Source organism: Panthera pardus, unplaced genomic scaffold (genome assembly GCF_024362965.1).
Source record: "Panthera pardus isolate Hobbes unplaced genomic scaffold, ASM2436296v1 HiC_scaffold_6, whole genome shotgun sequence".
Taxonomy (NCBI): Eukaryota; Metazoa; Chordata; class Mammalia; order Carnivora; family Felidae; genus Panthera; species Panthera pardus.
The window spans coordinates 91012927-91157105 of NW_026526991.1; the positions used below are offsets into that span (position 1 = coordinate 91012927).

A 144179-nucleotide genomic window follows, 5' to 3' on the forward strand; every position below is an offset into this window, starting at 1 on the left:
GAGGTATTTTGTATATCTATTTTAGGAACATAAACTAGTCATTACAAAGGATAGTGACAAGCAGGTATGTTGCAAATTTCAGATTAATTAAAATGCTGTTTAACAAGCCTTATTAGAATGCAAACGTTTTTCATGATTGCTGTCACAGGCTGGGTTTTGGTTTTGTTTGCTGGGTTTCCTATCCATTTAAGCTTTTCTATTTCTCCATCCCCAGCCTCCATTCCTTTGCATTGAAGTGAACCCAAGCACAGCAACATTAGCCTAATGCATGAGAACAATGAGGTGAAGAAAAAAAAGACTGAAGAAGTAAGTCTAATTACTCTAGTTTCATAGAATAAGCTTTTAAGGCTAAGTTCACACTAGGGCAATTACCCACCTAATTGCTCTAGTTTGAAGCTGGTTTGAAAAGATGTTTTCAGCAGTGTGAGGGGAAAACATGCAAATTCAGTGGATTGGTTTGATCCCTATTGCCCTTTTTATTAAAGAAAAACCCCTTGAAGTGTTGAGATGACATTCCTTGAACATATTTCCAATGTACCACAAAGCCTTTCCTGATAGACTGCAAAGCGGTGTGGAATCACACCTAAACCCATGTACTAACCCTACTCTAATAACTGACCAGTAAATAGAAAAAAACAGAGTGTCTCTAAAAATACAAAGCTTCCATTTATGCAGACATATCTGGCAATATAATGCTTTTTATAATGAATAAGTAATCTAACAAATGTTTCAATTTTATTCAAAAACATTTTTTATTCTTTTAAGAGTATTGTCAAAAGTTATGTCCTTATATAGCTGGTCAGTTCTATAATCTAAACCCCTTAAAATGCAAGGTTTACGAATCTGAGTTAGAAGTGATTAATAAAGTATCCAGTGAGATGCAGCTCTCAAGTAACATCTGATGGAAAGTGTGTTTCATAGGAAGAAGGACATAAGCAAGAAAGGGAAAAAAGAAGGAAGGGAGGGAGGGAGATGGAAGTGAGGTTAAAGTGAAAACCAAGGTTGACAGGGGCGGTGAGCCCTAAAGACATGAAGTGTGTGCCTTTGGCAACAGCACACACTTCTGTGGGTTGGCATCTCCATCAAGAACTGCTTGTTTATAAAAACAGAGGTCTAAAGAGAATTATTCAAAGCAAGGGTAGACTTAGGGCTAAAAGAATTGCATTACCTAAGCCAATCTCATTGTTAAAGAAAGAAAACTTAATTTCAGAGAACTGTCAGGATCACATGAAGAATTAATAATACAGCTACAGCCTGTTCTCAAATCCAGGTTTCCTGACTGCCAGTCTGTTTATGAACAGTTTACAGATGGGAAGAACAAATGGAAATCTGTCCAGGTTAGTTTATTGGGTTAGAAAAGGAACAGAAGTGCCTTTCAACTGTAGTCTACCTTTAGGGGACTAGAAAGCAAGTATCAAAACTGTACTAAGATAGGGTACCTACCTCCCATAAGTCAATAGGTAAGAAATGCTAAAGGAGAGCTACAGAACCAATGACATGGAGGGAAAAAAAAAAGTTGAAAGAAACTATCAGGAGAGGAGATCTTTAACAGAGGAATGAGCGTTTCTGTTCTGGTCTAATGCTGCCAGGTTTTTGTGTACATTCTGAGTACAGGATTATCTGGGTGTGCTAGCTGCTTTTAAAGAGTCAAAGTAAGATGTTTAAATGTATTATAGATCTCACTGTTTCATGTTTGTCGCTTTTCTACTGAGGTCTACCTCTGGGATGGGAGGAGGGGGTAAAGAGATTAAGATAGCTGACAGACACAATAGGGAAAGAAACATTTCACTTTTTAACTCATAAAGCCCTATCTTTATAGAGATTAACTAGAAAGATGTTTTCCTTAAAGTTTAGAAGAATAAAAAAGAAAAATTCTATGCCTCATTATAGTTGAAAAATCATGAGAAAGGCAACAAATTGAATCTGCTTATGGTGACAATTTTCGTTTTGATCATATTATTTTAAAATTTGTGATTATGCCTCGCTATTTAAAAAGATTTAAAGAAATGAAAAATAATTTAGCCTCATTGATTCCATTAATGATTATTAAGAAAAGGCTATTTTTTGTTATTTGTTTTTTTGGTTTTTTTGTTTGTTTTTTTAGGCTAAACGTGACAAATATCTGTATAAATGTACCTACTTCCTAGTGTTTCACCCATCACAGACATTAATAATTAATCACTGTATTAGAGATAGTCAATTGATTTTTTGTTAGCTTGTCATCCCTGCTTTGGACCAGCTGTCAGTAAACGATTTCTCTAAAGAGTCAGACAGTAGGTATTTTGGGCATTGTAGACCATAAGATCTCTGTTTCATCTACTCAGCTTGGCTGTTGTAGCTCCAAAGCAGCCATAGACAACATATAAAAGGGTAATTGCCACTCTATTCCAATAAAACTCATTTACTAAAACAGATTTGGACACATCACATTAACAAGAGAAAGAATAAAAACCATATGATCATCTCAATAGATGCAGAAAAAACATTTGACAAGATAACAACATCCATTCATGGTAAAAACTCTCACCATAGTGGGTTTAGAAGGAACATACGTCAACATAATAAAGGCCATATATGAAAAACCCACAGCTAACGTCATAATGGGGAAAAAAATGAGAGTTTTTCTTCTAAGATCAAGAACAAGACAAGGATTTCTACTCTCACCACTTTTATTCAACATAGTACTGGAAGTCCTAGCTTCAGCAATTAGATAACAAAAAGAAATAAAAGGCACCTAAGTTGGTAAGGAAGAAGTAAAACTATCACTACTTGCAAATGACATGATACTGTATACAGAACACCATAGACTCCATGAAAAACCTGTTAGAACTAATAAATGAATTCAGTGAAGTTGCAGGATTCAAAATTAACATGTAGCAATCTATTGCATTTCTATACATTAACAACAAAGCAGAAAGATAAATTTAAAATAAATCTACTTATAATTGCAAAAAGAATAAAATATATAGGAATAAATTTAACCAAGGGAAGTGAAAAGACCAGTACTCTGAAAACTATAAACACGATGAAAGAAAATTAAGAAACCATAAATAAATGTATATTCCATGCTCATAAATTTGAAAAAATTATATTGTTCAAATGTCCATACCACCTAAAGCTATCCATGGATTTAATATAATCCCTATCAAAATACCCATAGCATTTTTAACAGAAATAGAACAAATAATACCACAATTTGTAAGAAACCACAAAAGATCCCATATAGCCAAAGTAATCTTGAGAAAGAAAAACAAAGGTGATGGTATTACAATCCCAGATTTCAAGATACACTACAAAGCTGTAGTAATCAAAACAGTATGGTACTGTCACAAAAAAACAGACATAAAGATCAAAAGAACAGAACAGCAAGTCTAGAAATAAAGCCATATATGACATGTATTGATGTATATGGTCAATTAAGATACAATAAGGATATAAGATTATATAATGGAGAAGAGACAATCTTTTCAATAAATGTGGCTAGGAAAACTAGACAGGAACATGCAAAAGAATGAAATTTGGCAATTTTCATACAATATACATGTAAATAAACTCAAAATGGATTAAAGACCTAATGTGAGACCTGAAACCATAAATATTCTAGAAGATAGCATAGGCAATAATTTCTGTGACATCAGCCACAGCACCATTTTTTCTAGATGTCTCCTGAGGCAAGGGAAATAAAAGCAAAAATAAACTACTGGGACTAAACCAAAAAAAAAAAAAAAAAAAAGCTTTTGCACAGTGAAGGAATCCATCAACAAAATGACAAAGCAACCTACAGAATAAAGGAAAATACTGTAAATGATACATGCAATAAGGGCCTTGTATTCAAAATATATAAAGAGCTTATACAGCTCAACACCCAAAAAAAGATCTAATTAAAAAATGGGCAGAGGACCTGAATAGGCATTTTTCCAAAGAAGACATATAAATGGCCAACAGACACCTGAAAAGATGCTCAACCTCACTAATCATCAGGGAAATAAAAATCAAAACCACAATGAGATATCACCTAACAGCTGCTAGAATGCCTACAATCAAAAACACAAGAAATAACAAGTGTTGGCAAGGATGTAGAGAAAAAGAAATACTTGTACAATCTTGATGGGAATGCAAATTGGTACAGTCACTGTTTTCTATAGTATGGAGGATCGTCAAAAAATTAAAAATAGAAACACCATATGATCCAATAATTCCACTGGTGGGTATTTACCCAAAGAAAATAAAAACACTTAAGTTGAAAAGATACATGTGCCCCTATGTTTATTGCAGTGTTATTTACAATAGTCAAGCCATGGAAGCAACCCAAGTTCCAATGATGGATGGATAACAAAGGATGTGATATTGGGGCACCTGGGTGGCTCAGTCAGTTAAGCAGCCAACTCTTGATTTGGGCTCAGGTCATGATCTCACGGTTCATGACCTTGAGCCCCCATTAGGCTTCACGCTGACAGTGCAGAGCGTGTTTTGGATTCTCTCTCTCCCCGTTTCTCTGCCCCTTCCCTGCTCATGTGCCTGCACTCTGTTCCTCTCTCCCTCTCTCAAAATAAATAAACATTTTTTTTTGAAAAAGATGCGGCATGTACACACACACACACACACACACACAGAGGAGAATATTACTCTGCCATAAAAAAAGCATAAGATCTTACCATTTGCAACAACACAGATGGACTTAGAGGGCATCATGCTAGGTGAAATAAGTCACACTGAGAAAGACAAATACCATGTAATATCACTCATATGTGGAATCTAAAACACAAAACAACCAAACAGAAAATAGACTCTTAAATACAGAGAACAAATTAGTAGTTGCCAGAGAGGTGGTGGTGGGGAAATAGTTAAATAGGTGAAGGAGGTTAAAAGGTACAAACTTCCAGTTATAAAATAGACAAGTCATGGAGATGAAAAGTACAGCATAGGGAATATAGTTAATAATACTGCAGTAACATATGACAGATGATGATTACACTTATCATGGTGAGTACTGGGTAATGGAATTCAACAATGGAATTGTTGAATCAATGTTATACAGCTGAAAACTAATATAACACTGTACATTAATTATACTTTAATAAAAACAATCAAACAAATAAAAAACAGATTTGGCCTACAGACCATAGTTTGCCAAATCCTGATTCAGAGGTATTAAATACTGTTACTATGCACCTGATGGCAGGAGTACATTCATTTCAATTAAAAAAACTTAAGAGGAAGGAGTCTATTGATCTTGAGAAACAGATTCTATGAAATGTCTGCAGCTTAATCAGTTTTTCCTAATCAGCAGCACCAAATTTAGTGTGCTTAGTAGCAGAAATGAAAATATCTCACCCATAGCAATGTACTCATCCATAACTAGGGCCACAATACAACTTGTGGACTCTAGGCACTTTTACCTTTGTGGGCTCCTGTACTCAGCTACTATATTCAAACTTGTACTCTATCAAGGAGAGTCCAAAAGAGAATTGTTTTTCAGACAACAAAAGCAGAAGAAGTGAGGATGAAGAAGAAGGAAAAAGTACTTTAGAGAAGTCTACATCACCACATAAAGAAATGGAATAATGGTTTTCCTTTCTTCTGAAATAACCCCAATCTCAAACCAGGTCAAATTGTGTATCTTCAAATCTCAATAATATAATAAAAGCATGTGATCTTTGTTTTTTTATCTAATATTTCAGGTAAACTGCAAAAATCTATGGGCTATTTCTGTAACTCTAGATAATATCTCTACATTATTTAAATATACTTAGTCTTACTTGAATTAAATTAATTCCAGATTAAAATGAAAACATGCTACGGGGCGCCTGGGTGGCGCAGTCGGTTAAGCGTCCGACTTCAGCCAGGTCACGATCTCGCGGTCCGTGAGTTCGAGCCCCGCGTCAGGCTCTGGGCTGATGGCTCGGAGCCTGGAGCCTGTTTCCGATTCTGTGTCTCCCTCTCTCTCTGCCCCTCCCCCGTTCATGCTCTGTCTCTCTCTGTCTCAAAAATAAATAAAAAATGTTAAAATGAAAACATGCTAAGTAAAAATAACATCATTTTATTATAATTCCATGATTTGTTAATAAACTGCATGTAGTGGGCATTGCAGACATAGGTCACTGAGTAGGCTCAATTAAACGCATCACTAAATACAACAAAAGAAATAAGTTGGCAGAAGCAATAGTTGCTACTTTCACCGATGCCTATGTTACAGTGTAGTTACCACAAAGAGTGGTATTTCCTATTAAGTACCTTTGGAGGGACAGCACGAACTTGATGATCAGGTTACGGCTATTCAAACATACATGATACATGAAAGGAAGTCAACTACTACAGTGGGATTGCCCAGAAAGAATATAACAAAGAAAAGTTTTAAAATTCCTTCTACCAGAAAACTCAGAATGATGTAAAATCAAGACATGAATCAATAATTTACAGTTTTAATCTAATCTAAATATACTAAATGCTTTCCTTTGTAGAAAGATTGCAGAGAAAGAAAAGTTTTTTCATACCTGCTTCCTTTCAAAGCTGTTATGACATACCCATAGCCCTTGTACATGGAAAAAGTTAATTTTGTATTCAGTGATGTATGAAATGTGAAGAATATATGAAAAAAATGAAAGACCTTTACTTCTGATGTTCAATGGAAGATTTATTCAATGCCATAAGACAAGAAAATAAAATGAGGCATAAGACTTGAAAAGGAAGAAAAATAGTTATTTGTCAGAGAAAATAAAGTTGTTTCTGTAGAAAATTAAAAAAAAGTTAAAGACATAATTAGAACTAGTAAGAGAGTTCAGCAAGACTGCAAGATGTGAAATGGAAATGAATGAATCAATAACACCATTACACAGAAAGCATTGATAAAGTAGTGAATGCAATCATAATTTAAAAAACGGTCCCATCCAAAGAATTTAAATGTTATCAAAGAATAAATCTGTGGGGCGCCTGGGTGGCTTGGTCGGTTAAGCGTCCGACTTCAGCTCAGGTCATGATCTCACAGTCCGTGAGTTCGAGCCCCGCGTCGGGCTCTGTGCTGACAGCTCAGAGCCTGGAGCCTGTTTCGGATTCTGTGTCTCCCTCTCTCTCTGCCCCTCCCCTGTTCATGCTCTGCCTCTCTCTGTCTCAAAAATAAATAAACGTTAAAAAAAAAAAATTAAAAAAAAAAAAAGGAATAAATCTGACAAATGAAGTTCAAGAATTGTATGAAGAAAAACACAAATGTTATTCAATATTATAGACAGCTATTATAACAAAAATAGCTAAATAAATGAGGAGTTATACTACACTACAGTATAATGTATAAAGAGGGTTTGATATCAGAAAATATCAATTCTCACAAAATTTATCTTTAAACTCAAATAAAAATACAGTCAAAATTCCAGCAAGGATTTCCATAACACATGAAAACTTATGAAATTCACCTGAGTGAATAGTAAAGAGCATCTTGAAAAATAAGAAAAAGAAGTGAAAAATAACTTTAGTTGATATCAAAAGTTATTATAATTCTAAAGAAATTTAAAATAATGACCAGAATAAGGGGAAAGAATAGACAGACTCATGAAAACTAACAGAGAGTCCTTAAAGATAGTCACATAAATATATAGAAACTGGTGTGATTTAGAGGGTGCTATCAAGAAAGAGAGAGCAAAAGACTCTTGAACAAATTGCTGTCTCTATGAAAAATAAACAAATAAATTAGATTTCCTAATTCAAGCAATTGAAAAATAAATTGCAAATATATTAGAGATCTGAATGTGGAATGCAAAACAAAGAACAGAAAAAAATTTTAAAGAAAAATATATTTTTGGCATTGGGATTGCTCATCCTCTGTTTTTGTTGGTTAATTTACAAAGGGAAGAGTCAATATATAAAATTTAAAATTTCCATATAACAAAAGATACTGTGAACCACAGTATATAACCACACCCTGGATGTATTTATAAAGCACATAATTCGCAAAAGACTAGTACCCAGTATGAACTAGTAAGAAAGGAAAAAGTACACAATTGCCTCATGATCAATAGGTTTGGTGTGGCAATTCGTTATTGTGGGTGAACATGAGTGGTTCATAAAAATATGAAGATATTGGCAAATTTACTATTTATCAAGAAAATGCAAATTGAAACAATAAAGACTAAACATACATTTGATTGGCAAATTTAAAAGTTTCTTGTTATCAAGTGACTGTAGAGATGAGAGAAAACTGGAAACCTCTTACTAAAGTGAGTTGATATATCCTGGAGATCTTTTTATTGTGATATTTATTAAAGTTAAGAACATATAAAAAACCTAAACCTCAGAAAGCACATTGCTAGATATGTAGTCTATTAAAAAATCTTATCATGTGTAAGAATATTCACTGTTTTTAAGAGTGAATAAAACTGACAATGTAGAAACATAGAGGAATACTATATCATATGATTGAGTACAATGTATTCAGCAAAAAATGAATGAATTAGGTATACTTTAGTTAACAAGATGAATTTTGAAGACAAAATGATGAGTAAAAAATCAGATGCAGAACTATGTACTATTTACATAATTTTAAAACACAGGTGGTAACAATATGAAACTAAGGTAGTGGCTTCTACTCAAAAGAGGGAGAAAAAAGAAGTATTGGAAAATAGGATGAGGTGGGGATAAATATATGGTATAATCTTACCTATTGTGTTTCGTTTGGTAAGGTGGAAAAAGGACAATGGGCGAGAAAAACGAAGTGAAAGAAAAGGATTTGTGTTGTAGACACAAAAATGGATGTAGTATTTTCTACACTTTTGAAGTATATCATTAGCTTAAAAGTATTATATGTAAACCCTGTCTGCACCATGTTCAAATACTAAGAGTGTGAAATCAATGGTACAATAAATAATAGATACATGTGGAAGTATATTTAATAACCCACAAGTCTTCAAAGGATGAGGATTTATATTGGAGGCCTGGAGAGTGGTTCAGGATCATCCAGGAAAGAGCAAGGAAAGCATAGGCTTTTCTCTAGCTTTTAAAGAAGTGAGAAAACTGAAGTTGGTGTGGAAAGAAATGAGTGTCCAGTGAATATTCTAGTCAAAATGTCTAGCTTGGAAAAGTGATTATAAATGAACTGACACTCATTATAAATAGGGCATTAATTTTATTATAATTTGTAAGTATTGATAAATAAAATGTGCCAGAAAATGTAACTTAGAAAATATTCAGATATAGTTGACCCTTGAACAACACAGGTTTGAACTGCATGGGTCCAATTACACATAGATTTTTTTTTATATAAATACAGAACAGTACTGTTTATGCATTTTCTCTTATGATATTCTTTAAGTATTTCCTTTTTTATTAAGTCTTTTTATTTTAATATGGTATTATATTAGTTTCAGGTATACAATATAGTGAGTGATTCAACCATTATTTATAGATTACTCAGTGCTCATCATGATAAATATACCCTTAATTTCCTTCACTTATTCCACGCATCACCCCATCCGCCTCCCTTCTGGTAACTATCTGTTTATGCTCTATAATCAAGAGTCTGTTTCTTGATTTACCTCCCTTTCTGTCTTTTTTTCCCTTTGGTCATTTGTTTTGTTTCTTAAACTCCACATGAATGAAATCATATGGAATTTGACTTTCTCTGACTGATTTATTTTGCTTAGCATTATGTTCTCTAGCTCCATCCATGTTGTTGCAAATCGCAAGATTTCATTCCTTTTTATGTCTGAATAATATTCTGTTTTGTATATATACCACATATTCTTTATCTGTTCATCTCTTATAATATGCTCAATAACTTTTTTTCTGATGCGTATTTAATTGTAAGAATACAGTATATATATATATATATATATATATATATACACACAAAATATGCGTTAATTGACTTTTTGTGTTATTGGTAAGGCTTCTGGTCAACAGTAGCCTATGAGTAGTTAAGTTCAGGGGGAATCAAAAGCTACAGGTGGATTTTTGACTATGTGGGGAAGTTGGCACCCCTTACCCACGTGCCATTCAGTGGTCAACTCTATTTTCCTCTTTACTAGAAAATTTTAAACAGTTCAAATCCTATTGCCAAGGAAACTAATATTGAAAAGTATTTGTTATTCTGTATATTGTAGAATAAATTAAAGAACTTGCTTATATGTAATTAGCATATCTCAGTATGAAAATACACTCTTCTTTGGTACTATGAATTACTATGTAGTTATTCATTTATAACTTCTGTTTGTGGCATTTTTTTTCCTTTATATTGTAACACTTTGTAACATCACAATACTTAAAAAGAAAGAAAATAAACATCAATCCCATATTATCTATAAATTTAATAAAAGGAGATCTTTTCAGGTAAAGATCTATGTAGCTATCCTGGTATGGGCCTACAAATCTTGCACATAGTATTATTCTGTCACTGTTCAAATTATGAGCTTCATCTCAATAAATCTTTGTAAACTTTTTTTTATGTCCTAGTTTTAATGTATAAAGAAAAAAATTTTTCCCAAGGTTCTGAAGAAACTGGTTATTTTTAAGAATTATGTAAAATGTATTTGGTTATTAAAACCATATATTTATACAAAACTGTTCTGGTGAATGTTTAACAACCAACTTTCCAGAAAAAAATAAATGCATTTACATCTATATACCTACCTGTATCTATCCCTATATATCTATATGTACATATATGTGGTGTGTTTATTATAAATTTTACTGGTATTAAGCAATTATAAATAGCAATAAAATATACAATATTTTATATTAAATTCCATACAGCCAATTGATCCTCACAGAATGCTTTCATCAATTTTCTTAAAATTTCTGTATCCCCAACTAACCTATAGTTGGATTGATGAATGTTGGTTGATTTCATCATTTACAATAGTGAACAAGACAAAAATGAAACAACAAAGACACAAGGAGAACTCAACTTTTTGTCAATGGTTGGAGCAACTTGTTTGTTAAATCAAATAATAGTTTCAACTGCTGGAAGATTACTTCCTCAAATTTTTGTGTTGTTGACAATGTAATGGCAACAGACACAAAACATTTTTAAGTTTAATCTGCATTATTAACATTTTCTCTGACACTTTCTTCAGATTAATCCATCAATAAAACAGAAACAAGCTTTGATTTGCAACATTTGTCCATTTTCATGTAAAGGTACACTCACCATGTACAGTTTAAGCCACCAACTTGACATTACTGACAGTGGAATTAGGAGGGGAGATACCATTATGTACACAGTTTTCCCTACCTACAGATAAAATAAAATAACTTTCAGAGCATAGATGATAGTAAATGTAGAAAAATAATTAGGAGGCATGAGTTTTGAATATTTGTAATCACCTCTGTTTTTAATATAATTCATTTAATTATAACCTGATATAATTTAATTTTTAATTATGACTGTGCTTAACAGTCAGTTCACAAAATTCCTGAGAATTTACCCATAGGCTTTTGGAGCTGGCATTAGTTGACTCCTATATGTGTATACACACAAACACACACACACACAACATTGTGCTAATATAATAACATGGTCAATATTCATTGTCTCATTTTGTCTAAAATGTTGTATAAATAACCATCTTTTATTAGTTTTAATATATTTGCTAACTATGTTTGCAATAACTTGGACATACTAATTCATGAGAAAACTATTCATTGTCAGTTATTCGTTTTCTTCAGGTTGACATGGACAAGTTAGAGGAAGTAGACTTTACTTTATTGTTGAACACTACGTTTCACCCTTGGTATCTACTTAAACCTTAGGCACAAAAGAGTGATCCCCTCTGGAATGCTGCTTCCCTACAGACATAGGTCTTCTGTCTGAAGTTTCCAATTTTCCCAGGTGAACTAAATATTCTATGAACTATTAAACATACAGTTATTTTAAAAGAGCAACAGTCATTAAGGTCATTGCACTTCAGGCTTTCATTTGAACTTCTTTTGGGTTCAAGGCAGACAAAAATCTTTTGTTTTACCTACTTTCTTCCTTAGCCCAGAGGCAACATAAGGGAGGATGAGAAAGGAAACCCCTTCTCTCTAGATTTTTGAAAACTGTAAAATCTAATGATAGAAAAGGGCTGCAGTTTGAAACATGAAAGGTCAAGGTAGCCTACTGAAAACATAGCGAATATGTAACTTCTTATGGGAATCTCCCAGGCGTGAGATTATTCTGAGATTTTCAATCTTATAGTTAAATAGCAATATATCAAAAAGATGGTGAAAATAGTTGCTTTATAAAATGTTCAGAAGTCAGTCATTTCATTCTCACAAAATGTCAGCAGCTTTATTCACAGGGCTTAAACTTAGGAAACTTGAGATAGGAGTATTTAAGAAAACATCCTTCAAAAATAAACAAACTTCCCTTCAAGATTAACTTGAAAGAAAACATTAAGTGAGTCATTTTCACAAAGCAATCATTTGCCTATTTCTAACCCCTGATAGAATTTATACAGAAGCAAATTCGTGGTCAGATTCATTCATCTGCCACCAAAAAGTTACCTTGTGTAAAGTCCCAGAAGATATATAAGAAATTTGCCACAGGTTCTGAGAAGTTGAATAACAGCCTCAAGTTTCTTGAACCCTAGGCACCCATCACCAATAAGTCACCGTCAGCATCTGTATTAGATGCATCTAGTGCTCTGGCCCACATCTTGGTTTCACCTCTGATTCCAGCTAAGCCTGGACATTCCTGTGCAGTTTTCAATTCACTTTTCACTGACAATGTTTTGCCTCAACTGTTGGCATCTTAGCTTTCTGTACCCAAGTCCCTTTATCTACACATGAGTAGCTTAGAAGTGGAAGGAGAATTAAAAGATGACTCTTAAAAGAATGGCAAACTTAAGTTGATTAATAATCATCTCTCCATTCCGGCTTTTGGACAGACAATTCTAGAAGATATTCTATAATCTTCTTAGCAAGGTCTCAATGGCCCATCTTTTCTTCCCTTTCTCTCTTCTTACATCTACCCTGTTGTTTGTAATTACCTTCCAAATACTACGTGGAAATAAATCATACTCCGCTTACAGAGAACTTAAGCTAAAACACAATCAAATCATTACACAGGTATTTGCTAAACCAGGTTTCTCTATAATAAAATTTCTTTTTGTATACTCCCTCTCCAACAGGGGCATAAAAAAAAAAACACTCATTTTATTACTGTGCTCCATTTCTCTTTTTCACTAACTACATAGACTTTAGCTGCCATTATACTGTCCTCAGTCTGCCCATTCCTCCATACATGCAGCCATCTCAATGTGCCCTATTAAAGATATACTCATCTTTCAGAGCTTTTCTGACTACTCTCCCCATTCAAGTTTTCCAACTCTGAGTCCTGGTCCTAGAAATGTTCTTTGTGTAGGATAGAATCTAGATAAAGTGGTAGGACAATGGGAGAGAAAACTGAACCACTGGTACAGTCATAGTGTATTAAGTTTAGAGTTACTTTTTTTTTTAAGTTGATTTCTTTATTTTGAGAGAGTGTGCGCTTATGAGCAGGTGAGGGGCAGAGGGAGAGAAGGAGAGACAGAAAATCCCAAGGAGACTCCACACTGTCAGCACAGAGCCTGATTTGGGGCTCAAACTCATGAACCGTGAGATCATGACCTCAGCTGAGATCAAGAGTCAGACACTCAACCGACTGAGCCACCCAGGTGCCCCTTTCTGAGGGCAATGCCCTTTTCTTAACGTAAAACACAAAGCAACAATCCTCATAGTGGTAACTATAATATAAATCTAGTAAAATTTACCCAATCGTTTACTCTGGAAACTAAAATGATCCCAGAAGCAGAACTGAGATATAATATAACTGTAGAAAGGTACAAAATATTTTTAGTGGTAATCCATTTGCTTTTCTATAGAAACACTGGCAGAATTAATTTTCTTGTGACCTAGAAGTATGTTCTCTCTCATTGATGCTTTCTTACACATGTGTTCACTTTTTGAAAAATATTGTACGTATCACTACAACCCACTGAAATATTGGCAGCTCTTTATAACTATTTTCCTTTTCCATGTATAAGGTATTGAGTCAACTCTGCATACATCATGTCACTCAAAACCCAATAAAGTAAACAGGAATATACATCTCTAATAATGTAGCATATCTCTTTGTGCAGAGAGACTAGGTTTCAACAGGAATATCTAGAAAGATCCTTATTAAATACTTACGTACAAACTTACGTACAAAACCCTATGTACAAATACTTACAAATACAAATATTTAAATACTTATGTACAAACCTGCAGATGTATGTTCAGTTTATACTCTTGGATTTTTACACAAAATCTATTTTTTCTTCCTTAAAATTTATAAAGGCAAAGTATGAATTTTGCTTATTCCATAAGGAATAAATCTGATACACTGACAATTACACACAGCATATTCACCGCTAGAGGTTACACACCATTTGCTACAGATTTAATGGCTAAACATCTCACATATATACTCAGAGGCATACATGTATTTTACTCTTACATTTATTTTCCAATAGAAAATCAGAGAAGAAAAAAATGGAAAACCAAAATAAAAAAGGAATGTCTGTCTTCTACTCTTTCAGTAAGATAATTTACACAAAGGTAGTAAAAAAAGATAAAGTACATTGCTTCAGTAAGGAATCAGCAGAAATCATAATGATAAAAGTTATCTTGATTTTTTATTCTTGATATAGACAGGCAAAATAAATATTTTCTAAACATATTTTTTCTATTTATTCTATGTTTATATTGATGTGTATGGGTACATGTTTTTCTTGTTTATCCAAGTCAGTACTTTTTTATTTTGGACTGTAGTGAACACGTGCTGCTAAGGAAGACATCTTTTGGGGGCACCCGGGTGGCTCAGTCAGTTAAGCATTCACCTCTTGATTTTGGCTCAGGTCATAATCTCGTGGTTTGTGAGTTCAAGCCCCACATCAGGCACTGCACTGACAGTGCAGAAACTACTTGAGATTCTCATTCTCTCCTTCTTTCTCTCTTTCTCTCTGTCTCTCTCTCTCTGTCTCTCTCTCTCTCCCCATCTCTCCCTCTCCATCTCTCTCTCTCTATCTCTCCCTCTTCATCTCTCTCTCCATCTCTCTCAAAATAAATCAATAAATTAAAAAAAAAAAGATCTTTTGCTTGGACCAAAGACAGAAGTCAATTTTCCCCAAAAAGGAGCAACCCAAAATGTATCCCACCATCTTGGCATATGTGGAAAATATTAACAAGGGGAGAGATGAGGGGAAAAAAGGCACAGTAACCAGAAACAATGTCTTTCAACAGTTAATAAATACTCATATAAGATATGGACATTAAGATGTAGACAGATAATAAAAAATTACCTAATTTGAATAATTATGTTTCATAAGAGGATTAACAAAGATGGGAAGAGGCACTCAGGGAAGGGAGAGAAAGGGAGAGAGAGAGAGAGGAAGAGGGAGAGAGACAAAGAGAGGCACACTTAGACTGAACAAAAATAGAGAATTTTGAAATCCATACTAAGCAAGGCCTGCTGGCTTTCCAAAACCATTGCAGTACCCTCCTAACTGGTGTCACTGATTTATCACTAAGGTCTTTTATTTTCATCACAGGCAGAAAAATCTATTTAAAACATAAATATCTTAAAGAAAAACTTGCTAGCTGATATGGCAGACTAACCCTTGCCAATAGGTATAACGTCCAAAATAATAAAAGTTTTATAAAGAATTATTTATAAATATTATTATAAATTATAATTATATATTATAAATATATAAATATTATGTTATTTATCATTAATGTCACAATGCAAACTGGTTTTCAAAACATATAGGTTGAATTCTTCCCACGGTCATTTAAGGACTCGAGTTCTGTATTTCATTTGCTACATTTCAGTTACAGGGCTATATCACAATGCAGGGGAGGCTGAATATTGGTAAGTGTTCTGATCCCATGTTCTCTTTGATGTTCTGGGATAATATTTCTGGTTCTATGTACCCATTCCCATAACTTCTGCATGCCTGGCACCTGCAGCCTTTTTCAGGAGACTATCTTGAGCAGTAGAACCTGTCTTGCCCAGAGGCACTGATAAGTCTGCGAGGGCTGCCCACAGCCAACAACTGACTAGTGTAGACACATAAAAGCCCAGTTCTCTTACCTCAAGGTGGTACAATTCTGTGAAGTTAACTTATACTCCAGAACACCCAGAGGAATTTGTTGAGGTGAGGATTTCACTTGAGATTGCATTCATATTTAGCTTTTTTACTTTCCCCTCCCTCATCAATTTCCTTACAAATCACTGGCACATCAATCCACAGCTCGGAGGAATGCAACCTAAGACCTTTCCCTTTGTTCACTCTGCTCCAGGCATGCTAATGTCCATGCTTCTTGCCAGCATGCCTCAGTGTCAGAGACTTGTAGCTGCTTTTCTTTCTGCCGTTAATGCTGTTTTCCCACATGTTAACACAGTTTGCTTTTTTACTTCCTTCAGGTCTTTGCTCAAATATCACCTAATTAGGGAAGTCTTTCATGTCCATCCCATATCCTCGGCCCTTCTCAGAACATACAAGATCTTTCCCCCTTACCATCTTATTCTCCCCAGCATTCACCTTCATCTGACATATACTGATGTATGCTTGCTAATTGATTGTATTCCATGCTAGGATATAGATCTCATGTTAGAATACCAACTTTGTATCCATCCCCCAACTATATGCCAGCACCTAGTGTAGTACCTAGGTCCATAGTAGACATTCAGCACATATTTTCAAATGAAGTGTACAAATGAATGAATGACTATGCAAATGACTTAACTACAAAATATGCAGTATAGGATTTCCATTCTATAATTAAGCTGTCTTGCCTTTCTCATGCCCCAAATTAAAGAAATCTTGTAAGAATGATTACTGATAAATATCTGGACTAGTTGTGCCTCAACAGTAACAGTCTATTGCAGAAATGATCGTCATCCTCACGTTAGGCAGATATGGTAAGCAGTACAGATTGTAGGATATTGTCTTAGCCAAGCTTAGATGGGACATGTGTGGAATGTGCTGTACAACAATATATGGAATCAAAAGTTCTGATGATATAATGATCAACATATGCTTACTCTGTTAAAGCTTCCAATAACTCGAACACATTTACTGAGGACAAAAAATATGCTGTAGAGGCCTTCTCATAGTTTTGTGCTGTTAGAGAATAGAAAGCTATGTGACATAAAAACTTTCAAAATTAAATTCTTCTACAACAAATGAAAGAAAGTAAAAGTCTCCTAATAGTTTTTCAGGAATGAGCAAGCTTGGAAAGGAATGAGCTGTAAAGATAATGCTGAGGTGGTAAAAACATTAATAAATTAAAAGAGAAAAAGAATCAAGCATTGAAATCAAGAGTGAATTTTAAAGGTAACTTAATCAGATCAGGAAAGGCAGTCGGAGACAGGAGGCTGCTTGAGAGAGGTCTGAAGCCAGACTTCAGTGCTGGGTACATAAGATCTTTCTCTGTCTTCTTTTTTTTTTTTTTTTTTTTTTTTTGTTCTGAAGAGACAGACATCCTCTGTTACTGGTTTGGCTGGCTCTTAAGATCATTGATAACTACATGGAAACTTGTAGTGAAGTTGAGTCAAGTCCTTTCTAGATGACACATAGTGAGATGGAGTCAGGCTCTCTGTCCATTATTATCCACAATGTGAGCAACTAAGTTTTAATCTGAACAAGGGACTTATGACTGAAAGTATATCACTATATTGGCGTATTATATTGACTTTCTGATAATGTTCTCAAGCCAGTTGAGTAAGAGAGAGAAAATGCCAGTGGGTACAAATTGTGGCATCAATTCTCTGCCAGACTGATCAATTGGATTTATATATTACCTCCAGCTACATTCTTAAAATCTATAGTTTTACTTTCTCTTCAGTGCATACCTCACCGCTTAAATAATTGCAGATTCAAATACATTTTAAAAGGATTGAACAGGGTTTAAATTAAAAATGTGTGAACATTGTTGTTTTAACCACTCTTAATTATTTACTAATTTAACTCAATACATTCACCTTCTCGCACCCGACCACACTTCCCTAAGGATAAAGATTCCACAGAGCTTCCGTGTTCATCCTTCAAATGATTTGGAACTGTTTTAATCAATAAAAGAAATATAGTATGTATATATAGATTTTTAGAACCATTAAACTGGATCATTAAAAAATATCAGAAGTTCTGAATTACAAATCCTCTGCCCTCAGTCCTAACAACCTCTCTTTTACAATTATAAGATTTTAAAATCCATTCATTAGACATCAATGTTGTATAAAGAGAATGAAAAATACATCTGCTCAAAAAGACTTCTAGCAGAATACAGAATACCAAAGTCTTTTATGCATGAAATCTTTGTACAAAATTGCAAAGCTCAAACAGTAACCCCAAAACATAATAGCACTTGTAGGAAATTTAACATATATTAGGAAATTCATCAAAAATAAATAATACAGAGACTAATCTATTTCATAATTTTCTCTACATTTTGGATATGAAGAAAAATTACTTAAGCAATCTTTCACTAGAAAAATTTAAGAAATGAGCAGTTTCAAATTGCTTCAAATGCTGAGTTTTGGTACCTTCTTATGTCATAATTTAAATGCATGTTGCTTAGAATTATAATACTAATGAAGTATATATACTGAATATTTATGATTTACTAGGCAATATGCTAACTCATTAACATGCATTAATTTAATTTGTTTTCACAAACACCCAGTAAGTTAAGAGTAATTATCTCCATTTTACAGATCTAGAAACATAGACCTAAAGAGGTTAAATAGATTTATGAGCCAGAGACTGAGCTAACACGGAAGGCTATTCTCTCCAATAAACACTTAGAAATATTGGAAAAAATAGAGCAAAAGCTATTTAAATAAGTAACCAACCACAAAAGAAAGGTAAATCCCAAATTTTCAGAAACTGAACTCAAAATCTTAATAATGTAGTGACTCAAAGCTGAAGTCAAAATGGTTCAATGGAGTACTAGAGCCAGATATAGACCTGAGAGGCTTATTCTAAATGTCTAATAAACTATAGGAGCTTCAATTTAGCTATATCAAGCAGGTAGTTACGAAAAACTACCATATACATGAAACAAAAACTAGAACAATTAAAAACAAAAATACCTTTCAACTTCTTGTCGCCATAAGAATATAAACAGACATGAGAAAAAATAGAGAATCCTCATAGTTTGTCTATATATCCTTCTGTGGGATCCAAATTCACAATAGACATATACTGCCCAGACACAAAACAAAACGAAATGTGAAACCTCCCAGGACAGAGCTTCCTAACTCAAGACACAACTTCCCTAACCAACCCCCCCCCCCAAAAAAACCTGAACTTTCACAGGTTTAACTCATAAAAAACTACACAAAGAAATGAAACATTATCAGAGAAAGTAAGATGATAAAGGAACCATATCTCACATCAAGAAACAGAAATAATGGAAAAATCCTAATGGCCATAAAAATGAGGGTGGTTATTATGGACTGAATGTTTGTGTCACTTAAAAATTCATGTGTTGAAGCCCTAACTTTCAATATTATGATATTTGGAAATGGGACCTTGGGGAGGTAATTAAGTTTAAATGAGGTCATAAGGATGAGAACCCATGAAGGGATTAGTGTCCTTGTAAGAGAAGAAAGACCAGGGTGTCCTCTCCCCTCCCACATGAGAACACAAAAGGAAGGTGGTTGTCTGAAAGCCAGGAAGTGGGCTTTCACCCAGAGCCCTCATCTTGGACTTTCCAGCCTCCAAAACTGTGAGAAATAAGTATTGGTTATTAGGCTACCCAGTCTACGGTTTTTGTCATAATGGCCTGAGCTAAGACAATGATTAGTATATTCATAGAAATTTTTTAAAATTGTAAATTATGAGTGAAAGATAGGACAATGTCAAATCAGAATACAATGGTTTGAAAAAGTAGCAAATTTTTTTTCTGTAAAAATCTAAAGACATATTTTATTAGTCTCCGTGGGCTATCATAACAAAATTCCACAGACTAGGAGGCTTAAGCATCAAAAAAATGTTTTCTCACAGCTCTAGAAGTTGGAAGTCCAAGATTAAGGTGTCAGTAGGGTTGATTTCTGGTGAAATTTCTCTCCCCAAATTGCTAACAGAGACTTGTTACTATGTTCTCACATGGCCTTTTCTCTGTGTGTACACATGAAGATAGGTGCTTTGGTTTCTCTTGTTCTTCTTAAAAGCACATGAGTCACATCAGACAAAGGCTCCACCCTCATCACCTCATTTAACCTTAATTACCTCCTTAAAGGCCGTATCTCCAAATATAGTGACATTGGAGGTTAAGGCTTCAGTGTACGAATTTTGGAGAAACACTATTCAGTTCATAACAGTTTTTTTTTTTTAATGTTTATTTTTTTTTTAACGTTTATTTATTTTTGAGACAGAGAGAGACAGAGCATGAACGGGGGAGGAGCAGAGAGAGAGGGAGACACAGAATCGGAAGCAGGCTCCAGGCTCTGGGCCATCAGCCCAGAGCCCAACACGGGGCTCAAACTTACGGACCGTGAGATCGTGACCTAAGCTGAAGTCGGACGCTTAACCGACTGAGCCACCCAGGCACCCCAATGTTTGTTTATTTTTGACAGAGAGAGGCAGAGAGAGAGAGAGAGAGAGAGACAGAGCATGAGGAGGGGAGGGGCAGAGAGAGGGAGCAGAATCCAGGCAGGCTCCAGGCTCTGAGCCTTCAGCACAGAGCCTGATGCAGGGTTTGAACCCACAAGCTGTGAGATCATGACCTGAGCTGAAGTCAGACACTTAACCAGCTGAGCCACCCAGACGCCCTTCAGTTGATAACAGTTCTTAAAATTAAAAACAAACATATTCAAAGGATTTATGACTTAAAAGATAAATCTGAATAAGTCATCAACAGTACATCACAAGAGGATAAGACATAGACAATATGAAAAGAAGTTGCTAAGAGATAGGAAATTAACTTTAAGATTTTGTTTCCTTTTAGTGTAATACACTTTCACTGTTGTGTAAAACAATTTTTTTCAAGAGTATCTTTACCACAATGTCTCCAGTAATCCTTATGAAAATATATTGGTAAAATTATGTCTTCCATGTCCTTTATCTGACAGCCAAGTGAAGAAATATCTTTGAGTTAACAGGAAAATTCGGAGAGCTCCATGAAGAGCCATGTCTTAGTGGCAGAACTAGAGTAAATACTATTATAAACATAAGCTAATACTGCTTAAAAACAAATATCTAAAGGAGTAAGCTGGCCAAAAAAGTAACTTAACTCTTTTCTAAAGCAAACTTCAATATTCTTGAAAGGAAGACAATAAAATCTGAATATAACATTCATGATATACAATATCCAGTTGAAAATGAGAATGAGAAAAGATTCTGGGAGGATGGTGAAGTAGAAAGCACCAGGAAAATAATACTAGTAAAAACTTTAATCTCTACAAAAAAAAATGAATATTAGAAATGTTAAAGATGGGATAAATATAGCATATTTTAATTCACTTAAAAAGTATTTGTAATATAATTAAATATTTATTTATTGTTTATAAGGTAAACAAAAATACAACAGAGATACAGCAAATTAGTTAATAGAGACAAAAGATATACTTAAAAATAATAAAAATCTACGGGAAGTAATAAAAAAGCAAAAAAAGGGTACAAAAAATAGATAAGATGAATAGTTAATAAGATGATATACTGAAATGAAAGTATTGATAATTACATTAAATAAAGGTCTAAATATGTAAATTAAAGGACAAATATTAGACTGAATAAAGATCTAATATACTGTCTACAAGAAACTTTGCATATTAAGGATATGAGTAAGTTAAAAGAATGGAAAATATTCTACTATGTAACTCTTACTCTTAAGAAAGCAGAAATGATTATATTAATATCAAAATATACTTGAAGGAAAGGGATACTGTAAGGGATAAGAAAAACATTTTGTAATGATAAAACATCAATGCTTTAAAAGATAGAACAGTTCTAAACATATATACACCCAACAGGTGAGCTTTAAAATAAAAACAAAAACAAAAACAAAAAAAGAAAAAACACAGAAATGAAAGGAGAAATAGAGAAATCCACAATTTGAGTGGGAGATTTGAAACATTTCTCTCTTAGGAATTAATATAAGAGAGTAGAAAGAAAATCAGTAAGGTTGTAGAAACCCTGAACAACACTATCACAGAATCTAATAGATACATAAAGAATACTACAAGGGCACCTGGGTGGATCAATAGGTTAATCCTCCAATTTTTGATTCTCACTCAGGTCATGATCTCATGGTTCATGAAATTGAGTCCTGAGTAGGGCTCTGTGCTGAGTGTGGAGCCTGCTTGGCATTCTCTCTGTCCCTCCCCCCACTCGTGAGTGCACACTTTCTCTCTCTCTCAAAATAAATAAACTTTAAAAAAATCTAAAATTTTAAAAAGAATACATGTATAAGGAGTTGAATACACATTTTTTTCAAACGCACAGGATATATTCACTAAAACAGAGTATACAATAGGCCGTAAAACAAGTCTCAAACAACTTAGAAAAACTGAAACACTCTAGGGTGTATTTACTGACCACAATAGAGTTAAATGAGAAAACAATAAGAACATGTGTAGAAAATAACAAATTTATGGACATTTCACAATATACACAATCTAAATAATCTATGGTGAAAGAAGAAATCACAAGGGAAAGTAAAAAATATTTTGTATTAAATTATAAAGAAAACATAGACACAACTTTAGACATAGGATGTGGCTAAAGCAAGATTAGGAGAAATTCATGGCTTTGATTTGGTATGTGAGAGAACTTAAAAAGCTTTAAAAAAAAATCAATGAATTTTCTACCAAATATTTAATATTCTTTTTTTAAAATACTTATTTATTTTTGATAAAGAGAAAGAGAGAGAGCACAAGCAGGGGAGGGGCAGAGAGAGAGAGAAAGAGAGAGAGAGAGAGACAGACTGACAGACAGAATCTGAAGCAGGCTCCAGGCTCAGAGCTGTCAGCACAGAGTATGACGTGGGCCTCAAACTCACAAACCTGAGATTGTGACCTAAGCCAAAGTCGGAAGCTTAACTGACTGAGCCACCCAGGCGCCCCTCTACCAAATATTTAAAGAATAAATAATACCAGTTCTACACAAACTCTTTCAGACAGAAAAAAATATTTCCCAATTAATTCTATAAGGCCATGATTACCCTGACACCAAAATCAGACAACACTATAATAAAACAAAAACAAAATGCATAGCAATATCCCTCATAAACCTAGCTGCAAAATAATGCTTACCCAACTTTTAACAAATTAAACTCAATGTATAAAAAGGATACTATAAGTGAAGAATTATAAATGCATAGTTGTATAACATTCAAAAATGAATATAATTCACCATATTAAAAGACTAAAAAATTATAATTATGTGATCATCTTGATAAACATAGCAAAAGCATTTGGCAAAAATCCAGCAGACATGCCTCATAAAAACTCAACAAATTCAGAATAAAAAGGAAATTTTTAAAAGGTCATTTAAGGAAAAAAAAAAAACTACAGCTAACATCATACTTTATGGTGAAATACCAATGCTTTTCCCCTAAGATGAGTAACAAAGAAAAAATGTTCACTTGAAGCATTTATATCCAACTCAATGTCAAAAACTGAAGGGTCTGAGATTTTACCCTACTTGAAAGCTAACAAGCTTTCAGAATTTTATGAATGAAGGCAGAAATCATGAGACTCCTGGATCAGAGACAAAGAACTTTAGTTCTCAAAGCAGAACAAGCAGCATGAGTTTCCTATTCACATCAATTCTCCATGACCCCCCAATCCCATGCAGCCAAATGCAGGAGTAGTAAAGGTGAATGTTGCATATACAATGGATTTACATCATAGCTAACGAACCCCAAGATTAAGATTTCTAATATTTTACAAGAAGCTATAACCAACCTGATTATCTCTAATCTAGAGATAATCCAGTAGATTATCTCTACTCTACTGGATATCTCTCTTGTATTTCCCACTGAAGTAAGCATATCTGCTCTGCTCTGCTCTGGAGGGAGATACTATCTTTCGCGACCATTCACCATACAGGCATCGTTGAAAAGAACGAAGGCTATCAGTGCCTCTATGCACAAAAGGTACAGAAACATGAGAGATGTGTGGAGAATTGTTTACCAATCATATTCAGCCATCAATTCTACATTATCTTAGCTTCTGAAAAATTTCCCCAGCAGATGGGCCAAAGCTACTTAGTGTATTTGTTTCATCTAATTAAGGCTACTTCAAACAGACTACAAGCAATGGGATGAGGATGAGTATTGCAGTACAATCCTAGGATCCTGAACCCAACCTTTTATTCCATAAAATTTCAGTGTCTACCTTGGAAAGGTAGATGGCTTTCTACTATGTTTCTTTATTGACCTTTCCACTCGGTTTAAGGCATTAATCCAAGTTTAGTACGATGTATGAGGGATTGCATAGATTTCGCCTTGGCCTGAAAGCAGGAGACCTAGGAACATTCTGTAGTCTACAACTCTTGCTAGTAAGTATGATCTACATGCCTTCCACAATCAAGGTGCTATCATCAATCACTTCAACTAAAATCAGAGACAAATTTTATACCATCTTTTTTTTTTTTAATGTTTATTTTTTGAGAGAGAGATGGGAGTGTGAACAGGGGAGGTGGAGAAAGAGAGGGAGACACAGAATCTGAAGCAGTCTCCAGGCTCTGTGCTAGAGCCCAATGTAGGGCTCGAACACATGGATTGAGAGATCATGACCTGAACCAAAGTCGGATGCTTAACCGACTGAGTCACCCAGGCACTGCCATCTATTCTAATTCTATGCCTCCTGTTAGTGGTAGGGAAAACTCCCCAGAAGATATTCATAAATAAAGCCTTTGTTGTTATCGTCTGAGCAACTCCTCCCAACCTCAATCCTATCTCAAGTAAATAAGGCTGACCCAGTTTTGGAGAGAGCTCCATAGTCATCTGAAAGCTGTATGATTTACTAGTGGTGATTTCTTAAACACCTGAAGCTATTTTATAACAATTCCTGGGGTTAATCACTGTGTTTTCACATGAAAGCAAGTTCATGCCTAGATACTAAGTAAGAGACATTAATCCCAGGGACATAAGAAAATATTATTGGGGCCCTTCAAAGTGAGACTCATAAGAGTTGGAAGACACAGATTGACCCTACTTCTGATATGGCCTGCTGGCTGGCTGGTAAGTCTTAAAATTATCAATTTAGTTCAAATAATTGTCTGGTCATAGTCTTTGAAGGCTGGACAGAGAGGAAGTCAGTCTAATCCATCCTGTTTATCTATACCACCAGCCAGGTAGCTTTTATCTCCTCAAAAAGAGAGTTGAGTGTAGACAAGGAAAATACCCATAAATATGTATTGGTATTTTCCTACAATTTAGGGAAGTTGTGGGAGTGAGACCATTTCTCTTGTTTCCAACAGATTCCTCAGTAAGTGTAACAGGAATGTTGATCTGGTTTTAGTCAAAGCTTTCTGGTGATGAATAGCAACCCAATAAATCAGTTAAATTTAAGCTTGTCACAGCTGGGGTGCTACACAAGGTGATTTTCCTTCATGAGTAAGGCTGCAGGATGATTCTAAATGACTAAGATCAGAAATACCAGTCTCACTTCACTAGGTGCCTGGTTGGCACATCTCTACAAAATCTTTTTCTTTTCTTTCTTTATTTTTCTGCTGCGATAAAGGCTCCCAGGTGTCTCCTACTGGAAGATACCATGGCCAGTCCACCCAATCTAGCCCTGGTAAGGTGGTCCAGATTCCTCCAGCTCTGCCTTCAGGGGAAATATGGGCACTTATGTAGATTAAGGTTTGGAATCAAGCGGATGCCAGGTACCCCATAGCCCCAGTGCCTCTTTCCACATTGTCATGCTCCAAGTCGCTGGTCATGGTTATCCTGACCTGAACTGCCTGCACATGCATAGTCTGCCGTCTGTAGCCAGCTTTTGGCTTCGGGGCCCTCCAGACTTCTGGAGCACAGGTGGGAACCCAACCACTTGAATACAGCCCACCACCAGAAAATCTTTGTGAGGTGGCACCTTCAAACTGTGGGCAGTCTCTATTTGGAATGGTCCCAGTCTTGAGGTCCTGAATGATACCCAGGTCAATCATATGACCTGCCTATGGAAAGGCAGTCAAGATTCCTCCAGCTCTGCCTTCAGCAGGTAAGGTAGGTTAAGGTTTAGAATTAGGCAGACACCGGACACCTGGGTGGTTCAGTAGGTTGAGAGTCCAACTTCAGCTCAGGGCATGATCTCTGGGCCTGTGAGTTCGAGCCCTCTTGCACACCTGTTCTGTGCTGCAGCTCGGCGCCTGAACCCTGCTTCAGATTCCGTGTCTCCCTCCCTCTCTGCCCTGTACGCCCCCGTCTCAAAAATAAATTAAAAAAAAAAAAAGGAATTAGGCAGACACCAGGTACTTCCAATAACCTGCTCTTGTGATTCAGGCTCTAGCCATGCTTGGCCTGTCCCAGGTCCCTATCGACACTAAACTGACAACCGGGGCATGCGCACTTTGCATTCATAAGCCACCCTCGGGCAGCCAGGTCCTTCCTGCCGGCGGAGCAACAGCCCATCCATCCACCAGCGTAGCCTCCAGGATGGAGGCAGCCCACCCCCTGGACACCACCGTGACGCTTTGCTGAAATGGGTGAGAGTGCCCACATGTACTTACTGTCTGCCGGGGTCCCAGGCTTCTGCAGCAATCAAGACTACCAGGTGTCTCTTACTTGAAGATGCGGCAGCCAGTCCACATAATCCAGACCTGGCAAGGCAGCCCAGACTTCAGGAGAAATGTGTGCATACTTGTAGATTAGGGTTTGGAATCGGGCAGATGCCTTTTAACTCCAGGAGCCTGCTCCTCAGACGCGGCTTCTCCACAGGCTCCGCTTTTCATGTCCTCGGTTACCCTGATCTGCGCTGCGTGCACAGTGCGCTTGCACAGCGCACTCTCGTAAACTGGCTCGCGGCAGACTCCGCCCTCCAAGCCAGTGGAATATGTGTCAGACCCCAACCACCTGCAGTTTCCAGCGTGAAGGGAGCTCCCCTTCTAAGGTAATATGTGAAGTAAGGTAATATGGGCAGTATTCAGCCCCCATGGATTAGTTGCCTCCTGGGGTCCTGGGCTTCACAAAGACCCAGAATTCCCAGATGTCTCTTAATGCAGGGATACCCGGTCCTGCCACCCTGGCCCCTCCTCACAAGAGAGTTGAAAACCCTCCAGCTCTGCATTCGTCAGGAATGTTCCACAAAGGCATGTAGGCACTGCAACTTTAGGCTGGACCCGCAAAGGCCCTCTCCTATGACCCAGCCTCTTCAGACATTTGCCCTGGTCGAGGTCCTTGCAAGCTTCTGGTGAATCCCATTTGCATACAGGCATACCTAATATTAGTGAGCTTGTTTATTGCGCTTCACAGACACCCCAATATTTTATAAATTAAGTTTGTGGCAATCCTGCATTAAGCAAGTCAGTTGGCACCATTTTTCCAACGGCATTTGCTCACTTCATGTCTCTGTGTCACATTTCGTAATTCTTGGAATATTTTAAACTTTTTCATTATGATATTCGTTATGGTGATCAGTGATTATGATTGACTGAAAGCTCAGATGATAGCATTTTTTTATCAATAACATGCTTTTTAATTAAGGTATGTACATTGGGTTTTTTGTTGTTTTTTTTTTTAGACAATGTTTGGCACACTTAATAGACTACAATACACTGTAAACGTAAATTTTACACTGGGAAACTGAAAAATTGACTCGCTTTATTGTATTCTTCACTTTATTGTGGTAGTCTGGAATTGAACCAACAATATCTCCAAGATATGCTTGTTATTTAGTGTTGTGTTTTCCTAATCATCTCCTACTTACACCCAGAATTTTCTTCCGAAAAGATCTGATGCACGAATGAGAAGAGCATTTTTATAAAACTTGCAGAGACCCATTACATCGCTGACTTCAGCCCACAAGAGCCACTGTGGGACCCAGTAAGCAGTTCTCAACCACATGGTCATTATCCTTATAATTTAGGATTCTGTCAATACAATAAGAGAACCAACTTAGCTGAACCAGAATTATATTTGAACCCCCCACACTCCCTTTTGGAACATGTACTAACTAGGCTGGCCTGGAAAGAAAGCTGCATCATTTCCAGCACAGATCAGAGTAGAATTCCTACTTTTAAAACTAAATACATAAAACTTTCTATTTTGTCTTGATTTTTACACAGCAAGCAACTGCTTGGAGATGATCCATTTTTGGAAACATCCACATTCAGTGACCCAACTGCATTGCTAAAATACGTGAACCAGTAAAAGGTAAGGGAGGTAGAGTTTTTCCATAAACATTCTTAATCAGATTAAGGTGTTTTCTTTCTGTTCCTATATTCCTTATTCACTGGGAGTTTTTTTCTTCTTCTTCTTTTTCTTTGTATTACTAACCAAGAATGGGTAGAGAAGGTTGTTAAGTGCTTTTGTTTGCATTTGAAAAATGTTCTTACAGTTGTTGTTGTTTTTTTTTTTTTTGTATTAATATGATGCATCACATTGATTTCTTGGACTAAAGCAAACTTGCATTACCGGAGTAGATATTACATATTCTCTTCATATATATATATGTATGTGTGTGTATATATATATATATGTATGTATATATATATATATACATTTAAGCAATATGTTAAATTTGTTTAAATTTGCTAATTTTTAATATAATTTTTGCATGTATGGTTGTGAGGGATTCTTATATATTTTTCTTATAAAGTATCTGTCTAATTTTGTTATGAGGATAATACTGGCCTTACAGAAAAAGTAGTTGAAAAGGGTTTCTTCCTCTTCTGTTTTTCTGGAAGTGTTGGCATTGAGTTGGTAATAATTCTTTCTTAAATGTTTGAGGGAATTCACCAGTTAATCCATCTAGAATTTTCTTTGTAGGAAAATATTTATAATTTCATTTTTTTTTTAATTGGAAAGGGTTTTTAAAGTTTTTAAAATTTTTCTTTGGTCACTTTTGGTAATTTGTGTCGTTAAGGGAGTTTGTCCCTTTCATCCTAGCTGTTGAATTTATTGAACTAAAGTTGGTCTTACTATTTCCTTGTTTTGATTTTAATATTAGTAGAGTCTGCGGATGCCTGGGTGGTTCAGCTGGTTAAGTGTCCAGCTCTTGGTTTTAGCTCAGGTCATGATCTCACAGGTCATGGGATCAAGCCCCACATTGGGCTCTGTGCTGTATAATATATATACATATATTAGTAGAATCTGTAGTGATGGTCATTCTTTTTCTCCTGATGTTGGTAATTTGTTGTTTTTTCTCTCTTTTACTCTTGACTAATCTACCTAGAAACTTATGAATTTTCTTGATTTTTTTCCAAAGAACCTATTTTTGGATTCACTGATTTCCTCTTTATTTTGTTTTAATCTTCTATATTAATTGAGTTTTGTTCTTTATTATTTTCTTCTGCATAATTTGGACTTTTTCTGATTTCTTTAGAAGTCTTAATAATTTAAATCTCCCTCTCACCTGCCCCAATATAAGGCCATGTTTTGCCCTCCTGGCACTCCTTTAGCCATGTCCCAAATTCTTGTGCATTGTATTTTTATTATTATTGTGTTCACATATTTTTAAATCCTCATATTAATTCTTTCTTGACTGTGGGATTATTTACAAGTATGCTGTTCAGTTTCAAAATATTTGGGTTTTATACTTATTGTTATTGATTTCTAACTTAATTCCAGTATTTCTGGTAGTTGCTTTTATATTATATTCTAATTTCACAGTTCTCTGCAGGTTAGTCATCTGATAATGACTTCTGTTATTACTTTAAATGGAAATCAGGAGGGAGGTTTTGAAAGAAAATATTTGTCTAGATAATGAAAATCAAAAGTCAAAATATGAAAAGTTTCTAATATGGAAATGTTAATATAAAATTATTTATTTGGTTTTTACATTATCAACCTATGGCCACCAATCCAAAGACACAAAATAGTAAAAGTTATATTGACCTTTGGTATCTGTCTTGAAGGTACTGTAAATTTATTATAGGGAGTTTTCTAGAAATTAATAGAGAAGTCGAGAGGGATCAAAACAGTCTTAAAAATTAGAAAATATCTCTACCTCTTGTTTTATATTCCAAATCACAGCTTGCAAATCAAATACTGCTATAGTATCATTTGAAATAAACTTGGTGGTAAATAAGAATGATACATATACTTTATGTAAATATTTTTTTCTAGTTAGGTTATACTTTTTTACCAGTGGTAGGGTGCACTTGCACCAGATCTTGGGAAAAACTTCTTTGGTAATTATATTTTCTAATTTCTGCAACCAAGTAAAACTGGCTTGGAATCAAAAACTTTAAAAAAAAAAAAGTGAGAGATTTTATGTTTTCTTACTTGTTTCATTTTCACTGTCTTCATCCCATTACTTATTTTATAGGATAAGCTTATGTAATTTAAATCACAGTAAAATATTAAGGTAAAAGAGCCCATATATTATAATTTGAATATTATCTGCATCAATTTCAATTTCTGTCACTGTCAATTTGTGCTTTTTAAAAATTTTCTCTTTTTTTGTTTTAGTAAGTACAGTCTGATGAATGCGACTTATTCTTACTTTTTTGATGATTTTAGAACTTTGTATACTTGAGAAAGTATTATAAACAGAAATGCTCACATTACTTTCTGTGTAATTATAAAAATAAAAGGCATACTGGATATTTATATTTTATAAAAAATGAAAACTTTTAAAGATTTTGTTGCTATTACTGACTTCTCTCTTTTAACATAAAACAGACAAAATTTTGTTTATCAATAGGTATTGGTAGGTCAGTGGTCCTTAACCGGGAATGATTTTGCTCTCCAGGGGATATTTGGCAATGTGTGGAGATAGTTTAGGTGTGATAACTGGGGAAGTGCTACTGGCATCTAGTGGTTAGAGACCAGGATACTACTAAACATCCTGTAATGTGCAGGACAGCCCCCTACAACAACAGATTAACAAATGTGAACAGTACTGAGGTTGAGAAGCATTCTGTTAGATGAATTCTGGTGATTATTAACTCCAAGATAATATGATGATTCAAAAATTATTTGTGTAAAATGCCCCTTCTTGTTCATATGGGGTAATAAAATTATTGGAAAACTAAATTATTTTTCAAGTTTTAATAAGGAGGTATTAAACTATTGATAAAATTAAACTTATTCAGGGGCGCCTGGGTGGCTCAGTCGGTTAAGCGTCCGGTTTCCGCTCAGGTCGTGATCTGGCGGTCCGTGAGTTCGAGCCTCGCGTCGGGCTCTGTGCTGACAGCTCAGAGCCTGGAGCCTGTTTCAGATTCTGTGTCTCCCTCTCTCTCTGCCCCTCCCCTATTCACGCTCTGTCTCTCTCTGTCTCAAAAATAAATAAACGTTAAAAAAAGATTTTTTTTAATTAAACTTACTCAATTAAAACTATTATGTATTATGTAAGAAACTGAAAATTTTATTCATCAAAAGAATATATAAGTATAGAATTTACAATGACAATTTCATAATCATGCTTAGCTAATTTATAGCTATAATTTTCAAGAAGGGAACATTCATAATATTAGGAAAAGGAGGTGTTCTTTTAAACACTCAGAATTTTCTATAACTGATTGATGAACCACTTGTTGCTTTTTTCTCCCCCTTCTTACAGCACAACTTATTTAGTTACAGAAGTTTGTGGTTATTTCACTAACCTATCCTCTAAAATAACAATTAAAAGAATACAAATACTAACCTTACTGGCTAAAGGATAGAAACTAATGTCAAAAAGTTAAATGGTTCATTAAAGACAAGGCACTTCCACTCTCATAACAAATTGCTACACAATTATTAAAGTTTCTAAATTTATCTCGTTAATTTTGTAGCTCCCTCTCCTTTTTCATTTTAAATTTCTCTAGTGTCCCTATTTTCACATGTTTTTTGAAAATCTATAAATTTTATATTCTTGTTCTGCATGTATCTATGTATCTTATATTCAGTAAGTTTCTGTAACAATAAAAATTAATGAATTTTGATTTGCATGTTTTGAACCAAATATGAAAATATATAGTAAGTAATAGTGAGGTATCATATCTAACAATTCAGAAACCTGCTGACAGAATTTTGGTAAACATACAAATTGTAACTAGAGTTTTACATTTAGGGCTGTATTTCTTTAGCTTGGTGAAATACTTTGGATAAGATAGTTGACTTGCTTAACTCCCTATAGAAATGTTTTAAATTATATCAAGTTTCTACTAAACTTGGGTATACAATGTGAAAGATTCCAAGGACACTGACATTCCAATAATTACATAGTATAGCACACCCTTGAAATTTAAGTATAGGCTTTCAGATATTGTCAATAATAAGCCAAATGACTATAAGGACAATATTAAATTTAGCATTCATTAAACACTAATTAAAAATAATAGAGTTTGATACAAATTTTTGAAAACATTAAATCAGAATATTTTATATAAAAGTTATTATATTCAAATATAATGGCAAGGATTAAGTCAAGCAGTTATATTCCTCATATTTATTTGCCACAGAATAATTTATAGTGAACATAATTATTGCTTCAAAAAACAAAGAAAAATTATTTGAGTATCTGAAATGTTTTCCCACATAAGTCACCTCCAACAACAGTTTATAAATTTTGTTTTTATAGAAATTTTGATATTTTGCTCTTCCACAGAAATTAACTTCAATTACAAATTACTGTGTTTTGAAGGGGACAGACCCCTATATGCACATATTATGTTTGATTCAGTAAATACAAATAATCAGTATATATGACACCCTTATGCGGTACCCAGTTTGAACAAACTGAACTACAACCCACGTGAAAAAGAAAAAAAATCTGTGAAATAATAAGAATGATGGTTTCATGTATACTTCAAAATGAAAGTGATGGGCCATTTGCAGAAATATGCACGAACCAATAGGGTGTGCTACTCTTTCTGAATTAAAAAGTCCCTAATAACTGTAAAAAATATGGGCACTAGAGTGAATCATTTCATAAAAAACAAAAGCAAGCAATTTAAACCTTTCATAGTTAATCCATGTAGCAGGGAAGGTTCATACTTAGGGAGGGCCCATCTGGCCTCTCTACAAATGGAAAGGTTTGTACATATGGGCCATAACATATGCATAGCTAGCTGAACCAACCCCTGCAACTAAATAGTAATTAGCATGGGGCAGGTTTTTTATGGCTGCTAGCATACTAGCAAGTCCTTCCTGACCTACATCCAAATGGACATATGATTACATAAAATGGGTAGTTTCTTTCTCAAGCATTTATTTGTGTGCAAAAATGTAGGATTTGTTTAACTGCCGCCAACTAAAGAACTGAGACCCATATGTTACCCCATAAACTTACCGGTTAGCAATTTGTTATAAGCAAGATGCAAATATTATGGTAAGCATTTAGAACGTTTATTCAATGAACCTTATGTTGTAAATGGAAACAACAGTATGTCAGAAAATTTCGTAACCACGATTTCACCACTGGTCCCATTTTATGTGTAGTTCAGTTTCCAAAATCTACAATTTTCAATTAGAGACACGAAGGTCAGCAGAGTTTTAAATATAAAGTAATACATGATTCCATTTTAGCAGGAAAGAAATAGTGAAAGCTAGAGCTTGAAGAGATTGTACAATGTTTAATTTTAAGTAGGTCATAGTCAACTTATTAGGTATATCAGACAGACTATACTCTTGAATATTTGGTAAATTTGGTTTGAATCTGAATAGGATTTGATGAGGTACTAAAGTGTAAGGGAGCTTTAAACTATAGACAATCCAGAGAATTGTAGAAATTAACATTAAATTAAGGGTTTAACAAATTCACATTTATTGAGAACAATTTAGACATCAATATAAGAGGTGTACTTTGAATCTAGTTCTATTCTAGGTATAAAGACCTGGAAAGATTGATGATTTTTAAAGTTCTAAGAGCTTTATATTTTGCCAGACCAAACCACAGATTTATAATAAAAACTCAGAAATTGTGCAGTCCAGTAGGACTTTAAACACACAAGTCTATTATAATTTTGAGAGGTTAAGTTCTAGTTTTACTAACTATTCCTGTTGCTCTTAAAGAGTCAAGAAGAATGCTTTTCACACAATTTGATATGTGAAAAATGGAAAGGAAATATAGTAAACTTTTGAATAGGTCATTGTTATGTGCATAAAATTTTTAAAATTATCAATGACGCTAATGTAAATAATGTTAATGTGGATCGGTTTCCATCAGGAACTCTTAGACATTAATCAGGAAATAGTGACCAATATTTTCATCTTTATCTTAGAATTTTGAAAATTTCAGTGCATCAGTTAAGATTCTTTCCATTGCAACTATTAGAAAACCTAATTTATAATGTTCTAAAAGTGAAATTTACTGGCTCACATTACTTCAGGAATAGTTTTAACTTCAAGTATGGGTTAATCCCAAATCTCAAAAATGCCATAACATTTTTCGTTTGTTTGTTTCTCTGTTTTCACCTGAATCTTTAGCTCTGTCTTCTTCTATGTTGGCTTTATTACTAAGCTGACCTCCTACATGGCGGGGAGATGGCTGCTACAAGATCCAGAGTCCACATCTTCATACTTTCAAGTTCAATGAAGAGTTTCTCTTAACTCATAAATCCTGATAAGCAGTACCTTTTTACTTTGTCACTTTTATCATCCGTAGGTTAAGGGATTGGCTTTTTGTTTTTTTTTTGGTCTGATGTTTATTTCCATATTTTGTGATTGTAGAATAGTGCCTGGCTCATATATGTCGCTCAATAATTTTTCAATGAGTGAATAAATAAGTAAATCCTCTCCAAAATACATTTCTCTACAGAGTGGAGAAAAATGGTTTCCCAAAAGAAAACTTTGGTTCTGATATTAGACCAAGAGGTACAGAAACCAGATCAGCAGGTAGTAGATACTCAGACTAATATTTTCTACCTGAAGATGTCAAAATCTGCTTTTACCTGGGTGATCTTTGAAAGAATCTCTATGTTTCTAAAGCTTAATTTTAATGTTGGTATAGTGGTCACTGGTAACTGTTCCTTGAAAATAACTATTCATTCAGTCTTTTTAAGACAATAATTTAAATATAATAAAATAATTATTATTTTAAAATAATTTAAAATACAGTACACAAGAAATGGGAATATTTTATGCTAAAGCACTAAGAAAACCAAACTTTATTTTATTGCATTTCATTCTTTTAGAAGACTTATACTTTCATATGCCAGAGATAAATAATCTCATAGTAACATGTAGTCCAACCAAAACATGGTTGAAATCCTTAACTTTCATATTACTATTTAAGCAGTCTTTGTGTTACTTCCTAACAGTGTTCTGTGAAACTCATTCCTAGAAATATTTCTGTCCTAAAGATGACCACATCAGATTTACTTGGGTTACATATAGTTCCAGAGTTAAATACAAGAATAGAGTTAATGGATCAGTCCCTACTATCAATATAAAAGGTCATCTTTCTTCTGTTGTATCAAATAAGTGAGTAAACAAACACCTGATCCTTAAATTAGTCCTGTAGCCTGCCACAATGGAACCTAAGTAGAGTTATAATGGGCCTTTTAAAATAGAAAAACAAGGCCTTGAACCTGATTAAGGAATTTTATTTTCTCTTAAGGCTCTCTTGGATAATGATTATAGATACTAAAAATCTGTAAACATACCCATTTTCTACTTAGAATAAATTTTAATATATACTTATAATTTTAAGAAAAACTATATCTTTGAATTAGCATTTGTGGGAAGTTTTTATACTTGATAAGAACATTTATGAAAAAATAAGGCACCTGGTGACTCAGTCAGTTAGACATCTCACTCTTGATTTTGGCTCAGGTCATCATCTCACAGTTTGTGAGATTGAGCCCCAAGTCAGGTTCTGGGCTGACGGTGTGGAACCTGCTTGGAATTTTCTCTCTCCCTCTCTTTCTGCTCCTCCCCTACTTGTGCGCTCTCTCTCTCTCTCTCTCTCTCTCTCTGAAAATAAATAAACATTAAAAAAAGAAAAAACTTTTAGGGGCACCTTGGTGGCTCAGTTGCTTAGGTGGCTGGCTTTGGCTCAGGTCATGATCTCACAGTTCAAGCCCCGCATTGGGCTTTGTGCTGAAAACTCAGAACCTGGAGCCTGCTTCAGATTCTGTGTCTCCCTCTCTGCCTCTTCCCCCTTTGTGTTTGTGTCTCAAAAATAAATAAATGTCACAATTTTTTTTTAAAAATAAAAACTTTTAGAATAATCATTGACACATAGAAAATGCTTAATAATTGTAGACTATGTTAATCTTTATTATTGTTATCATGTAACAAATTTTGTTTCTAGAAAGAAGAAAATAAACTAACAAAAAATTCTCAATGTACTGGCCCAAAATACTTAATATGTTTCACCAAAGGGAAATTTATCTTTATCTCCTACATGAAGCAATAGATAATAGCCAAATAGCTTTTGATCGCCATCAACATTACTACCTACCCAATAGTCGGAAAAGTCGGGACTATAATGGTACTTGTAACGTTGTTTCAATTTCTCATGATAGCATAAAAAACACTATCTTTATAATATTACTATATTATGATTTTATCACTATTGCCAGTACATTGTTTTTAGGAAAAAAAAAAAAAACAACTTTACTCAGCTAGGCAATGACTGGTAGGTCCATAGGAATTGCCATGATTGTATATAAAGAAGCTCAGGTTAGGGACCTTAAATAATATAAAGATACTAAGAAATTAGTTGATCTCAATAATGAAGAAGATAATGTTGAAAAAAAATAAAGGGAGAAAGAGAGAAAGAGGGGTGAGGGAGGGACTGAAGAAAGCAGAGAGAAAAAGAAGAAAAAAAAAGGAGGGGGATGCTACTAAACTATATACTACAGAGGATAAGGGTGGAGGCCCCCTCCCCACAAAAATATGTCGGCTTAAAAAATGTCATCTTTTTGTAACTAAAGAATCCCTCATCAGTGTCATTTCTTATGTGTAAAAGAATGGCTTAAAAAGCTCTTATATTAATAAAATTCCCTTTTATTTCTATTTGTTGTTTTGGGGATAGTGGATATTAATGGTAATTACTGAGATTCCCTCTGACTCTATCTTTCTATCTCAACTTTTGTAAGCTCAGTGCTGGTTTTGAATTGAACCATTGCATGTGAGACTTGCTTCCTGCTAATAGTGTTTCTTTCCCACTTTGTCCTAAATGCTAGCCACAAGATGGCCAGCCCACCACTCAACAGAAATATATTTAAACTCATAAATGTAATCTTTTAAGGACATTATATAGTTAAAAAGCAAGGGCTAAATGGGTAGAGGGAGTCAAAAGGTACAGTCTTCCAGTTATAAAGTAGATAAGTCATGGGGATATAATGTACAGCATGGTAACTATAGTTAATAGCATGCATTGTGTATTTAAAAGTTGCTTAAAGTGGAGATCTTCAAAATTCTCATCACAAGAAAAAAATAATTTTTAACTATGTGTGGTGATGAATGTTAACTTATTCTGGTGAATATTTTTGCAATATATACAAATATATCAAATCATTATATTGTATACCTGAAATGAATATGATGTGTATCCACTTATATCTCATTAAAAAAAAGAAGTTAACTTTAAATATTAAAGTAATTTCTCTCCATAGCTAAAACAAAACAAAAGCAAGGATTCAAAGTTTTCAGAAAAATTTCATATTCTTAAATAGAGATTACTCCTTGCAGGGAAAATATTTGTGGGTGTGATTCATAGAAGTGCCATAAAAAAGGGCATTTGGGTTTAGCAGAAGTAAGTTTTTCAGGTTGTACTCCATACAGAAGTTGTTGTTTTTATTTTCCTCACCTAAGTTTACAGAACTATAGCATCTTTCCCCACCTTGTGGAACCTTCTTTCGCCATGTAGAAGAGAGTGTTTGTGCTTAAAATAATCCATATAAGAAGGAACAGCTTCCATTTTCAGTTCTCATTTTCTGGGATTTGTGCAATAGTAATTAGGAACATAAATAGACATAAGAAGAACAAGAGAAAAGTATATGTTAACAATGCAATTAGGTAAAAGCAAGAAAGTCTACTGGTAAAGTGCTAAAAACTGCAATTGGAAAAACAAGTAATTTGTATGATTAACATTACTTCCAGAGTGTGGGCTAGCGTGGAAGGCAGAAGCATAAGCTATGTTTTTAGATATAGGAACAACAAAAGGAAGGTATTATCTGAGCCAAGACCAGAACGAGTTCAGTAACTTGACCTTAGTTACGCCTAGTTAAAATTCCACTCCATGCAATTATTTGTCCTAAAGTATATATTTTTAATGTGTATGATTTATATCAAAATATGGGTTTCATTTTTCATTTTCTTATCTCTCATTTCTCAATCCACTCTAATTATTGATATTCTCTTCTCTTACTTATCAACTTCCTATAAACATCATCACCTCTCCACCAACCTATGCTTGATAGGGTCAAAAATAATACACTATCCCTCAATCTGATGAATAATTTCAAGTCCTTATTTTTTTATATGAAATTTATTGTCAATTTGGTTTCCATACAACACCCAGTGTTCATCCCAACAGGTGCCCTCCTCACTGCCCATCACCCACTTTCCCTTCCCTCCCAACCCCCATCAACCCTCAGTTTATTTTCAGTTTTTAAGAGTCTCTTATGGTTTGCCTCCCTCCCTCTCTTTTTTCCTTCCCCTCCCCCATGGCCCATCCTTAAGTTTCTCAGGATCCACATAAGAATGAAAACATATGGTATCTGTCTTTCTCTGTATGACTTATTTCACTTAGCATCACACTCTCCAGTTCCATCCACGTTGCTACAAAAGGCCAGATTTCATTCTCTCTCATTGCCACGTAGGACTCCATTGTGTATATAAACCACAATTTCTTTATCCGTTCATCAGTTGATGGACATTTAGGCTCTTTCCATAATTTGGCTATTGTTGAAAGTGCTGCTAAAAACTTTGGGGTACAACTGCCCCTATGCATCAGCACTCCTGTATCCCTTGGGTAAATTCCTAGCAGTGCTGTTGCTGGGTCATAGGGTAGATCTATTTTTAATTTTTTGAGGAACCTCCACACTGCTTTCCAGAGTGGCTGCACCAGTTTGTATACCCACCAACAGTGCAAGAGGGTTCTTGTTTCTCCACATCCTCACCCTAATCGATAGTCTACTGATTTGTTCATTTTGGCCACTCTGACTGGCGTGAGGTGGTATCTGAGTGTGGTTTTGCTTTGTATTTCCCAGATGAGGAGCGACATTGAGCATCTTTTCATGTGCCTGTTGGCCATCTGGATGTCTTCTTCAGAAAAGTGTCTATTCATGTTCTGCCCATTTCCTCACTGGATTATTTGTTTTTCGAGTGTGGAGTTTGGTGAGATCTTTATAGATTTTGGATACTAGCCCTTTGTCCAATATGTCATTTGCAAATATTTTTTTCCCATTCTGTTGGTTGCCTTTTAGTTTTGTTGTTTCCTTTACAGTGCAGAAGCTTTAAATCTTCATGAGGTCCCAATAGTTCATTTTTGCTTTTAATTCCCTTGCCTTTGGGGATGTGTCAAGTAAGAAATTGCTGCGGCTGAGGTCAGAGAGGTTTTTTTCCTGCTTTCTCCTCTAGGGTTTTGATGGTTTCCTGTCTCACATTCAGGTCCTTTAACCATTTTGAGTTGATTTTTGTGAATGGTGTAAGAAAATGGTCTAGTTTCATTCTTCTGCATGTTGCTGTCCAGTTCTCCCAGCACCATTTGTTAAAGAGACTGTCTTTTTTCCATTGGATGTTCTTTCCTGCTTTGTCAAAGATGAGTTGGCCATTCTTATGTGGGTCTAAATCTGGAGTCTCTATTCTATTGCATTGGTCTATGTGTCTGTTTTTGTGCCAATACCATGCTGTCTTGATGATTACAGCTTTGTAGTAGAGGCTAAAGTCTGGGATTGTGATGCCTCCTGCTTGGGTATTCTTCTTCAATATTACTTTGGCTATTCGGGGTCTTTTGTGGTTCCATACAGAATTTAGAATTGCTTGTTCTAGCTTTGAGAAGAATGCTGGTGCAATTTTGATTGGGACTGCATTGAATGTGTAGATTGCTTTGGGTAGTATTGACATTTTAGCAATATTTATTCTTCCAATCCATGAGCATGGAATGTTTTTCCATTTCTTTATATCTTCTTCAATTTCCTTCATAAGCATTCTATAGTTTTCAGCATACAGATCTTTTACATCTTTGGTTAGGTTGATTCCTAAGTATTTTATGATTCTTTGTGTAATTGTGAATGGGATCAATTTATTTGTCTTTCTGTTGCTTCATTATTAGTGTATAAGAATGCAGCTGATTTCTGTACATTAATTTTGTATCCTGAGACTTTGCTGAATGCATGTATCAGTTCTAGCAGACTTTTGGTGGAGTTTATCAGATTTTCCATGTATAATATCATGTCATCTGCAAAAAGTGAAAGCTTGACTTCATCTTTGCCAATTTTGATGCCTTTGATTTCCTTTTGTTTTCTGATTGCTGATGCTAGAACTTCCAACACTGTATTAAACAACAGCAGTGAGAGGGGACCTCTCTGTCGTGTTCCTGATCTCAGGGGGAAAGCTCTCAGTTTTTCCCCATTGAGGATGATATTAGCTGTGGGCTTTTCATAAATGGCTTTTATGATGTTTAAGTATGTTCCTTCTATCCTGACTTTCTCCAAGGTTTTTATTAAGAAAGGATGCTGAATTTTGTCAAATGCTTTTTCTGCATCAATTGACAGAATCATATGCTTCTTATCTTTTCTTTTATTAATGTGATGTATCACACTGATTGATTTGAAAAAGTTGAACCAGCCCTGTAGCCCAGGAATGAATCTCACTTGATCATGGTGTATAATTCTTTTTATATACTGTTGAATTTGATTTGATAGTATCTTATTGAGATTTTTTGCATCCATATTCATCAAGGATATTGGCCTGTAGTTCTCTTTTTTTGCTGGGTCTCTGTCCGGTTCAGTAATCAAAGTAAAGCTGGATTCATAAAATGAGTCTGGAAGTTTTCCTTCCCTTTCTATTTTTTGGAACAGCTTGAGAAGGATAGGTATTATCTCTGCTTTAAATGTCTGGTAGAATTCCCCAGGGAAGCCATCTATCTGGTCCTGGACTCTTATTTGTTGGGAGATTTTTGATAACTGATTCAATGTCTTTACTGGTTATGGGTCTGTTCAAATTTTCTACTTCTTCCTGTTTGAGTTTTGGAAGAGTGTGGGTGTTTAGGAATTTGTCCATTTCTTCCAGGTTGTCCAGTTTGTTGGCATATAATTTTTCATAGTATTCCCTGATAATTGCTTGTATTTCTGAGGGATTGGTTGTAATAATTCCATTTTCATTCATGATTTTATCTATTTGGGTCATCTCCCTTTTCTTTTTGAGAAGCCTGGCTAGAGGTTTATCAGTTTTGTTTGTTTTTTCAAAAAACCAACTGTTGTTTTCATTGATCTGCCCTACAGTTTTTTTAGATTCTATATTGTTTACTTCTGCTCTGATCTTTATTATTTCTCTTCTTCTGCTGGGTTTGGGGTGTCTTTGCTGTTCTGCTTCTATTTCCTTTAGGTGTGCTGTTAGATTTTGTATTTGGAATTTTTCTTGTTTCTTGAGATAGACCTGGATTGCAATGTATTTTCCTCTCAGGACTGCCTTCGCTGCATCCCAAAGCGTTTGGATTGTTGTATTTTCATTTTCATTTGTTTCCATATATTTTTTAATTTCTTCTCTAATTGCCTGGTTGACCCATTCATTCTTTAGTAGGGTGTTCTTTAACCTCCATGCTGTTGGAGGTTTTCCAGACTTTTTCCTGTGGTTGATACCAAGTTTCATAGCATTGTGATCTGGAAGTGTGCATGGTATGATCTCAGTTCTTGTATCCTTATGAAGGGCTGTTTTGTGATCCAGTATGTGATCTATCCTGGAGAATGTTCCATGTGCACTCGAAAGAAAGTATATTCTGTTGCTCTGGGATGCAGAGTTCTAAATATATCTGTCAAGTTCATCTGATCCAATGTATCATTCAGGCCCTTGTTTCCTTATTGATCCTGTGTCTAGATGATCTATCCCATTTCTGTAAGTGGGGTATTAAAGTCCCCTGCAATTACCACATTCTTATTAATAAGGTTGCTTATGTTTGTGATTAATTGTTTTATATATTTGGTGGATCCCGTATTTGGCACATAGACATTTATAATTGTTAGCTCTTCCTGATGGATAGGCCCTGTAATTATTATATAAGGCCCTTCTTCATCTCTTGTTACAGCCTTTAATTTGAAGTCTAGTTTGTCTGATATAAGTATGGCTACTACAGCTTTCTTTTGACTACCAGTAGCAGGATAGATAGTTCTCCATCCCCTCACTTTCAATCTGAAGGTGTCCTCAGGTCTCAAATGAGTCTCTTGTAGACAGCAAACAGATGGGTCCTGTTTTTTTAAATCCATTCTCATACCCTATGTCTTTTGATTGGAGCATTTAGTCCATTTACATTCAGTGTTATTATTGAAAGGTATGGGTTTAGAGTCATTGTGTTGTCTGTAGGTTTCATGCTTGTAGTGACGTCTCTGGTACTTTGTGGTCCTTGCACCATTTCACTCACAGACTCCCCCTTAAGATCTCTTGTACGGCTGGTTTAGTGGTGATGAATTCCTTCAGTTTTTGTTTGTTTGGGAAAATCTTTATCTCTCCTTCTATTCTGAATGACAGACTTGCTGGATAAAGGATTCTCGGCTGCATATTTTTTTTCTGTTCATCCCATTGAAGATTTCCTGCCATTCCTTTCTGGCCTGCCAAGTTTCAGTAGATAGTTCTGCTACTACTCTTATGTGTCTACCTTTGTAAGTTAGAGCCTGTTTATCCCTAGCTGCTTTCAGAATTTTCTCTTTATCCTTGTATTTTGCCAGTTTCACTATGATAAGTTGTGCAGAAGATTGATTCAAGTTACGTCTGAAGGCAGTTTTCTGTGCCTCTTGGATTTAATGCCTGTTTCCTTCCCTGATCAGGGAAGTTCTCAGCTATGATTTGTTCAAGTACACCTTCAGCCCCTTTCTCCCTCTCTTCTTCTTCTGGAATTCCTATGATACGGATATTGTCCATTTGATTGCATCACTTAGTTCTCTAATTCTCCCCTCATACTCCTGGATTTTTTTATCTTTCTTTTTCTCAGCTTCCTCTTTTTCCATAATTTTATCTTCTAATTCACCTATTCTCTCCTCTGCCTCTTCAATCCTTGCTATGGCTGTGTCCATTTTGTTTTGCACCTCATTTATAGCATATTTTAGCTCCTCATGTTATTTCTTAGTCCCTTGATCTCTGTAGGAATAGATTCTCTGCTGTCCTGTATGCTTTTTCCAAGCCCAGTGATTAATTTTATGACTGTTATTCTAAATTCTTGTTCCATTATATTGTGTAAACCATTTTGATCAATTCATTAGCTGTCACTGCTTCCTGGAGTTTCTTTTGAGGAGAATTCTTCTGTTTCGTCATTTTGGGTAGTCCCTGCGGTAGCTCCAAACTGCAGGGCACTTCCCCTGTGCTCTCTGGAGTAACTTGTATTGGTGGGCAGGGCCACAGTCAGACCCAATGTCTGCCCTCAGCCCACTACTGAGGCCACAATCAGACTGGTGTGTACCTTATCTTCCCCTCTCCCAGGGGCAGGACTCACTGTGGAGTGGTGTGGCCCCTGTCTGGGATACTTGCACACTGCCAGGCTTGTGGAGCTGCTTTGGTGGGATCTGGCCAAGGGTGTATTAGACTGGGTGGATCCACAAGGTGCACAGGGGTGGGAGGGGCAGGCTTAGCTAGCTTTGCCCTCCTGGTCCCCTGTGGGAGGGGCCCTGCAGCACAGGGAGGGAGGGAGGCAGGCCAATCAGAGGGATGGATCCACAGAAGCATAGCATTGGGCATTTGCGTGGTGCAAGCAAGTTTGGTGATGGGAACTGGTTCCCTTTGGAATTTCGGCTGGGGGATGGGAGAGGGAAATGGCGCTTGCCAGAGTCTTTGTTCCCCAGCCAAACTGAGCCCTGTCTTCCAGGGCTCAACAACTCTTCTTCCCGGCGTCCTCTCGCCCTGCCACTCTCCCAGCAGAGCTGTTGACTTTTAACATTCCAGATGTTAAGTCCCCCTGGCTGTCAGAACTCACGCAGTCCGGCCCCTCTGCTTTTTCAAGCCAGACTCCAGGGGCTCTTTCTTGCCCGGCAGGCTGCCCCTCGACCTCCCAGGCTCCCTCTTGCCAGTCCATGTAGCGCACACCACCTCTCCACCCTTCCTACCCTCCTCTGTGGACCTCTTGTCTACACTTGGCCCTGGAGAGTCCGTTCTGCTAGTCTTCTGGCAGTTTTCTGGGTTTTTTAGGCAGATTTGGGTGGAATCTAAGCAATTAGCAGGATGAGGTGAGCCCAGTGTCCTGCTATGCTGCCATCTTCCTAAGTCCTTATTTTTTTGGAATACAGAATAATTAAGATTCTTTTTCCTAACTTTCTGAGTCCAGACTCCTCTGGTTGTACTCTCTGCTACTCCTTCTCAATCTCCTTTGCAATTTCTTTTAGTCTTACCTCATTATTAAATATTGGGATTACTTAGAGACTTTTCCAGGCCTACTTATTTCATCTGATTCATCTTCCCTATACAATTTTACTCCCAGGTTTCAATTACTGTCTTTATACAACAACTCTGAAATTTGCATCTCTACATCAGACTTCTCTTTTTCTCTTTTAAATGTTAGACTTACATATTCAACTGCTTCCTGAACATTTTTAAATAGTGAATCACAAATTGTTCAAACTTAATTAGTCTAAAACTTAATTCATCATCACATCCCTATTTTTTTTTTTTTGTGCAACATGTTTCTTCTCCTAGTTTTCCCAACATCAGCAAATGAAATGACCACATTTATAAAACTCATATAAAAAGATACAAACTGCAAAATCCTGTTTGATGCCTATAGCAAACACTACCAGCACTCTGCTCAGATCCCCTCAAATCCCTGCTTTTGTGATTTAGTTTCGTTGTGTCCTTTTCCAGACTCCCTGTGCTCCTGTGTCCAATGGCCCACACCTGTATCTCTTAAGAGAACCTTCCTTGAGCTACTAAACCCATTTTGCCCATGTGCAGAAATCCAGAGTGTCCTAGTAGTAATTTAGCCATTCAGCCAATGACTGATGATGCAGAAATAAGATATTCTGACTAGATTAGGTTGGCCTGTTTTATGCTTCTATAATACCCCAAATTTCTCTGTTGACGTAGTACACTCATAAATATTTGTGCAATGCTTTCCTTCCTTGCTAGATTCTGAGTCCGTCGGGGCAGGAGATATATGTGTTTTCTTTTCTTCATTTTTCATTTCTGTAGGTTCAGCACCTGGCATAATGCCTGACACAAAATAGGTGCTTTATAAATATTTGTTGAATGAATAAGTTAAGCATTCCTTTAACCATTGTAAGTTTTCCTGAGAGATACCTAAGTTGGGTTGGCACAACCAAGATAGATAATTACATTCCTTAGTTGGCAGGATAAAGTAATTCTGTACAGGTGGGGGCATGTATACACATGTAAACAAATATCTACATTCATAAGATATGCCACATACTATTTTATGTACATATAAATGGAAGAATTCTAGACAGATTGTTTATAAAATACCAAATGGCGCTAAGTATTGTCTTGTGTAATTTTAAAAAGATAACACTAAATTTGAAGCACTTAAAAGTATGTGATTACATATGTCACTTCCCATGTGTCTTCTAAAATCTTTCCCCAACTAAAAGCAACAAAACCCCAATTCAGATCATACTCTTGTTATTGTTGTTTTTGTTCTTACAGCTCCCTGCAACTTTACAGAACCCATGAGCACAAGCGCTATCTCATTGAATCCTTGCATGTAGGTGCCATGGTCCAATGATCATTGGTGGCAAAGCTGGTGCTAGAAATCATATCTGCTGACTCCATCTCCAGAAAATTTTCCTCTCACACATTACTCAGGGCCTGACCCCAAGCCCCAGCCTGTACTGAGCACAGCCGCAGTGGTCCTGGCTCCTCTACCTGCTGCCTATGCTGCCCCACCCCCATCTTCGCCATTTGCTTATGCTGTTCACTTATTTTTTTTTAAGCATTCCAGGCATTTTAATTCTATTTAATTTTCTTCTTCCCTTGTCTTACACCTCTCTCCCTCACCCACTTATGATGGCTTCTTTACATACTGGCACCAAAAAGCCAAAATTCGGGTAAAAGAAGTCTCCTGTTTTTGCTACATGTTGCCAAATAGTTCATGTTCTTATACCTGGTGCCTCCTCTTGGTCCTGTTTTCATTATTCTCATATTTCTTTATTATGAGAAGAAAGGAAAGAGTTATCACAGTGGGAAAAAATAGGGGAGGGGGTGTCAGGGAGAGCAGAAAAGCAAAATGAGGATTTATTTCATGCTGTATTAGCGTGTCATAGTAAGGCTTCTGACTTTGTCATCCTTGGCACATCACCACCCCCCCCCCCCAATATAGAATTGATCATTAGGCTTTGTTGATTTACCTCTGTAGTATGTCTCAAGTCCATCCACTTCTTTCCATTTCAACCATCTCATCACCCTAATTCAGTTTTCCCCAACTAGCTCCTGTCAATTTGCACCCACTCTTGCCCATCCCATGTGTGTCCCAGGCTCTAGACAGAATGATCAAAAAGGACTTTTAAGTCTCAAGCTAAACCCTCTAAAGAATACTAATAACTAATAACTAATACTAATACTAATAACTAATAAAGAATACTAATAACACTAATAGTGTCATCACTATTGTTAAAATTTGTTCAGCACTTCCAAAGTGCCAGGTACTATTTTTTTTTAAATTGGGCCTTTGAATGTAAGAAATCATTTCATTTTTTTTACATGTTTTAGGAGGCAAATGGATCTCATAACTTGCTCATAATACTTCCTATATTCTGATGGGAACACATGCACACACACAGAGACACACATCAGTGTATCCTTAGGTGTCATACTTGGTTTAAGATGAATCATGATTCTAGACTTTATCTTCTTGGCTCCTGAAAAACAATGTTTTTCTGAGTTGAATTATAAAATCTGTTTGTGATAATTTTATATGAGAACCTATTGCTTGGGAAAATCCTTCACTGTCCCTGGTATATTTACTGTTTGTTTTTTTTTAAACCTTCTCTGGTTGGCTTGCAGTTTTTTTTTGAGGTGTCTGTATAGTCTTTCTTTCCACCTTTTGATTCCCATACTCGTTTTTATTTTAGCTGAACACATAACTTTCCACCTCTTATACACATTTCAGAAAGCATAATGTTAGGTTATAAAATAAAACTATCATACATCAAGTCTTTCAGAGTTTTACTTTGTAGTCATAAAATCTACAAAGAAGTAATACTTTTTCTACAATCCTTTCAAACAGATTTAACATCTTAGAAACTTTTCTGAGAATATATTCATTGTGTTTAACATTTCTTCTTTGATTTCATACCGAAGTTATGTTTATCACATGATTGCTCACCCAATTATACAAGAAAATAAAAAGCATCATCAAATAGTTTAATAGGAATATAGGAAAATGTAGTTTGGTTCATCAAATGATGCAGAAAATAATATGACAACAAAAAATCTGATTGGAAATAATATATTAGTTGTACTAGAATCTGTACCCTTATACTTTAGGAGAAGAGGAAAGTTCAGAGCCATGAGAATATAAACAGAATGGAAGTAAATGGACACAAAGTTAAAACAAAATACAATGGCAGCATCATAACATATTTAATGTCTTAAATATTCAATGTGACAGATTCTAAATTGTATGAGGAAAAGACCGTGATTGTTCAAATTGGTATTAATGATTATCACCTTTTGTAATCCCATGTTCATATTTTTGCCCACATTATTTTAAATAAGTATTTAGCAATTAGAAAAAAATATTTTATCTTGTGTGTACATGAGTGTGTATGTGTACATATGTATGCACATATAATTTTTGCAAACTTTCTCTTTCTGAACTACTTTTGTCCAATGACGTCTTTCACTAACTTATTTTGTTAATATCATTTAAACTGTATAGTCAAAATTTTTAAAACCTCTATATGCCTAGCTGAATCCTTCAAAAATCTTCTAAAGTATTTTCTTATATTACCTTAGATATTTGGATATGCTGTCTTGATAAATCTAAAGCGTATGCTTTGCAAAAATAGGATCAATCATCTTTACTTTTCCTCATCTATTTCTGGGGCCAAACAGGCCAGCAAAAAGGCAAGCCAACAGAGTATCCCTCAGTCTAATTCTGTCTCTTTAAGGTAAGACAAACTGCAGGCAGGAAAGAATACTGGGGACTTGCACAGCCCTCCAAGCGGCTGGGCTGGCCCAGGCCAGCCGTGATAGGCCTCCAAGAAGCACAGCAAACAAACCGACATTATGTCCACAGGTTATCATTATTATCCTTTTTTTTTTTTTTTTTTTTTTTTAATCTGATCGATCCCTCCCTACCACAATGATGCTTCAGGGCATCTCTCTCGCTGCTGGGGAGTGATTGACCATCGGGTATCATTAAAGATGGTAGGTAGAAAGGAAGTGGAGAGTGTAGGCAAGGTGTGGGGGAGGGGGCTGCCGACTGAAAGCAGGGTCAGGGGCAGCCACAAGCTCCAGCTCCTTCTTGTGTCTTTTTCTCCTTCCTGAACTCCACTGACCTTTCACTCAGGAGCCAGCTGGAGCCGAGAGAGATTTAATTGAATGGATTCCTTAGATGTGTTTGGAGTATGGGTGATGAAGAAAGGGGGAGGAGGGAAGGAAGGCTGGATACTGTGGTGAAAACAGAGAAGAGGGGGAGGGAACTTTCCATGACCTTCAAAGGCTAATTGCCTGGCTCTTCCTAGGCCCTTACTGGAGCTTGACTTGCACAGGGCTCCTGTTGTCTGGTCTAGCCAAAGCTCTCCAGCCGCGCCCTGAACCCCGGCTTCAGAAATGCAGCACTGGCAGCCGCTCCCATGTCACCTCAGGTCCAATCAATAGCAGGCCGGCCAAAGTGGCTGCAGCTTTCCTCTGCCCCTCTTGGGCAGAGCTACATTAACAGGCTATGCTCATCCTTGTTTCCCCAACCTCCCTCATTAATCTGAGCCCAGGAAAAAAAAAAAAAACAAGATGGGGTACAGGATTGACCAGAAGCACTGATAAGTGTGTGTGTGTGTGTGTGTGTTTGTGTGTGTGTGTGATTTCAGGCTTCTTCAGTGTTAGTTTAATGGAATAAAATCGAAGCAAGAGAAATCAAACCTCTCCTCTGGCACTGTCTCTCTATCTTGTTTCCATTGTTTGTTTCTGAAATTATAAATCACAGGGAGTAACCAGATTAAGAGTTTATCCACGAACACTGCCCCTCCCTACTTCTCCCAGCTCTGACTCTGTAAACCCTGTCTTTACAGGGCTTTTGTGTGTGTGTGTGTGTGTGTGTGTGTGTGTGTGTGTGTGTATGTGGGTTTTTTTCTTTTTCTTTCTTTCTTTCTTTTTTTTTTTTTTTGAACATAAGTAAAAAGGAGTCAGTGAATGTCAGCTGAGTTAAATGGGTGACAAGGGAGATGGAAAGAAGAAAATTCATCCCTTCTTGTCTTTGAGAGCAATTTAATTAGGCCCGAGCCCCCTGTGAGTGGGTAAGAAAAAGGCTGGGGGTGGCTTGTCTAGGCTTCCTCTAAAGGCAAAAGCGGCCTTGGACGCTGCATAAGTGCCTGTGCACACACACAAAGGATTTTTAAAGGATCATGTAAGAAGATCAACCGATAAGCAGCTAATTTTGTGTACTTAGGGAGCAAACGAGTGAGCACACTCCCACTGGAATACCTACCGTAATGGGATGAAAAAAAAAAAAGGGGGGAGGAAGGATCTTAAGTACTTTACTATTAATGCTGATCACTGAAATTAAAGATTTATACTGCTTGATAACGTGGCTAGCTGTAGCTCCTGGGAGGCCTGTGTGTCTGTGTATGTGTGTGTGTCTGCGTATGTGAATAGGTATGAGTAGGTGTATGTATGTATGCGTATTGGTGCTTGTATATGTGTGTGTGAGCTATGAGTTGATATAGTCATATACATATAAATATGGATTTTTTATATACCACTTAGTTATTTTCAAAATTGTCATCAGAAACCACTTTTAAACTAATTGGAGTCTGCAGAGAGGAAACCTCATTTTTGGTTCAAATGAATTTTCTGAAATGTCATTTGATTCAGGAAATATGACTGATCTGCTCGATTTCTTGATAAGAAATGAAATGAGCCGTTGTCCTTCAGGATATCATAGACTTGAAATGGGGGATTTTATGGTTAATGCCATCAGATAGAAGTGTCCTACTTTGAAAGGAGAAGTCCATCAGCCTCAGGGGAAGGCTGAAGTCTGAATTCTTCTTTAAATCCGCTGCAGCAGTTAAAGCTGGCATGGAGCAATGATAGATTTTTTTTTCTGAAGCAATAATTACAAAATAAATGGCAATAAATAATGAGATGGTTGATTCCAAAAAGTTAATAGTTTTATACTTTAACATTGTGGATTCCACACTGAGTTCCTAATGTCAGTGTTCCATATGGAAGTCAAGAGTGAGTACAGAGGCCAAATTAGTATGTTTGGACCACAGTACAGAATATTAAATTTTTAGAAGTATGATTAATGTAGTCATTCTTATAAAACACTCTGTCAACAATGGAGATAGAAAAACAATAAAGGAATAAAACCGATAACAGCATACCTGAAAAAGCATACATAGCGAGAAGGGAGAAGAAGAATATCTGGGTCACTGACCCCATGCACAGCTGAATGAGAAAGTATGTAGCCATGCTTACGTAAAGGTAAGCAGTGGAATAGAGGCAGTCAGGCCATATTGAGGTGTGTACTTTAAATGGTTCGCAATAGGCAAAAGAAAACCATTGCAGTGGGTCTATTCTACAAGGAAGAAAGCTCATTGTGAATAAACCTTGTATCTGCTAGCTTACAAAATTCCCAGCCAATACAGTCACTTCTCACCAACCCCACTCTGCACTCCCTGGGACTGGCCATTCATATTTCCTACATTTTGTATACTTAGGCTGAGAGACTGTATACCATGGCCAGGTATATTTAGAATGCTGCAACAAATAAAGATTCCCATGAAACTTAGTCAAAATGTAATAGAAAAGAACTGTGAGAAAGAAAAAGATAAAAGATAAGATAAGAAAAAAAAGTATGTTTCAAAGTGGTGTGCTTCAATGCAGAGGGAAATAGGAAGGGAGATAAGGTTAAGAGAAAGAAACAAAGACAGACAGTGGAGATGGGGAATGGAAGAATAAAGAAAGGAGCAAAATATGTTTGATGAAAGTAAAGTTGAGGCGGGAGAATGTATTTAATGTTTTAAATTACCTATGTCTTTATTTTTTTTAGATACCACCTGATTTCAAATAGGGAAATATGAGAACTTTATTCTTAAACTCACATATCAGTGAGTTAATACTAGTCACTACTTGCTTACATGCAGAAAACAACACAATCATAAAGTGTTTTATATTCTATCAATGAGATGGAAATGCACATAGTTATAACATAATATCAAATTGTATGCACTCATTATTTATAAGTGCTGGCATATCACAGTTCTCTCATGGCCTTCTTAGAAATAAAATAGATTATTAAAGGAAAATTACTTTTAGAAATGCAGAACTTTTTGAAAATAGGCAACCAGAATTCTCAAGTATTTAGAGGAGTTGCTCATAGTATAATCCAAATAAGCCTGGAGTAAGAATTTTCCATTTGACTTCCTGATTAACATAGAACTATTCCACAAAATGGCAAGAGAGGCAAAATTTTGATACCTCCATAATAGCTAGGTAATGTTTTAAATGCCATTCCTCTTTACCTGAACCAATACATGTGTATACTTGTATATATTGGATGGTCAACTATATATAAATTTTATATATTATATAAAAATTAACATTTCTTCCTTGGCACTGCAGACATACTTAAAAGAATATAAAAAACACTAAAACTAAAAGACAACCTATGGAATGGGAGAAGATATTTGCAAATGATATACCTGATAAAAGGTTAGTATCCAAAATCTATAAAGAACTTATAAAGCTCAACACCAAAAAAAAAAAAAAAAGAATAATCCAACTTAAAAAAATGGGCAGAAGATATTAATAGACATTTCTCCAAAGAAGATGTACAGATGGCCAACGTGAAAAGATGCTCAACATCACTTATCATCAGGAAATACAAATCAAAGCTACAATGAGATATTACCTCACACCTGTCAGGATGGCTAAAATCAACAACACAAGAAACAACAGGTATTGGCGAGAATGTGGAGAAAGGGGAACCCTCTTGCACTGTTGATGGGAATGCAAACTGGAGCAGCCACTGTGTAAAGCAGTATGGAGGTTCCTCAAAAAAGTTAAAAATAGAACTAACCTACAACTCGTCAATTGCACTACTAGGTATTTACCCCCCAAAATACAAAAACAGTAATTCCGCATACACCCTGATGTTTGTAGCAAAATTATATACAGTAGTCAAATTATGGAAACAGACTAAGTGTCTGTTGACTGATGAATTGATAAAGAGGTGGTATATGTATGCAATGGAATATTTGTAAGCCATCAAAAATAACGAAATTTTGTCATTTGCAACAACACGAATGGAGCTAGAAAGTGTTATGCTAGGCAAAATAAGAGAAAGACAAATACCATATGATTTCACTCATATGTAGGATTTAAGAAACAAAAAAAAACATGCCAAGGATATATAGAGAGAGGCTAACCAAGAAGTGAACAAACTGATGGTGACCAGAGGGGTGATGGGTAAAGTAGGTGATGGGGATTAAGAAGTGCACTTGCTGTGATGAGTACCAGGTGTTGTATGGAGTGTTGAATTACTATATAGTGCACCTGAAACTAATATTATACTGTATATTAACTACCTGGAATTTAAATAAAAACAAAACCAAAAGATAAATCAGCTCAGTATGTGTGAAAAATAATAGACAGAGTCAATCTATTTAATCTGTTTGCCCCAATTTCATGTTAACCAGCCAAATATGAAAATTTTATTTAAGGTTTAAGGTAAAGGACTTTATATGTAAAGATGCATTCTGTACATTTTTTAACTCTTGGTAAGTATGTATGACATACAATAGTAGTGTTAGAGCATGACATACATTCGTTTTGTCCCACATTTTGTTCGGCAACCACTGAATAAGAGGGGCCCAGAAAGAATTACAATCAAATAGACATTGATATAGCAGTGCTTAGAGGAGATGGTATAAGTCAGCCTTAGATTGCACCCTCAAGAAATCATGTTGAATTTCACAACAGGTAAGCAACTTGACAAATCCTTCTGAGTATGATGAAAGCAGCTTGCAAAAATAGCATAAGAGTACATCCTGGATAACATCTCAGATATATCAATTTTGTTCCAGGGAACTTTACAGTATTATACTTAACTGGAGGTATAGCAAGGTACTTCTTCAACCACATCATTGATCTTCGTAAGCCAGTGGCAGTAATCTTTTTTATAATACCAAATTTATCAGATGCTTGAAGTTGTTCTTTTTTTTAATTCTGAAATTTTACTAACCTTATGTTGATAAAGGTATTATTATAGGAAAAAAAAGTTTGGTTCTCATAAATACTCCATATCAGTTAAATTGTAGGGGCTCCTTAGGGTGACTTTATTTTCAAATTTAGATACTATATATGTTATTCTTCTAAGTGCTATTGCTTAAAGTGTGCTTATGTGGACCAGAATACCTGAAACTAGATTTTCTGACAAATGACACTGATGCCAATTTTCCAAACCAATCTTCTAAACTCTGCATTCACTTATTTATTTTTAGTTCAATATCTGTTAAATGCACTTTTTCCTGTGTGCCTAACTGTGTGTAGTTTGTTCACTACTATATACCCAAGCACTGAGAACATCGCTTGACAAAAATAGGCACATAACAAAAGTATTAAATTTTAGTATCTTTAAGCAATAGCAGAACAAAAGCTGTAATTTAAAAAAATCAGAAATGATGTTTCTTTTAATAGGAAATTATCACATAAATCGACATACTTACATGGCTAGTAAGCACATATGTTGTCCATAGACTGGATGAAAATAGCTATTATCCTGTTAGTGTACTAGAGCCTCAAGTAGACAAAACGATATACAATATGATGTAAAGTAGAGCAAGATTCCAGATGAAATCCACATCAAGAAATTTCTCTATTAACAAAGAACAGGGGAAGGGAGATTAAGAGTTGTGATCTGGGAGAATGTCAGAGACTAGAGAAGGAGGTGCTGAGGACAGAGGCAGCATTGATTTCTGAGAAAAGATCCTCTTATAGATTAAAAAATAACTTTGGAGAACCATTAAAAGCTATGAAATTCTAACGAGAGGCAAATAGCAAATCAATCTCTGCATCCTCTTTCCTTGGATCAGGAAATGGCAGTTGAAGGATTCACTTGGGATGGCCCCTTCCATCTATCTACTGTTCAGACTGGCTTCCTGGCAGAACCAGAATATCACACATTGAAAATACTTCTCTCAAAAACTATCAGTATTCCATTATGAGGGAACTACCCACTGAGTTGTTAGCATTAATGGAGTTTATTCACATTTCTGAGGGCAACACTTAATCTGGCACTACCTCTGACCATTACTGGTTAAGTCCACAGATAGAAGTTAACGAAGTTTAAAGTAAATAGTGTAACTGGAAGGTCATAAGATCCCCAAATTTTGCAACACGTTGTGAAGCTGATGTAGTCAGCAGATTCAGCCATGTGGAGAGGAGAGGAGAGTTAAACTTCTCCATTTGTTTTCACTACTTTCAAGTCCCTTGGGGCTAACAAGATCATTGATAATACCAACAGATTTAAAATGAAAAGGGAAAGATGTGATATAATTAAATTTTAAAAATTATATATTTTTTACAATACTATTACAATACAATATTGACTGTATTCCCTATGTTGTACTCTTCACCCCCTTGAATTATTCATTTTATAAGTGAAAGCCTGTACCTCCTTCTACCCTTCACCCATTTTGGCCATTCCCCCACCCCCTCCCCTCTAGGAACCACCTCTGGTTGTTCTCTGAACTTATGGGTCTGTTTCTGCTGTTTTTGTTTGTTTTGTTTTTTAGATTTCACATATAATTGAAATCACATATATCTCTTTGTCTGACTTCTTTCACTTAGCATAATATCCTCTAGTTTCATTCATGTTGTTGTAAATGACAAGATTTCATTCTTTTTTATGACTGAGTAATATTTTGTGTGTGTGTGTGTGTGTGTGTGTGTGTGTGTGTATGCATATATACCACATTGTCTTAATCCACTCATCCATTAATAGACACTGGAGTTGCTTCCATATCTTAGTTCTTCTTGATAATGCTACAATAAACATAGGGGTGAATATATCTTTTCAAATTAGTACTTGATTTTCTTTGGGTAAATACCCAGTAGTAGAATTATTGGATCATATGGTATTTCCATTTTTAATTTTTGAGGAACCCCCACACTGTTTTTCACAGTGGCTACACCAATTTGCATTCCCACCAATGCATAAGAATTCCCTTTTTTCTAAACCCATGCCAAATTGTTATTTTTTGTCTTTTTGTTTCTAGCCATTCTGATTGGTATGAAATGATACCTTATTGTGGTTTTGATTAGTATTCCCTTATGATTACTAGTGTTCACCATTTTTTCATGGGTCTTTTGGCCTTCTGTTTGTCTTCTTTGGAAAAATGCCATTCAGGTACTCTGCCCATTTTCAATTGGATTATTTGTGGGTTTTTTAGTATTGTATAAGTTCATTATATATCATTATATATCAGATATATCATTTGCAAATATCTTCCTCATTCAATAGTTTGCCTTTTCCTTTTGTTGATTGTTTCTTTGTTGTGCAAAGGATTTTTACTTTAGTGTAGTCCCAATAGTTTATTTGTCCTTTTGTTTCCCTTGCCTGAGGAGACCTATCTAGAAAAATGTTGTTAAAGCTGATGTCAAAGAAATTACTTCATATGTTTCTTCTAGGAGTTTTATGGTTTCGGGTCTCACATTTAGATCTTTAATCAATCTTGAGTTTATTTTTGAAATTATATTCTTACATTTTCTCTAGAGATATATAATACACAGTAGGCAAAACAAGAATAGTGATTGAAGAATGAATGAATAAATGTGAATATAAATGAATCTATCTAAAAAAGTCATTTTTGAGAAAAAAATCACTATTGGGTGCTAAATATGTTTTTTCCATGCTACTGCATATTTCTGAGACATTACAAAGTTAAAAATGTTTAATATGATCTCTATGCCTATGCTAATTTTTTTAAACTCGGTGAAAATACATGCTAACCAGTTATTTTTTAAATTACTAAATTAAATCTTCAAGAGACTTTTTCCAACTTATTGATTCCGTAAGTTTCTTTTGTAAATCACTAGAAAAATGGAATACACAAGATATTCCAAATGACATTGTGAGTGTAAGTTGGAATAAAAATGTAAAATGTAGTTATTTGAACAAATCTTATACCCTCTGGATAAATCTGGCCATTTTAATATGACTTAAAAATAACTTCTAAAATAAACGTTACATTCATTTATTCTTACTACTGTGGATAATGCGCAAGAAAAATACCCCTGCAGAAAATGTAATTACAAGGGGCACCTGGGTGGCTCAGTCTGTTAAGTGTCCAGCTTCGGCTCAGGTCATGATCTTGCAGTTCGTGAGTTCGAGCCCTGCGTCAGGCTCTGTGCTGACAGCTCGGAGCCTGGAGCCTGCTTTGGATTCTGTGTCTCCTTCTCTCTCTGCCCCTCGCCCACTTGTGCTCTGTCTCTCTCTATCAAAAATAAATAAATGTAAAAAAAATTTAAAAAAAAGAAAGAAAATGTAATTATATAAAAATACATTCAGAAATTTTGTAGATGACTTATGCTTCTACACAAGATATGATAGAGTAAGGACCTGGATTTACTTTCCAATCTTCAACAGCTAAAAAATGAAACAAAATATATCAAATGACAATCTTTAAATATTGGAAATAAGCAGCATGAGCTGGTAATCCCTGAGAAAAGAGAAACCAATGAAGTGAACCTTCCAATTGTCCTAGCTTCTTGTCTAAAGGAAATTTCCTGTATGCAATATAAGGAAAGGGATTCCCAAAAGAGCCTAGAGGACTCTCTAAATTGGAGAGACAAATTGGGAATTGGGAAAGCCAAGGTGGCTGTAATTTGTGAATATAATACTGAATATAATATTATAACTAATATAATATATAAGAGGAGAGACAAAGAAAGCTCCAAAAATATGCAGAAGAGTCCACTTTAATCTTTGGCTTAGTGCTTCTTTGGGGATTTATGGGAAGGATCATGAATTTACCTGACATTTTAAGGGGAAAAAAAGACTCAAAAACATTAGGTTGTATAATTAATCAGAGTTCACAAAAGGCTAGGAATAATTTGTTTTTCTACCAACCAGAGAGAAAAGAAATAATACAAGAAGGATCAGGTAAGGCATAAGTAGTAGAACTAAATTAGTCCTAGATTAAAGGCTGTTGAGTTTACTATAATAAATTATTGGGCCAGCCTCAAAAGAATGTGATAGATTCTTTATTCCAGAACCAAGTCAAATGTTGTTTAAAAGAATACAACAAAATCCAGCACTTGACAGTATAAAAACCACATTGTCCTTAGACAATTAAGAAAATTCCCAACATACAAAGAAGGAGAAATAATGTGAACCATACAAGGAATAAATAAATTAATACAAACTGACAAAAAAATGACAGAGATTATAGAATTATAAGACAAAGTAGTTAAAGGAGCTGTTTTCCATGTGTTTATATCTTCAAAAAGTTATAGGAATATAGGACCATAATGACTTGAGGAATGTAAAATGTAAAATAATAATAATAATACAAATAGTATTTAAGATTTAAAAAGAGATTTAAAAAATGCAATACATGAAAAAAAATACATTAATATAATTAACAACATATTACCATACTGATTCTGGCAGAGTAAAAAATATGTGAATTTAAGATCCAACAAGAGAACTAAAGCAAAACAAACAAACAACTATCTAAAACTGACACACAGGGATGAGGCACATGGGTGGCTCAGGTGGTTGAGTGTCCTACTTCAGCTTGGGTCATGATCTCATGATTCATGAGTTCGAGCCCTGCATCATGCTCTCTGCTGTCAGAGCAGAGCTTGCTTTGGATCCTCTGTCCCCCTCTCTCTTTGTACCTCCCCAGCTTGTGCTCTCTATCTCAAAAAATAAATATTTAAAAAAATTAAATAAAAAGGACATACAGGGAGAAAAAAATTGAATATAAACCAAAAAAATTGGGGTGCCTGGGTGGCTCAGTCAATTAAGCCTCTGACTCTTGATTTCAGCTCAGGTCATGATCTCACAGTTTGTGAGATTGAGCCCCACATCAGTCTCTGCACTGACGCTGTAGAGCCTGCTTGGGATTATCTCTCTCTGCCCTTCCCCCACTCACATGCATTCTCTCTCTCTCTCTCTCTCTCTCTCTCTCTCTCTCAAAATAAATACATATTATGGGCACCTGGGTGGCTCAGTCGGTTAAGCGTCCGACTTCAGCTCAGGTCATGATCTCACAGTTTGTGAATTCGAGCCCTGTGTCAGGCTCTGTGCTGACAGCTCACAGCCTGGAGCCTGCTTCAGATTCTGTGTCTCCCTCTCTCTCTGACCCTCCCTTACTCACACTCTGTCTCTGTCTGTCTCTCTCTCAAGAATAAATAAACATTAAAAAAATTTAAAAAATACGCATTAAAAAATAAAAATAAACCAAAAAATATCACTAAACTTTAATGACAGTATATGTACAATAGGTGTCTCACTCATCATCAGGGAACTACAAATCAAAACTACAAGTTACCACCTCACACCTGTCAGAATGGCTAAAATTAACAATACAGGAAACAACAGGTGTTAGCAAGGATGTGGAGAAAGGGGAACCGTCTTACACTGTTGGTGGGAATGCAAACTAGAGCAGCCACTATGGAAGACATTATGGAGGTTCCTCAAAAAGTGAAAAATAGAAGTACCCTAGGACTCAGCAATTGCACTACTAGGTGTTTACCTAAAGGATACAAAAACACTGACTTGAAGGGTCACATGCACCCCAATGTTTATAGCAGCATTATCAATATCAACAATAGCCAAATTATGGAAAGAGTGCAAAGGTCCATTGATAGATCAATGGATAAAGAAGAGGTAGTATATATATACAATGGAATATTAGCCATTGTAAAGAATGATATCTTACCATTTGCCATGACACAGATGGAGCTAGAGTGTATTATGCTAATAAGTCACTCAAGAGAAAGACAAATATCATATGATTTCACTCATATGTGGAATTTAAGAAACAAAACAAATGAACATGGGGAAAGGAAGAAAAAAAGAGAGAGACAGAGACAAGCCGTAAGAGACTCTTAACTATAGAGAACAAACAGAAGGTTGCTGGAGGGGAGGTGGCGGGAGATGGGCTAAATGGACGATAGGCATCAAGGAGGGCACTTGTTATGGGCCTTATAGGTAAGTGATGAATGACTAAATTCTACTCCTGAAACTAATGTTTCACTATATGTTAACTAAGTAGAATTTAAATAAAAGCTTGAAATAAGAAAAGCAGTTTAAGAAGAAAGAGTGGCAGATAATATACTTTAGGAAATGACTATTCCCCTCCCCCCAATTTTATAGAGAGTATAAAACAACAGACCTGAGAAGCTCATTAAAACCAAACAGTAGAAATGTAAAAATAATACCAAAGCACATCATAGTTAGATTGCTGAAAAGCAGTCATAAAGAGAAAAATTTTAAAGCAGTCAGAAAAAATGATATATTACATAGACATAGACTATATAAAACTTGTCAGAAATTATTCAGATGAGATGAAAATAGAGCAACATTTTTTAAGTGCTGAAATAAAAAATAAAACTCTTTCTATCTGAATATAACTGTTAACCTATGCCTGTCCTAACGTTGTATTTTGGGAACTGATTTCTTGATTTTTGAGTTTCACAGGTTAATAGTTGGAAAGAAATTTTGCCCCAGGATAGATTATATCAAAGTCTCATCCATGCCTAATTTAGACAAATTAGATAATGAGATTTGGGATTTTTGAATTGATGTAACTTAAATGAGATTGCGGATTTGAGAGTTGATGATGCAATGGGTAGATGCTTTTGAGAAGCTTGGGTTAGGGTAGATATATTTTGCATTTGGAATGGATGTGAACCTTTAAGGGCCAGAGGGTGGACTGTAGTAGGCTGAGTAATGGATTCTTAAAGATGTCTATGTCCTAATCAAAGGAAACTGTGCATATGCTACCTTACATTCAAAAGGACTTTTCCTAATTTATTAAGTTAATGATCTTGAAATGAGAAGATTATTCTGGATCCGGGTAGGGCTGATGTAATCACAGGACTCCTTAAAGAGAGAGGCAGAGGTTAAAAAAAGATCAGATGACAGAAACAAAAGTTGGAGGGAAGAGATACTTTGAAGATGGAGGAAGAGATTATGACTCAAACAGCATAGACAGCTTCTAGAATCTGGAAAGGTAAGGAAACAAATTCTCCCTGGTGACTCCAGACAAAACAAAACTAGGAAGCCCAACTTTGAACTTCTGACCTCTAGAACTATAAGAGAACAAATCTCTGTTGTTTTAAGTCACCAAACGTGTAATAATTTGTTATAACATCACTAGAAAACTAATTCAGTAACATTAATAAAATATGTAGAAATAAAATGCCTGAAAACAGTAGCATGAAGGATGGGGGAGAGAGAAATGGAAGCATTCAGTTGTAAGTTTCTTACATTATGCATGAATTGATTTCTATTATTTAAAAGCAGACTGTGTTAAAGATGTATACTGTTAGCCCTAGGACACCTGCCAGAAAAATTAAATAAGAGGATAGCAAATAAGTGAATAATGGAGATAGAATAGAATCATAAAAAAGTGGAGGCACCTGGGTGGCTCAGTTTGTTGAGCGTCTGACTCTTGATTTCAGCTCAGGTCATGATCCCAGGGTCATGGGATCTAGCCCTGCATTGGGCTCCACACTGAGCATGGAGGTTCTCTCTCTCTCTCTCTCTCTCTCTCTCTCTCTCTCTCAAATAAAATAAAATAAATAAAATAAAATAAAATAAAATAATAAAACAAATAAAATAATAAATACCCTTGATCTGTCCAAGGAAGACAGGTAAAGAGAAAAATAAAAATGTAAGTGACATAAGAGAAAAATAAAAAAATAACAATGTGACATAGCAACCATAACCATTTTGATAATTACATTAAATGGAAATACTTGAAACCTTCTAATTAAAAATCAGATATTGCCATTCTGTACAAAAAAAAAAAAAAAAAGACAGGCACAGCCATTTGTCTAACAACAACAAAAGGTAAAGCCATTAACATAAGGCATGGGTAAATTAAAAATAAAAAGATGGAAAAACATACTTTATTAAGCCTAATTATAAGAAAGCTAGAGTTCTGGTATAAATATCAGACAAAGTAGATTTCAGAGGAAGAATAAAAGGGAAAATTTTTAATGATAAAAGTCTTATTTATCAAGAAGAAGAAACTGTCCTAAAGGTGTATGTAGCTGGTAACTGAACTTCAAAACACATGAAGCAAAAACTTGTAGAACTGAAGGGAAAATGAGACAAATCTAAAATTATAGTTGGACACTTCTTAATGCTTGTTTATGGCTAATTCAGAGAATTGCAATTGGACAGAAAATCCATAGTATATAATATAATTCAATAATGCAATATTTTGAACAAATGAATTGGTATTTATAGAATATTATACTAAACAACAGAAGAATACACATTATTTTCTAATGCAAAGGGACATACATGTATTCTGAGCAATAAAAGGAGTTATAAGTTTAAAAGACAAAAAAAGTGCAATGTAAATCCTCTGACCCAAGTATAATTGAACTAGAATAAATAGCAAACAATATCCAGAAATCAAATATTTAGAAATTAAACAATACAATTCGAATAACACAGTGGTTAATGAGAAAATTATAAGGGACATGAGTACATTTAATTGAACATCTACAGAAGAATGCTATGAGAAATTATAAGGGAATTTAGCAATATCACAGTAAACGAGGTCAATATGCAAAACTAAACCACACTTTATATGATGACAGCAAACAACTGAAAATTGAAATAAAAATATACCATGTCCAGTAGAATCAAAAATTATGAAAGTTTGGGGATTCAATTATAATAACACAAGATCAAGACACTGAAGATTACAATTCACCTCTGATGATGTTAAAGAAAACTTAAATAAATGAAGAGAAATTCCATAGTCATGAATTGGAAGATTAAATAATCTTATGATGTCAGTTATCTCCAATTTGACCTATGGATTCAATGCAAACCCAATTAATTCCCAGAATTCTCTTTTTAAAAATTTGGCAAGCTAATTATATAATTTATATATAGAAATATAGAGAACCTATATTAGTCACTGATTACTGCAGTATTCATGGAATCCTGGGTGAATCTCAAAATATTATGCTAATTGACAAAAATACACATAAAACCCATGTGTATATTCTACTAATATAAAGTTCTAGAAAAGAACAAAAATATAGTAACTAAAACCATACCAGTGGTTTTAAAGGATGAGGGTCAGGAGGACAGCACCGATTGCAAGTGAGCCTGAGTGAATCTTTGGGGAGATAGTAATATTCCATATCATGATTTTGTTGATTAAACAACCATGCATATTTGTCCAAATATATTGACTTGTACATGCAAAATAAGTAAATTTGTGTTATGTTAATATACCTCAATAAAGCTTATTAAAAATAATTTGAATATAATATACAATGGGGAAAAGACAGTCTTTTCTGTAAATGGTGCTGGGAAATTGGATAGCAATCAGATGCAAAAGAATGACACTAGACCACTTTCTTACATCATACACAAAAATAAACTCCAAATAGACTAATGACCTAAAGGTGAGAAATTATAAAACTTGTAAAACAAACATGGTCAGTAATCTCTTGGGCATTCGCTTGAGGAGCATATTTATGGATATAGCTCCTCAGACTAGGGAAACAAAAGCAAAAATAAACTATTGGTACTGCACCAAAATAAAGAGCTTTTGCATGGCAAAGGAAACCAACAAAATGAAAAGACAACCTACTGAATGAGAGAAGATATTTGCAAATTATATACTTGAGAAGGGGTTAATATCCAACATATATAAAGAAATTTTATAACTAGCACTAAACAAATCTAATTTAAAAACTGACAGAGGACCTGAATAGACATTTTTTCTAAGAAGACCTATAAGTGACCAACAGACAGATGGCTGAACATCACCAATCATCAGGGAAATGAAAATTAAAACCACAATGAGATATCACCTTATACCAGTCAGAATAACTAGAATGAAAAAGACATGAAATTACAAATTTTGGGGGCGTCTGGGTGGTTCAGTCAGTTGAGCAACCAACTTCAGCTCAGGTCATAATCTCATGGTTCGGGAGTTCGAGCCACGCATCAGGTTCTGTGCTGACAGCTCAGAGGCTGGAGCCTGCTTTGCATTCTGTGTCTCGCTCTCTCTCTCCCCCTGCCTGACTCATGCTTTGTCTCTCTCTGTCTCTCAAAAATAAATAAATGTTTAAAAAAGTAAAAAAAAAAAAAAATGTTGGCAAGGGTGTAGAAAAAAAGGAAATTCTTGTGCATTGTTGGTGGGAATGTAAATTGGCACAGCCAATGTGGAAAACAGTGTGGAGGTTCTTCAAAAAAATTAAAAATAGAACTACCATAAGACCCAGTAATCCACTACTGAGTATTTACCCAAAGAAAATAAAATCACTAATTTTAAAAGATATATGTACCCCTATATTTATTGCGGCATTATCTATAATAGCCAATATGTGGAAGCAACCCCAGTATCTATCAGTAGATAAATGAGTAAAGAAGATGTGGCAGACATATGCAGTGGAATATTACTCAGCCATAAAAAAGAATGAGATCTTGCCATTTAATGCAACAACGTGGATGAACCTAGAGGGCATTATGCTAAGTGAAATAAGTCAAACAGAGAAAGACAAATACTATATGATTTCACTTATATGTGGAACTAAAAAACAAAACAAATTAACAAACAAACAAAATAGACCAATAAATACAGAGAACAAATTGATGGTTGCCAGAGAGGAGGAGGTGAGGAAATGGACAACATATGTGAAAGGAATTAAGAAGAACAAGCTTCTAGTTATATGTCTCAGATTGAAAAGTACAGCACAGGGAATGTAGTCAATAAAATAATAATTTGAGTAAAATTTGAGGAGACCAAATTTGATACCTAATTTAAGAATGTTGATGTGATAAGGATTTGACAAGACAAATTCTAAAAATATATAATCCTGGATAAATAAGTGAAAATATGAATAAACGAATGTTACAGTGAATGCATAATTGAGAGTATATAAACACAGTAAGAACAACCAACAGTAGTTGCCTCATAATTAGAAGATAACAAATATTTGTAGTTCTAATATCATAACTTGGAGTTAAACATACCAGGATGGATACTTTTATAAATGTTTGTCCAATTGTGCATATGAAAAAGCTGGAAAAGCACTTTTATGGACCAAACCAACAGATTCAAGCAAGTTCATTATCTATGTTCAGATGAAGGTGCAGAAAGGGAATTTTATTTCACTTATGACCAAAATTTTTAATACTAAAATAATACAGCATGCTAATATTTCATATGAGGAAAAAACCCCAAATGCCCCAAATGCCAATTTAGCTATATTTATATTAAATATATTATTTAATATAAATATAATATATATTATAAATTATATTAATTTATTAATATATTTATATATTATATAATATTAATATTATATAATATTAATTATATTTAATATTTATTAATATTTAATATATTAATTTATTAATATTTAATAATATCAATATTATAAATTAAAATTTATTAATATTTAATAATATTAATTATATTATATAATATAATATTATTATAATTAATAATATTAATATATTTATATAATATTATATATTAATATAAATATAATATATATTATAAATATATATTATAAATATATTTATATTAAATATATTAAATATTAGCTATATTTATATTAAAGTGATACTGATAAAATATCTCTCACAAATGTAAGATTTCCCACGCATGGGTACCACTGTCAAAACCTCCATATGGCAAGCAAAGTTAGAAATGGTGAATATTGGGGGGTGTGGTGGTTCAGTCAGGTAAGCGTTGGACTTGATTTCCGCTCAGGTCATGATTTCATGGTCTGTGATATTGGGCCCCACACACCCCTCCCCCTACTCCCACCCCACGTTGGGCTCTGAGCTCATAGCAAGAAGCATGTTTGGGATTCTTTTCTCTCTTTGCCCCTCCTCAAAATAAATGAAAAATTATTTTTTTAAAAAAGGAAATAGCTAATATTATAATAGAAAAAATCCTTTAACAGAACATTTAGACATGATCCTTTGCAAACATCACCATCACTTCTACCCACTTCCTTTACAGATTATAAAATGAAAATTTAGAAATGTATATTCACTTAATTAAACTCACAGTGTGGTGGAGCCCAAACAGGCAGTCAAAAATTGGGTTCTTACCAGAATGTTCTTTTAACAATGCTGCATTGCCTCTTACATTCATCAAGACATTATTCAATTGGGAATAGGTAATGCTAACATTATAAAGAAATATCTCTAAGCACCTCCTGGGAAATCACAAACTTACTCCTCAGATTTAGAGCAGTCCCTGGGGCAGATTTGTAGTTTTCTGTCAAATGCAACAAGTCTTTCAATAGTCAAATTACACCTACCTCACACATTTTCAAAGTTGAAAAATCATGGATCCCAAGCAATGACTGACAAGAATGGAGTGTAAAACCCACCAAAGACCAATACTGAAACTAGATGTAGAAGGAATAAAAAGGATTGCAAGGTATGGATAATCGACATTTAGTAGGCTTTCAATATGGCATTTAAAGATAATTTAAATGGGTAAAATGATCTTTAGTGATTTCACAGGGATAACCAATTTTTTTCTAAATATCATTGACATCTCGTTACTGTACAAATGCAGTATGTTGTACTCTTTTGAAAGAAAAGATGATATTTCAAGCAAATTCAGAATATATCACAAATTTAATCATTTCATAAAATATTTACTTAGCAATATAGTATAAAGAAGAGAAAAAGTTTTGCAAAATAGTATAGTTTATATATTTGTCTTGGAAAAATATCTTTGCTTAGCCCTTTTCTATCACAGAGCTTGAATGCAAAGTAATATATTCTTAATAAATACTTTATGTCCTTCAGAATGTTTTAGCAATGATTTTTGTGTTGTCAGAAGGAGACTATATGAAATAAATTTTCTTGAATAATTATTTTGATTGTTTTTTTTAAATCCAGTATACTTAGGTAAATTATTATGGTTGAAATGTGAAGGAAGGAACAAGTTCAAAAAAGTCATAGTGGGTATTGTTTTTAAGGAAGACATGTACTGTATGTTATTTTCATAACATTTAAAACTAAAGGGATATACTTTATACAATTTAAAGATGGTAAGACAGAAACTTAGAAAATAAACTCCCAGAATCATCACAGTAAGTTGGGATTCTGAATGAATTCTTTCCTAGTTCTGATGTGCTAATGTTCTGGAGAGGTATCAGAGAAGATCTTCCTGGGAAAGTCTTTTTTATGGGAAAGGGTTATTGGGATGGTTAATTCTATATGTCAACTTGGCTAGGCCATAGTACCCAAATATTTGGCCAAACACTTGTCTTTATGTTGCTGCAAGGGTATTTTTTGAATGAGATTAAAATTTCAACCAGTAGACTTTGAGTAAAGTATATCACCCTCCATAATGTGGATGGGCCAATAAGTTGAAGGCCTTAAGAGAAAAAAAAAACTAACATCCCCAAAGAAGAGAAAATTCTACCTATAGTCTGCCTGTAACATCAACTCTTCCCTGAGTCTACAATCTGACAGCCTTCCCGGCAGAGTTCAGCCTTGCCAGGCTCCACAATTGTGTGATAGCCACTTCCTTCAATTTTCCCCTTTTATTCTCTACACACACACACACACACACACACACACACACACACACACACTCCTATTAGGTCTGTTTCTCTGGAGAACCCTGACTAATATAGTTTCCTATATCTTATCAAATCCCACTAAATGCCTTTCCCTGTCACTTGCTTGCTTAAATTTACATGAGCTAATTCAATGCTCACTTCATAGCCTGCCACATAAGATCGATGTATGATGTAGACATAATGTTGTTATATCAGGAAATGTCCTAAATGTTAGTAGACAATGTGAAGTACATTATTAAAAATCTCTTTGCAACTGATCTTTGTAAAACAGGACATGGAAATTATGAAATGAAAGAATTAATTGATCGATCTAAAAATTAAAGAGGTGCCTGGGTGGCTCAGTTGGTTGGGCGTGTGACTTCAGCTCAGATCATGATCTCATGGTTCCTGAGTTGGGCCCCCCTGTCAGGCTCTGTGCTGACAGCTCGGAGCCTGGAGCCTGCTTTGGATTCTGTGTGTCTGTCTCTGTTCCTCCCATGCTCACACTCTGTCTCTCTATGTCAAAAATGAATGAAAAAATTTTTTAAATTAAATGCCCATGGGAGTTAATTTGAATTGTATTTACCCACTCATTATATGGCAAAATTTCAATTACGCATGAAAAGAATATGTTCAGTTCTCTGAACATATGTATTTAGATGAACAACTACTTTTGATTTTCAGCTCCAAAAGAATTCCACGGGCTATATACAGACGGTAAATTTTTCAAAAAGAATAAAAACCTTCATTAACCAAATGCCATTATAAATTTTGACCCACAGTGAATATCATACTACTAACTATGTCTTTTTATTTGCGTGTACAATTGTGTGAATATGTAGTAAAAAATTTCAATGTAAACCTGAGGTTAGAGAACAAGTTTAGATTATATAAAAAAATAAACTGAACTATCAACACAGATCAATTTTCACCTTGAATTTGGCCACAGTATTGCTGGCATACCTTTTCTGTTTTACAATGGCTCCATCCTTGTTTATCCTCCATCAAAGCCACCTGGTAAATACAGTCACTAGACTCAGTATTTTCTATTTCAGATCAAGTTATCTTATATTGAAGATTTTCTGCCTAATTGCTAAGACCTGATCTCTTTTTTGTGCCTGGTTCTAATTCTAGATAGTGGATCTTTTCTTCCTTCCTCCCTTCCCTCCCTTCCTTCCCTCCTTTTTTTATTCTTCTCACTTCTCCCTTTCCGTTTTTAATTTTTTGAAAGTTACTTATTTTGAGAGAGCAAGTGCAGAGGGGAAGAGAGAGGGGAGAGAGAATCCCAAGCAGGCTCTGCACTGTCAGCACAGAGCCCAATGTGGGGCTCAAACTCACAAACTGTGAGATCATGACCTGAGCTGAAATCAAGAGTCGGACACTTAACTGACTGAGCCACCCATGCATCCCACACTTCTCCCTTTCTGATAGCAAACTGAATTTAGTTTATAAAACTGTGCCATTGGGTACAGTGCTCGTAGCTCAGTAAATTCAAATGCCATGTTCTTCTGCTACAAAAACAAATAGTCTTCAAATATTCTAATATTTATTGGAGACCCCTCATATGGTCAATAGGTAGGTCTTATTTTTTGTTGTTGTATTTTATTTTATCTTATTATTTTTTAATTTTCTAAATTCTGATTAGTTAATATATAGCATAATATTGATTTCAGGAGTAAAATTTAGTGATTCATCACTTACATATAACACCCAGTGCTCATCACAACTCACAACTTAAAACTCATCACCCATTTAGCCCATCCCCCACCCACCTTCCCTCCTCAGTTTGTTCTCTATAGTTAAAAGTCACTTATGGTTTGCTTCTCTCTCTTTTTTTCCCCTTCCCCTATATATATCTGTTTTGTTTCTTAAATTCCACATATGAGTGAAATAATAGGATATTTGTCTTTCTCTGAGTGACTTATTTCACTTAGCATAAAACTCTAGCTCCATCCATGTTGTGGCAAATGGCAAAATTTCATTGTTTATGATGGCTGACTAATATTCCATGGTATGTATATATATACTATATGTATGTACATATATATATATATATACTATATATATACATATATAGTATATATATATATATATATATGTACATACATACTACCCCTTCTTTATCCATTGATCAGTCAATGGACCTATGGGCTCTTTCCATAATTTGGCTGTTGTTGATAATGCTGGTATAAACATTGGAGTGCTTGTGCCCTTTCAAGTCAGTATTTTTGGATACATTGGGTAAATACCTAGTAGTGCAATTGCTGGGATGTAGGGTAGTTCTATTTTTAATTCTTTGAGGAACCTCCATACTCTTTTCCACAGTGGCTGTACCAGTTTGCATTCTCACCAGCAAGGTAAAAGGGTTCTCCTTGGTCCACATTCTTTCCAACATCCTCTGTTTCTTGTGTTGTTAATTTTAGCCATTCTGACAGTGTGAGATGCTATCTCATCATGGTTCTGTTAGCCATCTGGATGTCTTCTCTGGAAAAGTGTTTATTCATGTCTTCTGCCCATTTCTTAACCAGATTATTTATTTTTTGGGTGTTGAGTTTGATAAATTCTGTATAGACTTTGGATACTAACCCTTTATCAGATATGTCATTTGCAAATATCTTCTACCATTTCACAGGTTGTCACTTAGTTTTGTTGATTGTTTTCTTTGATGTACAGAAGCTTTTTATCTTGATGAGGCCCCAATAGTTCAGTTTTGCTTTTGTTTCCCTTGTCTCTAGAGACCTGTCTAGAAAGAAGTTGGTATGGCCAATGTCAAGGATGTTGCTGCCTATGTTCCCTTCAAGGATTTTGATAGTTTCCTGCCTTATATTTAGGTCTTTCATCCATTTTGAATTTATTTTTGTGTATGGTATGGGTCTTAGACCCAACTTTAACTAAATGACTCCTGTCAGTAACTTGAATCTTGAACTGAAGCACACAGAAAATAAACATTAAGTGGAAATTATTAATTTTTTGTGGTAGTATCATTAAAGTGGTGGTTTTGTATCCTATCCTAATTCTATATCTGTTCTTTATCCCTATCTTATTTCTATGTCTAATTCTTTTGCCTTTCCATCAGTTCAGTAAAACTTCAAATAGATTATTCATTTAGCTAGTTTATTGTGGAATTTATATTAACTGGAAAGTAAATAGGAATGGTTTTATTATTTAACAATAACTGCCATCCCCAACTATATTGTGCCTAACCCCCTTTCACTTTGGGTAGTAGGTCCCTTAATAGCATCTAAATAAGATTCTATAACTTTTAAGAAAATTTTTGTAACCAGACTATATTTGGCATTGAATATTCAGTTCTATTCTCTTTTAAAACTTTACTCTCAAACACGATTCAAAAATTTTCTCTTCCCTCCTCCAGTGCAGGTGAGAGTTGTGGCTTTGGCTGTTTGAAATGGATAACATGAAGTGTGATGTGGCTCTCCTTTCTGAGGTGTGGTATGACAGCTTTTTCTCTCTTTTTCTAGGAACTAGCTCCTTTTCTATTGCTGAAAACGAGGAGGAACATAGGGAGGTACAGTTCTCCTAACTTTACTCCACTGTAGTTGGTTTGTTGAGTGCTTCACAAACTCATTTTTATTCAGTCTGGTGTTGTCTGACATTTATATTGACAGCCAATATGGAGTTGTTGGTAGGGTTCCTTGAAATAATGTCCAGATTCACCCTCTAAAATTGAGGATCCCTCTAGAAGATCATCTATTCCTTTATGGCCCTACCACTGGTACTTTTCCCCAAAACTTCCTTTGCATTGAGTATCATATTTTTTAACCCAACAGCCATTCAGTCAGTCCAATGGCTTCTGACCCTCCACTAACATCTAAACTCATTCAGTTGTGTCCATTTAACTACTGTACAATTCTTCCATATGCCTAAAATATTGGAAAGAATGTTTTGTAGTTAGCTCTTCCTTTCCATGCACATGGCATTGTGATTGTGGTGGTTAATATTATGTATAAACTTGACTGGGACATAGGACACCCAAATTGAACAATATTTCAGATGTATCTGCAAGGGTGTGTCTATGTTTAGCATTTTTTAAAAAAAAATTAGTACTTATGTCTTTCTGAGAGAGAGAGAGAGAGAGAGAGAGAGAGAGAGAGAGAGCGCAAGTGGGATAAGGGCAGAGAGAAAGGGAGACAAAGAATCCAAAGCAGGCTCCAGTCTCTGAGCTGTCAGCACAAAGCCCAACATGGGGCTCAAACTCATGAACTGTAAGATCATGACCTGAGCCAAAGTCAGAAGCTTAACTGACTGAGCCACCCAGGCACCCCATATATTTTTAGCCTTGAATTAGTATGACTTCTTTAATATTGGTATCCATCATCTAACCCATTAAGAGTCTGAATCGAACAAAAAAGCAGAAGGAGTAATTCATTCTCTACCTGATTATTAATCTGAGACATCAGTCTTCTCTCCCGAAACTTGTACCATTGATCCTCCAGTTCTAAAAAATATACTACTTATTTTCCTGGGTCTTCAGCTTACAGTCAGCAGATGTGAGACTTCCATAATTGTGTGAGACAACATCTGGCAATAAATTATATATGTATGTATCTCATATTGGTTCTGTTTCCCTGGGGAACTCTGGTTAATGCAACAATGATACCTTTAAATTATCTGTCATAATCTTTAGCACAGAAGTGGACATCAAACTCTGTGTTCACTTGTATTTCTAAACTAAAGGAGACATAAGATAGATATTAAGCATATCTATTTCCCAAAATACTGTTGGAGAGCTGAAAATGGCAAAGAGATTCTGAGATTCCAAGAATTCTTTTATAGGATTGTCCATACCATCTTATAAAAGATGCCTATCCATGCCCCTGCTGGGGCAAAGCAAGAGAAACTTAAAAGCTGTGCAACTCATCAGGTAAACTGACAGATAGTGAGATGTCCATTTGCAAAGACAACACTAATCTCCAACAGTGGCTCTACCGATGCTCACCTTACATGGCTTTGGGTAGAAACCCTCCTGAGAAGGGGAGAGAATACCTTCCCAACAGAGACTCTTTACTCCTCTCAAAATTAACAATGCATTTTCCTTTCAGCTCATATTGACTGTCTTTTAGGAAACTAAAACATAGTAAAATATAGAGTATTTGGAATTAGTTATCTGGCTAAGATGGGATAGAAAGCAGAGAAAACCATATTTACATTTTAGGATGGGAAGGTCGTTTTGAGTGGAATGAACAGACAAAACTTCTAATTAAGCTTGTTTATGATACTTTGTGTACCTATTATGTAGAAGAATCTGGATAGAGAGTTCAGATAATTTCCCCCATCAAAAAATATGCAATGTATGAGAAATTCTAAGAAAGCAGGATAGAGTTGTTGCTATCAATGACATTAGATGTGTTAATAATTGATCACAGTCAAATTTCTAAATTTTCACATCAAAGCAAAGAGTGCACGTCAGGAAGTTTTCCACATTAAGAAATTTTATTTTGAGTAACTTTAAGGTTTCTGATAGCTTCCAAATTTCTGGAGAAAGAAAATGGGGCCTGACTTTTGAGACTGATGAATTCTAGTCACAGAATTTACAAATTTGCCTTATGTGCATTGATTGGGACAGAGAGTGAGCCCAACAATTTGGGAATATCTGAGAGGAGTTAGAGTATTCATAGCATACTCCCCTACAGCACACTAAAACATCTATTATTCTTCCATTACCTGAGGAAACACTTTTTCTTTCCTTGCATGATAAAAATGTATTGTATCTTGAAGAGGGCCTAAGACATTATTTAACAAAGGTCTCTTATGGAAGGGAACAAATTATTCATTTTCTAGTTACATTTGCTGACAAACTCACATGGAATAGCCTAAAACTATGTGATGAAACTTATCTGGTCACAGCAAAAAAGTTCAGCTACTGACTGAAAAGAAGGGTTTCATACCCCATTGAGGAGTTCTTTATCTCTAAGAGATCACTGACAGCAATTCCTGGACAATACCTGCAATAAACTATTTTGGCATGCATATAAAAGTAGGTTAGAAAATCCTTATCTTTTTTGTATATATGCAAGAGCCCATTGGTTTGATCATGTGCTGAGAAGATAATGGTACAGAGAGAAAAACTATTCCTCAGGAGACTGCAGAAGGGCGAGAGGCACCATTTATGCATGCTTGGAGAATGGTTCTGAATGTGGCAGCTATAGAGACAGTTTTCAAATGAGACAGGAAACTTCACAGTTGCGATAGGAACAGCAGTTTATGTGTAGCTTTGAGTTGATCTAGGAAGCTCCATCTACGGCCTGCTTCTAGAGGTCATCCAACAATTGTTTTCTGTGAGCTGTTTCTTTGCTGTATTTTGTGCCTTTTTTCATAAACTAGCTAGAAGAGAGTCTCCACAATTGAACCCCATATACAGAGTCACTAAATAAGTAGCTGCCTATAAGTAGCCCTCTCCAACATAGGCGTTGCTTTAATAGATTAATCACAACTGGATCTACTTTCATTTTCTAACTATGCGAAAACAGAGGCATATGGATGGAAAAATAATGAACTGAAAAGTTGAGGAAAATCAAATATTATCCCAAAGTGGAAGATGAATATAAGTGAGAGGAAAACAAATGATATATTCCACTTTTTCCTGAATACTAGAGTATAATAGTATATGAAAATGTCCATAGTTACAGTTAAGAATCTCTTCATTAGAGAAGTATATTTATCAGAGTTGTCAAGAACAATTTCAATGAATGGGGGAAAGGAGGAGGGATTCTAGATGGAGATCCAGGTTTTGAGCAGTACTTAACAGATCTAACTTACTCATGGAAGCTTGATACAAACTTTGAAGAAAAGTGGTCTTGGAGGAAGAAATATTAATAAATAATATTTTCAAATATTTTAAATAGGTATGCTTTCATGATATTTACTGCTTCCAACTCTACAACCGGCTCCTTTTTTTCCCTACCCCTGTTTAATTCATACCCATAACTAGGCTACCTCCTGTTTTTCAAAAATGTTAAAAGCTTTCACTTTCTTTTATTTTATACATGTATGAATTGATGTGGATTTTCCCCATTTTTTTAATATAATCTGTAACTTGCTCTTATAGTCTGACTATATACAGGCTTGAGGTTACTCAGATATAGGTAAATATCTGGAACCTTCAAGACAAGCTTCTTTGATGACAAGAGGCCCTTAGTGATCTATGCTAACATAATGCTAATGTAATGAAAAGAGCATAGATTTTGGCATCAAAGGAATTATGCCAAAGTAATAGTTATATATATGTAAACCTTGGCAAATTACAATTTTCTCTGTGTTTTATTTTCTAAATATATACAATGATGAAAAATGTTTCAATCTTCAAAGATGTCCATGGTGAAAGAAAAACAATTGCTTCAAAAATGTAAAACACCATAGAATGTAAGTAAATGAATAAACAAATACACATGTGCGTGTGTGTGTGTGTGCGCACACACACACACACACATACACATACTGTAGGTGGTGGGTGGAGGATGTGAATGAATGCATGTATGTATGGGTGTATATAAAATCAATGTGGAGGCATCAATCTAAATTCCATTGGCCTTGTTGGGAGTGTTGGGAAGCAAAGAAATGAGAAGAAATTGTCACTAGGACTCAAATTAGACTCCAGGTCTTAAAAAGGAGAAGCTAACAAAGATGACAATTTATTTTTCATTTTCTTGTGACAGAGAGCCCTAGAACAAGACTGTGAATACAAATTTTTATATATTCTATGTGAATGCAAATTGCTTTGATCCTTCTGATGGATATAGAAAAGAACACATATACCAGATCAAAAGCCACATATCACATACCTGAGGCTGTGGCAATCTGCTCTAGAAAATATATCCATCACAGCAAATGCTTTCTGAGCTACTATTTAGTTAAACTTACAGTATTCTGTTGTTATCTGCCATGATCTAACTAGTTTTTGCAGAAACTAGATTGCTAAAGTAAATGAGACTGTATGATAGAATCTTTTACTCTTTCATCATTTATGTCTTTGATAGCAATAATTTTAACATTTCCTTTGGAATACAATATCATTTTTACTTTCCTTTTCCAACGGGGAACAGGTCCCTAGAGATTACACTTGGCCTTTCCTACTAAAATAGCTTTTACACCATATAGTAAGGAAAAATGTGAGGGATCTGCTGACTGCTTAATATTTCCATTTCCATTAATACATTTGGGAATTAGGGATATAACCGCCTGGAGGATTCCGTGGACCTCATTATAAGGTGGATCCAAGCCAGGAATTTAATGTAGTTAGTTGGTAGATCTCTTTAGTATTTAGTAGACCCATTGAACCATGCCCATTTCTCTGAGTCTGTAGGTCCATTTTCCAGTTTTACATGACAGCTTGGCATTTCTATTTTATTTAATATGGGCCATTACTTTTCAAAAGTTCTAAAAATTATCTCAAAATTCATATAGATCCATATCCCTGTCACTGATCAGTAAAGAGTACCCCCATATTAACAAAGGCTTCTTTATCTAACTTTATATTCCGTCCCCCTAGACCCAGCACCCTAAGCATCTACCTCCAGAAATACTCTCCTTATACTTGACAGTATATATTAGCCAGCTACTAAAACTCATTTAGCATATATTCCTTATATTCCTTTAGCAGAACCAGCACTGCTGCATTTGAATCATGATAAGGTTTAACCCTCATGAGTCTGATGACCATAAAGGGGGATTGAAAACATATTCTGAGGAAAGCAAGCATTATCTTTTCAGGCCCCTGACATATTTGGTTTTTCTACATTATATTCAAAGGCTAACCTTCCAACAAGGTGGAATAGGTTGCTTCTACAGGCCTCAAGAGTTAAGGAGATCTTGGGTTCAAGTTCTTCAGTATATGTATTCAGATATCTCCATTTTATATGTTAAGAGTCCAACTCCTTTCATATTACGAATGTGAATTTGGCAATGGAGATTTTCCAAGGCTAATAATTCAGCTTTTTATGTTAACTTTATCCTGCTGTCAGACTTCTACTCTGTTTACCATTCAGCTGTTGGGGATAAAAGTCTCTTTAAATGCCTCCCAGGTACACTATCTGACTCATTTTTGCTTTAATTTGTAATGGATCATTCTGAGTCTGTTATTTTCTTTCTTCAAACATTACTTCTCTTCATCCACAACAACCCAATTTCATATGCTTTCTAATTACCCTCATGCCTATTAATACCACAGATTACACAAGTCAGTGTATTTCCTTCCAGTGCATCTCACCAAGTTTGCTATAGTTGAAATTCTCAGTAATGGCGCCACTTTTCACTAGTGATGGCACTTAACTCTCAGCCACTGTTGGGAGATCCAACTCCAGAATTCCATGCTTAGTGTCTACTTAGGAACTTTCCTGGTACTGTCTTAGTTTGGATTCTCTAGAAGCAACCATTAGACAAGCACTCATTTGCACATGATTTATTAAAGGAATATTCTTCAAAACAGCCTATAAAGAAATGAAAGATTTTTTTTTAAAGCAAGGATTAGGTCTTAGGCAACATCTGAAATTTTCTTGATTCACAAGATGCCTTGAAGCATAAATCACACTACAGAGTTGTTCTTCTTTGAGGAAAAAAAGAACAACTATTTATCCTCACATCTGTAAGTCATACCTCAAGGAATACCAAAAGTGAGGAAGCTTTTATTGGCTGAGAGCTAATTGTATAATTGGCTAGAGAGAGGAGTAAATATGAGTTGTTAGCAGCAAATACTCATAACATTTGGGTGATGAGGGATCTATCCTGGCAAATGGAATCAAAACAGGGCACAAACAATGTCTATTGCACTAGCCCATAGTAAATACTCAATGCTAATTGAAATAAAAATTATATTTACCAACATTTATTAATTATACATGATTGATAGCATATTATAATTATAATTTTATCAGAGTCACTTGAGGAATTTTTCAAAATGTACTTACCCCAAAACTATCAGAATTGCTTTGAGGATCAAGGTGGAGAACATACATGTATTTTGAAAATAATTCCCAGCCATTGCTAATATCCATCTTACACACACACACACACACACACACACACACACACACACACACATACTCACGCACACCAGAAGCCACTTAAAACCATTAAGAAAAGAAGTCTTTCCGGGGTGCTTGGGTGGCTCAGTCAGTTAAGCATCCGACTTCAGCACAGGTCATGATTTCATGGTTTGTGGGTTCAAGGCCTGCATTGGGCTCTGTGCTCAAGCTCACAGCCTGAGCTTGCTTCAGATTCTGTGCCTCCCTCACTCTCTGCCCCTCCCCGACTCATGTGCTCTCTCTCTTAAAAATAAATAAACATTAAAAAATATTAAAATATATAGCTCCCTGATTTTTAATATATTTATAGACTTGTGCAACTCACATCACAATCAAAATTAGAACATTTCCATCACTGCGAAAAGAATTCAGGTACCCATTAGCATTGACTCTTCACTTTCCCCAACTTCACCCATTCTGAGGCAACCACTAATCCATTTTATGTCTCTAGGTTTTTCTTTTCTGAACATCTTATATAAATAGAATCATATGATAGGTAGTCTTTTGTGACTACTTATTCAGATACCATAATGTTTTCAAGATTCACTTATGTTGTAACACATCAGTATTTCATTCCTTTTCATTGCTATGTAATATTCTGTTATGTGGCTATACCATATTTTCCTTATCCATTCATCATTTGATAGATATTTGGATTGGTTCCAGCTATGGGTTATTATGAATAATGTTGCTATGAACATTTGTGTACAGGTTTTTGTGTGGACATAGTATTAATTTCTTTTGAGTATGTAGTTAGAAGTAAAATTGCTGGATCATACATTAATTGGATTTTTTTTGACGAACTGACAGATAATTTTCTAATATGGATGGACCGTTTTTCTATACTATACTACCAGCAGTTTATGAGGTTCCAATTTTTATGCATTATTGTGAACACTCGTTATCATCTGACATTTTTCATTGCAGCCATTCTAGTGTGTGTGAAGTGATACCTCGCTGAGATTTTGATTTCATTTCTCTAATGAGTAGTTCTTTTCATGTGCTTATTATGTTATGTCTTCTTAGGAGTGTCTGTTTAGATCTTTTTTTTCAATTTTTGAAACAGATTTTTATCTCCCTAATTTGGAGTTTTAAGAGTTCTTTATATATTCTGGTTTAAACGTCTTCTATCAGATATGATTAGCAAGTATTTTCTCCCAGTCAGTGTGTTGTCTTTTCAGTTTATCCATGGTGTTTTCTAAAGTACGAAAGATTTTCATTTTGATGAAGTCCAAATTATCTGTTTTTTCTTCTTTCATAGTACTTATGCTTTTGTTGCCATACTTGAGATTTTTTCTTTGTCTTTGTTTTTCAGCATTTTTGCTATTATATGTCTAGGTGTTGATTGATATGCTTATCCTACATGGATTTCTTTTTCACTACTTGGGGGTGTAGATTAATATTTTTCATTAAATGTGGGAAGTTTTCAGCCAACAAATTATTTCTTTAATGTATTTTCTGCTCCTTTCTCTCTCTTCTCTCCTTCTGGTACTTCATTACCTATATGTTGGTGTACTTAATCACGCCTCACATTTTGTTGAGGTTTGTTCTATTTTCTTCATTTTCCTTTCTGATTTTAAGAATGCTTAATCTCTATCAATCAATTTTCAAGTTTACTGGTTCTTTCTTTTGTAGTTCAAATCTACTGTTGAGGATCTCTAGTGGATTTTGCATTTTAGGTATTCAAATTTTCAACACCAGAATTTCCATTGGTTATTTTTCAATAATGATTATCTCTTTATCAATATTTATTTAATAGGATATTGCCATCAATACTTTCTTTTAATTCTTTAAGTATGATTTCCTTTAATTCCATGAACATAATTTGATTATATTTGTTTATTTATTTATCTTTAAGTTTATTAATTTTGAGAGAGAAAGAGAGAACAAGAGCACATGCACATGAGTGGGGAGGAGCAGAGAGAAAGGATGAGAGAGATTCCTGGCAGGCTTCACGCTATGAGATTGAAGCCTATCGTGGGCTTGATCCCATAAGCCATGAGATCATCACCTGAGCTGAAATCAAGAGTCAGACACTTAATCAACTGAGTCAACACTTAACCCATCCAGGCAGGCCTCTCTGTATGTATTTATATCTGCTTTGAAGTTTTTGTCTCACATCTGGATTCCATTAAAGGAAGTTCTATGGCTTGCTCTTGTTTGTTTTTTGTTTGTTTGTTTTTGTTTTTCCTGTGTAAGAATTATACTTTACTATTTCTTTTCATGTCATATTTCTTTTGAAAATTGGATATTTTGGTTAACTATATTGTAGCAACATAGGACACTGACCCTCCTTGCCATCCCCCTTACCCATCCAGGTCTTCTTGTTATTGTTTATTTATTGAGTGATTTGGGTAGACTACTGTCATCTCTTTCACCTACAGTAATATCTGGATACAATGTGTTCTTTTTTTCTAATGTCACATCTCAGAAGGCACAGCCTTGGGCTTGTGCACAATCTCCGATGGGGAGAGCACATTTATCAAAGTTTTCTTTGACTCTCTCTTTGTGTGATCTCTCCATGTAGCTGTCTTACTCTGTTGGTATTATACTAAGCTGTTAGCCCCCACTACTGGCAGCTGATTACTCAAAGATTTTCAACAATATCCTTGAGCATAAAATGCTCTTGAGTTTGTTTTAACTAAATGCAGGCCCTTTTTCAAGGGCCATCCCTTCAGAAAGTCTTTGAGACTTGTTCTGATTCCATGAGAGCTCATCTTAGTTTTCTCCTCCCCAGAGTTTTCTTTTTAAACATTCAGCTGGTCTATAGTTTAGCTGTTTTTTTTGTTTTGTTTTGTTTTCGTTTTTAATTTTTTAACGTTTATTTATTTTTTTTATTAAAAAAATTTTTTTTAACATTTATTTATTTTTGAGACAGAGAGAGACAGAGCATGAACAGGGGAGGGTCAGAGAGAGGGAGACACAGAATCTGAAACAGGCTCCAGGCTCTGAGCTGTCAGCACAGAGCCCGACGCGGGGCTCGAACTCACAGCCCTCACGGACCGCGAGATCATGGCCTGAGCCGAAGTCGGCCGCTCAACCGACTGAGCCACCCAGGCGCCCCTAACGTTTATTTATTTTTGAGACAGAGAGAAACAGAACCTGAACGGGGGAGGGTCAGAGAGAGGGAGACACAGAATCAGAAACAGGCTCCAGGCTCTGAGCTGTCAGCACAGAGTCCAATGCGGGGCTGAAACTCATGGACCGCGAGATCATGACCTGAGCCGAAGTCGGCCGCTTAACCGACTGAGCCACCCAGCTGCCCCTAGTTTAGCTGTTTTTTTTCCTCATAAAACTACATATACTTCTTAATTTCTTGACATCAAGACCTCCATTGTTTTCAAGAACACCATTAGGTTTGAACTTTGTGACACTCTTTTACAAATAAAGTCAGTTACCTTAGGGAGAGCTACAGAGCTCTTTCTTCTTATGGCCTCCCTTTAGCCACTGGGGAAAATCTTTGCATCATTTCTCCAGAGCTGTGGGCATGAGCAGTGGCCACCTCTCTCATGTAAGCATGCTTTGATTTATGAGCCAGGTGCTGGAAGGACAGTACCCTTTGGTTTTCTCATTTTTTTGTTTTTAGGTATGAAACCTTCATCTGAACTGAAATCAAGAGTCAGACACTTAACTCACTGAACCACCCAAGTGCTCCCTCCAGACTCCACAGCTCTCACTAACTCTTGCCTAGAATAGATCTTCTACAATATGGAGCTTGGTAGGGTGATAAATGCTGACAAGGTGTCCCTCCTAGGGAGATACTATAAAACTACACTGAAAGCTAGGGAACATAGAGCCTGTGTTCTTGATTGCACTCTCGGAGATTAGAATTTTTGTTTTTGTTTTTGTTTTTAACTTATGTATTTTTGACAGAGAGTGAGGGAGGGGCAGAGAGAGAGGGAGACAGAGGATCTGAAGTGGGCTCCACACTGACAGTAGAGAGCCTGACCCAGGGCTCAAACTCACAAACCATGAGATATGACCCGAGCCAAAGTCAGAAGCTTAACCAACTGAGCCACCCCAGTGCCCCCCAGATCAGAATTTCTGTCACACTGAGCTGAGAATGTGGGAAGGGAAAAGGTTGTGGTTCAAATGCCATAGACTTTCACCGCTCTTACTGACATGTAGATTTTCTTAATTATTTCTTCATTTGCTGTGTGCCGTCATAAAGTTTTCAGAGATTTTAAATGATTGATATTTTATCTTTTAATTTTTACCAGTTATGATTCCACCGAGAATCCTAAGTAGTTCCTCACACCACCATTCCCCTATCAGAAGTCTACACTCCAGAATTTCTCTAGTTTTCTGACAAAATTTAAAATTATCTCATATTTTTAACATACTAAGGACACTTATTTTGAATTATGTGTCTGAAGTACATTACTTGAATGGTGTTATATCCTTGAATGTTTTTCTAGCTTTTCATGTGATTATTTTTAAAGACTATTTTTAGATGACTTTTAGGTTTACAAAAAAATTGAGAGGGGGACAGAGATTTTCTATATATCCCCTGCCTCCCCACGTATATGAACTCCCCCATTACCAATGTCACTCACCAAAATAGCACTTTTATCTTTTATTTTCTTCCTTTTCTTTCTTTTCTCCCCTTTTCTATCCTTTATTTTCCTTCCTTTCCTTTCCTTCCCTTTCTTTTCCTTTCCTTCCTTTCCTCTTTTCTTGTCTTTCTTTCACCAATGATGAGCCTACTTTGACATACCATAATCACACAAAATCCATAATTTACCTTGTAGTTCACTCTTGCTGTTGTACATTCTATGGACAAACATACAGTGATTTTTATACATCATTGTAATATACAGAATATTTTCATTGACCTAAAAGTCCTCTCTGCCCTACCTGTTCATGTCCTCTCCTCCCCACAAACCTTCCTGGCAACAGCTGATCTTTTTAGTGTCTTTATTGTTTTGCCTTTTCCAGAATGCTATACAGTTGGAATCACACAATATATAGCCTTTCAAGACTGGTTTATTTCAGTTAGTAATATGTATTTAATGTTCCTCCATGTCTTTTCATGGCCTCATAGGTCATTCATGGCTTCATAGGTCATTTCTTCTTAGTGCTGCATAATATTTTATTGTCTGGCTATACAACAGTTTACTAATCCATTCACTTACTGAAAGACATCTTGGTTGCTTCTGAGTTTGGGCAATTATGAATAAAGCTGCCTTAAACATCCACATACAGGTTTTTGTGTGGACATAAATTTCTAACTTCTTTCAATAAATAATACAAAGCATGATTGCTGGATTGTATGGTAAGAGTATATTTAATTTTGTAAAAAACTGGCAAACTACCTTCCAAGGGTTATTTTGCATTTTCACCAGCAATGTGTTAGAATTTCTCTTGCTCCATATCCTCATCAGCATTTGGATTTGCCAATGTTCCAGATTTTGGCCATTATAATAGGCATGTAGTGGTATTTTTTTGTTTTAATTCTATTTCCCTGATGATAGATGATGTGGAGCATCTTTTAATATGTTTATTTGTTACCCATTTTGAGTTAATTTTTGTGAAGGGTGTAAGGTCCATATTAAATTTATCATTTTGCATAGGAATGTCCATTTGTTTCAGCAATATTAGTTGAAGATAATATTTTTGCTCCATTATATTGCCTGTGCTCCTCTGTCAAAGACCAGTTGACTATATTTATGTGGGATCTGTTTTCTGTTTCACTGTTCTATTTGTTTATTCTTTTTCCAATTCCACATTTCCTTGATTACTGCAGCATAAATGTTGAAATTGAGTAGCATCAATCCTCAACTTTATTCTTCAATATTGTGTTAGCTATTCTGGATCTTTCACCATTCCATATAGACCTTAGAATAAATAGTTTGTCAATATACATAAAATAACTTGCTGGAGTTTGACAGGGATTGCACTGAATCTATAAATCAAATTGGGAAGAGATGACATCTTGACAATATTGAATCTGTCTATCCATGAGCATGGAATATCTCTCCATTTATTTAGTTCTTTGATTTCATTCATCAAAGTTTTGTAATCTTCTTCGTATATATATCTTATACATACTTAGTTAGATTTATACCTAAGTATTTCAGTTTTGGAGGTTCTGTAGTATATGATGTTATATTTTTAATTTCAGTTTCTACTTGTTTACTGTTAATATATTAGAAAACAATTAACCTTTGTATATTAATCTTTTATCCTGCAACCTTGCTTTTATCACTTATTAGTTCTAGTTTTTTTGCTGAGTCTTTCAGATTTTCTATATAAACAATTATATCATCTGTGAACAAAGAGAGTTTTATATTCTCCTCCCCATTCTGTATGCATTTAATTCCTTCTTTTACCTTATTGAATCAGTGAGAAATTCCAGTACAATGTTGAAAAGAGGTGGTGAGAGGGGATATCCTTGTCTTGTACCTGATCTTAGTGGAAATGCTTTTAGTTTCTCACCATTAAGTATGATGTCAACTGTAAGTTTTTTTGTAGTCTTTATGAATTTGTAAAGTTCCCCAATATTCTTAGTTTATTGACAGTTTTTATCATGAAAGCGTGCTGGATTCTGTCAAATGCTTTTCTTAATCTATTGATATGATAATGTACTTTTTTTCTTTTTTTAACTTGTTGATATAATGGATTAAATTAATTATTTTTAAAATGTTAACCAGCTTTGTATTTTTAGGATAAATTGTACTTGGTTGTGATGTATGAAAATGTGTATTCTGTTTCTGTTGCATGAAGTAGTTTAGAAGTCAATTATATTCAGTTGACAGATGGTTTTGACGTCAATAATATTGCAATAACTTTATATGATAATTGGCAACTCTACTAATTATGATGAGCATTTTTTAAAATGTTTTATTTATTTTTGAGAGAGAGACGGAGTGAGGGGAGGGGAGGGGCAGAGAGAGAGGGAGACACAGAATCTGAAGCAGGCTCCAGGCTCTGAGCTGTCAGCACAGAGCCAGATGCGAGGCTCGAACTCATGAATAGCGAGATTATGACCTGAGCCAAAGTCTGACACTTAACCAACTGAGCCACCCAGGTACCCCTGATGAGCATTTTATGATCTATATAACTGTGAAATCACTATTTTATACACTTGAAATTAATATAATATTGTATGTCAACTATATTCCAATAAAAATAGGTGAAGGGGATTAGGAGGTACAAATATGCATTCATAAAATAAATGAGTCACAGGGAGGAAAAGTACAGCATAAAGAATATAGTCAATAATATTGTAATAACTTTGTGTGATGACAGATGGTAACTACACTTATTGTGGTGAGCACCGTGTAATGTATAGACTTGTCCAGTCACTATGTTGTACACCTGAAACTAATATAAACATTGTATGCCAACTATACTTCAATATAAAGTAAATATAATAAATATAATTTAAAAAAAATAAATTTAAAATAATTATAGAAAAAGAATAAGAAAAATAAAAGGTTTTTTTGCCTTTACTTATTCCTTCTTCATTGGTCTTCCTGTCTTTATGTAGATCTTGGTTTCTGACCTATATTTTCCTTTTCATCTTTAAAAACTTCTTTTTAACATTTCTTGCAAAGCAGATTTGCTGGCAGAAAATTCCCTTAATTTTTCTTTGTCTGGAAAAAAATATTTATTTTTCCTTCATTTTTGAAGTATAATTTTTCAGGGTATAGAATTCTAGGTTACTGTTTTATTCCCTCAACACTTTAAATATTTCACTTCACTCTGTTCTTGCTTGCATAGTTACTGAGAACTCTGATATAATTCTTGCCTTAGTTCCTGTACAGGTAAGGTATTTTCCCCCATGGCTTCTTTTAGGAATTTTTTCATTTTGTTTTTTATTTTCTGTAGTTTGAAGATGATATGTCTTAGTTATTTTGGCATTTATCCTGGTTGGCGTTCTTTGAGATTCCTGAATTTTCAATTTGATGTCTGAAATTAATTTGTGGAAATTATCAGTTATATTGCATCAAATATTTCTTCTGTTTCTTTTCTCTTCCTGGTATTACTATTATATGTATATACCTTTTTGTTGTTGGCTCACTCTTTTTGGATATTTTGTTCTGGTTTCTTCAGTGTCTGTTATCTTTGCCTTTCATTTTTTGAGGATTCTATTCCTATATCCTTTAGTTCAGATATTCTTCCCTCAGCCATGTTCCACCTATCAATAAGCCCATCAAAACCATTTTTCATTTCTCTTACAGTGTTTTTGACCTTTAGCTTTCTTTTTTATTATTTCTTACTATTTCCATATGTCTGCTTACATTTGCTATCTATTCTTGAATGCAATCTTCTTTATCCATTAAAGCCTCAGCATATTAATCCTAATTGTTTTCATCTTGCAGTCTGATAATTCCTGTATGTTTGGTTCTGACACTTGTTCCATCTCTTCAAATTGTGTTTTTTGCTTTTTGGTATGCCTTATAATTTTTTTTCTTGATAGCTGAACATGATGTAGTGATAAAAAGGAGCTGCTATAAAGAGGCCTTTAATAACATGGTTATGAGTTACCAGGAGAAGGGAAGTTTTCTATGATTATGTCCCAGTATTTTAGTAAGCCTCTTACTCTGCCTCTGGACTGTAAACTTCGTGTTTCTTATGTGTTTTTCCCCCACTCCTCTCTCCTCTGAGGTGAAGCAAGATGGCTAAAGTCATCATGGCTAGAAAGGTATTTCCCCTTTCTAGCTCAGTTAGGCACTGATAATACCCCAGCAGGTTAAGCTGTAGTAAACTAGTTTCCCTGAATATAGGTCTTGTTAAGAAGAACAGAGTGCTCTTGGGACACCTGGGTGGCTCAGTAGGTTAAACGTCACACTTCAGCTCAGGTCATGATCTCACAGTTCATGAGATTGAGCCCCATGTTGGGGTCTGTGCTGATAACTCAGAGACTGGAGCCTGCTTTGGATTCTGTATCTCCCTCTCTCTCTGCCCCTTCCCTTGCTCATACTCTGTCTCTCTCACTCTCTCAAAATTAAATAAATGTTGAAAAAAAAATTTTTTAAAGAAGAATAGAGTGCTCTAATATATTTCAGAATGATTCCTTTCCTCTCTCCATGCCCATAGTCTGAGTGGATTTATCTGATATTTGTGGGAATCTGATAGAGCTCTGGAGGTGTATCTCACAATATTCTGGGGGCCTCCAATGACTTGGTACCCTGGATTTTTTTTTACTGTTAGAGTTGTCCACACTGGGCCTCCAGTAATTTGTTAATTGCAGTTCATGTTTTCCTACCACAGTGCTGGTTTCCTCAGTGGTTTCTGCTCCTGAGTCTCTGCTGCATTAAGCTATGATTCCCTGTGTTTGCTTGTGTTTCCAATCTTGGGAGCAGCAGTTTGCCCTGTATCCTCCCATCTCTAATGGATTCAAAAGTGTTTGCTTTTTCAGTCTGTTCAGTTTTTGGCTTGGTGTTAGAACTGGGTGACAACTTCCAAACAGTTTACTGTTTACGTGGGGAACTAGGGACTGGAATTCCATTAATGTAATTTTGTTTCTTCATTTGCTTGGTATGTGTGTGTATATGTGTGTGTATAATATATATATATATATATGTGTGTGTGTGTGTGTGTGTGTGTGTATACATATATATACATATTTCATTTACTTCTGTTTATATTATAATATTATATATCATATATGTATGTATGTATGTATTTATTTATTTCAAATAACATTTGGAGGCCTCAGTTGTTTTCTCCTTTCAGAAGGGTTCTGTATTCTCTCCACTTGAGCAATTAGAGAGACTGGCAGTCCAAGATCACTTCATTCCAATTTCCAAAACTGAGTCACTTTGAAGTATACTTCACTTTCTGAAAATGCTTATATATATCGTGTTTAGCCTTACTCTTACTGCTGGTGTCCCAGTTTCATGCATCTTTCAAAAATTTCTACTCAGCTTCTCAGTCTTTCAATTATTCATTCTAGATTTGGCAACTAACTACCTCTTTGGTAAGAAGGGCTTCAAATGCTAGCTCTCTTCCTTCATTCCTTTCTCTTCAGATATTAATTTGATATTTTCTAAGTGATTTGTTAGCTTTCTGATATTAAATATTTAAGATTATTTTAAACAGGTTTTATCCAGACAGTGTAGATGTCCTCAGCAGGAAGGTTTATTCAATAACCTAGTTCAGAATATTGCCCCTCATCACTGGATCTTATTCATTTTTATACACTGGTAGTAAACCATAGCCAGCAGAAAAGAGGTGCTCAATAAATATTTTTTTTCTGAATAATTACAAATAGCATTAGTATTTAGCACATTTATTGTGGACAATTATTTCTTTCAGAGAAATGGAAGCAAACTTGTAAGTTTTTTCATGTTTCAATATGACTACCTTTTTGTGTTTTTATTAATATGTTAATGCTGTTTTAAGTTTTCTTTGAGATAAACATGTAAGATAAAATATTAGTCTTAGCTTCCAGTTGTGCCATGTTCCTGCCCCTGTTCAGTTTTAGCTGCACAAAATCTGTCGAGAACATGCTCAACTTTATCTACTATAAGTCTAACAAAACTTCTACCTAGGGGCGTAATAGGATTTCTTTCTACTGGTAAATAATTCTACTGGGAATAAAAATAATTCATTGCTCTATGCCAAATGTGTATTATGGGGCTTTAATTGGCCAGGAAGCACCAGATTTCATCCTCCTGACTTCATCCCTTCAATGTATACAGAGGGCCTATCTCAATGCCTCTATACAATGCATGGTCAGTTGGGTAGTATGTATTCTCTTATTATGTCATTTATCTTCCCAATTCAGACTACTTTCTTCTAACTTCCCCTAACAAGAACTGGTGTTGTGTGTCATATGGACCTAGAGGTGGTTTGTGAAGTCTTCTTCTAAAAGAGTTTCTTCTTTTCTGGTCCTTTTGAATGGCTCACTTGATTGTGGCTTCTTCCTTGGCAAGAGATCCCTACATATCATCTCTGAGACTTGATTGTTCTCAGAGATATCCTATCACTTTATGCATTCATTCAGCCATTCATTCAATGGACATATAGTTTTTTAATGTTTATTTTTATTTTTGAGAGAGAGACAGACAGACAGAGTGTGAGCAGGGGAGGGGCAGAGAGAGGGAGACACAGAATCCAAAGCAAGCTCCAGGCTCTGAGCTGTCCACACAGAGCCCGATGTAGGGCTCCAACTCACAAACCACAAGATCATGACCTGAGATCAAAGTCGGATGCTGAACTGACTAAGCCACCCAGGTGCCCCAATGGATGTCTATTGAGTATAACCTATTTTCTAGGCACTAGGAATATAGAGATGAAAAAATAAAAGCAGACATTTTGCTCAGGTAGTGGGAAATGAAATGTAACAGTGAGAGCTTCTATTGAACTCTGTGAACTCTACATATGAATATGTGTAAAATAAGCCAGCACATTGATGCTATCCCCCTCCCTTTTAAACAGTATGGATTCAATATATTAAACAGGACCAGTATTTATTTGTTAAGCAACAGCCACTATTTCTTTCATAAATAAAACAAAAATTCTAACAACTCAAAGCCCCACATCAGCTCAGTTCATTATTCCTTTAAATCATAATGCTTGAGGGACACTCACTAAGCATCTGTCACATGTTCCTTTGAGTATGACTTATACAGTTGTTTCAAAATTCATCCCATTTCCTAATGCCTAATTAAAGCTCAGAAACTCTTCCAACTCTTTTTTTTTTGACAAAATTCTTATAGGTAGACTCAAAATCTGTATCTCTGGCATCTTTGTAGTTCACTGCATGTGCTATACCCAATGCTCAACCATTAAGACTCCAGTCTCTTATGCATTCCATATATAACACAACAGTCCATATACACTTGTAGGTGCTTACAGGATGTCTCAGAATTGACTTACCTTTTCATATTAGCTACTTTCATCAGAAGTTTTTCTCATATTCAAAGTTGCCATAATAAGAAGGGAGTTCTTGATTCCATGATATATGGTTTATCTATAAAATCTCTGGATACTATCACTAAACTCAAATGACTGATTGACTGATTGCCAGTTTTAGCCCTTTCTTAACTCTCCTCCGTCCTTATGTACAGGAGAGTGTCATTATTCCTAACAGGTCACAGAAAACCTGGTCTGGCATCCTTTTTGCTTCATTGGGAGGAAATTCTCAAGGCTTATACATGAATGCTGGAGACTAATAGGAACATTGGGACCACTAAATGAACTCAAAGAAACTATTACCTGAATACATATGAAAAAGTATTTCAAAAACATGTCTAGGAATGTTAGAGCTCTATCTACTTACTAAATTGGTGTTATAGAACAATGGCAATCATACCTATTTTATTTCAGTCTTATTATATGTCAGATACTGTGCTAAGTGTTTTTACAAGACTCCTATTATGTAATCCTTACCAAAATCTTATCAAGAAGGTGCTATTACAGATGAATAAACTGGAAACTGAATTTTACAAATGCTAAGGAACTTGCAGAAAGTCATGTTGTTACTGAAAGAACATGTAAATCCTTAATACACATGTGAGAACCCCCTGCTGTAAACCAGGGGTCTGTGGAACTTTTTCTGTAAAGGACCAGATAGGAACTATTTTAGGTTTTGTAGGTCACATTGTCTCTGCAACAACTAACCAACTGTTCACAATATACTGTAAAAGCAGCCAAAGATAATACCTAAAAAGATAGGTATGCCTATGTTTCAATAAAACTTTATTTACAAAAACAAGTGACTGACCAAATTTTTCAGGACTGGTCAGACTTGGACCATAGGCTGCAGTGTGTAAATCTCTAACACGTGATACTGTATAGCTTGATTTAAAATTATTTCCATGTATGACTAAATTTTATTTCAGAATATAGGGAAATTAAATGCAAGGTTTTTTGAGGTATTCACACCAATATATAACTTCACCAAAAAGAATCAATTTCCACTGGATCATTTTTCTTCAAAATGGGTTAAATTGCAAAACCTTTTCATGATCAGTCTTACATAGTTTATCATAACAAAACACTCTTCTATATTTAGCCTCTTTTCTGCCAAGGAGTTCAATCTCTGTTAAAACATCATCTCATTAATCCTGCCTACGATCCTGTGAGGGAGGGAGATGACAAGTATTAAATGTTCAGAGTCTTTTAGATTCAATTCAAATCTTGAAAGAAGCTGAGTGACAAGTGCTTGCTGCCCTCACAGTTACTCAGTATCCTTAAAATATGAACTTTGACTCTTTCAAAGGCATGCCAGGTACTTCTGGGAAAAGGATCCAGCATTAGGAAATCCATTTACCTATACTGTCCTTATTTGGGGCTATATCTCCCACAAGGATTTGATTTCCATAGAATTTTCATCACTTTTTGTGTTATCAAGATGCTCTGTTCTACAAACCAGCTGTTCTCATTCTTCTGGCTAGTGATTGTATTTCAGTAGTGGAAAAAGTAACCACAAAAGTAAAATATTTGGGGTATTTATTTCATAACTACCTATCATTCATCTATATTCATTATATATATTTGTTGTATATATTTACCACTGCATAGTAGTAATGTAGTACCTGGTAGTAATTTATGTATAAAATAAGGCAAGAAGTTTTATCCTTTAGGTCATAAGTGATAATCATCATAATATAAGATTAAAAGATGTTCAAATTAAAACATAATCTTCCTCAATTCCTATTTCATCAGGTCATGCCCCTGTGCCACCATCTATAAGGGATTCATACTATCCTTATCAAATCCAGCTATGTTGACCTTTGAACCTTGAAGCAACTCAGACCTGTACCACTAACTCCATTTCTCAGACTCCCTGCTTTATGTCTCTATACAGTTTAAGCAAACTGTCTAATACCTCTACCGATTATTCTTGTGTTCATGGAAATACATGTCTGATCATGCAACTCTTTCTATCAAGAATTCCTGTCTCATTTTTTCCCACTATTTTATGTTCCTCCATTTAGTAAGAATACTGCTTCAAGCTCCTTTTCTTTAGGAAGTCGTTCATGATCAAAGCAACTCAAGGGAGGGATCCATTTATTTTAAAAACAGTTATGGATGGGGCACCTGGGTGGCTCAGTCAGTTAAGTGTCCGACTCTTGATTTCGGCTCAGGTCATGGTCTCGGGGTAGTGAGATCAAGCCCTGCATCAGGCTCTGTGTTGAGCATGGAGCCTTCTTGGGATTCTCTCTCTTGCTCGCTTGCTCTTGCTGTCTCTCTCTCTGTCTTTGCTTCTCTCTCTCTCTCTCTCTCAAATAAATAAATAAATAAACATTTTAAAAATAAATAAATAAAATAGTTATGGAATTCCCATTATATACAGTGCAATGCCAGAGACTGAGGCTTATTTTGACAAATTATTACCTCCCTAAAGGAGTGTAAGATATAAATATCACTATGTTGTGTGCTCAAAACTAACATTATGTGTCACTATACTGTATTAAATCATAAATAAGTAGATATTTTTAAAAGCCCATAACTTCTAAAAAAAAGTATAAATAGATAAAAGAGTATACTATATGTCTTAGGGTAGATATAACACAGGTGTGCAAACACATACATGCACACACAAGAGTAACACAAAGTAGAAAATTTATATTGTTAAAAACAATGTACTATGAAAAGATGTATGAAGGAGACATCATTAAAATCTAGATTTTGATAAAATTTCCAAAGATACATAGAAAGCATGTCAAATAAACCTAAAAGAATAGGGAAGATTAGCTACAAAGAAGAAGACAGTGTAATTAGAAAGTTGGAAGAACCAGATAGGTATGTTTCCTAGAAGCAAGAAGAATGGTTTACTCAACATTTTTATATGTTGCATATCAATCGTTTTGAGAACTACAAGATTATTATGACTCTTAGAAAAGGAATTTTTTGTAATAGGATGTGAAGAGAACCAAGGTCCAGGGTTCCTAATGAGTATATAACAAAGAGTAGAAGCACCCGATACAAATTACAATATTATTTTTTCCATTCTTTCAACAAATGTTATGAATGTATATGAAGTACATAGCATAATATTAGGGATCATAGGATGGTATATAAAATGAATCATAGATGAACCCTGACTTTGAGTAACTTAATAAAAAAACATGAATGCCCAACAGTGCATCAGGGACTGAGCTAGGCATTGGGGATTCAGTGGAGAACATGGCTTTTTCTTCAATCATATATTCATTCAAAAACATTACTAAGTGCTAGAAATGGAAGATACAAGATACAAAACCTGATCCTTATTTCAGTGAAGTTTACATTCTCATAACATAGCAGGCAAGATTCAACACAACTACTGGAATTATAATACCGTGTAGAAAGTGTGATGGGGCATAATAGAAAAAACAATTTAATTTTGAAAAGAATGGTAAGTTTTAAAAATTACCTTTGGAGTTTAAAAATCATGAAAAAGAGCATCTGTATAATTATGGGAATATGGGAGAATTATTGAAGGACTTAGTTTTATTTATTTATTTTTAAGATTAAATGACCTAAGCACATTTGTAAACTCTGAGAATGGATCCAGAGGACAGACCACAGATGAAAAGAATGAAAACATAAGTGAAGCAATGAATTCCTTAATCTACATTATCTAACACTGATATGATCAGCTTTGAATGTATATGTTTATAGTTAAAGTAATTAATAAAATATGGTTCTATTGGTATAGTAGTGAAAAGATACATTTTAGACTTACTTATTATGCTTTGATAGCTTTCAACCACACTTTATAAACCAAATTTGGATGTTTAATATTTTTAATGAGTGGGAATTTTGAGCCATCACATGGGGGCACTGTCTCCCAGACAACAGTCTAGTGTCAATAGTGTCACCATTTTCATCTTTACAACAGTGCTTATGTAATTATTTGAAAAATTTATACAGTTTATCTTTATTCTTTTATAAATATGAATTTATAAGGGATAACTGAAAGTAATGATGTAAGTATAAAGAGTAATTCTTACAAATTTAATAAAATTGATTTACACAGATAGAAATCAGACAGAACAATTAGCTTCAATTAGAAACTCTCCAAAATTAGGTTCATTAATTGAATATTAAATTATAAGGAATAAGGACATTTTAAAACATCTACAAAATATTTGAAGTAGATGATTGGTTTATATTTAAAAGGCAGGTGCTTGGGGAACTTTCTAATAACTTTTTATCTTTTAGGGAAGAGTCTTACCTCTACATGTAAATTTTCTCCTTTATATATTGAATATTTGTAAATGTGTTCAAAATGTATTTTGTGTCAACTGAAAGGATTGCTCTTATTGTATATTAATTGCTGTTTCCAAAACTAATAGTCCAAGGAATGCTATTCCTTCAGGTTGCAAATAAGTGTACCATAAAATTGTTCTATATTCAGTTAAGTTCAGAGACTGTGGGTTATTTTGAGTTAAAAGGGATTTTTAGTACAAGACTGCTCAGGACTTTTGCTATGCAAATGTTCATTTTTGTTCTCCAAGAAGAGGGTATGGTAAACAATTTTCCTCAAATTAATTTGACCACAGTCATTTTTTTCACAAAGCACCTATTAACATCCACCAGACCTAATGTTCTGCAAAACGTGGCTGGGAAAGTGCTCTGTAGTCAACAGAAAGCAAACTCTTAAGATTTAGAGATGGAGGTGAACCTAGAGGCCATCCATCCTTTATAACTTCCATGCAGAAAATTATTTCAATAGCATCTCTGACAAATGGTCTTCCAGATTTGGTTTTAAGGCTCTATTTCATGGTACCACATTCTATGTCAATCCTATCTATTCTTAATAAGTTCTTCCATTTATTAAACCCACATATGACTCATTGGTCCTCACTCTGTTTGCTCTTTCTTCTACATAACAATTCTTCAAATATTTGAAGACAGTTTACATGTCCCCTACTAGATCTTTTCTTCTAGGTAAGAAAACCTCATTCTTACAAATTTACAACATATAAAGGAGTTATTAGATTCCCTCATTATATCAACTGTCTTTTCGGGTGTGTACTACAGTTGGACAAGTAAACATGATTGTTCAACTTTTCCCACTTAAGTTTCGGCAGTAATTTTGTTAATTATTATCTGATCCATGTTATTTTTTATAGAAGCATATTGTTGGCTGCTATCAAGTCGACTTATAGTTAAGGAAATTACAACTATAGCCAAACAAGATTTCTCCGTATAAACTTACAGAGTTAACTATTTGCAGTTCAGTTTTGTGAGTACTCCTTTCTCATTGTAATCAAGAGAATCCTATATTCTAGTTGCCTTAAAGTACAACTTTCTATCCATTTGCCATGATCAAATTATTCATGAACTGCAAAAAGACAGGCACATATTTCTATATCTAAAACAGCTGATTCTTGGTGACAGATAGTTGTTCGCCAGCTTTATACTTGTAAAACAAAACAAAATACATATATGCATAGATATATGTATTTTTGTGTATATATGTATACATATGTATATTTTGTACTTTAAAAAAGAAGTGAAGAAATAAATAAGCAAGGAGATTCCTATAGTGAAAACTTAACTTCTAAAATTTAATTTGGTTTTCTCTTTCCCTCTTGCCCCCACCTAAAAATAAGAAGTCTGATTTTTAATTCAGTATAGGAGAACAATAGTCAGAGTTACTGATGGAAGCACTAGAGTGTTATCTTATTTCTAAGACTGAAGGGGAAACAAAACAAAACAAAACAAAAACAACATTTACTTTGGATAAGGGCCAACATATTTGCAAAAGCTACAAAGTTTTGCTCAACAATGAATGAATCACTGAATAATTATTTCTTGTATGTCCTTATAAATCCTCCTTTTGGAAAAAAAAAAAGAGAGAGAGAGAGAAAAGAGTTAATGAGATTGCGGTGTTTCAGGAGTAGTGCAAAAACAATGTAGGTAAACGCGTGGAGAAATTAGTTCTGAAGTGTAGGATAATTGTAGAGGGCCCTGGGCAAAAAACAAAACATAGATGTGCAGGAGTCATAGCACATCTTGTCTTCACTTGTCTTTGTTAGTGCAAGTGAAAAGGTTAATGCCGTTCAGTTCCATCAACACAGAGTGAGGAACTGTGGCACCTTTGAATTCTAAAGTTACCCACAGTGCAACTGATTTAATTCCTGTGAGAATGGTACTATTTACAAGTTTGCTCAGGAATATGAATGCCAATTAACCATGTGCTCCTGTTCCTGTACAATCTCTCTCTCCCTCTCTCTCTCTCTCTCTCTCAAAAAACAATTTTTGTTACAGAGAAATTGTTTTGAAAATCATTATTACATGGGAAGATTCACTGTTATTTGAAGTTAACCCTTGATTGAAAGAAAAATTCTCAAATGCATGCTGGCCCAAAGCATTAAATCTTCTCTAGGCTGAAGATCATCAAATATTACATTATCACCCATCTTTAAAATCTAAAATTTCGGATAATCTGACATTTTTGGGTTTCTGCCCCAATATATTGTGGCTAATGATTACATTTCTAGCTTTCAATACTCAGATACAACTTGCCACTTTTAAATATCAAAATACCAATATGTTTATGCATGTGCAATGCTACTCTAGACATTCAGCCACCAGGCAACAGCTTTGTTCATCCTTCTTGTTTCAGCTTCATCTCCCTACACCCTTCTCCTTTGTTGAACATCAGCCACTCCATTTTCAAAACACCTCCCCACATACACTCCCAGTCCATTGTTACTCTTTAGTTCCTCCTACTACCATCCTCCTCATCCTCATTTTGCTTCTCTTCTCACATTCAATTAAAGCCTGAGTGCTGATTTGGGGAGAAAATTCCCTGACGCACGGAGGGATGAAGGGAGGAACCACACCAGGAATTAGATGGAGAACAAAGTCATCCTCTACCTAGATTGATAGTTGTGAAATATAAACTACCACAGATCAAAGCCAGAGACAATGGACCTGAACGCTCCACTAATGATGTTCAACAAGGTTTGGACATGGCTGAAGCTGGACCTAACCAACATCAGCATGATCACTCTGAAGACGTCACTCAGTGGAAGGGACTGATGCAAAGGGAGCAGCATGTTCAATATTCGCTAAAACTTTCCAGTGCAGTGATAGTATATCTTTACCACATATTCTCATAGCTTTGTATTGTTCCTTGAGGCTTTGTAATATATCACACATTTTAAGTTAGATCTTATATAAGCATTTAGTTTCATTGGTGTTTTAAATTTTATACACTATAAAATTCAAGTATTCATTCTGGCATTTCAGTTTTAACATCAATACAAAGAAGAAATATCTCAGTGTTTTCATTTGCTTTGGTTTTACACCCATTAATACTGAGAATGTGATTTGGTCTCTTTATTCACAATAAATTTCGTATTGATTTCCATTATTCTCATTATAACAGCCACCTGACTGACCACCACATTCTGGTGTCTTTTATCTTTCTTACTGATCTTTAATTCACCAAACAATGTTTTGATTCTTCTTTCCCACCTCTTTAAACAGGTCATTCTGTTTTTGTCCACTGGTTTCCTGCAATCGTCAGCCAGAATTCAAGCTTATATTGGAATATAAAGTCTACACACCCGTATTACTCTGTTTGAAGTAATGTATAACAAACGCAACATGATTTATTAGGTCTCTTTGCGGGGAAGGGCTGTGAAGCCCAGAATATAGTTTTTTTTTTTCTGTAGTATATGAAGACTCTTACAAAAGTAAAGTATTTACATACTAATGAAGAAAAAATAGAGACAGCATCACTGGGATCTGTCTATGAGCAGATCTTCATATTCTTTCTTCATATTAAACATGTACTTCATGTTTAAAATGTAGGCAGAGGCCATAGAGGTGACTGGACACATATAGCAGATTGCACACCCAGCTGGACAATTCACCTACATACCTCACACCTCACCTTAGACCCACATTAGTGTCATTTATTCAGTGGAGTAACAAAGTCGGGTGATGCATGTCTAAACTAGGAAATAACAAACATGGCTAAGATCACTGTTAAGGTAATGGGGATTATCTTTCCTATTATCAATGACATAAATGAAGTGAATGGACATTTAAAGACTGATATGACCCCAAGAATTCTCAGTATCACTGACTACCTACTTTGCTTAATGCTAATTATATGTCATTTTGATTTTTGTGTTAATTGAATTTCTTTCTAAAATAAAAAAAAATATATAGGGGTTAGTTTAATGTAACAGATATTTTCTTGAATGACAAGGGAGAAAACATGTCCTAGGAAGGCAGCATTCCAAATGACTTAGGGTATTTACACAAGAATGCCATTATATAACTTAGCTTAGATGTACTCTTCAACAAAGGTTTTATAATTTTTTTTCTGAGTGCATTAATCAATTGTAGCACTAAGATTGCAACCTGGAGGAAATCTCAACAGAACATTTTATAGTAGACATATGTATGTGTACTTGTGGATGAGAAAGAGAAAAGGCTTGAGAGAGATATTAAGTGTCATTAGTGTGTTATTTGCTTTTGGAAACAAGGCAGAAAGATGAAGACTAGCGGATGCACTTTTCAGGCCTTGGGGTAACAGCCTCTACCTCTTGTCCACCTTCAATGGTGATCTCACCAGAATCATCTTGATACTCGATCCCTTTTTCTTGAGCCCTGCTGGTTCATGGTGCCTTTAAACTTCCTCCCAGCTCTCTGGACTATAGATGATGCAATTAAAAACAACAACAAAATTTATGTGAAAGGGAGGATTGAAGTAGGATGGGGAAAACACTAGAGGAGCAGGGACTGTGGGGAGGTCACTTTGTCACACTTTCTCTGTAATTTTCAAATGTAATCTGTTTGCCCTATAATTTGAGAAGGCGGAAAATCCCCACTAGGGTTACAATGTGTACTTTCTAACAAGAACTCTGATTCAAGTGTTGTTGAGAAATTTTGAAAGCCTCTTGCTACTTTAACAACATAGGAAGAGATACTGACTAGGCTTTTAGGGATAGTGTCTTAGAGACTCAGGGGGGAAATCGAAAAGAAAAAATAAAATAAAATAAAGCTTGGACCTTTATTCCGATAGGGAACATTATATCATTATAAAAAGAATTTAAAAGTCACTTTGGATTCTTTCTTTCAAATGAATTATTACTATTCCAGTGAATATTGATCCCCATTATTCACGTGTTAACTCTCATTATTGTAGTTGTCAGGCAGTAAGGTTCTAGAGCCATCTATTTGGATTGAAATACTCGGAACACTGCCCTCTAGCCATGTAGCCTGGGACCACTTACATACCTCTCTGGACCTCAGTGTTCTCATCTGTATAATGGAGATAATAATAGCTCTTACCTCTTAGGTCTATTATGAGGATTATATAAGTTAACACCTATTAAGAGCTTAGAATAGGGCCTGTCATAAAGTACTCAATAAATGTTCATTACATTTCTTCCATTCATAGATAATGAATAATTCAAAGATAATAAATATATTATCTTTCCATGAGATGGGCACAGAATACATGTTGGTACCATACTGCTATCTTCAACATACAACTCTGAACTTCACAATATCTGGACAGAGAAGAATGATAGGACAGTAGGAATACTTATTTTGTAAGTATATTTTGACTGTTAAATATATAATCCTTTTCTTCCAGATTATTTCAACATTTTGAACCTTTCTTTGCAAGGTTCTAGTACATTGTTGAGAATATTGTTCCATAGAAAGTCACATTTGTATTGATTCTGAGCATATGGCCTAACTCTCATAGATAAGTGTAGTCCTTTTATCAAGTACCAAAGTTTAAGAGACTGGCATCTCAGACCAAACACCTATATGAATCCTCATTAACATAACTCAAGAAAATACAGGGAGAACAGAAGCAGATCATGCAGAGGATGTCATGGAAGGATGGAGTCACATCAATTCTGGAAGAATACAAAGGATAAGAGTCTTTTTTAAAGCTATCAGGTGTGCTTGAAGAAAGGCTGACAGACTCAGGGCAACCAGGAAGGAGAAGTAAAGATGAGCAGTGAACAAGCTTTAATAAAGAATTCTTAATCTAGGCCCTTACAATTCTAAAACATTCAATTTGCTAGCATGTGAAGTAACACAGATGTTAATTATAGATTTTAAAGACTTTGCCAGCAGCAACAATGTATAATTATTAATAAATACCTCATCCCCTGCCAAAATCTATACAGGTGGTCAAAGGGCAATGTAAAACTAGGACAAACAAAAATACTGTACTCTGAACCAGTCTTTTACTTAAACCAAGCTTCTTGGGGCACCCGGGTGGCTCAGTTGGTTAAGCGTCTGACTTTAGCTCAGGTCACGATCTCACGGCTTATGGGTTGGAGCCCTGTGTCGGGCTCTGTGCTGACAGCTCAGAACCTGGAGCCTGCTTAGGATTCTGTGTCTCCCTGTCTGACCCTCCCCTGCTCGTGCTCTGTCTCTCTCTCAAAGATGACTAAACATTTAACAACAACAACAACAAAAAAAAAAACAGCTTCTTGAGACAGTAATGAATAGTCGTTGGATTTCCTTTTATATTTTCATTTACACCTCCTACTGCACAGCGACATCTGTCCCCCCCCCCCCCATTGAGACTTCTTATTCTGAGGTCACATGATTGCTTCATTGCAAAATCAAGTCAATGATCTGTTTTTCTTTCTGGTCATATTTATTAAAGTTTTCTACCACACTTAACACAGTTAATCTTGAAAACTCCATTACCTTATTTCCTTAACAGTTCTTGTTCTTGTTTTCCAACATTTCTGGCATCTTCTGACCATTTAATTTCTGGTTTCTCCATGGATTCTATGCTTCCTGATACAGAGACACACTGGTCTTCTCCCTCTACATCCTTTCCTTGAGTAATCTCATCCACTTGGATGGCACTTCCCTTACACACTGAGGACCTCAGTTATAAACTAGGGGTCAGCAAACTATATCCTGTAGGCTACATTTGGCTTGCCACTGTTTTTGTAAGTATTTTACAAAAGCCATTTCCTATAGCTGCTGTCCTGCCACAAAGGCAGATTTGAACAGTTGCAATCAAGAACATATGGCCCTCAAAACTGAAAATACTGTTTGTCCCTTTACAAACTTAAACAAACAAGCAAACAGCCAGTATGTGATCTAGCCCTTAAAATGAAATTTTTAGTCTATCTAATTATGTGAAGGAAATATACACTTTGATGTACGGAAACTACCTAATCAAGATGTTTATATCTCTTCCTCTTTACTTTTTCTCTTATTGAGAAATCTAGAAGACATTCTAGACTGCACTTTCCTTCACCTCACATTACACTGATCACTGAGCTCTGATTAATACTTATCTTATTATTAATACATACTTATCTTCTCGTATGTGGGAAAGCCCAGTGTCTGTACTGGGGAATGGAACTTTGCTGTGGTGGGACATAATCCCACAGCAAATACAATAACATTAATGCCTAAATTAGGATGTCAACTGCCTTGGAGAGTAAAGAAAACCTTTGCAGAAGAAGTGACATCTGAAATAAATTTTAAAAGATGAGAAAGCATTTGTCAGTGAGTGTGATACATTTTAGGCAAGAAAGTAGCCTAAGAAGCCTAAAATTAAAGGAAGAGCAACATATTTTCAGGAAATGGCAAGCATTCTGTAAGGTTGGAACAAGGGTTAAATGGGATATGTGTAAAAATGTAGACTGAAAAGGACATAAGCCTGGATATCAAAGTTGTTGTTGTTGTTTTTTTAATTCCCTGTGTAGGTAATTAAACTTCAATATAAAAATAATAAAAAGTCTAATTTTCAAACAAAAGAGAAACATGATTGGCATTTATAAAAACAATTTGTAATGACGGATTAGATGGTAAGCATGTAACCCAGTAAGGAAAAATCCTTGTTACTGACAAAATTTAGGAGTCCATTGCAGTAATCTATTAAGAGGGATTGCTTGTTTAAATTAAGTCAGTGTCAGTAGGAGCAGATAGAAGGAATCAGATTCAAGAAATAATTCTGAGATGAACCTATAGGACTTGTGGTCAACTGAGCTGAAAATGGGTAGGAGCTGAAGAAGAGTTAGATGGGTAGAGGGCAAATCAGTCAGGTCTAGCAAAGCTGACAGAGCAGGGAATGGTGCTATTAACCTATCATCCAAGAAATTCACCTTCCACAAAAGGAAGAAAAGATTTCATGGGCAAGAGAATGAGCCTGTTTGGTTCTATGTTAAACCTGAAATGCCTACAAGACAATCAAGATGACCTATAAAAATGTCCAGGAAACAATTAAAAATACTAGAGTGAAGAATAAGGAAACACACCTACAGCCTGAGAAACATTTTTTAATATTTTAATATTTTATTAAGTTTTTTTATTTTTATTAAAGCATTTTTAAAATATAATTTATTGTCAAGTTGGCTAACAGAGTGTATACGGTGTGCTCTTGGTTTTGGAGGTAGATGATTCCTGTGGTTCTTTGCTTACATGCAACACCTGTGCTCATCCCAACCAGTGCCCTCCTCAATGTCCATCACCCATTTTTCCCTCTCCCCTTCCCCACCAACCCTCAGTTTGTTCTCTGTATTGGTCTCGGTTTGTCTCTTATGGTTTGCCTCCCTCTCTGTATGAAATTATTTTTTTCCCCTTCCCTTCCCCCATGGTCGTCTGTCAACCTGAGAAATATTAGACAACAAATTTGAAGACAAACTTATACAACCACTAGATTGTCCCTGTTTCTGAAAAGATAACTTAAGTATTTATTTTTTGAGATAAAGCATATACTCCTAACAGATCCTGTGTCAAAATGCTAAGCTGTTGTAAGTGTAAATATCAAATGTTGATTCACACCAATATGTTATCTTGAATTATTTTACTGATAGACTTTAGTTATTTAGAGAAAGCTTTAAAAACACAGGATCAAGGACACAGAGCATGACATATAAAGAAAAAAGTCAGAAACATGAGGCACTAGTAGACAATATGAATGAGTATGGAAGCACACCAGAGAGGCTAGGTGTGGTCAAGGGAAAGGGAAAAGGGGCAGAAAAATAGGAAGTCAGGGAAAAGTGAAAATAGAAAGCAAAGAAGGGCAACAACTACTTATTTCCCAGTTGGACTGGTTCTCTGAACATATCATGTGTTGTTGTGGTTTGTTTTTGTTTTAATTATTGCTCCCTTTAAAAAAGCCTTGGAATGATAGCTTATGATTGATACACTTGAGTTTCAATTACACATTCAAAAATTGAAAACTAACCAGTTCAGTGCTCTAGATTATTCTTTCAGTTTTATGACAAAAATTTTAAAAGATGGACTTTTACAAAGGACATGTTCTTTGGTAGCTTTAAATAATACAGAAGGATCTCCAAATATTGCCTATAATACACAATTCATTGCATTTTAGCTTCTTACAAATGCTTTAAAATCCCATCTATCCTAGCTATTTTTTCTTAATAACTTTTTCTATATATGCATTTTCTTCAACCCTTAAAGATTAGGGAAAGGTTTATATAGTAACTATTTGATTGCATCAGCCTGTGTTTCCTGAAACCCCAACAGATATTTTAATGCTCAAATTGTAAGGCAACACTTTATGTGACTGCATTAAAAACAACAAACAACAACAACAACAACAACAACAACAACAACAAAAAGGTTTTTTAACTACCCTCGAGGCCTTAAAAGGCTTTCTTCCATTGGCATGACTAAAAATATAATATTGATAAAAATAAGCATACGTTTGACATTTATTTGTCATTGACATTTATTTTTCACTACATTGGGGGTGAAAGGAGGGAAATACTAAAGAAAAGTAATCTTGTAAAGGAGATATCAGATGAGTATTACATTTTTTTTTCCATTTTGCCTCCTCATTGCTTTGTATGCAAATTACTTTCTGTTCCTACTTCTAAAATTTATTTATCAGTAGAGATTTATTAAAATCTGACTCCTGATTTATTTCATTAATATTTATAAAAATACGTTACAAAGTGTATAGATTTGTGTATATACATATGTTTGACCTGTATCTATGTGTGTATATAAGTATGTATATGTATATATATATGTGTGTGTATGTGTTCAGTTGTCCAACAGCAATAAAAGAAAATCAGATTTGTAATTTAAGACTAGAAACATAACTTATACTAACATCCAGTTTTTTACTGGTAAAGTATTAACTTATAAACAATATATAAAACATAGTGTGTTTTTTACTCTATTTTCCAATAACATTTTTGGTGATAATGGTGGTTTTACCTCATTCTAAAGCACTGAAATTCCTTTTAAATTATTAACAGTATGTTATGATAATGCTACCTTCTTTTAGAAAAGCTAAAATGTACACTTTTTTCAGATTCTAAGATTTATATCAAGATGTGTGTTACAATTGGCATGATTAACAGCATTTTTTTCCTTAGTGATACATAAAATAATAGTGTATCTAACAATAATGCTGTCAAATTCAGTAGAATCCTGTATTAGTATATTTCCATTCTTTAAAAATAGAGAAAACAATGTGGTATAGCAACAGTTAACAGAGTATCCATCTTTTACTGTCAGTAAATACAAGTTTAGCTGTAATGGTTTTATCTAATTTTGTGTAAATCTTGCGAGAACTATTTAAGCAACCAACTTAAAAAGATTTTTCTAAGGCAGTGGTTTATACAAAATTGGATGAAAATGTAGGGACAGGTTAGGTGAGTAACATGTCATCTAAAGTTATGACCCATGCCACCAGCAAAGCCATTCAGCTATTTTTGAATCTGTCCTAAGTGCCACACACCCACACATGTTTTTGTCTTTTTCTTTTTCTTTTAGTTCTCTCAAGACACCATGTGTGATTTACAGAGGCTTTTCTTTGCTCTTTTGAGTTTTCTCTGCTTACACTGCCAGTGATAAACATGGTAAGAGAACTATAGGACCATAAGTAGTTGGTCTAGTCTTTTTAGAAATAAGGGTCGGGGCGCCTGGGTGGCGCAGTCGGTTAAGCGTCCGACTTCAGCCAGGTCACGATCTCGCGGTCCGTGAGTTCGAGCCCTGCGTCAGGCTCTGGGCTGATGGCTCGGAGCCTGGAGCCTGTTTCCGATTCTGTGTCTCCCTCTCTCTCTGCCCCTCCCCCGTTCATGCTCTGTCTCTCTCTGTCCCCAAAATAAATAAAAAAACATTGAAAAAAAAAAATTAAAAAAAAAAAAAAAGAAATAAGGGTCATCCAATTGTATCCATACACACATTCCATAGATCACTTACCTAAGCTTGTGAGTAATTTTCCTTCCTTTGTTCTTAGAGTTTTCCCAGTATCTTACAATTTACTTTTTGGGAAAATAATTTTGATCTTTATTAGGAATTTGGAAATGTATATTGCATAATCTTGAGAACTGCTAAGGAAAGTAGGGAAGACTACCCAAGAGAATATTTTAGGAACCAAGAAATTTGTCTGCTGTGTTTTCATTCACTGATGAATGTCCAACCTGAAAAGAACAAAGCAGACATTATTCTGTGTCCTCCACATGTTTTAAGTGAGGGGCAGTAAAATTATGATTATTCAGATGGCTCTAAGGTAAAATTTGCAAATGGATTCAGTTAAAAAGAGCTTGAGATAAATAAATAATCCCAAACTTATGGAATAACAAATCAAGGTTTTATTTCTTCTTTTTGAAAACTGTATTCCACAAACAACTTTATAAAGATATCTTTATCTGAAAACACTGACATTTTTGCTTGTAAGTCACATTGTTGACATTCCATAGAAAAATAAAGGCACAGCAAATATATTACAGAGTGCTATTAAGTAGAAAGCAATAAATGTGAAAGGATAGCAAGTCAAAGTTATATATTAAATAACTAATTTTTATAAAGTTAGAGTATACTTTTTAAGTAAATACATACCATGTATTATAGAAGTATTTAGTAATAACATTGCACATTAAATATTAGAAACTTGTATTGTCAGTACACTTTTTTTTTAAGTGAAAATTAGTTTCCTCTGGCTTCATCCTTGCCAGCTGAAAATGTGACATTGTTATATTCAGAGAGGCGTCCACACACATTCCATGCCAATAACAAAGTACAAGAAACTGAAAATAGCAGGGCAGCATTCTGTTATGTGATATTAAGAATAACACTTCTTCTGGATATACCTCTAAAATAAAAGATGATGGATATTAGAGCGGCATTCAGAAGATTCAACTCAAGTATAATTGGCAGAAAGGACTCATGGGGTGAAGGAACCAAGGTTAAAGAATGTGAGGGGCAGGGTTCTGGTAAGCATTGGGCCAGCCCCTGCATTTCTAACAAAGTGCCCAAGGATCAACTTATCTTGAATATTTTCCAAAGGAACACACATGAATGGACCACACATATACATTTCAATGGAACACATATACATTTGTAATGTCTGCATTTGCAGAATGACTTAATTTTGTAATACATTTTATACATAAACAAGCTCTTAAGAACACTCATAATCTATATTAATCAAAGCCTAGGTGGTTGCTAGAGTTCCGGTTAAGCTTAATCCTTAAGAAAGGGTTCCCTATATACTATGCTCTGCTTTTCCTCTCAGCATCTCCCCCTCAACAAAATGGTAAGAGTTCAGCTGACAACAGGGTAAACAGATTATTGTGTTATTGCTGGCTGATTGCCGGAGTTATTTTGGAGCTTCATAATTCATTTAAAGAGATTTTTGACATTTATGAAATGACTTCTATAATCAACTGACAGTGCAATATCCTATAATTGTTCAATTAAAAATGACTACTAGTGCAGTCATTTATTAGTAGAATCAGATAATTGTCTTGCCACTAAAGAGTACTTCTCACTTTGCACATCAAATGAAAATGTTTGAGTATAAATCTGTGACACAGCAGCCGAAGTCCTGGGGATTTTCAAGTGCATATGTAATTATTACAGACCTCTGAAGTAAATATGGTTTAATGTGATAATCTTAAATGGATTGTGTGTGAGCCTTACAAAATACTTTTCCATGTAAACCAGAGCATCTGTCAGAACGGATAGGAGTTCATTTCCTACCAATATGAAGTTCATGATATTCTTTCCAACACGTAGTTTAACATGTGTACTTAGAACACAGGACAGCATGCTTTTCCCTCAATCCTCATTTATCTTTTTCTCCCCCTGCAGATGAAACTGATTACCAAGGTAAGGAACCAGGAATGGTTGCATTGATAAATCAGTTTCATATGCAATACTGCCCTATTGGGGTCGGCATTCAGAAGCTCTGACTTCCAGATACAGACACAGATAGGAATGTGGATCCAGAAAAACAGAAACATTTACACACACACACACACACACACACACACACCAATTTCAAATGTGGAATTTCTCTGAAAATGCTTTGACTCACATTATCACGAACCATCTGTTAAGCTAAATCATAAATCAGTCTTTGATTAAATAATTAAAAAACGAAAAACCCTCACCACACTGAAAACAGAGAACACGCAGATCATTTAAAGAAATAACTAAATGGAAGAAACAGCAGCAGCCCCCATACAGATAACGATTTCTTTATTTTTCTTTTAAATTAGCATTGTGCCTCTTTGGACAAACTGGCTAAAACTCAAAATTTACATTCAAATAATGATAATTAAGGAAATTCAGAAAGTGCTCAACAGATGGAAGATGTTACTTAATTTGAGGTTGCTACAAAATAGAATTTAGTAGTGTCATTTCAAAGTTGCAGCTTAATTTTAATTTTTAAATAAATAATCAGATTTAGTTGTTTGTTGTTTTCCATTTTATTTGCAGGAAAATGTTTAAAAATTGCTGTCAGTTTCAATTGCTCTCTCGCGCTTTGTTTCTAACCCATCAGCAACCCAAAGAGCATTTGAATCACAGCTGCTTTGGGCTTTTTGTTTTTGTTTCTCTTCAAATTTTTTTTCAAGCCCGTTTTTCTTCTTCTTGTATGGATTTTAGAAAGAGTTTTGATAAAGACAGTCCTGGCAGCTGGATGATAAATATTATTTTCTTAACCTGCCTAGCTTTGTCAGCCACCTGCGACTGCAGCCTGCCACACGTTGGAAGCAGCTCATTAACTTTCCCACAGCTTCCCAGGAGTTTTCCTTGTTTTCTTTCACCTTGGGTGTGTGCTGCCTTCTCACTGAACGGTTAACTATCCGAGTAGGCCGAGTGGGCTTTGGCACCGCGAGCGGAGCACGCTTCAGGCAGCCTCCCTGCTAAGGCTCAAAATCTCTCTTAAACACATTAAGCAGCCCATTTTGGATTGATAGTGCAGTAATTATTCTGCTTCACCCTAAAAACCATCCTGGGGTAATTGGCGCAGAGGAAAATTACCCAGAGTCCTCCACCACCTGGTAGTTAAGGAACGAATCCAGGGAAAGATAAGTGAAGCAGGAAAAAAAATCGGCACTTATTTGATTTTAATCTCACCACTTTGCAAGCATTTAAATTGCCTTAATCAGGTGGTTGGCTTCCAGCCTAGCTGGTAATCTGTTATCAAATTTGAAACTAGATTTTTTAAAATGTCAGTGTAGGCTGAGAATTGAAGTCTATTAACAGTTATGAGCCTCCCTCCCAAACTTCCATAATCTATGTATTAATAATCCTTTTTACAAAGCTGTCAAATATTACTTTATTACAAGTCTGTATTAGTAATACGGATGTAAAAGCAGGATTTAATTATTTATTTTTTATTTTTATTTTAAAGTTGAGGGAATATACAATGCTAACATCCTTAACACTGAAATCCATTTTTTTTAAAGCAATAGCTTGAGTCTATGGAATAACCTTGATAAATGTAATTGAATTTTTCTTTGATAAGATTAACTAGTGGTAATTGTGAATGGGGAGGTCTGACCCACTCCAAATGAGATGTATGACAAGCTGAAAATAATCAATTTTTCTTTTCTTTATTTGAGCCCAGATTTTTTTTTTTAAATGGAAAGAGAAAATTGGGGCCTTGCAGGATGAAACATTTGTGTCTGAAATGTTTTTGTATACACTGCTTATCTCCCATCTCCTCAGTGTGTCTAATTGTGCTGAGCTTGGTCTAAAATGAGATCAACACATTGAAACCCCAGAAGGCTTAATTAAGGGAGGGACTTAATATGTACCAAAAAGGATTTTTTTTTAAATGTGGCATAAATTTTACCTGCAACATCCTTTACTAAAAGCATCCCAAAATTGTTAGGCCTATTAAATTGCCTTTTTCTTTTTTTAAGAGAGAGAGAGAAGGAAAAAAAGAAGAAAATAATTTTACTTTGAAAATCTTAATTACTGTGATAGCAGGGTTGGGTTGTGCCTTTTTACGATTCCTGTATGATTTGCATTTTGAGTTGAAGTTTTGTTCTTCACAGCACACAAGCCAGCAATCAGGAGCATATAGAAATGGCTTGATAGATTCCCCTTTTAAACATGCTTATAAAACATTTTGCCTATGTAGCTTTTTGTATTACACATTCCATGGGGTTTCTCACATACCAATCAAGAGAACATATCCCTTTTAATTCATTTTCTCAGAAGTTTAAGGGCTTGGAAATGTATATTAATACAGAACAAATAAATGTTTCAAAAACTGCAGCACTATTGTAAGGAGTTTCATTTGAAAAGCAAAAAATGCTATCATTATTTTTATTCTTCTTTCACGGTTTTTATCTGACCATAGAATTTGAGTAGCTTAGACTACAATAGAGACTGCTCAACAGTTTGGATTCCTAGTTCCCTTCCCGGTTTCTGACTAGGTTCAGGAACCTAAAATCTAGTAGACAATGAAATTAATCACAATGCAAAAAAAAAAAAAAATCACTTGACAAACACTGAATAAAGCCAAGTATACATCAACATGTACGTATTATATACTTCTATATATACTTAAGCAAGGCACAATCAGTATTGATATCTTTTTATTTGTATACATATGGATTTCCTATATTACCCCAAAATTACTCTTATTATTTCTTTATAGCATATTAAATTCAACTAAACATAATAAACATTGCTTGCCTCTTTTCGAAGATGAGAGCTCATTAAAACTTGGTTGTTGTTAGATTTTGTATCTTCAGGTTGAGACATTTCACTTTGAAATGAAATAAGTTTTAACATGTTTTGGTTTGTTTTGTTTTGGTTTGGTTTTTGTTTTTTTGACAGCTCCAAGAAAGAATTTAGGTAAAGTTATAATGGATGTTTTCTTCCTCCCATATACGAGCATGATGCCACCAACACCTTCAAAATAGAAATAGAATATTTGGGCTTTAAGCTACTGCCATAAGAAACTGATACATAATGTATCTAAATTGTAATTTCTTAGGGTTAACATCAGCTAATTCTTGTATGAGATTATGTTCAATGTCATAGTTTTTCCAGTCCATCATAACATAGAGTAGTCTCTGGCTGAAATTGCCCATTACTATCTCTCTAGAAAGTTCACTTGCTTCACCTAATCCTCTCACTTACCATTTTTGATACCTTAGGAATGGCCTGCATTTCAGACAAGTTTCTCATTGACATTTATTCTAAGTCAGTGTATGTCACATAATATTAAAAAGAGAGGAATCTTTGGAAACAAAAAGTACTCCTTCACATACAGATTTAGAGACGTAAAGGCTATATTTAATTCTTAGTTTTGAGGACATGATTGTTTTCATCTTCAAGTATTTAAAGTATTTTGTGGAAGAGAGATGAGATTTCTTTTGTATGCCTCAAGAGATGGAGGTTGGGCCACTGAGAACAAGTTACATGGAGAAAGACATCAGCTCAGTAGAAGAGAGAACTTAGTGACTGTCAAAATCATGCAGAGATAGAATGGGCTGCTTTGGAAGAGTGACTTCTCTGTCACTGGAGATGTCCAAGGAGAGACCAGAAACTACGTGGTGAGATTATCCTAGAAAGAGGGTAGAGATGGGGTTAGAATATGTGACCTTTACTATTCTTTCAAACTCTGAGATCCTAAGATTGTGTAATCATATACTAGACTGCCTGGATTTTACTGAGTGAAAGTAATTATTTTTAAGTAATTTTTAAACTATTTTTGGTACTATTTTGAAGGGTATAAAAATAGATTTACTGTAAAGAGCACAATACAAGATCTTTGATAAGAAGATTAATCAGTCCAGGCCGGGATCGGGGTCAGAGTTAGTATGTATGTTAAGAGAATTACGGAATAAACCTATGCAATCATCCTTTTAATCTCAAACTTTGTTATTGTGTTAAACCAAAATTTAAAAACCTAACACCTGTTAGCACAGAGCACTTGAAACCCATGCCTAAGACCAAGGGGTCAGGAAAAATGGAAGTCCAAGTAAACATGATACTAGAACTCATTTCAGTAGGGAGAGTCATACCTTGTTCAGCTAATATATTATGAACATCCCTATTTATTTGCCAAGCCATCATCTCAATCCTAGAGGTAAAAATAAAAATAATGTATTTCTCTCTTGCCTTTAAGAAATCAATATTTTGGGGCACCTGGATGGGTCAGTCAGTTGAGCATCCGACTTCAGCTCAGGTCATGATCTCACGGTTCGTGGGTTCGAGCCCCACATCAGGCTCTGTGCTGACAGCTCAGAGCCTGGAGCCTGCTTCGGATTCTATGTCTCCCTCTCTCTCTGCCCCTCCCCTGCTCACGCTCTGTCTCTCTCTCCTTCAAAAATAAATAAATATTTTAAAAAATTGAAAGAAAAAAAGAAATCAACATTTTACTTGGAGAAATAGATATTTGAGCAGATAAATTATGGTACATCATGGTAAATATCACAAGAGAATATGACCTAAATTATTGGAGAGACCAAAGGAGGGAACTCCTTTGGAAAATTGAGGCTACTTTGATGAAATAGATACGTCATGTTGAATCAGTAGAAGTAGATAATTAATGATATCCTATGGGTTAAAGGTGGTACTTATTTCAAAAGAAAAATACAGAAATAAGTTTAAAGGACTATGCCTCTACTAAAGAATTCTGAAGGTAATTCCCTTGTGACTAATTATAATAGTATAACAATAGCTAACATTTATTACACACTTATTATGCACCAGCCATTGTTCTAAATGCTTACTTGCATTAACTCTACTGTTCCTCGTAACGATCATGGATGTGTTATTACTATTTGCATTTTATATGTGAGAAATCCAAGACACTGACAGACTAAGTGACTTGTTCAAGGTCAGGTCACAGAACTAGAAAGCAGAGGGAGGATATAAACTGAAGCAGTAAGTCTCTTGAGTCCAATATAGTAAGGTTTTTATTTCCAAGAAACGATTTTATGATGGACCAATATTAAGCACTCTGTTTTGAATAGTATTTTTTTGTAAAATTTTTCTTTAGTATATCAAATGTCTAAAATACTATCCTGCTGCCCAGAACCACTTCACTCTTTGTGCATTACGAAGTTAGCTGGTTCTAAGCTCCATAGCAATATATCCTTGAGAGCAAACAAGAACTGGCTTACTTTATTCCTCAGCTTTTGACAACCTTTATTATTTCATTTATCTGCTATTCATAGCGAGATGTAAACATCTTACTTCCCTGTGTGATCCTCATATCAACAGTGGGTCAGTTTAAAATATTGGGAATCAATATGTTATAAAACATCAGCCAGTACTAAAAAGGCAGGCCCAGAGAAAATTCATTGAATGTCAAATAAAAAATAAACATCAACAGTTAAAAATGTAATAAGATAATAAATAAAAGCAGGGAATTAAAAAAAATTTCTTAACCCAAAAAGCAATTTGACAAGTAAGATATACCTATATTAAACACAAAGCCGCTTACAGTACAGGGAGCAATGAATTTTTCATGCAGGTAGACAGAACAATTCTTTTCTAAATTTAATAGACAGAATACATGACATTAGTGCCATTGATGGTGGGGTTTGGGACCCAAGAAAGGAGGGGCACTGGAGCCTCTGTGAAGACATTAGTTAGCCCAGAGTCTACATTTTTTATTGATTTGTGTAGACACTTAAGACTAAATGTTTTTATATTCAGGATCTCTTTTTCATCCTAGATATGTATGCATATATTTCTCACATGCAGGTCCTCAGCTCTGTTTTTATTTTTCTTAGTTTCATACCTTCTCATCCCTGTCCTTCAAACTTGCACAAGCTGATCCTGCTGTCAGTTACTCAGTCAGTCTGCACCCATCTGTGAGACATCTTTTTATTGACCTATCATTGAATCCACAATTCTATAGAAAGTCCTACAAAAAGTGACAAAAGAAGTAGGGCATCGCATTCCTTTTGGGCTGCTTAAAATTTAATGTGCAATGGCTAATGATCAAAAGGAAACAAATAATATCCTTAACCATGTTGCCTGGATAAAATAGTCAGGAAGGCAGTGGTCTAGAAGGGAGTGAATGTGGTCCTGCAGTCCTCTTGATGCACCCAGTGAAAAATTCGCTACCAAACCCATTTGCCCATATACTGGGATTTAACAAATATTTCCTTCCTTCACTGCTGTTGCTTTTAGGCTGATATACATCTCTAGGAACATAGCCTTCCACATGGGCTTCTTTTTTCCCTAGCTACTCTTTCTTTTGACCCCAAGTGCTTGCTGCACCCACAAGTCCCCTAAAGTGAAATAAAAGCATAAGTTTAAAGAATGAACCTCTCATTGTGAAAGGTCAGAGATCAGAGTATTCACACAACATTTTAGTTTTGTTGGTAGTTTTGACAGACTATTTGCCCATAGCAACCACAAATATATATTAATTTATTCATGTGTTTACTCATTTATTATTTTTGAGCCTCTCTTGTGTCTTAGGCACTATGCACATTTCTGGAGAAAATGTCTGACTCCTACCCTCAAGATCCTTATACTCCAATGGGTGAAAGGTGTGTGTATGTGTATGTGTTGCATATTTGAATATGGTGAATAAAGAAATATAGTTCTGCAGAGAGTATTATAGGAATTACATTGAAACAGCACCAACAAACCTGGGATATGATAGGAAGGGTCTGAAAATTGTCTTGGAGATTAAATCTGCACCCTGACCTATATGAAGAATAGGAAGTGGCTTTTATAAGCACAGAAACCATGAGCAACACCTGTAGCCGGCTTCTGTGAGGAACATAAGCAATTTAGGTTGTAGCAGCATAAATAGCAAAGCAGAGAGTAGCAAAGAATGAAGGTACAATTGAAAGCCCAAGTCAAATCACAAAGAGCCTTGGATGCCCTGCTGTGTAGGGCATGGAGTAGGTATGCTCTAGTGGTATTGGGGGCTGGCAGTGGAATGAACGGTCTGGGAAAAGGAGAAAAGTGGGAGAGGCCAAAGGTAAGAGTTATGGTTAGGAGACTCTTTACTATAGTTCAGAGATAATGAAGGCCTGGCGTAAAGCTGTGGCCATGGTGGTAGTAAAGAGACAATAAAGCCAACACATATGTAGTTCAAATTCCTGCAATTGCTGAGTGATAAGAGTGAGGGAGAAATCATGAGTTACTTTCTATAAGAAATGTTGGCCACTGGACAGGCTATCAGTTAAGATAGGATCTATATAAAGGACAAAGCAAGTTTATGGGAAATATTAAGTTCAGATGTGTTATTAGGATATACTAAGATAATAAGTACCTAAAGGAGCTGAAAGGAGATTATATATAAATAGGATGTCAAGCATATGTAGGTGATAATCAGAACTCTGAGATTATATAAAGTAATCTAAAAACAGTGTGTACAATAAAAAAGGTCATGGTCCAAGGTTGGGGACATCAACATTTAAAGGACATATTAAAAATGAAGTCCCTAAGGAGGAGACTGAAAAATCTGATAATGGTATCCTAGAATACAAGGATAGTTTCAAATAGAAAGGAGGTGATCTGCAGAGTCAAGAATTTGAAGCAAAAAAAAAATCTGTTGAAGACTACAAACCCACTTGTTACATTTGGCAATTAGGAACCCTTACTGATTGTAAGAACACCAGATGCAAGAAATAGATATGAGCATCAGATTGTGGGTGAATATATATGAACATGTGAGTATATGTGTCTTTCAGAAATTTGGGATGAATATTGAAGGAACGAATATGTTAAATTGAATTAAGGGGGGAGGTTATTATAGTTGATGAGAAAGACTTGAGGTGATTATCATTTGAAGAATAGGGCCCGGTGGGATATGGCCTTTATAGATAGAAGAGAGAGGAGATGACAGCTAGAACAAGATCCAAAACAGGAGATAAGGTGATAGAATTAAGGGCAAAGATCAACTTGCTGGTCTTAAACAGGATGGGGAAGATGTCCGTCTCTGAGACTATAGGGAAGGATGATAGAATGGATGTAGCACAGATGATTTTATAGTTAGTGAGGTGAGAAATTGATTAGCATCATTCCTGAAGCCCTCAGATGTGGATCACCAACAGTGAACGAAAAGAAAGTTGGGTAGAGAGATTAGGAAAAAGGGGGAATTTTTAGAATAGTCTTTTTGAAGAAAGTAAGAGACCTGGTCAGATAAAACACTGATGAGCAGCCAAGAAAGTCAAGCAAATTTTTCAAAGCATAGATTTGCAGTGTTGCTAACTAGGGGGAATATATTATTATGGAACAGATCTCAGTGTTCACATATAAGGTCTAGGAAAACCCTCTAGAGTATTTAATTTGTGCTGCAATATGCTGGGCAGATGTGGCTGGGAGGTAGTCATCTCTTCAGCCATTTGTGAAGGTAACCCTTGTTCAGTTTAGCCTGCTTCTTAGAAGCAGCAAGTTCACCTCTTAACCACTAGCTTCCAATGGCCTGCATTGTGTTGCCCTGATCTCCATCCCGAACCCTTGCCCAAACCAGCACCCTTGCCCATGCACTCTGCCTCTGCTTACTTCTTCTCTAAGGTATTATAAATTGGCCATTTAGAAATATGCTTTCAAAAACCTGGCAAGTTGTAACTGAATCTGGCCTTTGGTCCACATTTATCCATCTTGTGAGCTCTACTCCAAAACAGAGCTTACGTCTATTCATTCCTCTTTCCTCATTAGAATCACCTTAATTCAAGCCACCATCAGCTCATCTAGGTGATGGTCACCATTTTCTAACCAATCTCCTCATGCCAACCTTGTCAGTTTTTAACTTTCTCTTAACAGCTTAGTGATCACATTTAAAATATTATAGGGGCGCCTGGGTGGCTCAGTCGGTTGGGCGGCCAACTTCAGCTCAGGTCATGATCTCACGGTCCGTTAGTTCGAGCCCCTTGTCGGGCTCTGTGCTGACAGCTCAGAGCCTGAAGCCTGTTTCGGATTCTGTGTCTCCGTCTCTCTGACCCTCCCCTGTTCATGCTCTGTCTCTCCCTGTCTCAAAAATAAATAAAATATTAAAAAAAATTTTTTTAATAAAATATTATAAAAATGATGCTTTACCCTGGATCCTCTTGCACTTAGAATAAACACACATTTTTTTTTTAATCTGACATATAAATTCCTACAGGGCAGAGCACCCACCTGTCCTGGACCTCATGTCCCACCATTTGTGTCCTTGCCTACAATGTTCCCAGCCACACTGATTTGACATTTTCCAGAACTCACCAAGCACATTCCTGTCATAAGGACTTTGCATTGATTTCTCCCTCAACCCAGAATACCCTTCCATCTTCTCTTCATATGGCTGACTCTTTCTCATGCTTCAGCTCCCAGTTTGAAGGCTACCTTTCTAGAGAAAATTTTATTACTCTATTTGATATACACGACCTCTCCATCCTTCCATAGCTCTGCTATGTCATACCTTTGTCTTAATAAAATGTGTTATTGCATACTAAGTTTCATAAATAAAACAGTGTCATTAATGTATTTTACCACTTGTTTTATCTCTTTCTCACTAGACTGTAAAATCTTTGGGGCAGAAACCATGTCTGTCTTATACAGTATTGTAGCACCAGTTTCTAGCAAACTAACTGAACACCTAGTACACTGTCCAAAATGCCAGCTCATTTTGATGAAAAATGATGAGCAAATGAGCCTGATAGCTGTCAAATGCATAGTATTCATTCTCCTGATCCTATCTCGAGGATTTGACAATGTTGTTCAATTTTTCCTTCTTGAAGCCCCTTTAGCTTGGATTTTTGCAACATCATGCGTTACTGGTATTCTTACTTCTTGGAACACTTAACTGTCATTTGCAGTTCCCTTCCCCCATAGACATCCCTTAACTGTTAGCATTTTTGGAGATTTGCCTTTATCCTTTTACTGTTCTTAGTCATTATATGTTTCCAAAATACTCTGAACTATGGTCACCAGATTAACGAATGCTATATGCTAATAATTGCCTTTCTCCATCATGTGGTTAAAGCTATTTATCCAGATGCCCAGTATTCCAAATTGATTATTTCTAAATTTTCTTAAAACTTAAGATTTCTAAAAATATACATTCATTTTTCCTTATATCTCAATGCTGTTTCTGCCTTTATATTTCCTGTGGCCTCACCCTCCATCTAGTTACCTAAGTCATCTATTCATTTATTCGTTTTCTCAGTAAATATTTATCGAGTGATTTCTATGTGCCGGGCACTATTCTAGGAACTTGGAATAGGTACCTCAGTGTGTAGAACAGTTACATACGCATACACAGACACACAAAACTGCCTAGATTCATCTTAGAATCCTCCTTTTTTTCTTTTGTCACTTCCTATTTCTTGTTGGTAACCCAGTTTTGTAAATACTTGTACACACAAACTCTGAATGTATTCCATTTTCTCCCTCCTTCTCTATTGGCCTTAGTTCAAGTCCTTATCATTTCTAGCATTACGGTAACTTTTTAATTGGTCCATATGCTTCTAGGTTACCCTACAATACACCTCCAAAACACAGGGTGAATCATTCTAAAATGCAGATCTTGCCATGATCCTTCACTAGATTAAAATCTTAGTGAATCTTCACCCCTACAAAATGAATATTTTGTTTATACATCTACCAAAATCAAGTCCAGGGGACTGAAGCAGACCAAGTCAAAATAAGAATTATATAAAAGAAGGAGAGTAAAGAGCCCTAGATGAACATTCCAAATACTTCAAAGTTATTATTACAGCACATCATCATAATATGAAATGTGCTGGCACCAGCTGGAATAGACCAAGCAGATCCAATCAATTTATGCATGTATTTTTTCATCATAGAAATACTGCTTTCATTTTCTCTCTATCATTCTTTGTGCTTGTTATACGTTCTTATTTTATACTATTTGTTAAATTATTAAGTTTAATTTTAACTTCCAATTCCTGATGATTCATGAATACACTGAACAAAACAGTTCTCTGATAAAGATTTGTATGGGCCATGCTTGCTGTTTGTACTAAGTATATGTGTCATAATAAAAAAGCTCTATTTATATACATAATTTTCACTTCAACCTCAATTTTCTTTTAAGAAAACTTTATAGCAAATAACAATTTATCTATTGGGCCAATGTTGAATTTATCTTGATTGTTACTTAATGAATAGGGCACACCAAATCACTCTACTTGTCTTGAATTTTTGGAATGACATGTTATTTATAAAATTATGACTTATTTTGAACCAGAAATAATCTTACTCTTCAGTCACCTTGATATTTATTTTTTTTTTAATTGGAGGTATACCTGATATTATACACATAGGTTGTCTTATTTGAAGGACATCATACATAAAGCCATATCAGCCATTGTTTTTCTTGGTTGGCAGAATCAATCAATCCACCTATCAATCACTACTTATTAGGTGCCAACCTTGAGCCTGGCATTGATCCAGTTCTGTGCATTAGTGAAACAACAAGTACAAAAAGGGGATAATAAGATGATAAATTCCAAATTATAAAATGTGTTTATTTTTTTTATTTTCACCAATATGGACTGTGTGAATAATTTTTTCGTATAAAACAATCTTTGTAAGAAGCATTATTTTCAGTCGAAAAGATGAAAGGTATTATTTAGAATATGGTATTATATAAACCATGGCATTCAGATCTCTTCAGAGAAAACTGTCCTAGAGCTTTTGTGCTGTTTAGTATCTTTCTATAATGATTTCCTATTGAACAGTGAACCATTACCTCCATACTATAAGTCACAGCATTGTCTTACTGGCCATTGTAGGAGGTCTCTTTGGAGGTTGATTTAGGTGCCTGGTATTTAGAAGGCTAGTTGGGAAAGAACTAATTCTGAGCTCTGGGCTCTTCCTCGGTAGACTCCAAGAACCCATTGTTTCGTGTGATTCTGCATGTACTTGCAACATCCACTTGAGCTCTGAACTTGAGAGTTCAAGTAATCCCCATAGCGCTTAGTCCCAAGAGACCAAACAGAAAGTCAAAGGAGCAATGCTTTTGCTAAATCAACAAAAAGCACTTACTGAAGGTTAGCTAAGATCTTTATATATAAACTAACCTCTTCATCTACATTCTCTGATCATACTTCTCACAGATTCAAAATTTGAATTGGATGAGGAAATAAAAAGTGAAAGAAGCTTCTTTAATGTGTGTGTGTGTGTGTGTGAGCACGCGCGTGCATGTTTCAGGGCTTTGTCACTATATGAGTTAGTTAATGGACTCAAGTCACTATATTCCAAAGGGTTTCCAATAAGCAGAATCCTCTATACATCTAATTACATCATCAGTAAACAACTTTTAAACACAACAGTGTGGGGCAGTTGAATAAGCACAGACTGCATCCAGACAATAATGTGTTAATTTAATAAATAGCAAGAAATAGGAGCTAGCCAAGTCAAAGCCACTTATTTTAGTCACTCAAGAAAAATATTTGAGTATTTTTGGGGGAGGTCAGAAGGTCTGAAGTCCTCTTCTTTCACTATAGTGAGCCTGTTTTTCAATATTGGTCTTGCAATTTCCAGTATCATTTAAAGTACTTCTCTTGACATAATTCAAAAGATAAAGACTCACCCGTATTTTTATTTTGTTAATGTTTATTTATCTTTGAGAGAGAGAGAGGGAGACAGAGCCCAAATGGAGGTGGGGCAGAAAGAGAGGGAGATACCAGTCTCTGAGCTGTCAGCACAAAGCCCCACGGCAGGGGTGGGGGTGGGGGGTGGGGGCTTGAACTGTGAGATCATGACCTGAGCCAAGTCAGACGCTTAACTGACTGAGCCACCCAGGTGCCCCAAGACTCACCCATATTTTTAGACAGTCCACTCACTAAACAACCATTCAGCACTTTCACAGAACAGCCAATAAACAGAATTTCAGATCCCTGACTTTTTCCTTTTATCTTCTGTTATGTTCTCAATCACCACAACTTAAAACTTGCCAGAGCTATACTCTGCTGTACATTCTTGAATAATAATATTAGCTTAATCTCTTTTAATATGTTGTTAACAGTGTTAATCTTCTGATTTAAAATAATTACCAAACATACTCATTTTGTTTAGCCTTTCTATAAAGCAATTTGATTATATTTACCAAGAGTCTAAAAATAGTAGATATTTCCATTTTTTAAGGAATCTGTTCTAATTATACAAAATTTATGAATAAAAATGTCCATTATGTCATCCACAATGAATTTCAGAATAAGGATATTCAATGTATAATGTTTAACATTAGCAAAAAAATAAAAACAAATAATATTTGTAAAAATAATGTATTAAACTAGCACTTGAAAGTGAAGGGGAAGAAAGGAGATCAAAATTACAAGGTACAAGAAAGTATATATTATATTAATTATAATTAATTATAAGTTCAAGAGTAGGTGAAACTAATCAATGATAATATAAATCAAAATAGTGATTGTGAGAGGTGAGAATAATTAAAAGGAGGTACAGAGGAACTTTGTAGGGTAATAGAAATATTCTGTATCTTGTTTGGGCTATTGGTTACATGACTATACAGGCATACCTCATTTTATTGAACATGGCTTTATTGCAATTCACAGATAATTGCTTTCTTTTTTTTTTTTTTTTTTTTTTTTTTTTTTTTACAAATTGAATGTTTGTGATAACACACATTGAACAAATCTATTTGGTGTCACTTTCCAACGGTATTTGCTCACTTTGTGTCTCTGCCTCACATTTTGGTAATTCTCTAAATATTTCAAACATTTACATTATTACTATATGTGTTATGATGATCTGTGATCAGTGATCTTTGACGTTACCGTTGTAATTGTTTGGGGGCACCACAAACCACACCCCTATGAGACAGTGAATACACTCAATAGATGCTTTGTGTGTTCTGACTGCTCCACTGGCTGGCCATTCCCTTCTCTCTCTCTCATTCTCTCTCTCTCTCTCTCTCTCTCTCCTCAGCCCTCCTTATTCCCTGAGACACAACTATATTGAAATTAGGCCAATTAATAACCCATAACCCTACAGTGACCTTTAAGTGTTCAAGTGAAAGGAAAAGTTGCACATTTCACACTGAACATCAAAAGCTAGAAATGATTAAGCTTAGTGAAGAAGACATGTCAAAACCCAAGACAGGCAGAAAGTTAGGCCTCTAGCACCAAATAGCCAAGTCGTGAATGCAAAGGAAACATTCTTGAAGGAAATTAAAAGTGCTACTCCAAGAACACATGAATGATAAAAAAATAATAAAATAAAATAAAATAAAATAAAATAAAATAAAATAAAATAAAATAAAATAACATAAAATAAAAGCAGAACACCCTTATTGCTGGTATGGAGAAAGTTCTAGTGGTCTGGATAGAAGACCACACCAACCACAGCCGTCCCTTAGGTCAAAGCCTAATCCTGGCAAGGTCCTAATTCTCCTCAGTCTGTGAAAGATGAAGAGAGGTGAGTAAGATGCAGAAAAAAGTTTGAAGCTAGCAGAGGTTGGTTCATGAGGTTAAAGAAATCTTCTCCACAACATTAAAGTGCAAAGCAAAGCAGTAAGTGTTGATATAGATGCTGCAACAAGTTATCCAGAAGATCTAGCTAAGATAATTCATGAAGATGTCTATACTAAACAGCAGATTTTCAATCCAGATGAAATAGCCTTCTATTGGAAGATGATGCCATCTGAGACTTCCATAGCTAGAGAGGAGAAGTCAATGCCTGGCTTCAAAGCTTCAAAGGATAGACTGACTATTGTTGGGAGCTAATGCAGCTGGTGACTCTAAATTGAAGCCAACACTGATTGATGATTCTGAAAATCCTATGACCATTAAGAATTATACTAAATCTACTCTTCCTACTCTTTAAATGAAATAACAAAGCTTGGATTACTGACAGCACATGGTTTACTGAATCTGTTTGCAACATGGTTTACTGAATATTTTCAACCCATTGTTGAGACCTACTGCTCATAAAAAAATATATTTTTTCAAATTATCACTGTTCGTTAGCAATGCACCTGGTCAGTTAAGTGATCTGATGGATCTCTCTCTCCCTCTCTCTCCCTCTCTCTCTCTCTCTCTCAGAAATAAATAAACATTAAAAAAAAATTTTTAAGGGGGTCTCCTTGGTGGCTTAGTCAGTTAAGCAGCCAACCAGCTCAGGTCATGATCTCACACTTCGTGAGTTTGAGCCCCATGTTGGACTCTGTGCTGACAGCTCAGAGCCTAGAATCAGCTTCAGATTCTGTGTCTCCCTCTTTCTCTGCCCCTCCCCCACTGGCATTCTGTCTCTGTCTCTCTGTCTCTCTCTCTCTGTCTCCCAAAAATAAATAAACATCTAAAAAATTTTACAAAAGAGGTCTGATGGATACATACAATGAGATTAATGTTGTTTTCATGCCTGCAGACACAACATCCATTCTGCAGCCCGTGGAAAAAGGATTAATTTCAACTTTCAGGTCTTATGAAGAAATACACTTCATAAGGCTATACCTACCATAGATCATGATTCCTCTGATGGCTCTGGGTAAAGTCCATTGAAAGCCTTCTAGAAAGTACTCATCATTCTAGATGTTACTAAGAAAATTTGTGATTCATGAGAAGAGGTTAGAATATCAACATTAGCAGGAGTTTTGAGAAGTTATTCCAACCCTCATGGACAACTTTGAGGGGTTCAAGACTTCAATGGAAGAAGTAACTCTGAAGATGTGATAGAAACAGCAAGAGAACTAGAGTTAGAAGTAGAGCCTGAAGATGGGACTGAATTGCACAATCTCATGATCAAACTTTAATGGATGAGGAATTGTTTCCTATGGATGGGCGCATAATGTAGTTTCTTGAGATGGAATCTACTCCTGGTGAAGATTTGGTGAAGATTGTTGAAATGACAACAAAGGATTTAAAATATTACATCAACTAAGTTGATGGAGCAGCAGCAGGGTTGGAGAGAGTGACATCAATTTGAAAGAAATTCTGCTGTGGGTAAAATTCTGTCAAACGGCACTGCATGCTACAGAGAAATCATTCATGAAAGGACAAGTCAATTGTTGTGGCAAACTTCATTGTTGTCTTATTTTAAGAAATTGCCACAGCTACCCACCTACCCCAACCCCAGCCTTTAGCAACTACCACCCTAATCAGTCAGCAACCATCAACATCATGGCAAGATTCTCCACCAGCAAAAGAGTGACGACTGGCTGAAAGCTCAAATGATAGCTAGTAATTTCTCACAATAAAATATTTTTTTAAAAAATTATGTACATTTTTTAGACCTAATGCTGGTGCACACTTAACAGACTACAGTATAGTGTAAACACAACTTCTGTATTCTCTGGAAAACCAACAAATTCATTTGACTCTCTTTATTGTGATAGTCACTGTATGGTTGTGGTCTGTAACTGAACCCACAAAATCTCTGGTGTATTCTACATATATTTGCCAGAACTTATTGGTCTCAGCATAACGCATATCACCTTCTACAAGTTTTACCTCAATTACAAATTAAGCTTTTGCACCAATATGTCAGCTACTACGGTATTTCCTATCATCTTCCAAGTCCATCCTTCTATTGTCAACTTTGTGATGCTGACACTGAGATTCCTCCAGCCACACTTCTGTGTTGTCAGGTAGGTCCATGCTAGGTTCTGCCAATAGAGGGAGATAGAGGGAGATTAAGAGCCTAGAGGAGGAAGAAGGGAAATCTCCTTGCCTCTTACTGTTTACTTTCTGTCCTGTGTAGGTAGTTCTTGTGAACATCACTCCAGCAACATTTTTTCACCCACAGAGCAGCAGTGCTAAACCTGTTGCAGCTGCTGAATCCAATTGGCAGTTTTTCTCCATACTTGGAGAATCACGTTTATCAACATTCCACTGAGACACCAGCATTTGGCAAGAACCTGCTCCTCAGAGTTCTGGGTCCCAGGCCAAGGGGACCCCTCCTTTATGGTCAGAGATACTGAAACCAGCTGAGCAATGCCTCTTCCTCATAGATCTGGTTGTTGGGACTACCAAGACCTTTCTTTAAGTCTCTGGGCTGTAGTAATTCTAATATCTTTCCATTATTTTTTCAGTTCTAGAGGTGGTAGCTATTGCTTACAACTTAAATTTTTCTTTTTATACCTAGGTAATAGTTCCTTATGTTAAATTCTCTATCTTCAATAACTGGTTTTTAGGAGCACCTGGGTGGCTCAGTCAGTTGAGCATCTGACTCTTGATTTAGGTTCAGGGCATGATCTCAGGGTTGTGAGATCAAGCCCCATGTCAGGTTCCACGCTGGGCGTGGAAGCTGCTTAAGATTCTCTCTCCCTCTACCACTTGCACTCTCAAAAAAAAAAGAGTTTTAGTTTTGCCTTTTGCCTCTTGGATGTATCTGTGTATTTTTGTGTGTATATGTATATCTATATTTTTCCACATACCTTCCACTTATTAACTGCTCCAATTTCTTAGGCTCTTTAAGCCTCCATTTCGTAATAAGTAAAATGGGATAATGTTAGCTAGTACCTATCTCACATCACTTTTATGAGGGTGAAATTAAATAATACATTTTAAACAAAACAGTCAATTAAGTAATAAATTACACAAGTTTAAAATACCTGGCAAACCTAAGTATCCAATACAACACAGGCTCAAGGGGTTTATTATCTAGCCAATAATATAATACAAATATGTTCTAATTCATAAGCTACAGAATGGGTACATGAATGTTTATTTTCTTGTCTTTAAATTGTATATATGCACTCTTTTCTATTAGTATTTATTTTACAGTAAGTAAAAATGATACTGGGGTGCCTGGGTGGCTTAGTCACTTGGACATCAGATTCTTGATTTCAGCTCAGGTCACGATCTCATGGTTCGTGGGATCAAGCCCCACATTGGGCTCTGAGCTGACAGCATACAGCCCTCTTGGGATTCTCTCTCTCCCTCCCCTTACCCCACTCGCATATGCACATGTGCGCTCTCTCTCTCTCTCTCAAAATAAATTTAAAAAACTTTTAAAAATGATACTAATAATACAGTGAACATGAGAAAATTATTATGAAGCACTGTATATCATGAAATCACAGAGGGAAGCCAAGATGGTGGAACAGCATGGAAGTTTTTTGTGTGTATCATGAAATCACAGTTATAAAAAATAGCTTAGAACAAGGAATGTAAGAATCTATACATGGTTGTATTTTTCTTGTAAAATTTTTTAAAGTGAGGTAACTCATAACAAAAATAAATAAATCTAAAAAGTTAAAAAAAAGTTTCCTTCAGTTAAGTGGAAAATGTTTTCCACTGCAGAGAATTTTAAGAGAACAAAAGGAGCCTCTCAGTTGTAGTACAGGAAGGGGTATGTATACATGTTCTTCAAGCCACATTTCCCATAGCACCATCTACTCTGTCATTCCCAAAAGCTGGTGACGTTCACTGAAAACTGTGCTCTGTCTGCCTGGCAGCTCAGTAGTTAAACATTGCTAAGTTAACAAGATCTTTATCATTCCTATCTTATAATAACCCATAAAATGACAGTATAACAGAATTACACACACACACACACACACACACACACACACACACACACTTAAAATAGGGCTGGGGAAAGGGAAAAGAGATTTCAGCAGAATGACGTCAACAAAATTTTGCAGATGTTGAAAGGATAGATCACCCATGGTCGAATTAGAGCTGAGGGTGTGAAAGCTGAATGCCTTCAGGAAAGGAAACCAGTGAGAAACAAGGTCATGCTCACCACAGAACGAGAAGAACTAGAAGAACAGTTGAAGATGGAGCTAAAAACAGATGGATTTTACTAGAAATGTGTCTAAACAGTTAGACTTCAGATCTTCTCTTTCCCAGACTGCATAGCCTAGCAAAAGGCAAGATTTTTCTGGAGAGCTGAAATGACAAGAGTTTCTTGAGTCTGGGGACATCAGGCAAAAACATCACCCACCCCTTTTATACCTGAAGCTTTCAAGAAGTTGGATGACCTCATATTACATCTCATTTTTCTATTTCTCCACACCTACTAACACAGAATTAAAAGACTCTTCTTTGGGAAACTGACCAACTAAGGAGAAATGGTCACATATAGGACAATTTGAGGTCACTGACAAAACAGCTAGGTTCTTCTTCAGCTTTCTTACTGGGATACCACTAATAAATAAGCTCTGCTTATGCACATTGACTTTAACATTAGCTTTTTAGTATTTCAGTCTTAAACATGAATGGAGAGACAAGGATCGCTACACAACTTAGGAAAACCTCAAACATGAACAGAGAAAAAAGGCCAAACAAATTGAAATGATTACTAATGAAATAGATGCAAGTTAGGGAGCAGAAGAACACTTAAAAGAAAAAATTCTATAATTACTATTCTAGAGTGGTAAAAAATACATATATTATATATATGTATAAACATATATTATATATAATACTAGATATACATAACTTCCAGAAAATGAGAACAGTATGCTATCAATAAAGTAAAACAAACATATAAAATAAACATATAAAACATATAAAATAAACATGAATTATATATAATACTGGATTATATATATTATATATAATCAAGTCATGATCTCACGGTTTGTGGGTTCAAGCCCTGCGTTGACAGCACAGAGCCTGTTTGGATTCTCTCTCCCTCTCTCTGTCCCTCCCCTGCTGACACTCTCTCTTCCTCTCAAAAAAATAAATAAACTTTAAAAAAAATCTTTAAAAAAAGAAAGTAAAATTAGAGAACAAAAAGGAGCTCTTGGAAATTAAAACTGTGAGAGTAGAAATTTTAAAAATCAATTAAGGGTGGGAATAAAGACTTTAAGAAATCTCTCTGAGGGGCGCCTGGGTGGCTCAGTGGATTAAACATCAGACTTCAGCTCAGGTCATGATCTCGTAGTTCCTGAGTTCAAGCCCCATGTCAGGTTCTGTGCTGACACCTCTAAGCCTGCTTCAGATTCTGTGTCTCCCTCTCCCTCTAACCTCCCCTGCTTGCTCTCTCACTCTCTCTCAAAAATAAACATTTAAAATTTTTTTTAAAAATAAATCTCTCTGAAAATGAATGAAGACAAAAAGAGATATAATACATAAGACAAGAATGATAAGAAAATAAGAGGATAAACCCAGGGACTCCAACATCTAAAAAAGAATTCCAAAAAGAAAAGAAAAGTGAAGAAAATATCAAAGAAAACAATACAAAACTATTTCCAAAATCATTGGCATACCTAGTTTATCTGATACCTGAAACACATCATTTTAATACCACCTTCCTGTAATTAGTACATTTGTATTTTGTAAGAATCATATAATAATGAGTAACCATTTTCTTGATTCATTTTATTTTAAGGTAAATAACAATTTAAAAAGAAGAATAAATGTCAACTTACCAGATATTATTTAAGTCTGGTAAATCATATGAACTTAAATCGGCACTTACAAAACAAAAGTATTACATATCACAGATGGCACTCTGCTTCACTTTTTAAAACTAAACTCCAAATTAAAAATTCCAGTGGTCACAAAGAATGACAGGAGTATGTAATGTGATAGGGACTGGAAACAGAAACTACACCCAGGGAGTTCAAATAATTCTGAACCCTTGTAAACTTACCTTCAAAATGAATAAGTGTAGCTTGTCTGCACATATTGGGAGGGAAGGAGCTGATTCTATACCTAGGTGTTCTTCACATTAACCTCCATGCAGAATACAATATTTAATATAGGATAAAGAGTGCAAATGTGCTCATTTGAAGCTTACATATACATTATTAAAACTCGACAGTACCGGGGCACCTGGATGGCTTAGTTGGTTAAGTGTCCGATTCTTCATTTTGGCTCAGGTCATGATCTCAGGGTTCTTGAGTTCAAGCCCTGTTGGGTTCTGCACTGACAGCATGGAGCCTACTTAGAATTTTCTCTGTCCCTCCCCCTCTCTCTCTGCCCTTACCCCGCTCACACACACTCTCTCTCAAAAATAAGTAAACATTAAAAAAAAAAGGTTAACAATATCAACAATTGTTAATAACTGAGAATATTTGGAAGAGAATTGCTGGTACGTGGCCATCAAACCAAGGCATCTTTTAGTCAGTTTTCATACTATTTTTAAATTCCTTTTAGAGTGTCCTTATGGCCTGCACTGAAAAAGACTGCTCTACTGGCCAACTCCTGGTATTCCATCTCCTAGAACTCAAAAATATATTTCCAGATTGAAATGATCTACCAAACACTCTGCAAAATAAATGAAGAAGCGGCCACTCTAAAATATTTCATTTTCGAAATTGAATACTTAAGTAAAGAAAAAAGTAAAATTTAAGAGAGAAAATGCAGGTCATACACCACCAATCAGATTGCCCAACAGCAATAATGAGAGCTAGAAAATAGTGGAACAAATTGTATATAATTTAAAGGGAAATTTATTTCCAACCAGAATTAACCAAGCTGGAATACATGAAAGGAAACTATGAAGGGAAAATAATGACATTTAACACAGTCAAGTGTCAAAAATGTGCTATCCATGAACCTTCTCAAGAAGCTATGGGAGGATGTGCTGCATCAAAAATGTGGGAAAACACTATGAAAAGGGAAATGAGATGCAGTACATAAAAGAAGAAGAGAGAATCCCCAGGATGGTGAAGGAGGGGATCATATCTGAGCCAACAGGTTTAGAACAGGTTTCAAAGAGCAGACAAGAGTATTACAGAAGAATTGACCCAGCAAATACATGGAGTGGATAGATTGTCAAATACACTTGACTTCCTTTGTTTGGCTCTCCTATTAAAATGTAAGCTCCGTGAGGTCAGAGAACACATCTGTCAGCCCTACTGAGGGCTGAGAATCTTGTGTTTGATAGTGCTTGATACATAGTTAAGCATTTCATAATTTACTGAAATTTAAAAGAATACTGATACTTTTGTCTTTATTCTTGTTCTCCTTCTAGAAATATCTTCTTGAAAGGATGAAAAGTACATGCCTAACAGTGCATTCTCAAATCTGATCTAGCCTGCCCATTCAAAAAAAAAAAAAAAAAAATAGGAGAAAGAAAAGAAAAGAGTTACTGTTTTAAATGATACTTTAAGTGATGCCAAATTGTACTCATATTTTTAGGAGTGCAAATTGACAATATCTATCAAAATTTAAAATGCATTTACATTTTGACAGCAATTTCACTTCTGTAGGTATAGAAAAATGCCTTATACAAAGGTAGAGTGTGGGGAAAAAACCGGTCAGCGTGGTATTGTTTATAACTAAAAACTGGAAACCACCCATTTTTTTTTCATCTAAAGGGACTTAGGAAATAAACTTTGAATACAATGGATTATAATGTAGCTGTTAACACAAAATGAAGTAGATATGTATGTGTCAACTTATGAAGATCTTACCAAGTATATTTTTAAGTGAGAAAACTGAGATGCAAAAAGATAGGAATGGAATGATCTGACTTGTGCAAAGGAAAATATTCATAAACAATATGGAACAATGTATAGGTATCTTCTCCCACTATATTCAAATTATCAATAATAAATATCACACATTAAAATAATCAGTAAATTTAGATTAATGAAAGAGGTAACCCATGGTATTCTGGTAAATGGTTAACAATTGGCTCCTCAAGAAAAAAAAATCCTTGATTTATAGAATTTGCCAATATCTTTTGCGTAAATATTCCCATCATGCTGATTTCACGTTACCAACATAATATCACTAAATTCAGAATTGGAAAAAGTTGTTCACAATTTGCTCTCCTGAACAAGGAGGGGGCAGCTCCAGCACCACATTCTAGTAACCAGAAGATAAGGACTCTTAATCAGGGCATATGATCTCTGCTCTCCATCTTCATGGCTCCTTTCTGTCTTTCCGTTGTCCAGCAGTAAGGCCAGAAAGGCCATTCGGCAAGGCAAAACTTTCTGTGATGTTTGATTTCTCTGTGAAGCTGGATGTGCAGAGCTGCTAAATTCAGCTTTTGCACTGAACAAAGATCAGACAATTTACATGATTTTCCTTTGCCCCTTTTGGGCTTTTGGATATGTTTGCATGTAAAGTAAAGAAAATATTAGGTACAACAAGAATGAGCTATCAAATTGATATTTCCTGACCTTTTGAAATAGAAAGCACATCTTAAATTAACAACATGTATGGAATGGATGCAATGAGTTATGCCCTTTGACTTAAAACTATTTGCTTTCTAGATATGTGTGTATGACCATCAACTTTCTGACAGAAACCCTAATACTGGGTCTTTGGAAATCCCCACAGTAAATGCTTGGCTAAATAGCAAGGAAGGAGAAATGATCTTTCCTCGTAAGTGAGTGCTGATCCGAGCAGCGGTTTCTCCATTTGCTCAATGCAGTGTCATCCACCTACCATCACATCTGGGCAAAGGTCGTGCAGCAACAATGTTTATCTATGTCTGTGTTTATTCACAGCTGGAAGTAGGCAAGAAGTGTAGGTGTAAAGAAAAAAAATAAGAAAATAATCAGAAGAAGGAAGAGGGAGGATTTCTGTTATAATATATAAATCTTAGCCATCTTAATAAGGTCCTAACATCCAAAATAGATGATCCTACCATTGAAACTAGGACATTTGTGGAAGTGCAGAAGGTGTATAACTGATCATTAAGGGAAGACAGAAAGCATAACCTAGGAATATGGAATGGGAATAAACTGAGAATATGGAAATATAGCTCAGAAAGATGAATGGGAAAAATAAACCTAATTATCCATTTAAGTAATCCAGAAGATCCGAAGAAGTATCCATTAAGTAAACCAGAAGATCACAGCATATGAAGTTAAAATACATTGACTAAGTTGCAAAGCTACTATAGGATATTTTTAGAGAAATACAGTTGGATCTTGCTTTGTAGAAATATAAGTATTTCTAAAAAGACATTGATGAAGTACATGTTTTTTGAATTTAATTAACCGTTGGCTTTAATTACGAAGGTAGATGTCTAATTCCACACATTTAATAAAATTACTTCTATAAATGCCAGAATGCTTAAAAATGACATATCTAATGAAAATCTAACAAAACTAACATTAATAATCAACATTGTGCAAAGTTTCTTAAGTTTTGTGTTAATGTTTTAGGACACTGCTTTAGAGGCATGAAAAAGAAAGAAATAGCATTTTAATCTAACAGACCACATTGTTCCAAACAGTAAAGTGTACCAACTTTCTTACCCAATGTTATACAACAGAACAACACATCTTTTCTTTGGTTTATGAGACCTTGTTTCATAAGAATTTATAAAAAGTGCTGACATAAAGAAATAAAAAAGATTGATGTAGATTAAATGTTGGAAAAGATTCAAAAATAAAAGACAGTCCCTCAAATACAGCAGTAAATTTACTTTGCACATTCACATTTGTTGGAACTTATACAACTGTAAATAAAGTAATGGAAGATTACATTTGCCCTGAGTGTTGATTTAAGCAGCAGATTTTTAGCACCCTCTATTCGATGGGGAGAATAAAAGTCCTCTGATACGATAATTCCATTAATCCATGTCAAAACAATGTCCTGAATTATCAATTTTGTAACTGAAAATTTCTGTACATAGAGTTTCTGTATTACAGCATGTACCTGTAAAACTTAAAAGGACTGTCAGTTTTCCCATTAGACGAAACTCTGTTCAGACCCCAGCCTGAGTAAAATGTCAGGTTCCGATCTCTAAAACCAAAGAAGAATGTGTAGTGCATAATCAAACTGAGTTTTGCCTTGCTAAAGTCAGAAATAATTCCTTTCAAGTTTCTTCTGACTTTATCCAGGTCGTGTAATCCCAACCAAACATGGCCAGTTCTAGGGCTTTGGTGCACACTATGTTAGAAACCCTAGAGGATGTTCTTAAAATATATTCAAATATTAAAAGTTCTTTAATTTAAAATGAAATTTTAATGTGTATAAATGAAGGACCAGAATTTATAAATGCCCTAATGTTATTAGCTATAATATTTGTGAAAGATTATTCTATAATTATGTTTAAATTAATGGAACAAGTGTATCTGCAGACACAAACCAGAATAGAAAAGAATCATGACTTGAATGTAAATCTTAATTGGCATTATTATAATAGTATCTGAAGAATCGAATGGCCAGATGAAACAGAAACTTTGTTTAATAAACAAATACAGTGCTGCACTCAATAAAAGAAAGATTGTAAGGAAAAATTTTAGCTATCATATTACTCACCTATTCATTCTAAAGCGTAATTGTCAGCTTTATTTTCCTATGCCAGAGTAAGCGGCTGCATCTTTGGGATATTTATAATTTGTGCAATTTATTGAGACAGATCCAATTCCTTTTTTATTTGTTTTCCCAAAGCACCTATTTTTTTACCTTTGCTGACCAGTGCAAAATCATCCTCACTAATGTTTATAAAATACCACATTATTGTTAGATATCGAATCCAAATGCAAGCACTGCAGGTTCTAACAGATAGGAGCTTGATGGAATCTGTCTTTAGATTGCTGCTGTCCAGACTGCCTAAGCATAGATTCTGTAAAAGTCAGTGACATGAACGCATGGAAAGGAAGAAAGACAGGTGTGTGTGTGTGTGTGTGTGTGTGTGTGTGTGTGTGTGTGTGTGTACAGGCACAGATGTGTGTTTGGGAAAAAACAGCAGATGGATACAAATGGACAGAGAAAGAAAAAAAGAGAAAATTCAGCTACAAAAACCATTCTAAAACTTGGATGTGAAAATATGACAACAGTCAACTTTTCCCAATGGCTATTAACCCATCATAAGTTAAATGTAAGAGCTATTAGGATTTATGTTCATAAATTCTTAATTCTTATTTTGAATTTTTAAAAATTCTTAATTTAGATTTTAAAACATTTACAAGTTATTTGTACTCCAAATTCTAAGTATTTATAAATAATACTACATATGATAGGAAATACCAACTACCAGAAAAGAGCATTATATTCTGTAGCTTCTGATTAAATTAGAATGGTAGAGGTGTTATTTCCCAGTAGTTAAGGAGCCATAGAACATTTTACTGCTTTTCCTTAAATCAGTGCTGAAATTCTGCCCTTCTCTCGCCTTAACAACAGTGGAATATTTGCTGGGTGGTGGGAATGTGCAGAGCCTTGACTTCCATAGATTCTCTGCCCAGTATTATGGAAAAAATGAGGACTAGTTATGCTTGTTTTCAGCATATGGCACACCTCCACATTGAAGAAGGAAGAATACAAATGGAAGAATGGAACCAACACTAATTTTATTTATATCATTTGCTAGGGATTATTTCATGATCATTCCCTACCTGAACCCCTTTAATCCTCCAAATAACTGTGATACATAGTAATTACCCCCATTTTACTAATGAAGAAATTAGAGCCCTGAGAAGATAAGGAAATTATCCAAGGTTATAGAGATAGTAAGTATAGAATAGATAGCATCCCAATAAGGAGGCCTAAGCACATGTCTCAGTCTTTACATGTGTAAAACCTAGAGGTAGTTCATAATAAACACCTTGCAGGACTTATGAGGGAATTCAGAATATGTGAGCATAATCCATAAATGCATTACTGCTTCATTCATGAGTTCTATTTGCATTAGTATGAAATCCATATATGTAGGTATTATTGGAGGAAACCTTGGATCTGTGAACATTTGATATGTGGAATTAGTAAAATGAATTGCTTTTAGTTACTAGTTAGCAATTGAAATTCAGTCTGAGTTGACCACTGACCCTGTAAAAGACCACAAGATGAACCCATTTGTTGATAAAGCAGTTTCCAAGATCTACTTCAGAAAAGGTTAACATCACTTTGACAGAAACTCAGTTGCACCTCCAAATGAGGACTTACAGGTTTTTAGGGTCTGGATTGGGTGGTTTCAAGGCAAATATTAAAAGGTAGAGAACTGGTTGGAATTGGGTTGAGTTTATGGTATTGTAGCTTTGAACTGGTGAAAAAGCAAGAACAAATTCCTGAATTGAGTGTTCATGAGCAAACTTAAGTCCTGATAAGTAAGCTGTTTTCATTAGGTTATAAGCTTATCTTCCAGTAGAAAGAATTTTTTGGAGCACATAATTAAATTACTTTTACTTGTTCAGTGTTGTGTAACACAGGGGCAGGAAATTGTGATGGTTTGGGCTATCATTTGTGTCATGCCAAATATAAAATGTTTCAGTTTGACAGCACAGCTCGTTCTGACTTTCTCTCTCCTAAGAAGGGTGAAACTATCCAGTGAGCGAGCCCTCAATACTCTGACTTTACCTCAATCTTGATTTCCCATTTTTTCTTTAATCTTTCTTCCAGTTATAGAAGGGAAAATATCCTTTTTGTGTGTGAAAACGAGCCCACTTATCTGAAGACTAGCTTGTGTACCTTCATAATTCCTTTGGGATGAAGCTTACTCCAACTGCCTCTCATTTTTCTCATGCCTCTGTTGCCTTATCCTCAATGTTTAAACATACTTAAGTTTGTGGTCTTTACAAAATTGATTTAAAACGAACCTTACACAATCCAAAGTCATTGACACACATGAGTTTAAATGCACTGGTGGTCCTTCAGGAGAAGAAACTTAGGGGACCCATGACAATATTTTCCCCCAAATCTAGAAAAATGAGGAAAGTGAGTACTGAAAATCTTTATAGAGCAATATCCCTACTATTTACACAACTGCATTTGGATAATAGAGGCAGATGACTATTTCATGAAAAAGAACTACTAAGTGATAAAAGATCATAAACTTAGTTTAGTTAGTATGAATCCTACACAACTGTAGAGTTATGGGCCAGTATGAATCCTATTGAGTTAGTCTTTGAGCCAGTCTCAAAAGAAAGAGAGAGATAGTTCCCTGGGTGAAATTTGAAATTGGCACCTGTACACAGAAGCCACTCCACACTGGTAAGTGGTAGTTTTAATGAGAAAGGGCATTTACATATGAGGCTTGTCCTGGGCAGTTGCAAAATGAGTAGATATTTGCACACACTTGCCAAAATATTAAAAGTTTATATACAGCCCTAATGAGGTTTAGTCATGATGTCTCAAAACCACATTGTGCTTTCAAGGCTGTGTCCTTGAAATGGCTCCTAGTGAAATGGGAACAGTGGGCAGGACATATATTCCAAGGACAGGGAAGGAGGTAAGGAGCTTCTGACTTCCCAGGTCCAGCTTGTGGGTCAACCAGAAGTCACATCCTCTCAATGCCCTCCTCTCACAGAGAGAGACAGGCAGACAGAAAGACAGATACAGAAACAGAGACAGAGACCAAGAGCAATCCAGCTAGCAGTATGATTTAGAAAACTTGTTGCAGAGAGAGGAATTTGATCCTTAGTCACCTGGATGTCCTGCAACAGACTTTTCAGTCAATTAGAATTAAGTCTGATAGTGAGTTGTTCCCAGGGCTCAGGGCTCTACCACCATCAGGGACGATGACTCTACATTGCTTAAATATGTGCAAAGAAGTGTGTGTGTGTGTGTGTGTGTGTGTGTGTGTGTGTGTACACGCACGCATGTGCATCCACGTGTGTGCGTAGGGTTCCCACAAACCAAATAAGAAACTAAGCATCTCAATTTTGAGGTGTAGGCCAGGAAGCTTCAGGATAGCCATCAGTCTCCATGCCCTTTTCTGAGGGAAGCTTTTAAGGCAGTTTTCTCAGCTATCTTGGTATCAAATGACTACCAGGAAACTATACCTGAATTAAAAGCAATCCAGTAGGGATATTCCATTTGAATGATTACTAAGCAACATAATTAGCATAGCTGTGCCTAAAAAATTGAGTGAAGGACCAAATAATACTGGGATGACAAGACCAGGTGGACAGGATGACCCACACTGCCATTATGGTGACCTATAATTAATTACCTTTCAAATCTCCAAGTTCTGAGTTAATTCATTTCCTTCTTGAGCCATGCTTGTGTGAATAGTTTGATGTAAAAACAAACAAAACAAAGCGAAATCCAATATTCAGGGACAGACACTTCAGAGCCATCACTTGGCATCAGACCTGGCTCCAGTTTCTCTAGAGAAGCTTAACAGGCCTTTGTTAAGCTGACTCATCCAGCACCATCAAAGGCCAGGTTACCCAAAGATTGCTAAGGTAGCAAAATATCCAAGAACATCTCACCTACCATAGATCCAGCTGAGGGTCAAGAGATTTTTTAAAAATATGCAGGACCAGGTACAAGGAGGATTCTGCCTTGATCTACATTAGAAGCTACAGGTAGGAGGAAAGGAGCAAGGGCATGGTGAGAAGAACAAGAGTAATAGGTTTTGACCATTAGTGTGGATTTGTAAGAGGACCGTGTAAGCTTCATCCTCTTCCATGTTGTTTCCTAGAGGGGATCAGCAGAGAAACCCCAGGTAGGTTTGTAAATCCAAAAGTGGAGTTTAGCTGCCCAAAGTATAGTCTGGAAATACATTATGTCTTAGAGAAAAGTACCTAATAGGGAAACTGAGAAGTGGCACAACAATGGCTAGACATTAGCATCAGGTGCCAGTTCGGGGCAGGGCAGGGGAGGCCCCGGTAACACCCCAAACAGATACAAACCTCAGCATGTTGCCAAGAGAGACTCACATTTTCACATGGCCCTGAAAAGGCAGGCAAATGTATTCAGCAGTAGAAATAGTTTATGAACAAACAGGAGACTTTAGGCCAGGGTGAGAAGCTGCCATTCAGCAGTAGATGGAGTATGGTGCATTTATACATCAGCGTCAAAAGATGGAACAGGATGCATTCACCCATCAGCCAGTGCCTGCATACAGGGTCACAAGGGCTTCAGGAGGAGGTCAGAGGGCAAACCCCAATGGATACCAGTGACAACAAGCTGACCAAGGACTAAATGCCTGATGTGGAAGCCAGGAGGCATCCATGACATCTTGGATGCTGCACTAGAGAGAATATGTGGAAAGGTAAACCATGCATTTATTTGGGCTTAAAACTGAAATGTCTGAAAAAAAAAAAAACACAGGACAATTGAGTTCACCTAACTAAATATTCAAATGAGACCAAGCTTTCTGCCAATAGGAATGGAAGTTCAAGATAGATACTAAGTTTATAGAATATGAAGTTTCATTTCCTGTACACCTGGGTGTGTGTAAACCACATTCACTGAAATGGAAATTAGGGACAAAAGATAGTAGTATCCGTGCCTACTTCTGTCTCATACAAACACATGATGAAGAGAATACCTTTGTATACATTTTAAGTGGGAGAAAACTGAAGTTAACAGAGGTTATGTAACTCATATACATAGCTAATAAATAGATCCAATATTTAAAATGAAAGATGTATGAATTCACAGCTAGTTTTCTCTAACATATTGGGAGTTATTAATATCCTGCTTTAAAATTACCCTGCTGTCCTTTCTAGCACACATGTATCCTTAATTGCCAAATTTCTAGAACATATCATTGAATTTTATATTTTATTTTAGCATCAAGCACCTCTTCAAATGCAACCCCTAAATCTATATGCTTTTGTTAACACACATACTCAGAAGCACATGTGCTCACGCACACATGCATACAAACACATACAATATAAATGGAGCTGCTCTGGATGACTGAGAGGTGAGGGGCCCACAGGGCCTAGTGCAACACTCCATCAATTTCAGTGATGATCTCTAAAACACTTCCTCAGGACACTCTTAGAAATTCTAATATGTTCTCTTTTGGAAAGAATTGAGCATATTTATATACCAACTGTCTCCTTGCCTGGTACCTTTATTCTCTTCTACTTGTACCATTTCATGAAACTGATCTCTGAAAGGTTTAAAATTGTCTTGTCTCGGTCAAATTCGGTGGACTTTTATCAATTCTATTTGTATTTCCTCACAACCTTTACTGCAATTAATCCTTTACTCCTTGAATTTTTCTTCTCACTCTGTTTCAGAACATGTCAATTTATTAGTCCCCATGCTCTCTGACCATTTACTGTGTCTCCTTATCAGGCTCAACTTCCTGCTCTTCCTTTCTAACTAGAAATGGCCCTTGAGACTGAAATCTTAATTCTTTGATCCTCTGTGTCTGCACACACTTTTTCAGTGAGCTGATCCTTTCCCCAAACTTCATTTTATGACCCCTTGGTAATAATTCAAATTATAAAGCTCTATACTTTCCCACCATAGTCTCCCACCATCTCTTCAGAGTTATCCCCCCAAACTTCAAAAAGCCCCAAACTAAAACTCAATTTTCACCTCAGAACTGCCTTGCTTTCCCCAATATTCCAGCACTACTATCATTTTTTATCCCCCAGAAGTAAAAAATTAAAATCTCAGTTTACTTTTTTCTTACTCCCTATCAATATCCATTCTGTCACATTATTTTAGCAAATCTTCCTTCAGAATATCTCTCAGATTCATTCCTTTCTCTCATTCTGGCACCGGTGTTACTTTTGCAAAGCCTCACATCTGGTGTGATGCAAGTTTTCTGGATTATTTGGTTTCTACCTCTATTATCTGCACACTCTTCTCCGTCCTCCATGTAAATACCTAGTTAACCTTCACGCATCTCTATCCTTCCTACGGACACTCTACTTTCTGGCTCCTTTCTTATTTTATTTTATTTTATTTTATTTTATTTTATTTTATTTTATTTTATTTTATTTTATTTTAATTCCAGTATGGTTAACATATACTCTGGTTCTTTCCTATTGGTTTGGACACGTTGCTTACCTCTCCCCATCAGGCATTTCCTCTACTACCCGACGATCTCCCAACTAACTGGTGTGCGTATGCCAGCTTAAGATGACATCTGTTTTTTTCTACAATCTGATCCTCTGTTTATTCAAATAATGCAAGAGGCTTTTCTCGGTTTCTGTACCCACTCCCCCCCACCATTCTTCCATAAGATTTTTTTATGCTTTTCAGCAAATAATAATTTACCTTGTAAAGACTTCCTTATCTTCATAGGTATTTGTGTGTGTGTGTGTGTGTGTGTGTGTGTGTGTGTGTGTGTGTGTTTCCCTTTGAGGACAGGAATCACATCATACATATTTTATATCCCCTACAGCACCTAGCACATTGTTGAGCACAGTGTTGAGAACATGATTAATAGATTCATTTGACCCTAACTTCACTCTACCTTGTCACCTGTCCTTTTCCCCAATAGGAACTGTTGAATGATTACCATCCTTCTCACATCCTATTTTATAGAGAAAACAAAAGCTATTGAGTGAGAATATTCTCACATTTTTAAAAATTTTTTTAATGTTTATTTATTTTGAGAGAGACAGAGAGACAGAGAGAGAGAGACAGAGAGAGAGAGAGAGAACGAGTGGGGGAGGGACAGAAAGGAAGACAGAGAATCTGAAGCAGCCTCCACACTGTCAGCTCAGAGCCCAGTGTGGGGTTGAACTCAAAAACCATGAGATCATGACCTGAGCCGAATCAAGAGTCTGATGCTCTACCGACTGAGCCACCCAGGTGCCCCTACTCTCATGTTAGTTCAACATGCTTCTAAATCTCTCTTTCTCTTCACAAATACTTCCCTCCATTCTGTCTGTTAAAGAAAGGTATATTTAAACAAATGCCAAAGTTGCATTGTTTCCAATGCATTGGTTCCATTATTTGCCCAAATTTTGCTTCGTGTTTTTTTTTTCCTTTTCTCTTATGTTTTTAGTCCCATTCTTTCTTTTCACTTCTTCACTTAGACCTATATACTCAGTGTTCAACGTCCCAAAGGGTCCTTCCTCCTTCCAGCCCATCGCTTTACTCCCTCCCTCCACCCAGCTTATAAGAATAGTAACCCACACACAACACTTGGGTACATCCTGGTCACTGCTTAACCTGCCTCCCATGAGCTCTCTGCTACTCAAACTACTTCCTAACAAGCAGCAAGGAATGACATGGTCTTGCTCAGTTTCCTCTTCTTAGACCCCATAAAATTTGATTTTTCTTTTTTATTCTTTGTTTTTTTGAGATATAATTAACATATAATATCTTATAACTTTAATACAACCTGTTGGTTCAATACATTTATATATCATAATATGATTACTACAGTAGTGTTAGTAATCACATTATGCCATATATTCTCATTTCTTTTTGTGTTAAGAACAGTTAAGATATAGTCTTTTAGCAACTTTAAAGTTTATAATACAGGATTGTTGACTCTATTCACTATGTTGCGCATTAGACCTCTAGAAATTATTTATTTACTATTTGTAAGTTTGTACCCTTAAACATCTCCCCAGTCCCCCTCACTCCCTCTAGCTCCTGGTAATAACCATCATTCTACTCTGTTTTCACCAGTTCCTTTCTTTTTTTTTTAGATTCCACATATAAATAAGATTATATGGTATTTGTCTTTATCTCAGTTAGCAGAACACCTTCAAGATTTATCCATGTTGTGGCAAATGGAAGGATTTCCTTCTTTCTAATGGCTATAAACATTGGGGTATAAGTGCCCCTATGCATCAGTACTCCTGTATCCCTTGGGTAAATTCCTAGCAGTGCTACTGCTGGGTCATAGGGTGGGTCTATTTTTAATTTTTTGAGGAACGTCCACACTGTTTTCTAGAGTGGCTGCACCAATTTGCATTCCCACCAACAGTGCAAGAGGGTTCTTGTTTCTCCACATCCTCGCCCTAATCGATAGTCTACTGATTTGTTCATTTTAGCCACTCTGACTGGTGTGAGGTGATATCTGAGTGTGGTTTTGATTTGTATTTCCCTGATGAGGAGCGATGTTGAGCATCTTTTCATGTGCCTGTTGGCCACCTGGATGTCTTCTTTAGAAAATGTCAATTCATGTTTTCTGCCCATTTCTTCACTGGATTATTTGTTTTTTGGATTTGGAGTTTGGTGAGCTCTTTATAGACTTTGAATACTAGGCCTTTGTCTGATATGTCATTTGCAAATATCTTTTCCCATTCTGTTGTTTGCCTTTTAGTTTTGTTGATTGTTTCCTTTGCTGTGCAGAAGCTTTTTATCTTCATGAGGTCCCAATAGTTCATTTTTGCTTTTAATTCCCTTGCCTTTGGGGATGTGTCAAGTGAGAAATTGCTGCGGCTGAGGTCAGAGAGGTTTTTTCCTGCTTTCTCCTCTAGTGTTTTGACGGTTACCTGTCTCACATTCAGGTCCTTTATCCATTTTGAGTTTATTTTTGTGAATGGTGTGAGAAAGTGGTCTAGATTCATTCTTCTGCATGTTGCTGTCCAGTTCTCCCAGCACCATTTGTTAAAGAGACTGTCTTTTTTCCATTGGATGTTCTTTCCTGCTTTGTCAAAGATGAGTTGGCCATACTTTTGTGGGTCTAGTTCTGGGGTTTCTATTCTATTCCATTGGTCTATGTGTCTGTTTTTGTGCCAATACCATGCTGTCTTGATGATTACAGCTTTGTAGTAGAGGCTAAAGTCTGGGATTGTGGTGCCTCCTGCTTTGGTCTTCTTCAAAATTACTTTGGCTATTCGGGGCCTTTTGTGGTTCCATATGAATTTTAGGATTGCTTGTTCTAGTTTCGAGAAGAATGCTAGTGCAATTTTGATTGGGATTGCATTGAATGTGTAGATAGCTTTGAGTAGTATTGACATTTTAACAATATTTGTTCTTCCAATCCATGAGCATGGAATGTTTTTCCATTTCTTTATATCTTCTACAATTTCCTTCATAAGCTTTCTATAGTTTTCAGTTTCTATAGTTTTCAGTTTTCTATAGTTTTCTGTATAGCATACAGATCTTGTACATCTTTGGTTAGATTTATTCCTAGGTATTTTATGCTTCTTGGTGCAATTGTGAATGGGATCAGTTTCTTTATATGTCTTTATGTTGCTTCATTATTAGTGTATAAGAATGCAACTGATTTCTGTACATTGATTTTGTATACTGCAACATTGCTAAATTCATGTATCAGTTCTAGCAGACTTTTGGTGGAGTCTATCGGATTTTCCATGTATAATATCATGTCATCTGCAAAAAGTGGAAGCTTGACTTCATCTTTGCCAATTTTGATGCCTTTAATTTCCTTTTGTTGTCTGATTGCTGATGCTAGAACTTCCAACACTATGTTAAACAACAGCGGTGAGAGTGGACATCCCTGTCGTGTTCCTGATCTCAGGGGGAAAGCTCTCAGATTTTCCCCATTGAGGATGATATTAGCTGTGGGCTTTTCATAAATGGCTTTTATGATGTTTAAGTATGTTCCTTCTATCCCGACTTTCTCAAGGGTTTTTATTAAGAAAGGATGCTGAATTTTGTCAAATGCTTTTTCTGCATCAATTGACAGGATCATATGGTTCTTATCTTTAGACATTTATAATTGTTAGTTATTCTTGATGGATAGACCCTGTAATTATTATATAATGCCCTTCTTTATCTCTTGTTACAGCCTTTAATTTAAAGTCTAGTTTGTCTGATATAAGTATGGCTACTCCAGCTTTCTTTTGACTTCCAGTAGCATGATAAATAGTTCTCCATCCCCTCTCTTTCAATCTGAAAGTGTCCTCAGGTCTAAAATGAGTCTCTTGTAGACAGCAAATAGATGGGTCTTGTTTTTTTTAATCCATTCTGATACCCTATGTCTTTTGGTTGGCACATTTAGTCCATTTACGTTCAGTGTTATTATAGAAGATATGGGTTTAGAGTCATTGTGATGTCTGTAGGTTTCATGCTTGTAGCGATGTCTCTGGTACTTTGTCTCACAGGATCCCCCTAAGGATCTCTTGTAGGGCTGGTTTAGTGGTGATGAATTCCTTCAGATTTTGTTTGTTTGGGAAGACCTTTATCTCTCCTTCTATTCTAAATGACAGATTTGCTGGATAGAGGATTCTCGGCTGCATATTTTTTCTGTTCATCACGTTGAAGATTTCCTGCCATTCCTTTCTGGCCTGCCAAGTTTCAGTAGAGAGATCTGTCACTACTCTTATTGGTTTCCCTTTGTATGTTAGAGCACATTTATCCCTAGCTGCTTTCAGAATTTTCTCTTTATCCTTGTATTTTGCCAGTCTCACTATGATATGTCGTGCACAAGATCAATTCAAGTTACGTCTGAAGGGAGTTCTCTGTGCCTCTTGGATTTCAATGCTTTTTCCTTCCCCAGATCTGGGAAGTTCTCAGCTATTATTTCTTCAAGTACGCCTTCAGCACCTTTCCCTCTCTCTTCCTCCTCTGGAATACCAATTATGCGTAGATTATTTCTCTTTAGTGCATCACTTAATTCTCTAATTTTCCCCTCATACTCCTGGATTTTTTTATCTCTCTTTTTCTCAGCTTCTTCTTTTTCCATAATTTTATCTTCCAGTTCACCTATTCTCTCCTCTGCCTCTTCAATCCGAGCTGTGGTCATCTCCATTTTATTTTGCAGCTCATTAATAGCATTTTTTAGCTCCTCCTGGCTGTTCCTTAGTCCCTTGATCTCTGTAGCAATAGATTCTCTGCTGTCCTTCATAATGTTTTCAAGCCCAGCGATTAATTTTATGACTATTATTCTAAATTCACTTTCTGTTATATTGTTTAAATCCTTTTTGATCAGTTTGTTAGCTGTTGTTATTTCCTGGAGATTCTTTTGAGGGGAATTCTTCCGTTTGGTCATTTTGGATAGTCCCTGGAGTGGTGCGGAACTGCAGGGCACTTACCCTGTCCTGTCTTGAATAACTTGCGTTGGTGGGCGGGGCCACAGTCAGACCTGATGTCTGCCCTCAGCCCACATCTGGGGCCACCGTCAGACTGGTGTGTACCTTCTCTTCCCCTCTCCTAGGGGTGGATTCACTGTGGGGTGGTGTGGCCCATCTGGGCTACTTGCACACTGCCAGGCTTGTGGTGCTGGGGATCTGGCGTATTAGGGGGTGTGGATCAGCAAGGTGCACAGGGGCAGGAGGGGCAGGCTTAGCTTGCCTTTCCTTCGGAGATCTGCTTTGGGAGGGGCCCTGCGGCACCAGGAGGGAGTCAGACCCACCGGAGGGATGGATCCGCAGAAGCACAATGTTGGGTGTTTGTGCCGGTGCAAGCAAATTCCCTGACAGGAACTGGTTCCCTTTGTGGTTTCAGCTGGGGGATGGGCAAGGGAGATGGCACTGGCGAGCACCTTTGTTCCCCGCCAAACTGAGCTCTGTCATCCAGGGCTCAACAACTCTCCCTCCCGTTGTCCTCCAGCCCTCCTGCTCTCTGAGCAGAGCTGTTAACTTATAACCTTCCAGATGTTAAGTCCCACTTGCTGTCAGGACAGACTCTGTCCGGCCCCTCCGCTTTTGCAAGCCAGACTCAGGGGCTCTTCTTTGCCGGCGGGCTGCCCCTCCGTGCCGGCTCCCTCCCGCCAGTCCGTGTAGTGCGCACCACCTCTCTGCCCTTCCTACCCTCTTCCATGGGCCTCTAGTTGGCGCTTGGCTCTGGAGACTCTGTTCTGCGAGTCTTCTGGCAGTTTTCTGGGTTTTTTAGGCAGGTGTGGGTGGAATCTAAGTGATCCGCAGGACAAGGTGAGCCCAGTGTCCTCCTATGCCGCCATCTTCTGTTCAATCTATTTATTTATATTTTTAAAGAGAGAGAAAGTGTGAGCAGGGGAGACAGGGAGCCCAACATGGGCATTGATCCCACGACATGGGTCCTGATCCCACAACCCTGGGATCATGACCTCAGCCGAAATCAAGAATCGGTTACTCAACTGACTGAGCTACCCAGGTACCCCTCAAGATGCTGATTTAAATTCCTTCAGATATATACCCAGGAATCGGATTTCTGGATCATATGGTAGTTCAGTTTTTAATTTTTTAAAGAACTGTCATATTTTTTCCTTATTAGCTGTAAAAATTGAACCACCATATGATTTTTCAACAGTTGTCAAGTCTTTTTGGTTCACTCCCATTTTAAAAGGTTCCTCCTCCCTTGACTTACGATGCCACAGTCCTGTTTTTCTTGCTAATATTGTGTTCTTTTTTCCCTTTGCTCACCCTTCTTCATTAACTCTTCTTCCTCTTTCCCTTGCCAAAGATAGGAATTCCCAACAGGGATACCAGTCCTTTTGCTGATGGATCTAATGCATTCAAGTGAGAGAAATTGTATTGAGTCTCTTGGCTTTCAG

General features: G+C 35.6%; 1 long non-coding RNA gene across 2 annotated transcripts; it reads left to right on the forward strand.

Annotated features, from left to right (window-relative positions):
• The first annotated feature begins 26965 nt into the window (after positions 1–26965).
• Positions 26966–98620, forward strand: LOC109268674 (uncharacterized). Of its 2 annotated transcripts, XR_002080726.2 has the most exons (5): positions 26966–27052; positions 28227–28314; positions 94226–94338; positions 96594–96692; positions 98521–98620. It is a non-coding gene; the product is annotated as an uncharacterized LOC109268674 (long non-coding RNA). The 2 variants fall into 2 exon arrangements; XR_002080727.2 differs by lacking the exon at positions 94226–94338.
• The last annotated feature ends 45559 nt before the right edge of the window (positions 98621–144179 follow it).